This window comes from Patella vulgata, chromosome 4 (assembly GCF_932274485.2).
Source record: "Patella vulgata chromosome 4, xgPatVulg1.2, whole genome shotgun sequence".
Taxonomy (NCBI): domain Eukaryota; kingdom Metazoa; phylum Mollusca; class Gastropoda; family Patellidae; genus Patella; species Patella vulgata.
Genome location: NC_065882.2, coordinates 80,188,275 through 80,307,331, shown reverse-complemented (window position 1 = coordinate 80,307,331; position 119,057 = coordinate 80,188,275). Strand labels below are relative to the sequence as shown.

The 119,057-nt window shown below is 35.6% G+C and overlaps 5 protein-coding genes across 9 annotated transcripts; all 5 read right to left on the bottom strand.

Moving 5' to 3' along the window:
• Window positions 1–18,515: 18,515 nt before the first annotated feature.
• LOC126818108 (multiple epidermal growth factor-like domains protein 10) lies at window positions 18,516–36,226 on the bottom strand. 5 transcript variants are annotated; one of them, XM_056100548.1, is made up of 8 exons: window positions 35,858–36,226; window positions 28,316–28,394; window positions 27,655–27,771; window positions 27,107–27,334; window positions 26,303–26,530; window positions 23,636–24,343; window positions 22,739–22,835; window positions 18,516–21,172 (listed from the first exon to the last, which is right to left on the bottom strand). In XM_056100548.1, exons 1-8 carry the CDS (start codon window positions 35,858–35,860, stop codon window positions 20,932–20,934), a joined length of 1,701 nt encoding a protein of 566 aa, XP_055956523.1. In that variant the 5' UTR covers window positions 35,861–36,226; the 3' UTR covers window positions 18,516–20,931. The 5 variants fall into 5 exon arrangements, with proteins under 5 accessions (XP_055956523.1, XP_055956526.1, XP_055956525.1 ...); XM_056100551.1 differs by lacking the exon at window positions 35,858–36,226 and adding an exon at window positions 25,846–26,001 and having other exon boundaries at window positions 28,316–31,030; XM_056100550.1 differs by lacking the exon at window positions 35,858–36,226 and having other exon boundaries at window positions 27,107–27,386; window positions 28,316–31,030.
• Window positions 36,227–46,290: 10,064 nt separating this feature from the next.
• LOC126817083 (sacsin) lies at window positions 46,291–56,013 on the bottom strand. The gene is made up of 3 exons (XM_056100545.1): window positions 49,208–56,013; window positions 48,682–48,958; window positions 46,291–47,984 (listed from the first exon to the last, which is right to left on the bottom strand). The coding sequence occupies exons 1-3, from the start codon at window positions 55,871–55,873 to the stop codon at window positions 47,977–47,979; spliced, it is 6,951 nt and encodes a 2,316-aa protein (XP_055956520.1). The 5' UTR covers window positions 55,874–56,013; the 3' UTR covers window positions 46,291–47,976.
• A 1,638-nt stretch (window positions 56,014–57,651) lies between these two features.
• LOC126818113 (sacsin-like) lies at window positions 57,652–86,584 on the bottom strand. The gene is made up of 8 exons (XM_056100323.1): window positions 86,483–86,584; window positions 74,971–75,028; window positions 74,305–74,408; window positions 70,369–70,494; window positions 65,168–65,315; window positions 60,136–61,686; window positions 59,788–59,925; window positions 57,652–57,656 (listed from the first exon to the last, which is right to left on the bottom strand). The coding sequence occupies exons 2-8, from the start codon at window positions 74,972–74,974 to the stop codon at window positions 57,652–57,654; spliced, it is 2,076 nt and encodes a 691-aa protein (XP_055956298.1). The 5' UTR covers window positions 74,975–75,028; window positions 86,483–86,584.
• A 16,051-nt stretch (window positions 86,585–102,635) lies between these two features.
• On the bottom strand, window positions 102,636–110,171 carry LOC126817089 (receptor-type tyrosine-protein phosphatase mu). The gene is made up of 13 exons (XM_056100553.1): window positions 110,139–110,171; window positions 109,565–109,662; window positions 109,092–109,214; window positions 108,559–108,710; window positions 108,311–108,446; window positions 108,075–108,224; window positions 107,867–107,966; window positions 106,582–106,649; window positions 106,003–106,134; window positions 105,610–105,741; window positions 105,174–105,328; window positions 104,623–104,758; window positions 102,636–104,003 (listed from the first exon to the last, which is right to left on the bottom strand). The coding sequence occupies exons 2-13, from the start codon at window positions 109,592–109,594 to the stop codon at window positions 103,929–103,931; spliced, it is 1,389 nt and encodes a 462-aa protein (XP_055956528.1). The 5' UTR covers window positions 109,595–109,662; window positions 110,139–110,171; the 3' UTR covers window positions 102,636–103,928.
• Window positions 110,172–110,397: 226 nt separating this feature from the next.
• On the bottom strand, window positions 110,398–118,267 carry LOC130012493 (multiple epidermal growth factor-like domains protein 10). The gene is made up of 8 exons (XM_056100546.1): window positions 117,998–118,267; window positions 115,202–115,861; window positions 112,946–113,083; window positions 112,327–112,444; window positions 111,881–111,978; window positions 111,288–111,490; window positions 110,734–110,821; window positions 110,398–110,528 (listed from the first exon to the last, which is right to left on the bottom strand). The coding sequence occupies exons 1-8, from the start codon at window positions 118,257–118,259 to the stop codon at window positions 110,440–110,442; spliced, it is 1,656 nt and encodes a 551-aa protein (XP_055956521.1). The 5' UTR covers window positions 118,260–118,267; the 3' UTR covers window positions 110,398–110,439.
• Window positions 118,268–119,057: the final 790 nt, after the last annotated feature.

Below are 119,057 nucleotides of genomic sequence, written 5' to 3'. Positions count from 1 at the left end.
CAATTAAAACTGAGCCCGAACTGTTCCATATATTTCTTATTATTTGTTTTTAAACTATTTTTAATGCATCTTTAAATTGGTCTTGATAAAACTAGTAAACCTTCCAAATGACTTGATTTCTCGTTTAAAGAATTGGAAACTAGCGTCAGCAATCGTAATGTAGCATATAATTACGTCACGTACTTGCAAATATTTCAACTTCACACAATGATAGGGCATCGTTAACGCTTGACACATAGACAATTCTACCAGAAAATGATGTAGATGAACCTTGATTACATCCAGTTACGGTATAAACAGATTGTATTGTTGATGTTGTATCTTTATAACATGATGTAGCTGATTAATATCCTAGTTCACTACACTGGCCATTAGAACTTGTCCGTATTTTAAATCCTCCACCACCCTGTAAAAAAAACAGAATAGGAAATCAAGGACAACCGATTCTTACCACCAGTGAAAGTGTAAAGGGTTGTATTCTAACTAGCTGAAAAAACACGATCCCCAGTCAGCAACATTCAACAGAAAAGGGTCTCAACGGATAGACAAAAATCCAAAGAACAATTAATTGTACTATTGTATAGTGGAATCTCTCTCTTTTGGCATCGTTCGGACTCGTTAAAATCTCTCAGAGTCAATAATTGACACATTCAAAACATATATTAAGGATGATTATTATTAATTATATATATTAACACACAAATGGAAATTATTTGGTATAGCATGGGGATTAGAAAATGAAATCCCGAGAATCGTGTGTTGCCTCGTACTAAATTCTCTAACATCTTCCAAATCTACACGTAGAGCTTGAATATCCCTGATAATTGTCTTATCTACCAACAGTTTCGGTAATAGTCAAATGATTCACAATGACTGTCTTTAGCCCTGCCTAGAATTACAGTATGTAATTTATTTTCCAATATTACTTTATTGAGTTTATATCAGTGAAACATAATCTGCGATGTCTGACAAGTACATGTATTGTGATGTAGCTTTCTGTCCAATCTATATTCGATGGCACTTCCATGTGTGTTGAAAATGAAATGAAATGGGGTTTAACGTCCTAATGTTTGGGGGGGGGGGGCCTGAATGGTGAGCGCTGCTAAAGACCCCTACGTGCAAGCGAATTATTGAAATTAAACTGAGACCATGTTAGTTCCGAAATGACCTAGTTTGTGTCGAGTGGACGTTAAACCCATCTCTCTCTCTCTCTTTCTCGCTCTCTCTCCTTATTGTTCTGCTTCGACAGTGTGCTTTGAGCGCGACAGACTTTACTCTCATATCGAATTCTGACCCGTGATCACTCTGAGTTTCATTTTTTTTCCGCCAAATTTTCATTTTAATTTATTAGCCATATATCTTCTCCGCCAAAATGAAGAACAAATATTTATTAGATTTTTTTCAGTATATTGTTTTTACATAAGTACATACAATAAACATATTAAAATTTATGATATTACAATTTACAAAATTCTTCTCTGCTTTGCAGAAGCCCATTTTTTGAAAGCTTTTTCAAGATCTGGGTTAATCCATTTTTAACTATTGTGGTGAGACCTGTCGGTTCTTTATCTAATCTCCCATAATGCCTCTTTAAGATTTTTCTTTTTCGAAATTTTTGTCGCGAACTTTTGAGATACCGTAGCCTAAATACAGATCTATTGTAGAAGTTGATATCGCTTCAACATTCAAGGATGTAATACTATTAGATGGACAAGAGCTGATCATGTCAGTATCATCTGTAGACTTGGAGCATTTTGGTGGTGACATACTAAAATAATCTGACATTCTTCTATCGGACGTTGACGAAGGAAGTTCAATTTTTCGCTTACGACCCATGGCATATGTGATTTGATGATAACTGACTTTCGACAACCCAGAGAATATATATAGACGCAATTATAAACTGTAAAAACAAACCTGGCTTCATTTATTAAGGATACGGGGAACAGGAGTAAGAAAAAGATTAAACAGAGGTCATAATTCAATATTCCCAAACAAATCGAACGAGTATTATTCACATTGTCCGCCATTTTGAATATGTAGAAACCGTCAAAATATCCACCGATTCGTATTTGAAGACAAATAATTAAATCTTTTGTCTCTTAATTAGTTTATAACTACTCTTACTGTAAATACTAATTAACACTAATCCGAGATTGATCAAGAGACAAAAGATATCTCTAATTGATTGATAACTGACTCAGCCAAACGCAATAGACTGTAACGTGTATGCACGGCGTGGAAATAAAGCTTTGTGGCAAGAGCTTTGTGTTTAAAAAAAGAATCACCATACAGGAAAAAGTTATCGCCAAAAATTTCGCCAGATCGAATATTTCATCGCCAAAATTATATTTTTATCGCAATTGACGGCAATGGCGATCGACAGCGTGAGCGCTGATCTGACTGTTAAACATATATTATGCAAGAGCTAAATCTGTCTATTGCAGGTCTTTCTTTTTACCTGAAATGCTATCTTAATTATTAATTAGACATTAATTAAACTCTCCAGACTATAATCAACTCTAGATGGCATCGCTAGTCTGCGATCTCTAGTGGATTATGAGCCGATTTACTGCATAACTTTACTTCACGATTAATTGGATAATCGAGACTATAATGTTTATCGTACTGACTTTAGTAATGATGACCAAAGGCTAGCCGGAAATTTCAACCGCTTAGTTCTCGGTTCATAGTGGATCAATTTGAATGAAATTTTCAGCAAATTGCCTTTACAGTATCTAGTTTTTAACTATTATAGTGAGAACTGCCAACTCGTTATCGAATCTTCCATAATGTATCTTTAAGTGATCCGCCACGTACACGCCATGGTGTACACGGGACCTCTGTTTTTCGTCCCATCCGAACGAATATATGTTTACTTTCTCGGTCAACACAGGGATCGAACACGGAGCCAACATCTTACTTACGGGGCGGGGCCACTGTGGTGTCCGTAGAGAAAATGGCAATAGCTCCACAATTGACAGTATTACTAGTTTAACAACCAGGTAGAAACCTATAACGTTTATGAGGCACTGACCCACATGAGTAAATAAACTCAAGGCGTTATTTCATTGGACGAATTATCAATAGATCTCCTCCGATTGAAAAACATATTTAATGTTGTTCTTATTCTTATAAAAAAAAACTCCAATGCTCTAATTTTTATTACCAAATCATACTTATATTTATCTCATTTTGCAGATCATTTCAACGTTTTTTGTTCTATTTGATGAATTAAAAATATTGATTATACGTTTAAATATTATGTACTTACATCTCGTGTCTTGTCTGTTGTATATTTTAATTTGGTTGAAATAATACAACTGTTGTAAATCAACACACCACCAACCAGACCGCCCTCCTGTTGTATATGTACATGATCCATTAGACAAATCACTATTAGTATTACCATCTACAGCTCTAGGGGCGATTCCACCCACAGTACTCTGCTGTACTGATTGTTGACGAAGAGCAACATTGACTTTGGGTGTAGCTGTTTACAAAGATACAATATATGTGTGAATGTATCTAAGTAAAAAGCTTAGTGGAAGCAGATATCTAAACAAAAGGTATAAAATATCGGCGAACCTAACAAGTTCTCCTGACTGTGATTTCTAAAATAACCAGCGGCTGCCAGACAGGATACGCCCACATTTTGTAAGAGATGGATAGAGAACAAGCTTAAAACAAAAATGTTTTTTGTACAATCAGGGGCAATAATCCAGAAAGTTATGGTCTGAAAAAGCAAATATCAAAACGGGATTTTTTGTACATTCAATGGCCCTTATTCAGGAAGTTACAATCCGATACGAGCGAATATGGAAAGGAACCAAGATCTTTGGGTTATAAACATGTATTTCAACTCTCATCAAAATCGGATAAAAAATTGACCTCTAGAGGGTCCACAAGCTTGATATACCAGATGCTATACACTATTTGCGTAGAGGGGCGGCCATTTTGTCCGGCAGTTTTGACCCGATTTTCACAAAATTCGAAATCAATAAGCATTACGGTGTAACAGTGATATATTCGAACGTTTTGTTTTAATCGGATAATAATTGTGACCCCTAAAAAGACAACAAGCTAAAAACATGATTTTTCATACAATCAGGGGCCATAATTCAGGAAGTTACTACCCGATATGCCTGAATATCGAAAGGAACCGGGATCTCTGGGTTATAACCATGTATTTCAGGTTTTATCAAAATTAGATCAAAATTGTGACCTCTAGAGGGTCCATAACTTTGATATACCAGATGTTTTCACTAACTATGTACGAGGGGCGGCCATTTTGTCTGTCAGTTTTGGTCCGATCTTTACGAAATTCGAACTCAACCATCCTTAGGGTATAACGGTGATATATTCAAACATTTTTCTTTAAATCGCATAAAAATTATGACCGCTATAGGGTCAACAATTCAGGAAGTTACGATCCGATATGCGCGAATATCGAAAGGAACCAAGATCCTTGGGTTATAAACTTACATTTCACGTTTCAACAAAATCGGATAAAAATTGTGACCTCTATAGGGTCCACAATCTAAAAACGTGATTTTTCGTACAATCAGGGGCCATAATCCATGAAGTTTCCGTCCGATACATGCTAATATCGAAAGCAACCGAGATCATTTGGAGATCAACCTATATTTCAAGTTTCGTCAAAATCAGATAAGAATTGTGACCTGTAGAGTGTCCACAAACAATTGTGGACGGACGGACGGACGCACACACGCACAGACGTCCGCACGAACAGGGGCGACGACAATATACGTCCACATGAAAATGTGGGCGTATAAAAATTCTTTTCAAGATGTATAAAGATAGGTTTCCAGGCAGCGAAACATCCTTTCACGCCAGCTATATCGTCTGGCCAGTCCAAAACAAAGTTTTTTTGTAGGCAATGGAAGCATTTGCCATGCACTGATACAGTTTCAAAGATAACTTTTACGTTCGATTGTTCAAAAGGTTCTACAAAGTGAAGCGAGAGCCTTACATCTAGAAGTAATTAACGGAATTTGTTGAAATTCGAACGACCTCTTCGTTTTACTAATTTAAATAATGAAAATAAATTTAATATCGATCGAATAATAACTTTGTCATAAGAGCGTTCTTAAGGTTCTAAAAAATGAAACAAAGGCCATAACTATATTAGTTATTAATGAAAATTATTGAAATAAAATATAAAATAAACGCATCTGGTGATAAAAGTGTAGAGTGTTCACACGAAAATGTGACGGACGGAGGAGACGATATAAAAAGGAAAAAGAATTCAGATTGTTCCCATGAATTATTCCCACCCCACCTCCTCTTGAAACAACAGTGTCGTGGTCTTTATGTTATTTAACCCACAACATGATTATTGTCATAAATACAATGTATTTACGAAGTATTTATTTCTTACGTTATTATTTCTTACCAGAAAATATCTGAACTTCACATAAAGTAAGATATTGACTTGAAACAGAGACATATACTGTTCTAGCAGATATACTAGTTGATGTAGGTTGATTACATCTATCTATTGTATATATATCTTGTATTGTTGATGTATCTTTATAACATGATGTAGCTGATGTAAATCCTGTATTATTACACTGACCACTAGAACTTATCTTTATCTCAAATCCCCGTAATCTCTCTTTTACTAGAAAATATAACATTATACGAACTGTTACTGGGCTTGAATTTCATCAAACATTATGGATGATATTTAACACAGGGTGTTATAAACAAAACAACCCCAATTCATTGAACTGATCATCAGATCTTGTCTTTACCTTAAATCTGTGTTAACACTATACGATACGCCGTGTCACGTTTAGACTAGTCCTCCATCGAGGTAAGTCAGCCGTCAATTTATAGCATTGTACTAATTTGTAATTTGCCAAACAGCCTAGGATTTGTTACCTGACGACTGCCCTATAAGGTAATAGGGTGTAATTTTATAAGGTCCGTAACTCTATTTTCCAAAGTAGCCGAGGCTACGAACTGTGACTCATTCTAAGAAGAAGGCAGAATCTTGCAAGGGTTATACTGCATAGTATCATACAGGCTGCGGAAGTATGATGGACGAATTTCTATATGTCACAACCAAACCAAAGTCGTCATTTTATATACATAATGTTAATTAATTAGCTAAATTGTTAGTAACCAGACTAAAGAGTAGTAGTAGTAGTTAGTTGTATTTTACGTCCGCTTCCACCGAGGTGATATCGCAGACAAGAAGACTAAAGAGATTAAGTAGATGTTATGTCCCTACGGTGTTGAAATTGTTACTGTTAAAGGATATACACCATTCCTATCCAGTTTCATGTCACTAAGGATTTAAAACCGTGACTTTTGGATTATATACATCACTACTTGCCAGGTTTCTGTATTCCATAGTGATGGGTGTTAAAAAATAGTCACGCTTCTACACTATTAGTGACATCTTTTACAGCTATAGTTACACCCCTGCTAATTAATGACAACTGTATAATTTCTAACCACTTTCTATACATACTAAACATTAGATTAGAATAATAACAAAAGGAATAGTGACCTACAAAACCACCATTAACAGTCACAGTGCAAATCAATCAATTTAATGCCATGCATTATTTTTATAAATGTTTTAATTTGCTTTAATCGTGTTGTTCTGTGTTGCTGCTGGCTCTTTTTTTTTGTATCTGGGGAGAGTCACACGCAAGAAAACCACTAATGGAATGTCTATAACTCTCAAAAGCTAAATTTGTGAACCGCATTAAAGAACTTTTAACTGTGTGGAACTTATTGGACGAACAGTTTTTAATATGTAAATAATCCACGGGTCCAGCTATGTGTTTTTTACCGCGAGCACTTTGCTTTTCAACATAAAGCAAGTGGATTCTTTTTCTCCACGGTGCTTTTTTCTATCAGCAATATAATGACGGCAAACATCAGCCAGCTGGACCTGTTTTAACTTATTTTTAGTATGACAAAGAGGGAATATGCCCCCCTCCCTTCTCACGACAGCGATTTTATAAGTGTGTTTTAAGATGACTTTTTGAATTACGAGGACTTTTATTTTTGTGTTTTTACCAAATTTCAACCCTTTAAGTGAAAATAATTTAATTAAATCAACCTGTCCATAATACCATATTTATTGTGTTGGACGTTAAAGCTGTAATAACCAACAACAACAACAGAATAATGATCACTTGCATTGGTTCGTTAATTAGTCAATGGGTTTAACGTTACCAGTGATACTTATATTCATTCTAAAATGTTTACTCACGATTTTAACTAAAACATGACGGGTACTTTCATCAAACAGATTTAAATAAATGTAATATTAATCTCAAGTTAAATTTTTATTCTGCAATTACTTAATGGTTATTCCCAAGTTTTTATTCGTCAAGTTGACGTTTCTAATATGTTCATTTTTGAAACGACAATTCTTTTAATATTGACGTTACGATATTTTGAATTTTTAGATATAATGAAGACTTAAGGTTGTTCCTAATTTCAGTAAGATCCATCCAATTGTGTGCCATGCCCAGAAGCAACTATACAAAACTGTGACTAAAACCAGTTCCTGATATGTACCGTAATACAAGCAACGAAAATGACTCAAGGAGAAGAAGAAACCCACGTGTGTCTCTGTTGAATAGTTTTATGTAGTCAATATTATAAATCTGTTGTAGATCAACACACCACCAGTCGCCACCAATGTCACTGTATGTATGTGTACAGCTAGACTTCTCCCAGTGATTATCAGTATTACCATCTACAGCATTATCTGAATTATATCGTAAATATGTTGAACTCTGCCCTGTTGGGCTGCCAAGTGCAATGTTTGTAGCTGTAAAATACAACATGTATTAAATACAACATGTAAATGCAACATGTAAATACAACATGAAGGGCCAAACGAAGATCCTGTAAATACGGCCTGTAAATACAACATGTAAATACAACATAATATTCAATTTTAAAACAATATACTCAATGTTGTTGTAAATACAAAATGTAGAAGATAATTTTAACAGAAAACAAATTTAGTAATATGATAGATTATCTGTGTATTTCTGAACCATGTACACAAAGTATACTCTTAAAAAATAGGGGATATTCAGAAACAATACAAAACTGCGGAAATGCACTACTGTTTTTATTAGAGGTAACCAGTGTATGTTAATAACAGGTCAATTGCCTACACATGAACATAAACAGTTCATAGGGGCGGCTTATCTGACGGCTCCATTTCACTCGCAAAGAGATACACTGTCAAAAGTGGAAATGGACGTCTTAGATTTTTGTCTAAATAATGAGTAATTGCTCCATCAATCCTCAGGCATTCAGCAATTCGTCGTGGCATGCTCCTAATTAACCGTCCAATCACGATTGGGGGCAATCTGACCCTCTCCTCTTGCAGTGTTGTCGGTTGACGTTGACGTCGACGAACACGTCTCCCGATCAAATTAAACGTAACACACTAAAGCAAAGATACGCTAAACAGTAGATCTTATGCAAGAACCGATAGTAAAGCAAACATGGATAGGATAAACCAGCAAGCGGCAGTTTTCATCAACCCTTGCTTGAAATGTCAAATTTGACAATGAACCCCTCCCACGTGTGTGGCGCTATTGCGTGTCGCATGTGCAGCTCAGTGGTTCTGTTGGCCGATAGGTTCTTCATCGGTGAACATACCCTCAAAGCATGTCAAGTGTCCATGACTATTTATCATATCACAACCTGAATAGGTATTTACATTTCAATATCCCCTACTTTTTTTTGGAAGAGTATATTTCTGATATTTTTTAGCAAATATATGTTTTAAAAAGACACATTTCATTAGCTGTCAATAGCGGTCTACTATGATTACTACATATGCGTCAACAGTCATGTATTTCTACTGCAGTCGTTAATACAAGTCTGGAGCTATAAAATTATTCAATATAATAAAACAAGTAATACCTGTACAAACACCACATGACCTCATACAATTCTGTCTATAAAATTGTTCTCTAGGATATACAGTATCACCACATGATTGACAGTTGTTGTTCGTATCTCTACACACATCTAATGCTAGAAAATGGGAAGATAGAGGGGAGCATAACGTTATTACTTAACATAAAAATATCATATTTGTGTTACAGTAATATCATGTTGATATTAAAGGGATTGATCAAGCAGACTTAGCTGCCTAATCTGCTTTAGATATTCACATATCATCATTACTTTTACCTTTCCCCGATTTTAAATCTACCGTCAACTTTTACATATGTAACCGCTGGCAACGGTTGCCGGCACAAACAAACTTCATCACATTAAGCCTTTTTTTAGGAGATTAGCCAAGCTCCTATAGAACTAACGGGAGAGAGAGAGAGAAATGGGGTTTAACGTCCACTCGACACAAACTAGGTCATTTCGGGACTAACATATGGTTTAATTTTATTTACATAATTCGCTTGCGCGTAGGGGTCTTTAGCAGTGGGAGGAAACCGGAGGACCCGGAGAAAACCCACGAGGTTGGACAGGCGATCCTACTCCTTGCCACGTACAATAACGAATATTTTCATCTTGAAGCGAGAGCCCCTACTAGAATGTGATCACTGTCATGTTGCTTTGACAGTTAAGCACATTTTGATTGGGCGCAAGTATCTCAAAGATGTACGATCGCATTTTACCGTTGTTAGTCATTACATCACATGTTTGCCCAACCGGGTTTATATGGTAAAGTGTTGGGCGTTTTAAAAGAGACCAGATTTTATTATAACTTCTAATTGTTTATATCATTTTCATTTATTCTATATTAATATTTGTATACTTAAAAGTACATGATATTTGTTTTTAATATATAAATAACTGTGATATTTGTTTTATATTGAATCATATAAATAGTATTGTTATGATTTCTGAGAGCTTGTCTCATATATTTCACCATATGTTTGGCGCAATATAGCCCGGTTGGTGCTGACATGTCCTAAAATAACATTTCATTTCGTGTGCCAATCTTAACGTTTTCATTTTGTCTTATATATTTGATATTAGAAGTCCATCTTCTCGCGGTTAGATTACAACATTAATGTTGATTTGAATTGGCCAATGCCGAAGACTGGATGATATTGAGTTAGAGACTTGCCTGCTTTAAGCCCCGTTTTATTCCATTTCATCCACCGAACATGAAAAAGTTTGTTTCTATCATGTGTTGGGAATATCATGTTGTGTTTTAGCCCGTTTTGGAGGCAATACTATATACCGGAAAACACAGGAAAACACCGGGAAACAACCGGAAAACACCATTTTATACTGAATATCGGAAAAAACCAAAAAAACACTAAATACCGGAAACACATTAAATAACGGAAAATACCCTAAATAGGTAACCCGGAGACTGGCACCCTAAATAGGTAACCGGGAGCCTGGGTTAGGGTTAGGGTTAGTTTCCGGTTTATGGTAAAGCCCTTCTCCGGGTTACCTATTTAGTGTTTTTCCGGTATTAAGTGTGTTTTCCGGTATTTAGTGTTTTTCCGGTATTTTCCGGTATTCAGTATAACATGGTGTTTTCCGGTTGTTTCCGGTGTTTTCCGGTGTATAGCCCTGTTTTAGCAATTAATCAATCAACATAGAGTGAATAGAGTTTTAATACAATTCTATATTAATATAACATGTTAATGCTAACTATATAAACACTATAACATGTTATTATTACTTACCTAAACTATAAAAATATCACAACAATGTTAACTATTACTACTTACCTTAACAAGACTTTATAATTCTATATAAATACTATAACAATGTAAATGATTACTACTTACCTAAACTTTATAAATACTATAACATATTGAATATTAGTACTTACCTAAACTAGAATATAATATTAAAGATGATAAAGTTGACAACTGATTCACTTTGATTTTGTACAACATTATTCAGCCCTATGAAAACAACATTATTAAGATTGTATGTGTTAAAACGTGCAACTCTATAATAACATCTTACATTTCTATCATAATACATCATTGGGTTTATTTTAGAGTGAAATGAATGTAACCCTAGACCTTTTATCCTCCTTAAACCGCATGCAGATGAGACTCTTCCTGGTTGCACATTAAACATACATTATGCAAGTGCTAAATCTGCCTATTGCAGACCTTTCTTTAGGCCTAGCTGAAATATTTTCTAAATTATTAATTATACATTAATTAGCTTATCCAGGCCATAATCAACTCTCGATGGCATCGGATTTCTTCGATATTTAATAGATTAGAACAGTTCAGCCATATTTTGATTTAAGCTAAAAATTGAGGAACGAGACTTAGCTTCGAACATCAGTACGGTGGTTGAAATTATTGCACACGTCTTGTGAAACCTTCAAAGACTAATATATTCGCTCGCAATAGAGTAAATTGAATGAAATTTTTTAAAATTATTCATTTTACATTATCTATTTTGGAACTATTATAGCAAGAATGGCTAGCTCTTTATCTACATCTTACATAATGTATCTTTAAGTCACTTCGACATATAAAGAAGATGTCGTGTAGAACCTAATATAATTGGTTAGTAAAACATGTTAGTAAATACATAGTTGCTGTGATTATTTTTATACATACTTAATTCACTAAATAATAATGACCAGTATCACTTTCAGTTTAAAAAAACGAATAACCAGACCCGCTGTGCAGCAATGGCGGATGTTTCACCAGTGCTCTTTAAACATACATTATGCAAGAGCTAAATCTGATTATTGCAAGTCTGTATATAGACTTCAGATGTCATAGAAATTATAAATTAGATCTTTATTTACACAACAAGCACAAAATCAACTCTGTAGACTCACGGATGACTTGGATTCAGCTTGGATTTAAACGTGATTTCCTTGACTGATTTAAATTTAAATGGCGTCGTGAGCGGAGATTAACCGTTACATTGACGTCATACTCCCGGATCGAGGCTAAATTATAGAGTGTACGAAGCGAGGCCGCTGTTGAGCGATGCCTTAACAAATGACATCTAAACTATTTAAAGTGCAATAAACTAAACACAGATAATGACCGTGTGATGACTAATACAGACGGACAGGTCTTCTGTCTTAATAATATCAATAAAAATATTTTTATTTCCCCAATGGCCACTGGTGTATACCTATAGATTTATCATAATTGTATTATAATATTATGTCCTATATTCAATTGATTTAATGCATGCCCAAAAAACAAGTAAGAATAAAAAATTTACCCTCTTACTTATTTTGTCCAATTGTTATAAAAATCCAAAAAGGTAAAACACAAATTCGGATATGATGACAGCAGACAAAAGACAGCAGAGATTATGTAGGTGGAGTTAACGCCTGTCAATCAAACGATCGGCCATACTAAGAATCGGTGAAGATGGAATTCAATTCCATTTCTAGTCAAAAATTACACTGGTGATAACTATGTTCAGAATAAAGTAATTTGACTGAAATGTTCAATATATTCTTCTTTCATCATATATTTTTGAACTGTTATAGCAAGAAAGGCTAACTATTTATAAAAATCTCCCATAATGTATCTTTAACTAAGAGAAATCTAGAAACAAAAGTTAAATTTATACATGTATTTGTCTGAAATTGTTAATTTAAACTCCTTTAATAATATTTGTATCTTTTCTTACCTAGGCATTTGATTGGTTCTGCATATGGCGATCAAACGCAAAGGAATGCTTTCGGGGAATAAACACGTGTACTGACTTCCGTAAGTTCACAATTGGAGGGTCTAGATCACTTGTGCTCTAAACCCTTCAATTGTTCTGAAAAGATGAAGAATGCATTGAATGAAAGAATAAATAAGTGCGTGGGTGTCTGCTAATAAAAAATGATTATGTGACGTGAACACAAGTATACTCAGGTATATTCATGAAGCAATGATAACGGGTAATATGATCTGCAGCAAAGGTTAAAGGTAATACGACATATTGCTGAAGCAATGGTTACGGGCAATATGACTTCATTAACCAATGCGGCACTTATTATGGCAAAGTGAAATTTTTGATATGTTATATTCCACTGAGTAACTTCTGTATCACGTGTTGTCTATCATTACAGATCTATTTCATCGGAGTATGAATTTGATTACCAATTGGTTAATCCATTGTTCGGTCGTTTCTGGAGTTTTACGTCCACTTCCATCAAGAGTGATATCGTAGACAAGTTAATCCATCCACGCTTATTCATATTTATAGTCGAGAAGGTCATGTTATATAGTAGCCCGTGGTTTAACGCATGCGTGTCATTTTGAGTCTATATAGAGTTACAGACTGTCCGGTTGTTCGAATAAAAATTCCCAACATTGATTAATAATACAAATTACCAACGATCGCAGTTATCTAAATCAATATTCAATAATAATGATACAATTTACCAACGGTTGTAGTTATATCAATATTCAATAATACTAATAAACTTACCAACGGTTATAGTTATATATCAATATTCAATAATAATAATACAATTTACCAACGGTTGAAATTATCTATATCAATATTCAATAATAATAATAATGCAACTTACCAATGGTTGGTAGATAAACATATTCAATGGATTTAACAGTATGTACTATAGTTTATTGGTAAAAAATATTGTATATCTTTGCTGCTGGCTAAACGTCAGCGTGCATCCATGCCTGTTCAAATTTATAGTCGAACAGGTAATTTTATATAGTAGCTGGTGATTTAACGCCTGCATCATATTAAAAGTCGAGCATGTCATTTTGAGTTTATTAATATTTGTCGAACGTGTCATTTTGAATTTACATAGACATACATACTGTATTGTTGCTCCAATAAAAATTCTCATAGTATACATCAATAGATATTAATCATACAACGTACCAACGGTTGCAGTTATCTATGTCAATATTCAATAGAAAGGTTTGTTGAAATTAAACACATCTATATAGGATGAAAGCTCTTCTAAAATAAATTAGAACTCCAAAGAGTACTGACGTGTTTCGTTACGTCAGGTCATTATGAGTATAGTAATACCTATTGAAATTTAAAAAACGGTAATTTTGAACTCTTAATAAAGCCGGAAGTTTTGATATTAATTGTTAGTAGACGTGGGGGTCATCATATATGAAAAGGACAACTTGATACCTCAAATAGTGACGCAGATACGCCATCTTGAATATCGAAGGACAGAAAATAATCTCAGATTTCCCATATCTCGGTTATTTCTCAACGGATCGTCTTCGAGTTTTCATTTTTGGATCCAAAAATTAAACTGAAAGGAAGCACCAAATCCAGTTGAAGTGCCCCAAGTCCAAGAAAAGAGACCCTCTGTGTCCTGTAAGAAAAGAGGCCCTTTGACTTCATGGCTAAGCTATCTGTGTTTGTTTCCAGTAAGTAAGTAAGTAAATTTATTGCATAAAAACGCCCAGGAGGAGCAGCATACAATTACAAAAATTACATAAATACAATACAACAAATATACATGTAACAAATAAACGAACATTAATACAATGCAACAAATATACATGTAGCAAATAACGAACGTATTATGTATATAATGTTAGAAATCAATTAAATAGCAAAGGGGGGGGGGATAATAGGCATGTGCTTCCTTTAGGACTCTTTTGTTTTGGAGTTAAATTATGTTGTTTATTGTAAATAAGGCAGAAGGCATCACTCTCTGTTTTTGAAAGCATGAAAAACAAATGAGCACACAGATTTTGCAACTGGTGAGGTTGGGTCAAACATAACATCGAAGGAGAATTGTAGACTGTTGGCGTATAAGGCAGGGTACAAAATATTATTTCGAATGGTTTCATGTTTTGTACATTCCATTAGAAAATGAAACTCATCCTCCACAATATTGTTAGAGCAGTGTCTACAAATTCTGTCTTTTTCGGCAATGTTATGGTACCGACCTCTCTCTATTTGAAGTTGGTGAGAGCTAAGGCGGAGGGATGTCATTGAACATTTATACTGTTTGTTAGATACGGACAGCAGATATGCTGGCGGTTTTGAAATTCTTGTCATAAAAGTGGTGTATGTTCTAAGTTTTGGCTTATGGCTGGTATAGTTATCTTTCATATTACAGGTATTTGAATAAAATGAGTTGAATTTAGATTCTAACAAGGATTTTATATTATATTTGGAAAGATTATTGATATTAATGTCATACTCATTTATTATTTTCAGCGCAATTTTAACGTCTTCATCAAATGCTGCAGTCAAGATAGTATGGGAATGAGATGGATTAGATTTTAGATTATCCAGCCGTTTATAATATAACAACATTTTTTGGTACACGGTGAAGTGAAGAGGGAAAAGTCCAAGTTCAGACAGGCAGCCAATATTTGAAGTTTTAGGGGGCTGCATTAGGATTGATTTCGCTGTTTTCTTTGTTATTGAATTTAATTCAATTCTTTTCCAGTTTTTTGTGGTATTGTTCTTGCTATGAGCAATTTGAGATCCCCAGAGTTCCGAGGCATATGTAGTAGTAAGGTCAAGAGCCATGCGTGTGACCCATCATTCATTAGTGCACATAGGCCAAGTTATTTTTTGTTATCCCTTTCCAACAAACTGCGCTAAATTCTATGTCTGGATGTTCGGTAGCGTTGTCTATGATGGGTGCTTATATCAATATCCAGGCCCCTAGTACATTGCGAGCATGTAAAATAACTCTTGACAGTTGAAATCTCATGTCGTGCCGCTGACAGAGGAAAATTTCCCTTCTGGCATACTGTATTCAGTAACCCAGTCGGAGTAGGACGTTAAACCCCCATTTCATTTTATTTCAATACGTATCACTGTCAGATCCCGACTAAGATTGTGTCGACCCGTGCACGTTTATTTTCCCAATGGCGGGCGAAAATTAGTGTTTTGGAAACGAGGCTAATGGGGATGACATCACGCGCTGGGTGAAAATTCAACAGAATTGAAATTATATTACAAATGACTTGGGTGAAAATTAAAATTGACTTGGGTGGAAATTAAAATTGACTTGGGTGAAAATTATAAAAAACAAATTATATTAAAATTGACTTGGGTGAAAATTATAAAAAAAACCCCAAATTATATTAAAATTGACTTGGGTGAAAATTATAAAAAAAACCAAATTATATTAAAATTGACTTGGGTGGAAATTAAAATTGACTTGGGTGAAAATTATAAAAAAAAAATTATATTAAAATTGACTTGGGTGAAAATTAAAATTGACTTGGGTAAAAATTATAAAAAAACAAATTATATTATTTTTCATGTCCTTTTAATGAACTGGAAATACACAGGTGACAATTCTATGGAAATCCTAATTATCAGGAAACGTCGCTCAGTAATAAACAGTATTTGTATTCCATAGAAGTGACCCGTGCATTGCTTTGAAAGCAAAGTCTTATCTAGTAGACGTCATTTTTGCTCCGATTGAACTTTGACCTCCGTGATTCAAGATGGCGGAACCGACATCGGCAATTGGTCTATTCCTCCGAAAGTGACGGTTAATTCCGCTCGGGGCCAAATTCATAATGGGGGCTCATTTTGGAGGGAAATTCATAACGTTCTCTAAAAAGGCGTTCTATATATTGAAATATATGCTTTTGTTGTCAATTTTTTTAGAAACATAAATCCGACCAAAAGCTATTCCAACCGAAGAATATTCTTCCCTTTGTATTCTTATAACTATACACGGTCAAACACAAACAACTATCGGACCATCGTGATTTGAAAGCAACTGTTTCTAAAAGCTAACTGGTGCTCACATATTTGTCTTGTCGAAACTCAAATATTTGTCTAAATCATCCTCTTTTGAATCAATGGAATACTTGCAATTGTTCGAACAGTCGGATTCCCCCCTTTTCATCCGTATCATGCAACGGGAAGAAACTTTGTCTTGACAGTTATTAGGTCACTCATACGGCCAGTACAGCTATCGGTTTTCTATCACGCTGGACAAACATTTTCCATTTACTCCGGATTTTACCGATAGACGTGCTCGCGTTTGAAGGCGTGTAAATGAGCGTCATGCTAACGTTAACGTCAGACACCATGACAGATTTGGGCGTGGGTCTGTTATGGTGTTGGGAGGAAGCACCATGAGTCCTGACCTTTCCCCTATAGAGCATGTCTGGGACATGATCGGGAGATGTCAACGTCAACCGACAACACTGCAAGAATTGGCCGTGGAACTGCAAGAGGAGTGGGTCAGATTGCCCCAAATCGTGATTGGATGGTTGATAAGGAGCATGCCACGACGAATTGCTGAATGTCTGAGCTGATTGGTGGAGCAATTACTCATTAAAAACGTGTATCTCTTTGCGAGTGAAATGGGGCCGTCAGATAATCCGCTCATATGAACTGTTCTGTTTATGTTTGTGTGGAGGCAATTGGCCTGTTATTACCTCTAATAAAAACAGCAGAACGCAGTTTTGTTTTGTTTCTGAATACTATTTTGAAGAGTATATTTCATACCTGGTGCGATAACTGAAAGGAGGATAACGGGATTGTGAAGACTGGGGAAAAACATGAGTTTTATTACTAGACAATATTTTAACACACAACGAAAACTGACTCAATTTCACCCAAAACAACATCAATGGAAATATCTCCATATTAAATGGGCTAAGGTTTGAATGGCGACGAAACTAGATATATCCCTGATTACCGGCAGTTCTAAAAAAACATTACAGTTTCTGAAACAGCGACAGTTCAACAAAAGGTTTCCTCTTACTGTATTGTTGTTATACGGTTAAGGGGGGGGGGGCGAATGGTTAGCACGTGCGCGCTGTATCATAAGTCAACTGGCGTTGTTTAGATTCCCTCGTTGTACGGGGGATCACGTGGCTAAGTGGGTAAGACGCTAGCCGGCTAGCCAGGTGTCGGGTGTTCGATCCCTGCATTGGCCGAGAAAGTTCATCCAGATTTTCCGGCGTGGTTCTCCCTTGTCAGTGATGCAGGCCGGAGGGCTGACAAGGAAAGCTGTCTAGTCGTTCGGATGGGACGAAAAACCGAGGTCCCGTGTACACATTGGCGTGCACGTAAAAGATCCCTTGGCAGTTGGAATTCGATATAAGAGTAGGCCGTAGTGCCGCTGTCCGGGCAAAATTTCCCTCATAGCACACTGTATGGCGTATGCCCGTCTTCATTAGCCACTCCATTTCATTTCATTTCATTTCCTGGTTGTACGTGAAAAAGAATAGGGTCGCCTGTCCAACCTCGTGGGTTTTCTCCGGGTCCCCCGATTTCTCCCCACTGCTAAAGACCCAAACACGTAAGCGAATTGTTGAAATAAAATTGAACCATGTGTTAGTCCCGAAATGACCTAGTTTGTGTCGAGTGGACGTTAAACTCCATTTCTCTCTCTCTTTATACGGTTAGGGTTTGGTTTTGTAACAAGGGGAAATAACTCAGTGGTCTATAATTGTATGCGTTATAGAGTTGTCTCCATTAAATCAAAATAACCACACCGAATAGTCAGACAGACAATACGTGCACAATACTGGGCAATTTGTTGATCTTTGTAAGAAAAGTTAAATAATTGTTGGGGTGTTTATGGAGACTGGAAACAGTAAATATTGTTTATTGAATATTATGAATAATGTTATAAAGCATAATGTTAACAAATACAATCTATACATTATTGTTTTTAAAATAATGACATAAAAGTACAAAAATCAGATACAATTTTCTAAAACGTATCTCGCTCGGTACAACAATCTTGGTAAAACCTCCCAATCATGCAAAGTATCATTTGCGCTGAATTGCTAATGAATAAAATCTGCACTGAGACCCACCTGATAAATCTGCTGAACGACGAAAGAAACTGACATATATTACTAAGCCAATATGATCAATATAATAAGTAAAAAAAATAATAAGTATATATTTAAGCAGTATAAATGTATGGTTAGTAGGCAAACAAGACATTTATAGATTTGATTCGGATGTCCATAAATATATTACGGCTTAAAAATAAACTCGTTATCATCTTTAATAATATAATAACAATGTAAAAAATACTATTAAGTCATTCAGATTTATATTGGAAGATAATATTATAGTGACTTATAGTAACATAGCAATAGTACTAAATACTAAACAAACGGTCAAGTTCTTAATCCAGATAATATATCACTTAAACATATTTTACTCTTTTAAATATCAATAAATATATTTTAATCTTAACATGACTATAAAGTTCTTAATCCAGATAAAATATGATTATATATAATATAAAATACTAACTTAATCCAAATGAAATATAATTATACATGATGTATCAACTTAATCCAGACATACTATGTATAATATAAAGTACCATATAATATAAGGTAACAAATTAATCCAGATATAACACAACGATATATAATATAAAGTACCATATATAATATAAGGTAACAACTTAATCCAGGTATAATACAACTATAATATAACTACATATAATATAAGAAAACAACTTAATCCAGATATAATATAACTATGTATAATATAAAAAAACAACTTAATCCTGATATAATATAACTATATATAATATAAGAAAACAACTTAATCCAGATATAATATAACTATATATAATATAAAAAACAACTTAATCCAGATATAATATAACTATATATAATATAAGAAAACAACTTAATCCAGATATAATATAACTATATATAATATAAGAAAACAACTTAATCCGGATATAAGGTAACAAAAATTGGAAATAAATCGACTGTTTCCTATCTATATTTGAATTGATCACGCGAAACCTATACATAATATAAGAGAAACGAGAAAAATAAAAAAGCCGTACATTCACTTGTTTTTATTCATTCTATACTTAATAAAAACATGGTAATGCACTGATTTTTTCGTTTCCTCTTATCTATTGAAAGTCAATTATTTGTTTGAATTATGAGACATATAACAACTTTTTGTCCCCAAAGGATTTACCAGTGAGCAGAAATTATCTCTCGTTACTTCAGTCAGTAAATACAATTTTGCGTCACTTCCGTTTCTTCAAATCTTCGTTACACATCTATTGTAGCAATGATCTCTGTGTTAAAATTGTATTTGGAACGCGTTTAACCAGTTCTATCACATATGTGATAATGGCTGACACTAATATTGTCCTTTAAATATATGTTGCCGCGTATAAACTGAGTGATCTGATGATGTATTTGGACTCAAAACATATTCAAACTGAATAATCTATCAAAAATTTTGCTTCACATGCTTCTCAAAACATTGATTTCGCGAGGGAATACCCCTGCTATAAAAATCAATTAAAAGAAGTCATGATTATGTTACGTGACTTAGCTGACGCACTACCTAGCAACGGGTGCGAAGTCGGAGGAAAATTCATTGCATACGCAAGACGATGTTGTCTTTAATCGCTATCCATAAATCTCGAAGCCTAAGTAAATTCTCTGATTATCTACTGCCCACGTCTTTTCACATGGTTTTTATCTCAGAAAGTGTTATACATTTAACTCTTCTTCAAGTAAAAAAAAAACATATATACATTAGGCGCTCAATCTTCGCGTGCTACCTTTGACATGACGCCAACAGACATTTCTAATCGTCGGACTGCCAATTAGGGAAACCATTACATTTTTGTCCTGTATGCGTTCCATGGGTGTTTTAAGGAGTGGATCCAGTATTTTTCTAGTAAGATTGGGTATTTTTACTTTCATATATACCAAAATTGCCATACATTTATTGGACATAACCACCCGATAAATACTTTTCTGGGGAAGTATCTTTAATACATCATCGCACTCAAATTGTAGAGATCGTGTTACTTTACAACTGATATTCTGATTTCTTATCTGACAGCCTTGTCTACTAGAGATGTAAATGTGAATTAAAAGAATTTTGAACGAATGAAATATAAATCAAATGTTTATCTTTATACCATGTTTTTAAGTATCTTTTATATAAAATATACAGTATACTAATTGGGTTTGTTACAATGTATATAAAATAAACATTATACTAATTGGGTTTTTTAGAATGTATAGATGTATATACATTTTGTGTATCATCTGATGTGTGATCTACTGTATCATACATATTTCTCGTATTGTCTTCTGTATTAAACGACTGGTTTTCATATTCTACACTACGTGTATTAGTTGGAATATTTGGATATCCAGTGGTAAATGTATCATCTATAGTAGAACTAGCTGGGTTTAAATCAGGAACAATTTCTTCGTTTCGTTGACTCGATTGGCGTCTGAAATATATTCGGACGAATTACTCTTTTATAGTGAAGAAAACTAATATATAACAATAAAATATAAGTTGCCAGACCAAGATACATACGTCCACCGCCAGCTAAATTCACTGAACAACATATACGCTACATAACGCATTAAAGGACAATATTGGTGCCAGTCATTATCACATATGTGATAGAACATATGTGCTACGATAGATCAGTAATCAATGTTTCAACAAAAGGAAGTGGCGAACGCAAAAGAAAAACACGAGTTATCCCTTTATATAACTGAATGAAGTGACGGGTGATAACAGATACATGGGCGAATTTCTGCTCACTAATAATTCCTTCGAAGACCAAAAGTTGTTGTATGGGACAGTGTCCTTTAAACGTTCTACATTTCAGATCATAATAGAAGCCTGTAGAGTGCTAACTGTATGGTGTCCTTAAGATCAAGACTACGTTGTCCACATGATCACTCTAGGGTCTGGGAAATCTGGAGGGTATATAGATATACACGACACCCGAGACTGCACGTGTGAGTGCATCTAAGAGAATAAAATCATCAACGCACGTGGTTGTTTGTTGGTCATTTAGAATTATAGATATGTATTACACTAACACGACTTATTAACAAAGAGCAATGATTCTCGAAAATCGTGGACTATCCATAGGGTTCTCCAGTAACAACAAACCCTACAAAAGGGATATCTCTGGAGGGAATTATTAAGGAACATTGAAAAACAATATTGGTTTCAATGAGATATACAACCCACTATCAGTTTCAAAAACCTATATGAATTATTACGGGCACTAGTATGCTAAAATCTGACCTAAGGAAGGACGGGCGTAAGGCTTCAAAACAATGGGGCATAGCTCAGGAAGTTACCCATCAAATGCCAATATTATAATTCCTCCTATCAATGGGTAGAAACAGTTACTACGGATATAACTCTATAAGTTATGATCGGATATTATTGATAAACAATTGGGTTCGTCATGTTAAACGACTAAACGATCTACTTAAACATACATTATGCAAGAGCTAAATCTGTCAGTTGAAGGTCTTTCTTTAAGCCTTAAATCCTATTTAACTTATTAATTAGACATTAATTAATTTATCCAGACCATAATCAACTATCGATGGCATCGCTAGCTTGCGATGTTTAGTGGATTAGAACTCGGTCTGCTGCTTCTGATTAAATCAAAAAATGGATAATCGAGACTATATATTTTATCTTATCGATTTTAGCCCTGATGATCGAGGCTAGGCTCAAAATTCAATCGATAAATTCTCGGTTCATGGTGGATCAATTTGACTGAAATTTTCAGCAAATTCCGTTTTTAACTATTATAGTTAGAACTACCAGTTCTTTGTGTAATCTCTCATAATGTATCTTTAAATCTTAGATTGGTTAATTAGTACAGCATAAAGTTTCAACTTTATACTTTCAAGACATGGGATCAGTCTCTAGTTATAAGTTATCATTTAGAAAAAGGTAAAAAAAAACAAAACAAAAAAAAACCAACAACAAAGGGGTTCTATCATTTCAATATATAAAACAGTCTGAGATATATTACCTTTTCATGTAGAAATTGTATGACAGGAAGACCGCTACCGTACCAATTATACCACCCAGAGCACCACTTACAACATATACCACAACAGGTAAAAGTTCTATTAAAGACAATATTACAGGTGTTATACTTATACGAAATTTATCCACCAGATATCAGGGATGATTTTGGTGAAAATGAAGAGTTGGATTTGGATTGGGTTTATTTGGCGTTTTTTTCGATTATTGATGGGACAAAAACTCACATAATTTTCGTTTCGAAAAGCGGAAGTCATTTTACTTTAGCGTAACATTACCTATCATTGCCCTTACATGTGGACCTACATATAGACAGATAAACAACTCAACAAATCTAACATAACCATAACTACCTGATTCACAGTATGTTAACACAAGACACCTATTTGTTATCAGCCATCGATGTTATTACCACCCACATCTGTACTGAATGTATGCCATAGTTCTAGTTAAAATACTGATGTAACGTCAACCCTTCGTGTTACCGTGCTATTATTTAAAAGATGTGCGGACAAGGTGCGAAATGTACATTATTTTATACTAGATGAAATATTTGACGCTCGTGACGACATTGTTCCTGACATTGCGTAATTGACGTCCTTTTGTAGTAATTATACAAACAGTTTATTTTTTACAAACGATTCCCCATCATTCAAAATATAAGTTGGCCTAAATGAATTCGATAGATTGCCTAAAGTGCTGATTTATTTTATGTGGTTGTATTAGAGTTGGAATAATATTTTGCAATAATTTCCTTAATATAAATTTTAGAATTAGTTGTTTAATATAATCCATTTTAGCTTTTCCGCGATTGGCAATTAAGGTCTAATAAAATGATGAATGATTTGAGATCAGGGAATAAAGTTAAATTATGTAAACTTGCCTGTTGTACCAGATACATATCCATTTATACAATTTCCTGTCATCTGATCACATTTACCAACAGTTGTACCTACTACTGGTTTACAATTAGTATTACATAGTTTATTACACGACGGTCCCCATCTTCCATCATTACATTCAGTACAAGAGCTAGCTTCATCCTGATTACAAACAGCACAATCAGTAGTACAGTCGATATCACACCTGTCTCCAGTTTTACCTTTAATACAAGACGTACATTTACTATCAGTTTTATCACATCCACCATAACATCCTGTACTACAATCCATATCACACTCATCACCATATCTTCCAGTAATACAGTTGGTACATTTACCAAAACCCCTATCACATCCACCATCACATCCGGTACTACAGTTCTTATCACACCTATCACCATATCTTCCTATAATACAATTAGTACATCTACCATCTCTGTCACATCCACCGTCGCATCCTGTATTGCAGTTCTTACCACATGTATGTCCATATCTTCCAGTAATACAATTAGTACATCTACCATTAGATTTAGAACATTGATTGTTTACACAACCATCATTACAGTTCTGTTGACATTTTTTACCATAAAAACCTGTTTTACAGCCTCCATTACAATCACCAGTATCAGGATTACATGTGTTATTATAACATGTATTACAAGGTTGACATGTACAACTTGATATACTGTAGTATCCAGTATTGCATTGTGCTGGAATATAGATAATATATCATTATAGCATGTATTACTGTACTATCCAGTATTAGATTACGCTAGATTAGCTGGATGATATACAGTACTAAATCTGTAATAAACAGTAATTTATTGCTATGTGCTATATTTGATATGCTGTAGTATCCTGTATTATAGCATGTTCCTGATGTAATGTCTGAGAGTTTTACAAAATCTAGTCGTCCATTGATTAGTCTAAAATCCTCGAAATATTAGGTACGTTATCTTCCTTTACTACAGACACGTGATACAAACACATATATGAATACATTCATTTACAGTCGTTCAAATTTTTTTTTACCGGAAAGATTTGTACTAAGATGTGAAGTGGGTCATAGCATATTGATAGCAGAAAAGCTGAAAAGTTCAAGCAACTTTGACTTCAACGAACCCGTCAGTTGGAAAACGCAGAACTTGGAATTCGCGATGGTATTTTCTATCGAGGATTCAAAAAGATTAGCTGCTGGGTCAATGACTAATCGAAATTAGTGTCGAAAAATGCAGAGTATTACGTGAGGCCTTCGATATGATGTACGGAGTTAACGCGAGATCAAGCCTGCTATTGAAGATGGCATTATGTAGTACATATACAATACAAAAATAAGACGACCATGTCACGCATAGAGCCATCTATATCCCTATCTAACCCACTCTCCAACCCACATTTAATCGTTCCAACACCGAGTCGTCTAAAACTACAGTACAATAAGGCATGCCAATGCGTGAATGTAGTGAATCAGTCCTTCACGTTTAAGGGGAGCTTTCGCTCCTGCTCCTCTCGACGCACGTCGGCTTTCCTTCGAAGGAGTCATTAAAGATTCCTGAAAATTAGCTAAATCGCTATCCTAAATATTGAGATAAATAAACTACTTTCAGTTTTTGTTTACTTTTAAACTGCATATATTCAAAATATCAGGAGCTATTTATGGCTTCCGCACAATTTTATAAACATGAAGGACTGAGTGAATGCATTAGATAATAACTTCAAAGATACATTATATTAGATAAAAAGCTGGCAGTTCTGATTATAATAGTTAAAAACTAGATAATGTAAAGTGAATTTGCTGAAATTGTCAAATTGATCCACTCTGAACAGAGCATTTAGCTATTGAATCTTGGGCATAGCCTCAATCATCATTACTAAAGTTGGTACGATAAAAACACAGTCTCGATTATCCATTTCTTAATATAATCATGAATGAGCGTTGAGAAGCAGATCGGATCCTAATCCAGTAAATATCGCAGACTAGCGATGATATCGAGAGTTGATTATGGTTTGGATAAGTTAATTAATGTCTAATTAATAATTTAGATAACATTTCAGGTCTAAAGAAAGACCCGCAATAGGCAGATTTAGCTCTTGCATAATGCATGTATGTGACAAAGTGATTTATACTTTTCATCAAATTGCTCGATCATTTAGGTGCATATAACTTTATGAACTCTGCCAGATTTGATAATATATGATATTGACGTTTCACCTCTGTATAAACTTCTGTTAAGGCAAGGACTGCCTACGGTCTTGTTAAACATCTAATTAATTCAATATGTCCTTTACCAGCTACACATGATCTGTGTATAACACTCGGCAGAACTTCAAAGAGAATGTAGTAGTGGTCAGTGTATCATACTATGACCTGACAATGACATCCAAGAAAATAAAGACACTATAATTTGATAAATAAACAATACCATATTTTATGATGATCACTCTTGTTCATGTTCCCTAATTGTTGAACGCTATATAAGCAGGCGTTTACTGACAGTAAGTGAGACTTGGAATAGAGCTCATCCCGAATTATGTCTATTTCATGTTCTTAATAAAGGTATTATCAATAAAGCTGATCTTCTGTTATTTGTAGTGTTACATGTATAAGTATGTTTAAGTAATATACTTTATGGTCGAACAATTTATTTTTTTAGTTTATCATTTCTTACCGGAATATATCAAAACTTCACATAAAGTAAGTGATTGACTTGAAACAGAGACATATACAGTTCTACCAGAAAATGCTTTATATGAACGTTGATTACATCCAGTTACATTATAAACAGACTGTGTTGATGTTGTATCTTTATAACATGATGTAGCTGATTGAAATCCTGTTTGATTACATGTACCACTATAACTAATCTTAATCTCAAATCCCTGTAATCTCTCTTCAACTAGAAAATATAACATTATAGACGAGTTACTGGATTTAATCTTACAATCTGCATTACTTGAAATAAAATCATGAACCTACGATACACGTTTGTTATTTTTACTTTAGTTTAATGGTATTGGTGTTCGTGGTATTTTCTATATCTTATTTCTGACTGATAATCATTTCAAAAAGTATCAAATGATTTTAGATATAACATGACGGATACTTTCAGTAACTTGATTTTAATAAATTGAGATATATACATAGTTTTTCGTCAACTCTAAAATTGTCATTCTTTAACTATACACTTGTTATTTCCTTATTTCAATTCCTGTATACAAATATGTGCATTTTGCAAACTGAAAATCTCTTATAATTCCTACGAATTTCCATTTTCCAGGTAACGCCACAAGTAATGGTTTTACCAAATTTCAGTAAAATCCATACAGTAAATCAATGGTATTTTGTCCATAATGTCTATCATTTATTAACAACCATGAAAGGAGTATAGACACAAAAGAGGCCGCTCGATGCGGGACCTGATATGTGTTTTATAAAAACACTAAATTTATCCATAGCAGAAGAAATAACTTACATCTATTTCTGTTGTATATTGTCATGCTGTTAATATTATAAATCCCTTGTAGATCAACACACCACCAAATAGGTTTATCATCCTGTGTATGTGAACAGTGACCATTCTCACAGTGATTATCAATATTACGATCTACAGCATTTCTTGAATGTGAATAATTAAATGGAAGCCGTGAATCGTTATAAGTTGAACTCTGGTTGGTTGGTCTTCTAGTAGCGATACTTGTAACTATAAATTCAATACAATTCTGAATCAATGTGCAAACTGCTTGTTTTCAATCCTAATGTAGAACAAAAATAATACTAAAACGGGATTCATTACACTGTAGATTATCTATGTTTATTTCCGAACCATGTACCAAAGACAGTCGTATTCTGGAATTTGTTATGGAATGTATTTTGAAAATATTTTTCAGTCATCCAACAATAAGGATTCTACGATTAAGGTTATTTTTATGACTATTATTACAATTTCTAATTCAGCTTAACCTAATATTTTCTATCTTGTCTGATGTTTCAAAATTTCATACAAAAAAATACAAATAATACCTGTGCAAACACCACATGACCTCATACAGTTCTGTCTATAAATCTCATCTCTAGGATATACAGTATTACCACATGATTGACAGTTGGTGTTGTCTGTATTTCTACATACTTCTAATGCTATAATACAGGGATGTTAACAAACAAAATATTTCACTGTAAAAATTGTACTAAATCTGTTGGAAATGCAAATGCATCTAGCTGCATGATAAAGGTGTTTTTTTGAAATGATTGCAAAGAATAACATCGATGCATGGATTGTGGGTTCGATCCCAGGCTTGTACGTGAAAAGGAGTATAGTGCCTATCCAAAACCGTGAATTAAAACATTCCATGTGTTCTTCCCAAAATGACCTAGTTGGTGTTGAGTGGACGTTAAACATTTTTTTTTCTCTCTTTTTGTACACAAGAAGACGAATAAGAGGATGGGAAGACTGTAATAGTATTTCCATCTGTTCTAAGCTAGGTGAAAAATATTTTATTATATAAATACTATAACATGTTAATGATTACTACTTACCTAAACTAGGATCAATAAATATTAAAATATTATAACATGTTAATGATTACTACTTACCTAAACTATATAAATACTATGATAAGTTAATGATTACTACTTACCTAAACTATATAAGTACTATGACAAGTTAATGATTACTACTTACCTAAACCGGAATATAATAAAGTTGATATAAATAATGTTGACAGCTGATTGACTTCCATACTGTACCGCACTCTACAACCCTAAGATAATTAGAAAGATTTCATTAGCTTGTGAAGGGAATAGGGGCAACAATTTTTAATGGGTTATGGTTTGTGCTGATGATTGTTGTCACGGGAGGATGTGTGATAATATTGCTAGAATTTTTGCTCTTGAAATAAGATGGCTTTATATTTCAATAATTAATATCTTTGGCAAGTTAGTAATTTCAGACATATTCACATATATAGTGTGTACTAAATCAACTTAGTCTGTAATTGACAGTTGACACATAAAAAGAGCTATTTATCGAAAACATATGTCAATTATTTACCACCAGAGTTACACGTGAGTGGAATTATTCTAATTGCATCATTTGATTTAAAGTAACCAATCATATCGTTAATTGCACAGGTTCAGGGCCATGAACAGGCTTCCTGTGCATGATAAACGTGGTTGCTATATAAGATATCTATTTGAACTTTGTAAGACAGGCTTCTATTAGGTTCCAGGGAGCTTACATCTGAGTTCCTAGACATCCGCGAGGCTGGCTAGGGTAGAGAAATGGTTTTAGCTAGTATTGTTATCTATTATGCTTGTATACCTGTATTCAGCTATATATATATATATAAAATGTAGAAGCAAACTGTCGCATTGTTATTCCTGGTAAGACAAACGTCTTAAGAAACTGTAAGAAGTAAATACACAACGTGAAGCAGAAGTAAAGACAGCTAGAGACAAATTCTAGACGATCACAAGGCTACAGAAATATGTAGTAAGAAAAAATGCATGGGTCGTATGTAGGATGTGGCGACCGGTTTTAGTACTGTGTCCGCTCTCCACGTCAGACAGAAGACCTATGGTGTTACATATTCGATTTGGTGCACGTGACTACGAGATCGAGTATCCTGGAAGAAGGTTAGAAGAAAAGAGAGTATGCACCACACGTTGGATGTGGGGAGTTCTCCCGGCATATTTCCCACATCTAACCAGCGACTGCATAGCACTGCATACTCTTACAGATGAAACAGCTGGGAGAAGCCGTCTGTGTGCAGTTATATGTCCTTTCATTTTGGAGCTTGAATCATGTTGGATAAAGAGTAAAACAAAAATGAACCATGTAAAGGAAAGTTTAAATTCAAGATGGCGTCGACGATGGTCACCATTCCATATAACTCAACATAACACTCCTGCCTTTTATGTCAGATGGCAATTTCGGTTCTATAACTAGGTTTCAGGGGCCAATTGCGTGTACACAATTGTGGAGTCCACCATGGTCACCAAATATTCACCAAATTATATAAACTGTCTTATCATGTCACACAGACAGTTTTAAGCAATGCATAGTTAATTAGGGTCAATGAATCCATTAAAACAACTCGCCATGGAAATACGCCCTTACACGGCTTTGTTTCAGACAGATGATTTCCTGGAAGGAAAACTTGGATGTTAGCCAAATTGATTAGGAAATCTTATCTGTCGTGTTCACAAGCATGAAAAAAATCACTTAAAATCTTTAGTCTCTACCGCGATCCCAAGGTTTTTGGAAAAGGGATCTTTGATGCATAGTAGTATCTCCCTTGTAGGTCTATACCATACATTACATATGAACTATCGTGGATACCACATGCTGTATTGTGGTATTATGGGTACCAAGGTAAGGCAACTGACTCCCCCAATAAGCAATCGTGTGGACGAACCGTATTGCTGGTCTCGGTCTTAACACATAAAAATTAAATTACAATATCTTGCGCTGAAGACATTGTACCATCCGCCATGTCAACCTGGCATCTTGGATTCCGCATTTCAAAAGTCATCCAAATTATCTAATCGGTATTATACGTACTGACAATTTACAATAATATTCACCAGGTGTCATTTATTCAAGGAATTAGAATTTAGAAGGGATTGTTCAATAAACAATCTGGAACATGCTTATCGATATCGTAGCTCAAATAATTAGCAATTTTCTTTGGAACTATTTAAGAAACATTATTGATATTGTGTTCTTACCGGGAAAAGATGGGCTTCTGATATCCAATATTTAAGACTAAATAAACATTTTACCATCGGTAAACGAATCGTGTACTATAATGCGTTTCATTGTCAATTTTAACAAGAGACAAGAAAGACGGAGACTAGAGATTCCAATAGACTGGAATAACCAGACGCTTGAGATTGGTATTCGACTGCGACTTCTGGCGTATTTTGTCGAACATAACTGATTTGAAATTAGAGTAAGAACGGAAACGATAGAATGTAAATCAGTTCATATATTAAAACGTTAAGTAAGTTTTAGATGCCATAATAGTTCACAATGAATATATTGAAAATTTCATTCAAATTATTCTGTGCGAAGTTACCATTGTTTGTAGTTTTGACAAGATGTGTGCATTGATTGTTTATTTTCGTAATGACTGTGTTGGTTATTCGAGACTTAGCCTCACTTCTCCATTTCTCCATTTTGGATTAATTTATTAAATGACCTGATCGTTCTAATCTACTTAAACTCTGAGTCATCCGATATCACCGAGAGTCGATTATGATCTTGCCACGTTAAGGCCTGCAATAGGCAAATTTAGCTCTTGAATAATGCCTTTTTAAGTAAAGATTCCTTGGTGAAGCTTTGCTCTTAAAAAAGAGAAAATCTGTCTACACAATCTTATTACACATTATTTAAGATATATCAAAACGGTTTGAATTAATATATGTCTGGTATTTTACGGTTTTATGTATTTCTGGGGTGTGTTTAGATAAAAGATGAAGTTTGAGAATAGTGTGATGGCCAGTATACAATTTACCAACACTGGTAATAGATATTCATAACATATATTAAGAACGCGTCCGCGAGAGGACAATACAAAAATTGAGTAAAAAACCCCAACATAACCCTGAGGGTCAGCAATTTTCATCCAAACTTTGTTTACGAGGGCCTTTACCCGATACAGGTCATGCGATTCAGTGAAAGTAATTGCTAGAAGACAATTTCCGGTATAACTGGAATTGTTGATTTGGGTCAAAATGTGCCATATTTCGACCATTTTTTTTTTTAACCCAAATTTGAAAACGCTCCTATTTGAAATGTTGTGGGGGGGGTTGGATGGCCGAATGGTTAGCACGCGCGCGCTGTATCATACGGCCTGTCATTGAGTCAACTGGCGGGATTTCAATTCCCCGGTTGTACGTGACAAGGAGTAGGGTTGCCTGTCCAACCTCGTGGGTTTTCTCCGGGTCCTCCGGTTTCCTCCCACTGCTAAAGTCCCCTATGCGCAAGCGAATTATTGAAATAAAATTGAACCATATGCTAGTCCCGAAATGACTTAGTTTGTGTCGAGTGGACGTTAAACCCCATTTCTCTCTCTCTTGAAATGTTGTGACCCTAAACTTTCGACATTGGTCTGGTATGCAGTCGTTTGGGAATGAATGGTTAGTGTGGAATTTTCTGTAAGTTATCTTAAAGTGGTCATTTCACACAAGTTGAAAAATATATCATCCTAAAGCGTGTGTAGCTGCTTCTTGGCTGATCAGCCATAGAATTCCTTGGTGTGTTTATGAAGGGCATTCGTCAAAGTATAATGTATGTCAGAACGCCACTAAAACCACTAGTGTGCTTCAATATTCTGAAAATGTGCAAAAATCAGTATTTTCCATGGGATTCTCTTTTTTTTTATTGATATCCGGCGACTATCTTCAAGAGCTCGAATGACCATCGATTATCAACATATAGTACTATATTTTGTTATTTGAGCGTTCCTCTTGTCAAATATGTTAATTTAGTTTTAAAAAAAATAAAGTTTTTTTTTATACAAATTCGGACGCTCACGATCATCGTTGGGAAGGGGTGTAATTTTGCAGAATCAGACAACGATTATTACACCACTGACAGTGATAATTACGCTTCCTACTTGGATCTGCGTCTCGATTTTGACAATTGCCATAAACTGAGTGTTAAATTGTACGATAAACGTGATGACTTTGACTTTCCGATTGTTAACTTTCCCTTTATTAGTAGTAACATTCCAATATCATCAGCTTATGGAGTGTTTGTGTCTCAGCTAATTCGTTACTCGAGAGCTTGTTCCTTTTATTCTGATTTTTTAAGTAGATCGAGGCATTTGTCATCTAAGCTTCAACTACAAGGATACTTGCGCACTAAACTTATTAAAACCTTTAAAAAGTTTTATGGCCGTCATATTGATTTGATTGTAAATATAACGTGTCTCTCCCGGCTATTATTCTAGATATATTTAATTGACACGTATACTATTACTATCTCCCTGATAATGTCTACTACATCGTTAACACAGTTCATCGCGTGCATTTTGCATACCGATAGTTCATTGGCCAATCACGCTATTTTACCGACATTTCGCCTAATAGTTTGGATGCAGCTATGGCGGGTGTGGCACCAGGCAGGGTAAGCTTACTCTTCCGGACACCTGTTACCACTGTTTGTCGTGTATTTTGTACACGGTGAGCAGTCTATTTGCTGATTACACTATTTTGCCTGATTACACTATTTAGCCTATACCGTTTGTTTTGGGAACACAACCTGTGTAGGCTGTCATTGATAGTCCATTGGCCAATCACGCTATTTTACCGAGATTTCGCCTAATAGTTTGGATGCAGCTATGGCGGGTGTGGCGCCAGGCAGGGTAAGTTTACTCTTCCGGACACCTGTTACCACTGTTTGTCGTGTATTTTGTACACGAGGAGCAGTCCATTTGCTGATTACACTATTTTGCTTTAATACACTATTTTGCCTATAACGTTTTTTAGGACTTCGAATTCTGTCTTATGGTTTGGATTGTTCGTACTTGGTTTTATTTTATTATTCTCATTTGTATTTAGTAGTTATGTAGCTGGGAAGTGTAAAAATGTACTTAGATTCTGACCTGCCTTCTTATGTTATTATAAGTTTTAGGACCTTATTGTTTTATGCTGTTTTAGCCTATATTATATATGTAACTTTCTCCTTCGGGAGATTTCAATATGGAGTGTATGTTGTCTCCAATGTTTTTCAAAACCTGTCGATTAAAACTTGTAAATGTTCATGTACACTGAACGGCTCCTAAATACATATGGGGATATTTCTAAAACATTTTTGACAAAATAACCTATTTTGCACGAGGAAAGTTCAAGCAACCAAACATTGAAGAAAAGGTGATAATCAGCGACCATTTAAAGATAGTCGACAGTTGAACAATGCCATACTTAACATCTCTATATGTGTACATATGCAATTCAAATATTCCATCCATTGTTAATTTAAAAGATTTGATCAATTTTGGCGTGAGTAGTCATGCTGATCATTTGATTATGGCTCAATGCCACTGGATCATTTACCCCCCCCCCCCCCCACCCTCGTCCTTAAAACCTATTACATGAGCAAACATGTATGCACCTCAGAAACACTCCCAAGTCCCTCAAACCACGGCTAACATAACAACTTATGATCTTGGGCTTAGCTGATATGCTTTTCTCGCGGTTCGGTTGTCCGATTCTCCACGGAGTATTTTCAGTCACGAGAACGTACCGGAGATGCTGCTGCGAACCCCCCGCGGCTATTGACAACGAAGTGATATTTTACTCTGGAGCTGAAATATGTTTCATTACATTACTAGACCATATTCATATAATATTTATTCTGTATCAATGTCATTGTCCCTAAATTAAGCGAACGGTGGTCTAACACGTGAGATGTAGATCGTAAGGTCATAGAGTTAGGTTGCGTAGTTTCCATTACAAGCTGGCAGGTAACACGTTCTAGTGTTATCTGTTCAACCTTATGGATTCTCTCTATTCAAATAAAACTACTGTCAAAATCATCCTTGATGACGACTGAATGGAATATATGAATTTTGTACAGATGTCCAAATATATGTTCGTCCCCAAATGACCTAGTGTGTGTCCAGTGGACGTTTAACCATAGGCGTACGGGCTCGATGAATGTTAGGGGGCAGAACCTGAAATGCCCGAAAATATTCCGGGTTATAGACGACGGTGCCGGTCGTCTGCGAGAGATGACGGAGCAGGGCTTACCGTATAGGCCCCCAATCCGCAATGTAACTGTTGTAACACCGCACTGGTTTGCACGAATAAAATGAATAGTCATCCCTTTTATGCTCCTTAACGCCGTCACATGTGTAACAAAAAAAAAAGATTTTTGAGTAACGTCCTTGTTGAATAAGTATACCAGTACTAATATAAAGAAAACGGTGTTAAAATTGTATAATATGTATGTATAAATCAAGGATAAATAAATTCATTATTTACATGTTTGGATTATAACGTGACTTTTAAATATTTTAATAACCAGAAGTCTTTTATGAAGGGTGTTTCACGTTTCACCGATGGCCTCTTATCAAGATAAATCTAGAAATATCAGATAAATTTATACATAGATGCTAACGTGATGCATAAGCGTATTAGCTCGATGAATGTTTGAAAATTTAACTGCCGCAAACGCGTTTTCCGGCTATTCTAGAACGTGATTATAGCAACTTGAAAGTGGTCCATAATAGTCTCTGTTTGGTGACTTACCCGAATAACAAATCCCCAACAACCATTCAATCATCGCGTAGTATGAGGGACTCAGCTCCCCGAAAAAAATTGAAAATTTAACCGCCGCATATGCGTTTTTTCTGCTTTTCTAGCTCGCGAATTGAGCAACTTCAAAGTGTTCAATCGGGTTGCAACCGAAATCCCACCCTATACCGACCTGAATTCCAACCACCCATTCGTGGTATTCAATTAAAAGAAATGTACAATTGGTGTTTTATTATATTTCGGGAACTTTATTTTGCCAAATAGATGAAATAATAATTATTGTTGTCACTATACCCGTCTGCCCAAAATGTCAGATCTCCCTGTCGAGTCTAAATCATGCTTAATTTTGTAAAGATGTCCACATATTCTTCATCTGGGGTATTGATAAACGGAACATTTTATTCCAAATTTTGGTATTTTTAATTCATTTCGCTTGTTTTTATTATGTCAATGTCTGTCAGTTTTATTTTTCAGTTTGTTAGAAAGAATGCTGTTAGTTGTGGGTAACATTCAACTGTGGTTCTAGACCCTGTCAAGAACAAGCTATAGCCACTCAAGCTTTGGTTTTCATTAAATTCAATTTTCAGAGATAGTTGAGTTTGTGGCCATAACCAAGATATCATTAGGAGTAGAAACTTAAAACTCTGTATGTAGGCGGATCCTGTGTTGTCTTACTAGTGCCCAAAACGCTGTCTGTTCAATTCAAGTATTGTCCGAATAACAGATCATCCAAATTTAGTGCCAAAATAGCCCAATTTTTTTAAAGTACTTTTCTATTTAAAAAAAAATTTCCAATTTGCCAGACTGCTATCAACTGAATGAATCTAATATTTTGTGAGCATGTATCGCAATGAAAAAATTTGATCCAATTCCCCGACCCAAGGATTATCAGCCTCTGCAATATTAAATATATCACCCCATGTCAATATTAAATATAGATATTAATCATATAACTTACCATTGCTTGCAGCAGTTATCTATATCAATATTCAGTAATAATATTTGTCGAACTAAAACATAATATCTGTACTGGTCTGAAGCTCTTCTAAAATAAATCGAAGTCTGTATCTGAACTAACACACATCTGTGCAGGATGAAAGTCTGCATCTAAACTAAAACACACCTGTGCAGGATGAAAATTTGTATTTGAAATAACACCACCTTTGCAGGATGAAAGTCTGTATCTAAACTAACACACACCTGTGCAGGATGAAAGTCTGTATCTAAACTAATACGCACCTGTGAAGGATGAAAGTCTGTATCTAAACTAACACACACCTGTGCAGGATGAAAGTCTGTATCTAAACTAACACACACCTGTGCAGGATGAAAGTCTGTATCTAAACTAACACACACCTGTGAAGGATGAAAGTCTGTTTCTGAACTAACACACACCTGTGAAGGATGAAAGTCTGTATCTAAACTAACACACACCTGTGCAGGATGAAAGTCGGTGTCTGAACTAACGCACACCTGTGTAGGATGAAATCTGTATTTGGAAGGACAACTGTTTATAAAACATGTATTTGTAAGAAGGAAAATTATTATAATTACATGTTATTATATCGTGAAATATAATAGTGCCATCAAATGTTCTGTTGTACACTTCAGTGAACATGAATAATGTATTTTGAAATAGAGCCGTTGATTATAATAGGGTGTATAGATGGTAAATTCCCTTTTAAAATTCTTAGTCACAGATATTTTCAAAAATCTGATTAAAATACAGATCTATATTTCGCTTCGATGAAGATCTGTCCAGTTGTAGTGGGTGGTCGCGTCAGCAGTCATACGAACGGATTTTGGCCCCATGACATTAGACATTTAATTAACCAACCAACGTTGATGTTGCTAGTAGGATATCCACAGTTCCGTGCATCGCCCTCCACGAACTCGCTGCAACAGATCGTGTCATTGGCTAATCCCTCACATCAGCCGGAACATGGGTTATATAAGAACTGTTCTACTCCGCATGTGCTATGAGGTTAATGCTTCCAGAAACAGTCGCACAACGACCTACTTTTATATCGAATTTCTAATGCCAAGTGTTATTTTATTTGCACACTAATGTGTACACGGTACCTCGGTTTTCATTTCATACGAATGTTTATACGTTGTCGTTTTCCTTCCCCAATACGAAATCAACTATGTTATGTACTAATATAGTATCTGGTCTTTAACTTTTGGGCTGCGGTGGTTGGCCGTTTAGTGGTTTAACTGTGTATGGTGAAACCATAAGGTCTATTGAGACAAGTGGCGTTGTTTCGATTCCCCGCTTGTACATGAAAATGGGTTTCTCCAAGTTTTCCTGGTTTCCCTCCACTGCTAAAGACCCCTTGCGCTCAAGTGAATTATTGAAATCAAATTGAACTGTGTTCGTCACGAAATTACCTAGTTTGTGCCGAATCGACGTTAAACCCTCTCCTCCCCTCTGTCTTTAACTTAAAGATAACACACGTTCCTTCTTCCGTGAACTGACAATAGAGAGATGGGTAATTTTAAAAAATCATAAAATGATTTATTGGTAATACCATGTGCGTTTTTATCTGTAATCTGTGGGTCAGCCTACATGAAATTATCCCTTGTATGTATTTGACAACAGCGCTGATCGGTCTGGAGTCATTCATTACCCAGTGTGATTAAATGATTCGTTGCTACGTCTAATTAAACATGCATTATGCAAGAGCTACACCTACCTATTAATGGTCTTTCTTTAGGCCTGAAATGTTATATAAACTATTAATTAGACATTAATTAACTCATCTAGACCATACTCAACTCTCGATGACATCTTATGTGTGTCGGATTTTCACTGGATTTGTATTCGATCTGATGTTCAACGCTCATTGATGATTAAATACAAAAATGGATAATCGAGGCTATGTCTTTCATCGTGCCGACTTAATAATGATCGAGGCTAGACCGAAAATTCAATTGCTCATATATCGGTACAGAGTGGAGCAATTTGACTGAAATTTGCTGCATATTCCCTTTGCATTATTTAGTTTTTAACTATTATAGTGAGAACTGCCAACGCTTTATCTAATCTTCCATAATGCCCCTTTGGAATACTTGTAACAACGCTTTGTGTTCCACAAAATTGACATGGATTACAGTAGTGTAACCCTTAGATCATGTGTTTCCAATATCCGGGTCGCGATCCGGTCGCGAAGCTTTTTTCGTGGGGTCGTAGCGAACTACTCTGAAACGTTTGAAAAAATGCTATACTTTCACAAAAAGTTAAAAATCTTTGACCTATACACCTCTTTGCACATTACTAATCGTCTTTCCTCTCTCGCGCCCACTAATAGTTTCCTCGGTCTCCCATTACAACATTTTGATCAGGAAAGTGAAACCAGTTTTAGGGGATTCCCCACTCTATCAATATCGGGATGAGGATGTTGATGTAAGAGGAAGATGACATATGATGCTGATCCACACTCTGGACATGTGCCAGAGGACCACCGCTTGTATTATTCATTTTACGTTTTCTATAAAATAATAGATGTTAATCATACAACTTAGCTAAAACACGTCCGTGAAGGTCAAATGTTCTTCTACAATAATTCAAACCCTTGATTTGTAATAAAGAAGTAGATTATAGTTTACAGCCATACCTTTAGAAAAAAGTATTTATTGTGTGGCACACTTCTGTCCAGAAAAGACAACGAAGCTTTGTTTTTAAAAATCATAGCTATATATAACGATAAATCACCACCATTGATTTGTTTTTATTACAGATGACAATATTTCATATGATCCCTTTAATGACAGGCTGCGATGATCAAAATAAATATAGCAGTGCGACTACATTTCTTTTCAATTGTCGAACCGAAACCCATTTACAAAAAAACAAAACAAACAACGACATAGCAACGGAACTTACGTTAAACAACAATTTTATGATGGTAGACATGGCTGTTACAGTATATTATGAACTCATGGTGCAAGCTGTAATAAATTCATATCCAAATTCTTCAAAGCATTCAGAAACAACTACACATTCAACTAAGCCTCAAGATTTCAAAGCGAATTTAATTGTAAAGATAACTTCTTGCAACGGATTGGACTCGTAGAGTGCCCAGAACAAATTATGGATAATATACGTCGACGTTATAAAAATAATGAACGATGTCATGGTGTAATTATTACTCTGAATTGTTTCCCAACTATAAATATCTCAAGGATACCTAGATAATTAGCCCACGTCCGATGGGGGGGGGGGCGCACACATGTTTATGATTAGAGTGGAGTGAGACCAAATTGGTGGTAAAATATCGCATGTTTGTTTGTTCCACGATATTGTGTGGTAAATTTAAAACATACTCTGTCCGAGCATGTCCCAGGGACATGCGCCTCTCGGTCATGAGCCTGTCGTCAGAGGGTGACAGGATAACATGAACTACAGAATCTGTAAGTGGTATGGAATGCATTTATGTAGAAATTATAAAAATCAGTTCATCAATTATATCTAATATAAACTGTAGGCCACAAACAGCAATGCATAAAAATTCTTTCAAAGACTACAAACAGAGTTGGCTACATATTAATATGTGATGGTGACGGTTGTGGTGGTAGTGGTGATTAGGGTGAAGATGGTGATTGATTGAAAGGATAAATATAACTCCTGACAATAATTATTTATTAAATGTCTTAAATAAAGAAACATGAAATAGCATCGAGTGTCAGGAATCTTCTGGGGCCTGCACAACCACGTGATAAATCAGGCATGCATGTCGACTGTCAATATCATCGAATAATAACAATATATGACTGTAACAAGTTACAAAAGTTATGTATTATATTAAACTATAACTTAATATCCTGCGTTAATTCATCTTACCGTGTTTTATGTGCCCTGAGTCCAAGTATTACAAACTGGTGCTGAAGACAACCTTGTTTAAGCGAACAAGTTAGTCGATTAAATAACAGACAGTCTCCTACATCCAGGCGAAAATTAAGTAAACTGAAACAATGACAGGCCTAAATTATCTAGTCTACTTTTTGCTTGAAGTTGACCAAAATTTATGCATTCTTAGACTAAAATATTGTGGAACGAAACCAATAAACAAAATATATAAAACGATAATAAATGATAATTTGCATCTTACACCGGCCTCCTAATCGTGTATGGTCAGGAAAGATTACAAAAAATATTTCTATGAAGCGAGCAAATTATCCATTCAGCATACATGTTTTTGACTAAAAGATGGAATACATGTTACAAATGTACAACCAATTAACTTTCAAACAGTTGTGACTGATTACTATCCTAAACTATATCTAAACAGTAACATTCTAAACAGTACTATTCAAAACTGTGACAATCTCAAACCATAAATGATATAATAATATAATACTAGTATATCAATAGTATATTTTAAAATAGAATATCAATTGCAAATAGTATAAAATATAGAAAAAATAAACTAATACAAACATTATCACTGAATGTATTTATTTGGAACAAATTATAAAATATAAAATATGAGAATATTATTGATAAAAATGTAAACAATGCCTTGTCACGCCTACCAGAAGAAGATAGTCCGCGTTGTTAAAAATAAACTGTCCTGCATGACGTTCACAGACTCCAAGATTCAAAATTGTGGATATAATGCCAAAGTAGACGATGGCGAAATGATGAATTTCCACATTGCTTTTGTCTTGGCATGAAATAACAATGCCATCCAAATATGTTATGTTTAGCAATCACATTTACCAAGTGACAACCATAAAATTTAAGTGGGGTCATGGTGGCTAAGTGGGTAAGACGCTGGCTCGCTAGCTTGGAAGTCAGGTGTTCGATCCCTGCACTGGCCGAGAAAGTTCATCCCTCTTGTCAGTAATGCAGGACGGAGGGCCTGACAAGGACAGCTGTCTAGTCGTTCGCATGGGACAAAAAAACCGAGGTCCGATGTACACATTGACTTGCACGTAATAGATCCCTTGACAGTTAGAATTCGATAGAAGAATGTCGTAGTGCCGCTGTCCGGGCAAAAATTCCCTCATAGCACACTGTATGGCGTATGCCCGTCTTCATTAACCCAGCAATGTATTTAAATATAAATATCAATATTTCTAAGAATACCGTATATGATTCTGGCGGTTGTGGCTGTTTTCGTGGAAATGATAAAACGATACCATAAAAGGAATACTATATGTAATAGCAGTTGTAACATACGAGCAATGGCTTTTTCTGAGGAAATACTTAGTATTATCTCAATTCCAAGTAATTGAATATTGTTGAAACGATATTAGAAACCGTCATTTCAGTTTAACTATGGTGCATATTTATGTATGTAAACAGGACATAGATTAGGGTGAAATTTTATTTGTATTTCAAATCATTTATCGCCCTCAGTGTAGGTGTATGAATTGTCATATTCATTAGAAACGTTATAAATGAAATTTATGGGGAATGTTTTTGTTGCATATATACTATTCAAAAAAAGTAGGGGATATTTGATTTTGGGGGCATAATACTAAAATATGCAAATGACTACGAAAAAAGTCACTATAGAACCTAACAGAAGAAACATTTCCAGTTACATGTGACGCCCAAACGCACCAATAGCTACCGCATGGAATGCAGGTGATGCTTGGGATCATCATGGGGGTCCAACCCAAGATTTGCACGACTCTGACTTTGAATGTTACAGTCAGTGTGGCATTGAATTCCAGGGTGGAAACATCAGTTTAATTGTTTTAGTGACCAGAAAACAAATTTTGATATGCGTCGGCTTACCCAAAATGAAAGGTTACGTGCCCTTGGCATGCTACAGATCGGCACAACACAGGCGGTTGTGGCGCGGACGATGAATGTTTCTCAGTCTGTCATAAGCAGGCTATGGTCCAGATACCGTGATACACAATCTGTACAGGACAGACCACGCTCAGGTCGACCAAGGGCGACAACTCAAGCCCAGGATCGATTTATCCGTACCTTGGCCTTGAGAAATCGTGTCATCACAGCAAATCAGATCAGCGCTCGTCTTCAAACAGACACTGGTGTGGGAGTGAGTGGCCAGACGATTCGGAATCGACTGCATAGGGGTCACCTTCGCTCCCGACGTCCTCGCGTGATCCCTTGTTTGAGAGATCATCACATTCAGGCAAGACGTCTTTGGTGTAGGGATCGTCAACACTGGGATAATCGACGCTGGAGCAATGTGATGTTTTCAGATGAGTCAAGGTTCACTGTTGATATTTTGGACAGACGTAGGAGGGTGTGGCGTCGTCGAAACGAGCGCTTCCAAGACGTTAACGTCATCAGACATGATCGATTTGGGGGTGGTTCTGTTATGGTGTGGGGAGGCATCACTGTTGCTGGAAGAACGGCTTTACATGTTGTTGCAGGGCGTGTTACAGGCCAGTACTACCGGGACAACATCTTGGCAGTCCATGTTGTGCCGTTCGCACGACGTCATGGCCGCAGTTTCACCTTCCAGGATGACAACGCAAGATGTCACAGGGCCAGGATCGTTACAGGTTACCTCCAACAACAGAACATCACCACATTACCTTGGCCAGCACTGAGTCCCGACCTCTCCCCCATCGAGCATGTCTGGGACATGCTTGGACAGAGGTTACGTCAACGTCAACAACGTCCTGCCAATGTCCAAGAACTTCCTGCTGCGTTGCAACAGGAATGGGACAATCTGGACCAAAATGACCTTAGACGTCTCATTAGGAGTATGCCACGTCGGATCAATGCTTGTTTGGCAAACAGAGGAGGATTTACCCGTTACTGACTTGGTTGTGATGCTGTGGTAACTTTGCTGTTTGACCCCGGGTATCATTTTACCCTTATAATGGTCAGTCTGTGCCTTACTTAGTCTAACGATCATTTAGAATAAATCGATGAATGTGAACTTCATTTCATTTTGTCATTTGTTTCTTCGTCAGTTTCATTAGGTGACTTTAATAACACTTAAAAATCAAATATCCCCTCCTTTTTTTGAATTGTATATTATATGCAGTCAAAAAGTAAGCGCGCATTGTCCAACTTATAACGTGCCTAATACTGGTGAAGGAACTCGTCATTACATTTATATCACGATTATTGTATTAGGCTTTGCTGCTACGGACTGGGTGTATTGTTAGTTGTGAGAATCTTTAATAATATAGATCTTACAGCTAACGAGATCATTAGATACTCCAAAATATAAGTTTGTCAGCATGGACAACAGCTGAATTTTAATAAAATATCAGTTGTGTACGTTTCTGTTTGAAATTCCACACACGAGTTTATTTCTTGACATTATAAGTTTTTTAGATGTTTGAAACTTTATCTTGGACTTTAAAGTCTCTGTACGTCATTTGATTACTTACCATTATAATCATGACAACAAAATCAATGTATAATAGAAATAACATGACCAATATGAAATGAAATGAAATTGGGTTTAACGTCCTACTGTTCTGCCCCGAACTGGGCTAATGACGACGGGCATACGCGCGAGCTAGGGCGGGGGATCTGGGGGTCCTTCCCCATAAAATTTTGAAAATTTGGTGCTCTCTCTTCGCATCTGAGTGCATTCCTGGGCCTCAAATTAAAGTGCCTCAGGCAGGGTTTTATTGTCTGAATATTCTGAAATTTCCTTCTTCGACTTGAGGATAGTAGATAGTGTCTTTTGATTTAAGCGGATAACTCTAGGCCGGGTAATACAGCTGTAGTATCAATTTTCAAGTGAACTATAGGCGTAAAAACATGATCTCTTTCATTATTAGAAATATATTTACGGCTCGGAAAACAGAAACCCGCGTCTTTTTGGACCGAGTACTCGAGCCAAGAACGATTGGTGGGTGTACCACTTACTTTGAAATGAACGTAGTTTTCGGTGGGTTCACTACACGGGGCTGGGCTGGGACAACATCGCCAAGTTCAGATGGACAAGCCGCTTTCGTCTTGGACTGGACATCCGTTGGAATGAGGTGCTGCTGATCCCGGTGCCGGTGTGGTAGACGATCTAGTCACGTCATCAGAAGACGATGGTCTCTTTCTAATCACAAATACATTCATCGTCTTGGCTTCAGTGACAGTAGACCAACACGCCTCACAGTAGTTATGTACAACGCACGTATGGTATCAAGACAAGAGGATCAGGAGGTGATGATAACAGGCAGGCCTCACAGTAGTTATTTATAATGCACGTATGGTATCAAGACAAGAGGATCAGGAGGTGATGATGACAGACAGGCCTCGGTGAACCATACTACGAGCCTACGTCGCCTACCAATTTGAACACTCTTAAAAATCATTATTTTCGGCGAAATAAACTTTGCTACGCTTCGTCTATGTAAGGCCATATCTCAAGCAGTTGCACCAAAATCGAATTCACTCAGATCTTTAGATCCTGAAAATCTAAAACGGGTAAAAATTGAGGCACAAATTCATTAATGTGATACTGTGACCATTTAAAAATTTACATAAATTACAGATTTGTATTTATAGCTGCGTATCGGTATCACTGGCAGTCCTAAGAAACGTCCAAGAGAAGACGAACCGTTACTGTAAACTGCAGCTAACTACTGGGCGTCATCAACTGCTTTATGTTTAGCCATTTACATATAAAACACGAAATTTAAACGAAATCAAACGCAGTGACTGGTGATCACAATGATTGCTAATGGCGCACTTGCTAAATTTCCTCATGCAATCTTTTCAGATTCACAAGGATATATACCATCTTTCAAAGCACGGATTTACGTTTCTCGAAACACGTTCGTCCGTATCTGTAGGCACGTTAAAATAGACCCTGATGGAGTGTAAACTCTTAGCTACTCGATTTTGTGTAACAATATACATGTACATGTTAAGTATACTGTATAATAAGTGTAATACGATATAAGTGAAATGCGATATGTACTTGATTAGAATCACATTTGCTGCTCAACTTTCAGTCATGATTTAATCCTGAAATGGATAATCGAGACTATATTTTTTTATATCGTACCGACTTTAGTAATGATGATCGAGGCTAGGCCTAAAATTCAATCGCTAAAATCATGGTTAATAGTGGATGAATTTGACTGAAATGTTGAGCAAAATCCCTTTACATTATCTAGGTCTTAACTATTATAGTGAGAACTGCCAGCCCTTTATCTAATATCCAATGTGTAATTTATTTCTCGAAGTAGAAGTGGCTATAGAGAAAGTCGAATTTCCAGCTTATCATATATTTTTAAATACTGAACGGAAATGAACCATATTTGGATTGATATTTCTTTTAGAGATCCAATCCCTCAAATCGGCGCCAAATATCAGTTCCGTTTAAATCGTATGATTCGAGTACGATGTTTAGTAGTATAAGTAGTCATTGATAGGAATTTAGAAAGTTTGGGGAGACACAACTGGGGTAATTTTAAAGATGCTATAGTATTATTCAAAAGAAATAAGATTTATTTTCTCAGTGAAAGTGATTATGCTCCTCTCATACGAAATGACGATTTGAGACCAACATGATTGATTTTGATATGGTGGTACTAAATATTTTGAGTCCTGGGACACATCGGATGGCCAAATGGTTAACAGGTGCGCACTGTATCATGAGGTATGTCATGGAGTCAAGTGGCGTGGTTTCGATTCCCTGGTTGTACGTGGCAAGGAGTAGGGTCGCCTGTCCAACCCCGTGGGGTTTCTCCGATTTCTTACAACTGCTAAAGACTCGCACGCGCAAGCGAATTATTGAAATAAAAATGAACCATGTTAGTCCCGAAATGACTTAGCTTGTGTCGAGTGGATGGCAAACCCATGTTTCTCTCTCTCACACACTCTTGATTATTTTAAATTGTCGAGTCAAAATGTGTAGCAGAGAGATGGAGTTATATCAATCATTTTCTTGTCGTTCTACCTTGGTGATACATTGCAGGTTGGAAATATCCTATTAACCAACACATGCACCTAGCCGAACGTGTTTGTAGGCGTTTACATATTAGTGGTTGGTGTTTTCATTTGACCTGGTACAGATGATTTGGATCATTGGTGTGAAAACCCTTCGGCTACGAAATCATTTGATAAAATTGTTCCCAGAGGGCAGGGGCAGGGGGAGGGGGGGGGGGGTGCACGGTAGTCTGCATCAGCCCCAAGAGTCATACTTTCCGGGATCTTTTCCCAAGATAAATCTTATCGACATTAGATTTTTTATCAGTTCTTTTTACAACACGAAAATTGCAATGATGTTATGTGCCTTTTTAAACATTCAGTTATCCAAGTAAATTTTGTGGCTTTTATCTGGTTTATGCACGGTCACAATACCGTTTATTTCTCTGCTTTCTAAATAAATGCAGGTCTCAAAATCACATCAATGTATGTTTAAAATAACCTTTCATTTTCTTGGTCTCCACAGAAATTATATCAATTAAAACTATAAAAAACACAACAAAATAACACATTCACGAATATTATGTTTTACAAAAAACAAAGTACATAAAACATATCTTATACACAAATTTTTAAGATGTAAATATGTAAGATTTCAAAAACGAATAGTCTAATCTTGCTATAATAGTTTAAAGATAGGTTGTCAGGCAGCGAAACATACACCCACAGCAGTTAAGTCGTCCGACAAGTCAACATGGGTTGTAGCATATTTATAAGTAATTATCATACATCAATAGAATTTGTTTCGATTGTCTGTTTCATTATCTTTAGACACTCGGTTAGATCTATTTCAACTTCAAGTTTGGTCAAAGGTCACGAGACGTAAACAGGGCTGGCGCCAATCCCAACCCTAACCCTGGACCTAGTACTAACGCTTACCCTAAACCTAACTTACAAAATGAAATGAAATGGGATTCCAACTGCCAATACAGTCCAAAAGCTCAAAACGTGACTTTTCAAACAAATCAGGGGCCATAATCCAAGACGTTACGTTCCGATATACGCGGTTATCGAACTGCGCCAATCCCAACCCTAACCCTGGAACTAGTACTAACGCTTACCCTAAACCTAACTTACAAAATGAAATGAAATGGGATTCCAACTGCCAATACAGTTCAAAAGCTCAAAACGCGACTTTTCAAACAAATCAGGGGCATAATCCCATACGTTCCGATATACGCGGTTATCGAACTGAACCGAGATCTTTGTGATATAAATAAACAATCGGACAAATCGGGAAGTTTAGTTCGGATTTTCACGAAATTCGAACTCAACCGTAATCATGGTGTCACGGTTTTAAATCGGATACAAATTGCGACCTCTATAGGGACCACAAACTAACAACGCGATTTTTCTTACAATCAGAGGCTATAATGCATGACATTACGGTCTGATATGCGCGAATATCGACAGAAACCGAGAACTTTGGGTTATAAACATATATATCAAGTTTCATCAATATCGGATAAAGATTGTGTCTAGAAGCTAAAATCGTGATTTTTCGTACAATCAGGGTCTATAATCCATGAAGATACTGTCCCAACATGCCAATTTTGATATGAGCCGAGATCTGTGGGAGATTAACCTATATTTCAAGTTTCGTCAAAATCGAATAAAAATTGAGACCTGTGGAGTGTACACAAACAAATTGTGGACGGACGGCCGGGCGGACTGAGGCGACGACAATATACACCTACATGAACATGTGGGCGTATAAAAATTAATGAAACAAATAAATGCGGTGTACACATTTGGTATGAATTGCTGTAAAACATTACAAAATTTGAAATTAAAATGTTCCCATTTTCTAATGAACAACCCCATCAATTTTTTTAAACGCGAGTTCTGTATCTATTTCATACGCTTTAAAAAAGGAATTGTATACAATCGGATAGATTCATATAGTAGCTATATATCTGAATTTTGAAAGCGTACACCTTTCCTTTTAACCGTTTCGACAATCCGTGTTTATTAAATGGACAAAAAAAATCTACGCCATAACCTACTTAATTTATTGGTGGTTAGTTTTCAGATTTTAGAAAATAAAAAAGAAATAATACTTAAATTAACCCAGTTTTTTTTTATAAATACATACTGATGTATGTTAATCTTCGTTTTGATAACAAGCTACATCAAACGTATGACATAGGATTATTAAATATCTGCTATACATCTCAGATTTACACTGCTTTTCACCCATCTGCAAAATATAACATTTTCTAATTTAGTCATGTTTACAAGAGTTTCAGGAAAGGGGGGATAACTCCAGAAAAGAAAGTCGCGAAACGTTGAATTTCAACTAGGTTACATGCCTCATTCTAGCCTATATTGCGTTCACAGGATTGTCAGCAAGAGGATGGTGGTTAACTCCTGAAAGGAAAGTCACAGAACGCTGAAGAGTGTTCGTCCTCTCATGACCATAACGCTTTACACCAAATTATAAAAGAATCCATCGAAAAACTGCGGCATATATCGCCTTCACAAGGCGCCGAACTCTCGAACGGAAAGTCGCCAAACGCTGAGAGTGGATACGGTTCATTTGTTCATGACCCAAATGTTCCTCACCAATTTTGTTTTTAAAAGGTTTTCTCGAAAAGAGAGCATAACTCTGGGGAAAATGGCGTGGAACGCGGGATATCGAAAGGGTTCGTCGACAATGCTTTATTCACACCCTATTTGAAAAGAAGCGGTCAAATAAGGAAGTCTCTAACGTGTTCTAAAATCAATTGATGAAGGACGGACCAACGGACTACGCGTGTGAGTATAATGTAGCGTCTATCACGTACGGAAGCCAATTGATGACGGACAGAGGACAAGCAGAGCAACGGACTACGCGTGGGTGTATAAAATAAAATTTCTACATTGATGACAGTCAATACAAATTAGCTTATACTTACGAATTATTTCTTTTGATATGGTGATAATCTTTCGTGTTAATCGACAGGCTGGGGTGGAAACGCTTTCGTTATAAGCATCATGTGGAATATTGGGATAGCTGAGTTTGTCTGGATATCTCATTCGGGTATGTTCCCCAATGGTTGACTGTAGTTCTGCAGCTAATTGTACAAGAGTAGAATACGGTAACCCATTGGCAACACTATTCAAATTATGGTCCTGGCTCACTTTATTTGCATCTATCTTATACCATACGGCTTTCAAAGCCTTTTCAGCGGACTGAATCAAAACAAATCAAAAAGTGTGTTATTGCCTGTACGTTATACATTTTTATAATAAATAATGTATTTTCACAAACTTATGTAAATATGTTGATGCTTTGGGATGTGTATGTTTTGCATGTCTTTTTATATTTAAGTTAGTAATATTTTATTAATAGACAATTAATTTTCTTAAGAGCGTTTAAATCATTTGTACAAATTGTTCCAACCCTTTTAAAACTACATACAGACACAGGAACATACATACCTGTTGACATTTGTAACATATCCAGTTATGTGTACATGCGCCACTAGATAGAGATTGTTCCGCTGCAATTAAGTCCCAATCTGCTTGTTTCAGCCATCGTTCGGCTTGTCTAGGTGATGGGTTTGGTTCATCTCGAGCTGATGTATGGAAACTATTATCATTGTAATATCTTCTATTGGATCTTTGTTCTTGGGAATACCGTGCGTGATTTCTACCTGTCGAATACACGTTGCTATAAAACCGTTCATATGATCGATAATATTGTGATCTTGTTGCACCATCTGTTTCGTCAGGAACGGAATCATCATCTAAACTAAGGCCTCTATTCAATCTTTCCACAAACATAAATATTTTTTTGGTGATTTCTGTAGCCTTTAAAACATTATTTGGATTTTTATCGGGATGCCACAGTAACAATAATCTTCTGGTTACTCGTTTTCGTTCCCTTTCATCTGAGCACTGCCATGCTCGCCTCATTGTCTGACGAATGTCATTCAAGATTGTGTTGATGTCTAGTTCCTCAATGGTATTTGATTTTTGTTGTTCTGTTTCTCTCTCGTCACTTACGACTAATTCTCGTGAGTTATTTGTGATATTCCGGTGGAATTTATATATTCTTGTAACTGTAGCTTGAATGTATTCATCCTCTCCTACATCAAGACTATAGCTTGCAAACTCAGTATCCGTTTCTTCGTGTATGTGCCCCACAATTTTAGCGTATATATAATAAGGCGGATCTGTTATATTTCCTTCCCCGTCCACATCCTCAATATCAGGATCAAAAATTTCATATCCAACATAATCTCCTTTATCAAATTCATTGAAGCTGTTATCTAAAAGCCAGTGTAATTTTTCAGGGATACAAGTACCAGGCGGAGGAAATAAAATATACCTTGAAACAAAGTCATCAGTTTTGATGTCTTCCTTATCCAGATAGGATCCAATTTCTTGTGGACTTTCATCAACCATCAACTGCCATATATCCCGAAAATGGTATCCAATTTCAATGTGAAAGATTCGTTTGATAATATCTGATAATTTTATGGGTAATTTGGAATTTACATTCTTGGATTTATCTACATACAAAGAATAGGTCACAGTATTGTCATTGTAACTTTTCTTAAAATGTACTGGACATGGTTCATTACTTTCGGGCACAACTTCGTCGTTGTATGTTAGTACCGTCATAAGATTGTTCACTTCAAATACTTCGATATCAATGAAAAGCATTATACCTTTATTCAAGGCCTCGTCAAATTTAGCATCAGAGGTTGATTCTTCGTCTTGATTGTGTTTTAATAGACGGGTAACACCATTTATAAAGTATTCATCGATTAACATGTTCTTAATTTTCTGGGCCTTACTACCTTTGGTAGCGTTATCAATGCAAGATGGTTCAATTATAACATCAATAAGTTTAGTAAGCCTCTTCATTTGATATTTTTTTGGCCACGCCTTCATCAAACAGTCCTCGATTTTCAGGGCTTTTACTCCCACAAAATAACGAAAGGGTATTTTTGACACCTTTCGATGAATATTTATATTATCAACAAAAATCAATTCTGTTGATTTGGCCATTAGAGTTTTTGTATCCGGTAGATACAAATGTGGTTCGTTCATTTTATATTCATTTGGTGGACACTCTTTCCACAAGTTGTTGAGCTGCTGGATACAGTCACTGACAGTGGTCGAAAGGTTTGGATCAAGCACCTTACCATCACATTCCGTGAAGATTTCCCTGAGGACTTCGAGGTAGATATCGGGCACAGCGGTCGTTATAGCCCCCAGTGCTTGAAAAACTTGACGATAGCAGACAAAATCAAATGGGATTTGAAATATACGACCTTTTATCAGATGGCCTTTGCTAGGATTGATGATTACTTTTGAGGCCTTGGCCATCAGCATTTGATCAGGTAAAAATATGGTATGGTTGTCTCTTAGACCAGAAAGATTTATATCTGTGTGATGTCCCATGTATTCATATAATTTGGTAAATATTCCGACCAGACTTGCTTTATCAATTTTCCTTATCCGATTCACATCCTTTAAACTACTACAGATGTTCTGAAGATGATCGATAAAGGAGCTCGGGTTGATTTTGATTTTAATACCGAGAAAATTGTTCTGAACAAAATATACACTTGTCGGTAAAACATTCGAAACAGTCCAAACGTAATCAACAAGTGAACTTTCGAACGAGCCATTTAAACATATGAATCTGTCTCCACAACCATACTGTGGGTGTATTTCACTTCTGATGTCTTTATTAGATAAAGTCAAACGCGATACAAATTTGATGTTTTGGATTCTTTCACAAAACTGCTTATCTTGGATGTAAACTCCACCAAACAAATGTGTTACTAGTAAACGAGACTGTTCTTGACTCTGGTTTGTGACGCCAGAATTCTCGACGATTTGGGCAAATTGGACAAACATTTCCGGCGATACTTCATCTTGCAATCCGATCAGGATTAAAAATCCCTTCCAATCTCGGTGGTCAAACGGGGGTGGTGGAAAAATCAGATGGTCACCCATAACCTCAAATACTTTGTTGTCCCGATCATAAAACTGAGAGGCGGTCATTGTTGTTCCATTATACTGTATAAATTTAACATCCTTCAACTTTCGAATCAAGCGGTCTGTTTCGTTAGGATTAAGATTGTATCGAAGAACATCACGAATGTATTGCAAATGGATGACCTGTTCCTCACAGGTAAAACCATGGAAATGTTCTAAAATATAGCTGGTGTACAGATCAACGGGTTTGTTTACTTGGATACCAATTTTCTTAAAGATGTTTTCAAGATCGTAGTGGTATCTTATAATTTCCACATTTGATACCGATGACCAATGCTGTAGACCGGCTTTAGGTACAGAATCGCCCGAATCGCGAAGGCAGGTGTACGTTTTACTTCCCTCACAAAGTGAAACCATTTTACCATCATGTGTTTGAAATATAGGTAATATTTTTACAGATGTCACGTTGTTCATGTCATCCAACTTCGTATTAAAGTATTTCCACAAAGTTTCAGATTGCTTGATGTTTATTTCACGCAGATGGCCTATATTTTCTATCAATAATTGCAGAAAAGCTGAAGGATTTTCGATGTTCACTACAAGTTCGTATATTATGAATGGTGAGATCATCAACAATTTCGGTATTTGTAATTCACCCAGTACGTCAAACACTTTTTGATATGTAGAACTGAATGATACGTTGGTCATATCCATGATATGATCAGCCAATGACAACGGATATAAAACTTGTCTTTGACCTATTTGAACCGGCAGCAACGAAAATGAGTTTATAACCTCCAGTGCCGACACAGATAACTTCGATCTTGTACAACCACTCGGTAAATGACCGCAGATAAATTCCCAAGTTTTCTCAAGCCATTTCTTACTGACAGGCATGTTGTCATCCCATGGAACAATTTCACCATGACAAATTCTAATTTTCTCTTCAGAATGTTGCATCAAGTTCGCAAAACTTTGTAAGTTCCACTCAACCAAGGGCTTAAATGACTGCAAGAATGTCTCCATCAAATGTATTATGTCGTAGGCAAGAAATTCGCATGAATGTTCGGGTAACAGTCCACAGAACTTAGAAACAATAACTGTTCTCTCAAAATTAAACGTTTCTAAAATGTTATTCTGCCTCAACAAGAGTGGTGCACCATACAATATATCAACATTTTTCTTTGGTTCAATTTTTATCACAAATTGTAATACTAATTTTAAGGTTTCATGTGTCTTGAACAGAGTATTAGATATGTCGCATGGTAAATTGTCCAGTTTACATCGATTATTCAATCCAATTTGGGAATATGATTTTAGGAACCGCAACACATTTTCTGGGGTCACAGTTTGAACATCTATTTCAGAATCTTTGAATTGTTTTAATAGCAATACAGACGACTTCAATATCATCATACCTAATTCCACTAAAATCTTCGCTAGTTTATCTTTTGTTTTTGTTTTTTTATCCATAGTATTGTGCATATTTGCTATTCCACTGGACCTATAGCAAGACGTAGACTCGTGTTCGTTGAAATAAGAATGAAGAACGTTAAAAAACCCAGCAAAGTCCCCATCATCTCCAACCTGTATGTTAACCCATTTTATATTATACCAGGTATTAGTGTTGTTAGTGAAAACAGGAAACATTGGACATTTGTTTCTTGCAATCCACTTATAAATATCTTTGCTCAAATCTTTCCAAAATATATCTGTGGCTTTTTCAACTGTTGGGAAAAGTTTTTCAAATTTATCAATCGCTTTCTTTAATTTCTCCACGTCTAAATCAGTTTGTCGTGAATTAAATGGATAATCTTTCAAATAGTTCAGTGCGGAAATGTAAGCTGGAACAATTACGTATTTCGCCAGGTGTGCATTCCATTGGCCTTCAACTGAATCCATTTCGCACCTTAAATTCCTTCTTGATTCATGATCCAAAGCAAATTGTCCGTTTATATGTACTGGGAGACCTGTTCGAATGGGAAGTGGTAACGTACAATAGGCCTTTCCATTTATATCACTTGAGAGATTGATAGCCACACCCCCTCGTGGCAATTTTTGAACATTGCCTTTGTCATAGGCCTTGCTCAGTTTTTCTGGAAATTTAGATTCAGGTAAAAATCCCACTCTTTTTATAATGGCAAACTGTTCAGTTTTATCAGATTTACTTTCTTCCAAGTTTAATGTTATTTGTATTTCAAATGGGGTACTTAATGAGTCTGACTTTAAATTTCCCATCTTATGAGATAGTTTGCGCAGATAGTTGTTATATTTTTTCTGTTCCTCTGTATCTTCCATAGTCATCTTTGAACTTACTTCATGTTCAATATTTAGATCTCCATTTGGATTAACTGAAGCTATCTTAATTTTTGTGATGTTCTCTAGAAAGAGCATGCATGGAATTATCTGCCTTTTAAGCACTGTGATGATATCTTCTATATCCTGTTTTGTAGTTACTTCACGTCTTATCTCTGAAGTTGCTGCCATGACTCCCGTTCGTAGTGGTAGACGAAATAATGTTCCTTTATCCAATTTATTCGTAATTTTGGGTAGATAACCTTCCATAAAGTCTGTGTATCTTCCTGTCAGTCCAGAAACTTTAATTTTGCTCCCAGGTCTCCGTTCAGTTGCACTCTGTAGATATTTACAGTGGGGGTCGCAGATACAAACTAATTCTCCAATTTCACTACCTTTTGACCAGAATGATGGGACGTCTGTAACATGGTAAACCACATTAAAACCTACTCCATACTGACCAGTTTTAAGCACTTCGTCACTTTTACTTCCTAAACCCAGAGCTTGTATACCTTTCATATCTCTTTCAGAAAAGCAGGTGTTATTGTATATACACAATGCCGGTCCTTGTGTCTGACTTAATTTATCATCTGGTAGACTGTTTGTTTCAAGCTGTCTAAAGTCTTTAATGAAAATCACTTCTGTAGCCCCTGCATCATCAGCATTCTGTAACATCTCTTTAAGTATAGATTCGTCACATGGATATCCTTCCAGTATACGTTTGATGCGGTTTGTGAGATCTTCATGTTGGCCAAATTCAGAAAACAGAGGGGATGATAAGCTTTCAATGTCATGTGATCGTTTTGATTTGACACCCATGAGCTCTGCTACACTTCGAGAAATTTTTTTATGAAGATGCGTTTGGGTCAGGTCATTTGATAACCATGGACTGTCATCAAAATAAAGGTCTTTTGTAAATGTTAGCTCGCTGTTTTCATCAGGCAGTTTGATAGACTCAAACACACGCTTATCGACTGTTTGTTGATCACATAATCCTTCAAATTCGTTACACAGTCTATTTATACAGTCAATTTCATCTGATGAAAGTTTAGTACTGCCTTTTTCTTTGGCAAAAAGCAACAAGGCCCCAATAAGCATAGACAAAGTTAATGCTATAGGAACACCCAAAATCACAAACAAATCTTTATACCGTTTGTATCTTTGATCTACCTCGAACAAATAGGGTGATAGGCTATTTCTCAATTCCATCACCATTTTATCAGCGGTTTTCAATGTCCTTTCATGCAAAATAACTGCCTTGTTTTCTAATGATTGTTTAATATAATCGATATCTTCTTCATTGTTATCTTCAACCACTTTACGCAAATAATCATAGATATCTCGGAAGGCAGCATCTAGTAACAAATACCCATCATTCTTCAGCCCAGACTCCATGGTATGGTTTGAAATTATTAACAAGTTTTCTATCACTAACTTCAGATCAATTTCAATTCTTAAATGCTGAACTCCTAACCATTTCAGTACATCAGTTATTTTACTGTTATATGTATATTTACTTATATCAACTACTGGTTTTATGCATCCTACCAGATGCTGACAGTCCGGAAAATATCCATTTATAGGTGATGTGAATGGCCATTTGGTGTTATCACCACCGTACCACGGAAGTGTCCAACTACATGGCGGTTTTTGTAATGTCAGGAATTCTAAATTAGAAAGTTCTTTGCGAATTTCATCTGGGCATTTTTGATATCTCGGTTTTGCATCACGCGTAGACGTCATATATCTTAAGAACTTTTCGGTGCGATTGATCAGCAATTCTGAACGTTCGCAGTGCAAAACGGATCGTATCCTTTTTGGCAAATGTTCCCATTCCAGTTCATCTGTTTTCATTCCTAGGCTCTTTAAAACATTTAACGTATTATACGTTGTAAATTTATTATCTTCGGGAAAACATTCTTCTTCCACAGCAAAAAGACTAGCCAGTTCTCCTGTAGGATGTATTAGTTCATCAGGTAACTTTCGTTCCCCATTTGGTTTTGTTGGGATGCATTTGTGCAGTTTAATAAGGTCGAGTATAACTTTATTACCGCCTAAAATCCCATGCAGAATTATCTCGTCCAGTTCTTCTTTTAGCCAAAAAGCATTCTTTAGATTAGGAAAGACGACCTCTTTGTAAAAATCCTCTACGGATATTATTCGTTCATTTATTTGATTTTCACACCCTGCTTGTTTGAAATTGCCCAGCAAGGCTGTCGGCAAGTCCACGATTTTAACATCAGCTGCGAAATTTGATAACTTTTGTTTTTCTTCAATAACAAAATATCGTAGTGCTTTAAAGGCTATATTTCCAACTTCTTTACTTGTTGTTAATTCTGGACAAAGGAAAACAGATTGCTTTAAGGATACAATCCCGTTGTTAGAAGGGAAAACTGCATAGTCACATTTACAAACAGTATTATAAACTTCTCTTGTTAATATCTTATCATGTTTGGGTTGTGAAAATACAGAAGGCCATAACCTATAATATTCCTCTGGTGACAGACGGGAGGCCATTGTAGTGAGCATCTGTATATATGCTTGACTTCCAGCATCTTCCAGTAAAACTGTATTCCATCTATCTTCAACACATTCTGATTCCTTGTCATCTTCATTCCTCCACATCAAATCACGTCTACTGGATTGTACAGCAAACGAAGCATTAATATGGACAGGTAACTTGGATTTAATCGGAAGGGGGAGAAAACAGAATAAATGTGACTCCTTGTAGAAACTCGGAATATTCTGTAAAGATACTTCAGTAAGAGCAGTGGCGGCTACAGGTAGAAGACCTTTGAATTCATTTCTTTTAGCTTCTTGCATTGAAGACCCCTGACCAAAACTCCAGTTGATTATATATGGAACAGTAACATCTAATTTATCTATGCCGCAAACGCTCTTAGAGCAGTGTGTTATTGACAGAGTGATCTTTATAATCTCGGTACAGTAGGCGTCAACATTTCTTGCTTCAGCTAAAGCCTGAAGAACAGACTGTCCAGAATGGTTCGACGATTTTGATACTTCCATTAATAATTCAGGTTTTCCAGACGAAGAATCCTTTTCCAGGTGATAAAGTTCAATCTTATTCACATGCTGTGTAAAAAGAAGTAAGTTACCAGCTCCTTCTTCTAATTTCCTAATAAAGTCGCTCATTTCCGATTTAGAGTAGCTTATATCCTTTATTTCGCTTTTAGCAGCTTCGTCTGAATTTCTTAGTGGTAAGCGAAACAACGTGCCTTCAAAATGGACTTGGTCTTTGTTCAGAATATTACATCCAAAAACGCCTTCAAATGGATAAAATTGACCCTTCATTTTATGCCGCATTAATTGGTTCCCAGGAAAATTGAGATTGATCCTTAATCCACTTTTTCCAAGATGTGATTCTTGTGGGTCGAAGACAACGTAGGTTTGACCAGAAAGAAAGCTTGGAACATCAGTCAAATTATACACGGAGTTAAACCCTAAACCAAATCTTCCTATCTTCATACTATCGTCTTTCTTCGTAGCTCCTGCTAGTCTGGTAATGTTTTTAAAATCATCTTCAGTAAATGTGGCATCATTATATGCCCAGAAGGCTGGACCTTGACATGGAATCATGCCTTCATTAAAGAGACATGTTTGAGCTTCTTTTACTATCCTTTCATCATACAACAGTTTAACAGTTGTAGCTCCAGCATCATCCGCATTTTGAATGATCTCTTTGGGTATTGTAAACCCGTCAGTGTAGTCTTTAAGAAGATTGTGTAGTCGAGTAGTTAAAGGTTCGGTTTGGCCATAATTCATGTCAAATTGTTTAGCATTACGTAGAACACGATCTGTGAGGACAGGAACTTTAAATATGTCAGCTGTGTCTCTAGAAATCCTTTTATGGATGAAATAAATTGGGTCAGCTTCTGCTTGCGTTGATGTTGAAACTAAATCACTCAACCAATCCTCGTTACCTACGGTACATTCTTGTGCTGGTTTAAGTTGTAGGACATCATCTGATTTGGTAAAGATTGGCAATAATATTAATTGACTTATATCTTCTTTTGAACTGACTAGAGTATTTACAATTTGGATAACAAGTGACAAATCTTTTGTCACCACTTCTTTTGGTTGATGTTCGTTATCATTGCCATGCTTGTCTTTAATTTGATGTAATGTTTTTAACAACACCTCATTCGACTGCTCTGATTCACAACCTATCCCCAGAAACCAGTCTTTAAAATCATAAAATGTATCTGGCAAGGAAAACATGTACGGCTGAAGGGGAATATCCGATTGTTTTTTATTCAACCAAACATCTTCTGGACTCTGAAATTTACCTTCTGAACCTGTCCAGATCACTTGCTTCTGTGACAATCCTGTAAGTATCTTATGTTTGGTGAGAAAGCCATAGACGTGTTCTAAAACTGTCATGAATTGTGACTGTTCAGTGAAAGATCTCTCTGAATAGTCTTTGGATACAAACAATAGTTGATCAATAACCGAATCTGTCATCTTCGATATGTTAATAAGGAATTTAGTTAAGCATGCAGGCATGTCGTTTCTGGCAATAAACTGTTTTCCACCAACTAGGTCTAAATAATCGTAGTGGATGAGCTCACATGGTTTTTTCAGTAAATTGGTATGATCATCGGCTGCAAATTCCAACTTTTCAGGATAACTGTCCGGTCGACTGTCCATAACTGGACACCAGGTAAGAGTACTCAAACGCTGGATTGTGTCAACAGTCAGTCTGTTTTCATCTGTATTTAAATACTCCAACAGAGCTCTAGATATAATAGATAAATCTGATTTTCCATTATTCAGATAATGTTCATTGATGAAATTTGCTGTTTCCAAGATTTCGTTATCTTCGATATCACATACTCTTCTTAACCCAAGCTTTTTTAGATTTCTTAGGTTATCATCATATCTAGTGGATGGGAATACTGACTTTTTATAATGGAACAAATCTTGAAGAAGCTTTGATTTTGGATCAAACAACTCTGATGGACAGCAATACTGGCCTGTTTGGTTTTCTATAAATTTAATATTTCTTGCTAACTTCATCTTAAGTTGATCATCTTCAAAGGTTTTCATATTTTCAACAAAGAACTCCATAAATTGTAATTTTTCATTCAGGGAATAAAAGAGTTGACTACTGAGATCCTGAAGAATCTTTGAAATTATTTCTGAAGATGATTTTTGTTTTCCTTCTAATTTTAATGCTACATGCAATGACTCCGCCAATTTATCAGAGCAGTGAATCATATTCTCGTGAGGTTTAATTGGAATTTGTAGTTCCTTGCTTCCATCAAATATTTCATTCACATCATCCAAGCAAACATCCATTTCTGGTCCAGGGGTCAATGAAAATAAATGCAGTCTTCTAAGAAGTTTCTTTATGTTTGAAATATTTTCAACTGTATTTAATTTGACAAGAAGACTCTTCTTTTCTGACACGGAGCTTCTAGAATTAAAATCCTTAACACTTCTCCCCATTACTTCATCATCTTCTATTATTCTTCTTAAACAATTCACCATGCCCCCAGGTGTTGGATATTCAACAAATTTACCAACTACAACAGCAGCTATATATTCTGGTAATGATTTATAGACCTTTATATTCAACTTCTCTAAAGCTCCACTAAGCGGTTCATTTAGGAAATCATTGCCTGTATATGATTCTAATATTGCTATGTTTGATGTTTTTGTGAGTCGCTCTTCAAATGTTTCTGGGTCTTTATATGGTAATAAATCCAAATTTTTAATTTTCTCGATAATTAAGTTTTTGTGCTTGCCAATGTATGTCCATACCAAATACAACCATTCTTCTAAAGATTTCGTTAACTTTATTCCTTTCCATTGGTTTTGCTTTATACACAGGCCTATGAGACTTGGAAAATCATCAGGGTGGAATATCTTTATCTGAAATTTACCTGAAAAAGTCATTAATTTTTATATTAAAATATTCTCAATTATCGGCCTATATCTTTAGGAGCAGTTTTAACAAGTTCGTGTTAATCTACATATAGAATACTGTTCACAATTAACACCTAAATTTATATTTTTTCATGCAAGCTTTCGAAATGTTTTCTTACAAGACTAGAAGAATTACCAATGGTTTGGATATGATCTCCAATACCTACCTATTTCACGTGAACATTGGTTCTGAATCTTGAGATATAAATCTGGTCCCAACTCTGACTTGACGAAATGGGATTCTAGTCCAGGAAACATCTTCATGTCATCAACATCCTCAAAAATATACACCGTTTCGGTACTCCCAGTTGTAAACGTACCGAAATTACCATCTGCTAGTGGTAGAAGCTTTAAACCTTGTAAGCAATTAACATCATTGTCCAAAATATAATGAAGTAGATTTAGTTTGACCTTTAAGTCGAGTTGGTTACAAACTTCCGGATGTTGTAAGAGTTCTTCTCTCAAATGTTCGGCAGAAGTAAATGTTATTGACCCATGTTTTCGAAATGCATCTAAAATGCAGATGGGAGCCCTTGAGAAATTTCTACCACAAAGAAGATAGGCATCCTCAACTGAATCTACCATATTTTCGTCTTGAAGTTTTATAAAGATCGTATTTTGTGGTTTTGCCCATATTCCCCCTTCCTGTTTAGTGAACATGCATGCTGTAGAATACAACTGTTGGAAAATCGGATCAATTATATTTTTCCAATTATCTGTAACATTTCCATTGTTTGGTAAAGTTTTATAAACTACATCTGCTCTCTGGCTTCTTTCTTCACGGGTCAATGGCTGTGATCTGATCACTTCATCATCTATAAGCTGTAATATCAGCTTTGTGTAGACTTGTGGTAGAATTTCTTTTACCAGATATTGATTCCAGAGGATTGATTTTTCGGTGTGGCTGTTATTTTTATCCTGTTCAGAAGAGTTCCATCTTACGTGGTGGCGGTCCTGGCTCAAAGCAAAGAATCCATTAACATGAACAGGTAAACCTGTTAAACTTTGACTTTCTAAGGGTAAAGGTAAGAAACAGAATACGTGTCCTTTTGTGATTGGTTTAGATAAGCATGCTGCGATACTTACATAAGGACTATAAGGCCAATCTTCATCTTCAACAAGTTTCATTAATTCAGCACTTACATGACCACCATGATACTGATTAAAAACTAACCATTCATCTTCTGAGGTTTCCATTTTCATCCAATCAAATCCTTCACATCTCACTTTTGGTCTCAAAATATTTTTAATTGGTTGAGATGCAAACCGTCCTCTGAACCGTTCTATCTCCCGTACAAAGCGTTTTCTGTCTTGTCTTAACACTACTAAATCATCACCGTCAAGACGAACTTCAAACAGTTTCCTGATCTCTGAATGTCTCTCGTAAATTTCTATCATTTCGATCTCCTTTAAGAACAGTAGAATTGATGGTGCAAGTGATGTGAAACCATGGAAAATGTCACGAATCTTTCTCTCATCATAAATAGTTTTACACAAACTTGACTCTTCAGTTCTCAGTGGAAACCAAAACAGTGTGCCATTGAAACCATCTTGAAAAGCTTCTGGCGAAAATCCAAATATTCCAGACATTAAATCGAGCATTTCCGTTTTACTTTTAACATCTATTTTTCTTAGTTTTTTAGTGATGACAACATCATGTACATTAGCTGCTGGGTTTATTATCTTCAGTTTACTTCCACTTAGTATGAGAGGAGTATCTATGAATGTAAAGACACATTTACTACAGTTTAGTATGAGAGGAGTATCTATGAATATAAAGACACATTTACTACAGTTTAGTATGAGAGGAGTATCTATAATGTAAAGACACATTGACTACAGTTTAGTATGAGAGGAGTATCTATGAATATAAAGACACATTTACTACAGTTTAGTATGAGAGGAGTATCTATGAATGTAAAGACACATTTACTACAGTTTAGTATGAGAGGAGTATCTATGAATATAAAGACACATTTACTACAGTTTAGTATGAGAGGACTATCTATGAATGTAAAGACACATTTACTACAGTTTAGTATGAGAGGAATATCTATGAATATAAAGACATATTGACTACAGTTTAGTATGAGAGGAGTTTCTGTTAATATAAAGACACATTGACTACAGTTTAGTATACACAGATGTGTTAATATCTATATAATATTCAACAAAGATCGAAATTTCATATGAATAGGACAACAAATAACCCTTTTAAATACAAAGATAGGTTGCCAGGCAAAGAAACATACGCCCACAGCAGCTAAATCGTCCGGCAGTCAACAGGAGTTGTCGCATATTTTTACTTTTTTCGGTAATGAAACATTTATAATACACTAAAATCTGATTAAGAGTAACAACTCATTAAGTAATTATCCGAAAATCATTAGAATTTGTTTGGTTTTTATATAGTTCTGCCCCATGCTAATGTTTAGTATACGAAACATTTAATATCATGGATTTAGCTGTTCAAGTTATCAAAATTCATTAAAAATCTATATACTTCTTCGTCGAAAGACCTTAAACTCTGTGTATCAATCTAAAGTCAATCGGACGATAACTTTAGCCTCTAGAGCGGAGCGTCCACAAGATATTTTGAAGTTATCAAATGTCATAACTCTGGCAGTAATTATCGGATCAATAGGATTCTTCGTCTCATAACCTTTCACACCGTGTATAAATTTAAAGTCAATCGGATATTAACTTTGACCTCTAGAGCGTCCACAAGATTTTTGGAAAAGATCAAGGGCCATACCTTTAGCAGTAATTATCGCAAATCGCTGAAAATCAATAGGCTTCTTTGCCTCATGAGACCTTAAACACTGTGTATAAATTTAAAGTCAATCGGATATTAACTTTAGCCTCTAGAGCGTCCACAAGATTTTTTGAAGTGATCAAGGGCCATAACTCTAGCAGTAATTATAGAAAATCGCTGAAAATCAATAGGCTTCTTTGCCTCATGAGACCTTAAACACTGTGTATAAATTTAAAGTCAATCGGATATTAACTTTAGCCTCTAGAGTGTCCCGCGATTTTTTGAAGTGATCAAGGGCCATAACTCTGGCAGTAATTATCGGAAATCGCTGAAAATCAATAGCACGGACCGACGGACGGACGTCCGGACAGACGGATAGACCGACGGACGGACGGGGACGACGACAATATACGACCACATTTCAATGTGGGCGTATAAAAATGAAATTGGCGGCAGAACAAGTCTGAACCCCCGTCATCTATACTTCTTGAATTTTAGATGTGCCAGTACCTGCCTACTACTTCGTTATGAATAAATTTAAAGTCAATCGGTTACTAACTTTGACCTCTAGAGCATCCACAAGATTTTTTGAAGTGATCAAGGGCAATAACTATGGCAGTAATTATCGAAAATCGCTTAAAACCAATATTCTTCTTCGGCTCATGGCCTTTAACACTGTGTATAAATTTAAAGTCAATCGGTTATTAACTTTGACCCCTAGAGCGCTCACAAGAATTTTTTAAGTGATCAAGGGCCATTACTCTGGCGGTAATTATCAGAAATCGTTGAAAATTAATAGGCTCCTTCGTCTCGTGACCTTAAACACTGTGTATAAATTTAAATGTCAATCGGTTATTAACTTTGGCCTCCAGAGCACCCGCAAGAATTTTTGAAGTGATCAAGGGACATAACTCTGCCAGTAATTATCGGAAATCAATAGGATTCTTCGTCTCATGACCTTAAACACTGTGTATAAATTTAAAGTCAATCGGATATTAACTTTAGCCTCTAGAGCGTCCACAAGCAATTGTGGATGCCGGACCGACGGACGGACGGGGGCGACGACCATATACGACCGCATTTCAATGTGGGCGTATACAAATGAAATCGGAAGCAGAATAAATCTGAACCCCCATCATGTATACTTCTTGAATTTTAGATGTGCCAGTATCTGCCTACTACTTCGTTATGAACGCCGAAAATAATCGTTTGAAACATATAAATTACAACAAACAGATAAAATTAGTCACGGACATTATGCATACCACCACAAAAATCTATAATATCTAAATTATTAATGAAAATTATGAAGATAGGTTGCCAGGCAAAGAAACATACGCCCACAGCAGCTATATCGCCCGGGCAGTCAACAAGAGTTGTCGCATATTTTTACTTTTTTCGGTAATGAAACATTTATAATACATTAAAATCTGATTAAGAGTAACAACTCATTAAGTAATTATCCGAAAATCATTAGAATTTGTTCTGTTTTTATAAAGTTCTGTCCCATGCTAATGTTTAGTATACGAAACATTTAATATCATGGATTTAGCTGTTCAAGTTATCAAAATTCATTAAAAATCTATATACTTCTTCGTCGGAAGACCTTAAACTCTGTGTATCAATCTGAAGTCAATCGGACGATAACTTTAGCCTCTAGAGCGGAGCGTCCACAAGATATTTTGAAGTTATCAAATGTCATAACTCTGGCAGTAATTATCGGATCAATAGTCTTCTTCGCCTCATGACCTTAAACACCGTGTATAAATTTAAAGTCAATCGGATATTAACAGTGACCTCTAGAGCGTCCACAAGATTTTTGGAAAAGATCAAGGGCCATACCTTTAGCAGAAATTATCGCAAATCGCTGAAAATCAATAGTCTTCTTCGCCTCATGACCTTAAACACTGTGTATAAATTTAAGGTTAATCGGATATTAATTTTAGCCAATAGGATTCTTCGTCTCATGGCCTTAAACACTGTGTATAAATTTAAAGTCAATCGGATATTAACTTTAGCTTCTAGAGCGTCCACAAGCAATTGTGGACGCCGGACCGACGGACGGACGGGGGCGACGACAATATACGACCACATTTCAATGTTGGCGTATAAAAAATGATTAACATCATTGTAAAGGTAGGTGGCTAGGCAACGAAACATAAAGACATAGCAGCCAAATCGTCTGATTGGTCCACATGGGGGAGGGGGCTTTACAGGACACTAAAAACTGATCATGAGTAACAATTCACAAAGTAATTAATTAAACTTTGAGTGTGCATATATTACTGTAGTCAAATCATGACCATATACTCTGTGTATAAATCCAAAGTCAATCGGATGGGGCCTCAAGAAGATTTTTCAGAGTCATCAAGGACCATAACTCTGGAAGTAATTACCGGACAATATACAACCCAATTTCAATGTGGACGTATAAAAACGCATACCTGTAATATGAAAGACTGATTTAAATCCAAGTCCAAACCGTCCAACTTTAAGGGGTTCATTTTCTTTCTCGCTGCATTGTATAGCAGCTATACCTTCCCAGTCTGTTTTAGTAAATAGCCCATCATTATATACACACAGTGCTGGTCCCTATATTAAAAACACACCCAGATTTACATATACTATTCAAAAAAAGTAGGGGATATTTGATTTTTAAGTGTTATTAAAGTCACCTAATGAAACTGACGAAGAAACAAATGACAAAATGAAATGAAGTTCACATTCATCGATTTATTCCAAATGATTGTTAGACTAAGTAAGGCACAGACTGACCATTATAAGGGTAAAATGATACCCGGGGTCAAACAGCAAAGTTACCACAGCATCACAACCAAGTCAGTAACGGGTAAATCCTCCTCTGTTTGCCAAACAAGCATTGATCCGATACTCCTAATGAGACGTCTAAGGTCATTTTGGTCCAGATTGTCCCATTCCTGTTGCAACGCAGCAGCAAGTTCTTGGACATTGGCAGGACGTTGTTGACGTTGACGTAACCTCTGTCCAAGCATGTCCCAGACATGCTCGATGGGGGAGAGGTCGGGACTCAGTGCTGGCCAAGGTAATGTGGTGATGTTCTGTTGTTGGAGGTAACCTGTAACGATCCTGGCCCTGTGACATCTTGCGTTGTCATCCTGGAAGATGAACCGGCGGCCAACATGGACTGCCAAGATGTTGTCCCGGTAGTACTGGCCTGTAACACGCCCTGCAACAACATGTAAAGCCGTTCTTCCAGCAACAGTGATGCCTCCCCACACCATAACAGAACCACCCCCAAATCGATCATGTCTGATGACGTTAACGTCTTGAAAGCGCTCGTTTCGACGACGCCACACCCTCCTACGTCTGTCCAAAAAATCAACAGTGAACCTTGACTCATCTGAAAACATCACATTGCTCCAGCGTCGATTATCCCAGTGTTGACGATCCCTACACCAACGACGTCTTGCCTGAATGTGATGATCTCTCAAACAAGGGATCACGCGAGGACGTCGGGCGCGAAGGTGACCCCTATGCAGTCGATTCCGAATCGTCTGGCCACTCACTCTCACACCAGTGTCTGTTTGAAGACGAGCGCTGATCTGATTTGCTGTGATGACACGATTTCTCAAGGCCAAGGTACGGATAAATCGATCCCGGGCTTGAGTTGTCGCCCTTGGTCGACCTGAGCGTGGTCTGTCCTGTACAGATTGTGTATCACGGTATCTGGACCATAGCCTGCTTATGACAGACTGAGAAACATTCATCGTCCGCGCCACAACCGATCTGTAGCATGCCAAGGGCACGTAACCTTTCATTTTGGGTAAGCCGACGCATATCAAAATTTGTTTTCTGGTCACTAAAACAATTAAACTAATGTTTCCACCCTGGAATTCAATGCCACAATGACTGTAACATTCAAAGTCAGAGCCGTGCAAATCTTGGGTTGGACCCCCATGATGATCCCAAGCATCACCTGCATTCCATGCGGTAGCTATTGGTGCGTTTGGGCGTCACATGTAACTGGAAATGTTTCTTCTGTTAGGTTCTATAGTGACTTTTTTCGTAGTCATTTGCATATTTTAGTATTATGCCCCCAAAATCAAATATCCCCTACTTTTTTTGAATAGTATATTATTAAATATTCACACTGTTCAACAAAACTCAGGCCACAGAAGGTAAATCGCCGGCACAGTACATACAAGTTGTCGTATGTGTTTTCACTTTAAGATTCTACACGATAATGGAGAAGTAATCAGACATTATTATAATTTGCTGGGCTTTTCTCAATAATCGAAACGAGGAATATAAATTTCGGGTAGATAGTTAAAGAGGTTTGCTGCTAGAGCGTTTACTGGATTCTACAATATGAGTAAAGGTAATAACTCTACCAATGTTTCTTCATCTCGCTGATCTGAAAATTGGGAGCCACGGTGGCTAGGTGGTTAAGACGCAGGCTTGCTAGCCTGGGGGTCGCGAGTTCGATCCCTGCGTTGGCCGAGAAAGTTCATCGGGATTTTCCGACGTGGTTTCCCCTTGTCAGTGGTGCAGAACAGAGGGCCTTACAAGGGCAGCTCACAGTTGTCTAGTCCTTCGGATGATACGAAAAACCGAAGTCCCCGTGTATATATTGGAATGCACGTAAAAGATCCCTTGGCAGTTGGAATTCGATATAAGAGTAGGCGATAGTGGCGCTGCCCAGGCAAAATTTCCGATGCTAGAAACTTGACTGATTTCTTCATCTTAATAATGTAAATAAATTCAAGAGAATCGCGTGATGGTGTTTTTTTTGTCAGAGCATTCACAATAATCAAGGGGAGTTACCGTGAATAATCCCTCCACCTAAACAATACATACATCGACTGATAACTTTTGACTTAGATCGCTTACAGATTCTGCTACAATATCTCTGGAATTTATCAACAGAAATCATTGAAATAGTATAGTTATAATGTAAACCACGCATATTAATTTATAAAAGATCAGATGATTAAACATACATTATGTAAGAGCTAAATCTGCCCATTGCAGGTCTTTCTTTAGGCTTGAAGTGTTACCTAAATTCAATTGGACATTAATTAACTTATCCAGGCCATAAAAAATTCACCATGTCATCGCTAGCCTGCGATATTTACTGGATTAGGATACGATCTGCGTCTCAACGCTCCTTCATGATTAACTAAAAAAAACTGGGTAATCGAGACTATGTTCTTTTTTTATCGTACCGACTTTAGTAATTTTCATCGAGGCTAGACCCAAACTTCAATTGCTAAAATCTCAGTTCAGAGTGGATCAATTTGACTGAAAGTTTCAGTTAATTCCCTTTACATTATCTAGTTTTTCACTATTATAGTGAGAACTGTCAGCTCTTAAATCTAACCTCCCATAATGTATCTTTAATATAGAATGTTCACGAGAAATTGCTGACAGACAGTCAGGCTGAAGTGCGCGTGTGAAAAACTGATCTGGCAGAACTTTATATAATTAGCAGCAGTCCCCCCAAACCTCGCAGATCATTCGTTTCCTTTTAGCTTCTGAAAAGTGGATTTTAACTAATCATATCTTTAAGAAGGCTGTAAACATTTTATACACCAATAATTTAATTGATTAAATCCATCTTATGTGATTTTGGACGATTTCCGAAATTATTCCAGACAGGTGGTACTCCCATTCATTTTGATTACATAACGTTGCTAACACTCTGTAGCAGGACAAGATTAAAGGTGGCGGCTGACTGGACCCCAAAATTATTTCTAAAACAAATTTTGTACCATAGACAAATATTATACTTCGCCAGAGTAGGGGAGGGAACGGGAGGACCCGGAGAAACCCCACGAGGCTGGACAGGCGGGGAATCGAAACCACGCCAGTTGACTCAATGACAGACCTTATGATACAACGCGTACGTGCTAACCATTCGGGCATCCAACCCCACAAATAAAGTTCAGATTGCTTTTGTGTGACTGTAATGGACAATAACCAGAATATTCACCCTTATCACAGTTGATGCAAGAGGACCCATGTGAGCTTCATTAGGTCTCAAAACTCCTTTACTATTGAGTTTTCACCTTATAAATTTATTACAGATATAAGTCAACACCATGCCGACACCACGTCTTATTTTGACGTTAAATTCTAGAGATTTTGATCACCATTTCCAGATGAATATATGAGTACTGGTATGCGTTTATACTGCATAGAATATTATGAAATAACACCGCCGGAAAAATGTCTGAAAGCCATTAATGAGTTTGAAGAAAATATTACAATAGGGGTTATACCGTTATTTCAACCCCTACTGTTATAAATGTTAGTTAAATAAACTTAAAATCGGTCGTGGGATGATGTTTAAAAGTTTCAATTCAATATTATTACTTATAAAGCATTTTGACATCCCCGACGTTTTCTAAATCCCAAACAGATCCGAAACAAACAAAAAATAGCAAGACCCATAATTTGGAAACGCTAAGAAATGTAAACTTTGTACACAACTGTTTCAAGTATTTTGCTTTTTGTGATCTCACACCAATGCCTTTTCGTATTTAGAAAGAACCGTGCTCAGTCAAATCGGTAATAACTCAATATTTGAAATGGTTTCAGAAACAGGATCAATAAATCTGCGTAAAATCGATACGCTATTCTCACTAACTGAACAATTATCACCAGTTTGGAAAGAAGCGTTTACAAGAACAGGCTGCAGGCACATCGACGGGTAGGGATGACAATAAAATATGAAACACATAAATGTGTATAAAGGTACCTCGTCATTCCGATTCCATCTAAAACGTACCTGTGTTATGAGCAAATTAAATGAATACATTTTAGGCCACACCAAGCCAATCTTACAAAAATTTTCAATAATTAATGGGGCATTATGGGTGTCATTGGGTGATTAAATAAAGAGTTGTCTGTTTTCGTTATAATTGTTAACAAATAAATAAGGTCAATAGAATATGGTGAACATTTCAGTCAAATTGTTCAACTCTAAACCGAGATATTATCTTTTGAAATTTAGTCTAGCCTCGATCATCATTACTAAAGTCGCTATGATAAAAACAAAGTCTTGATTATCCACTTATCGATTTAATTATTTACAAAATATGCATTCCAATCCGCTAAATATCGCAGGTTAGCGAGAGTAGAGTTGATTATGGTTTGGATAAGTTAAACGTACATTATGCAAGAGCTAAATCTGTCTATTGCAAGTCTTTCTTTAGCCCTAATTGTTATATTAATTATTAATTAGACATTAATTAACCTATCCAGACCATAATCAACTCTAGATGGCATTGCTAGCCTGCGATCTTAAGTGGATTATGAGCCGATTTACTGCATAACTTTTCTTCACGATTTAACGATTAAATGGATAATCGACACTATGCTGTTTATCGTACTGACTTTAGTAATAATGATCGAGGCTAGGCGGAAATTTCAAACGCTCAGTTCTCGGTTCATTGTGGATCAATTGGAATGAAATTTTCAGCAAATTGCCTTTATATTATCTAGTTTTTAACTATTATAGTGAGAACTGCCAACTCGTTATCGAATCTCCCATAATGTATCTTTAATTAATGTCTAATTAATAATTTAGATAACATTCCAGGCCTAAAGAAAGATCTGAAGTGGGCAGAATTGGCTCTGACATAATGTATATTTAAATATGTACCTTCATGGCAAATTGTATTGGATTTTCTTTCCACATTTTTAAAGTTGTTGTTGGCTGGTGGTGTTTATTTACAAACATAACTTTGATCCTTGTAGCTCCACCATCTTCGGCGTTTTGTATTAACTCCTGCAATAAATAAATTCTTTTAAAATGTCTTCTAGACAAACAAACCATATTTGGAAATTATTCTGTCAAAGCATTTTCACAAATATTCCGGAATCGGAACAAGGGCTGTTTTCTGAAAATGACATGGATGCGATGGTTGGGATAGCTATTATCATTCTCAAGTAGGTAGAATGAACACTTTTGTTCCTATAAATCTCCAAACCAGGCAACAGTAAGGCTGATGCCCCCGCCAAAATCCCCCCCCCCAAAAAAAAATAAAAAATACACGACAAATATTAATTAATTGCACATTTATCTTTTTGAAAATATATTCGAAAGGCGGGAGACAATTATTAAAACTGGGCAATGTGTGTAAATGTTTGTAATTCTATAAACGCAGTGCTCTCAGTGATCAGTTAAATTTAAAGAAGAAAGATAGGCTGTCAAGCAACGAAACATACGCCCACAGCAGCTAAGACGTCCCAGCAGAGGTGTCGCATATTTTTTCTTTTGTCGGTATTGAAAACATTTACACACATTAAAATCCATTAAGTTAAAATGTGTATAAATGTAAGTCAATCGGATGATAATTTTGGTCTTTAGAACATCCACAACATTTTTAAAAGTCATCAAGGGCCATACCTTTAGCAATAATGATCATTGACTTTTTAAAACAAGCGGTTGCCATGCAAGATCGCCCACATGGGCAGAAAACAAGCTAAAGGGACATAAAGCAGGATATTATGATCCGACATGAGTCAAAATGAAACAGAAGAGAGATCTTTGGGGTATAAACATGTACACTGTTAAAAACTATAAGCAGTGTTAATAAAGTGCAAACGTTACACCACAGCAAACGTTTTTAAAATGTAACACGTTTGCATGGGTAGCCAACTAAAAGAGCAACACCTAACAAGTGTATCGGATATCCATGACTACTGAACACCTGAATACATCTGATTGTTATACTGCATTTACACCAAAGGGAATTAACTATTTTTGGAGAATAAATCCTAGAACAGCGTTTATTGGCTTGCAAAAGTCTAATCGATATTCATGAGTACTGAACACCAAAATAGGTGTAATTTTAGCCGCTAAAGTGTATTATGGATGAGCTAAATCTCTACAAGCTTTATATTGCATTTACACCAACAGATGTAATTATCATTAGGGAAACATTCCTCTGAATAAGGTGTCAATTTTACACCGTGTCTTGCATTATGTTACATTTTGAGTTCTTATCATCTGTTTCGGTTCCCATTCAAAGCCTTAATCCAAAGCGCCCCTAGCCATCCCTCTGAAAAATTTCCATTTGACCCCTTTCTAGAAAAGGATGATCGAAGAGATTAAGCAGTACAGATTGCTTAACAAGACAAGAGAGGGAGAGAGAAATGGGGTTTAACGTCCACTCGACACAAACTAGGTCATTTCGGGACTAACACATGGTTCAATTTCATTTCAATAATTCGCTTGGACAGGCGACCCTACTCCTTGTCACGTACAACCGAGGAATCGAAACCCCGCCAGTTGCCTCAATGACAGACCGCATGATACAGCGCAGCACGCACGTGCTAACCATTCGGCCACCCACCCCCCCCTTAACAAGACAAAGGACATTACATATAACAGGCCAGGAGTAGTAACTAATGAGTTTCAGGTGGTCGTTCGCCGTGTCAAGCCAGTGCCAATGTCGACCAACTGTGGGTCAAATGAAAAGGATGTTTGAATCAATTTCATGGATGGAGGGTGTTAAATAATATTTGCATATAATATATTTTGTAACAGTTACAAAAGTGTTTGTGTACTCCAATTTAAGTTTGATTTTTTTTTTGTAAAGTATGGCGTTAATTGCATTAGTAACACAACTATAACTTAATTTGGAGTGTTTACTCATAACGAATATTATCATGCACAATAATCTTTATAATTTATTTTGTATAATGCCTCAAGTATAGATTATTTTAGCTTGTATACACTTAAAGGCGTGTAAATATTCCAAAATATTACCAAGTGCTATATCTTAATTAATTATTCTTAATTCAGGTGAGGTGCATAAATGAATAAACCGCATTTTTCAGCTAAGTTGTAAGGATATGTGTATTGAATTTTCCTCAAGATTTATATTAATTGTAAATTAATACAGATCATCTAATTGCCCAACAGCAATTGAATTTGAATCAGTCTGATGGATAGTTGTCAATTTAATGTCGTTGTGAAATGAAGCGAAGTAGCCGAAGGTATATATGTAATCTGGGTCGAGCTAAACGCCCTTTACTAAATATCATAGCCAATTTCAAGTTTTCTGAACTTAAAAGTCGTTGGTTTGAAATAAATATCCAACAGAATACACCCGCGTTGGTGTAATAATTAAAATGGAAGTATAATTTACAAAACATGCTTGAGTGGTAATGCTTAATCTAAATTTACACCGACTTAACTATTTAAGTGTAACATTACACTGGCTGAGTGCAACACTCATCCGAATGTGGTGTATCAGGCAGGTTACACTACTGGAAATGACAACTAGATTCCACGTGAATTGGTGTAATGTTCTACACTAATTGGGTGTTATCAGTTTACACCACTAATGGCTAGCTGTTACCCCTATTTAGGTGGCATCTAGTTTCCATCCAAATTGGTGTAAATACCTCATTATTTTTGTTAATAGTGAAGTTTCATTAATATCGGATAAACGTTGTGACCTGTATCGAGTGTCCGCAAACTAATAACAAGATTTTTTTCGTACACAATCAGGGGCTATAATCCAAGTATCTCAATATCGAAAGGGGTCGAGATCTTTGGGATATAAACCATAATTTCAAGTTTCGTCAAAATTGTATAAAAATTCTGTTGTAACGGTGATATACTAACACGGTTTTTAAAATCGGATAAAAATTGTGACATCCAGAGGGGCCACAAGCTAAAAACGTAATATTTGGTACAGTCAGGAAAGGAACCGAGATCTTTTGGGTATAACCATATATTTTAAGTTTCATTAAAAAAGACTGGATCAAAATTGTGACCTCTATGGGGTCCACAAGTCTTGGTATTGCATACTATTACACAAGCCAAAAACGTGATTTTTCGTATCCATGACGTTACGGTCCGATACATGCCAATATTGAAAGAATCGGGATCTTCGAGATATAAACCTATATTTCACGGTTTTATCAAAATCAGATAAAATCGTGACCTGTAGAGTGTCCACAAACAAAATGTGAACGGACACACAGACAAACGGGCGGACTGGACTGCTAATTCACAATATTCTACAAACTAATCAAGGGCAATAATTCTATCAATATTTCATAAATACATACTACTGTCAAAACGATCCAAGCCTTGCGGACCACGAAAGAACTGTCCCAATGACAATATCCGACCAAATTAAAATGTGAGAGAATAAGATAGGTTGCCTGGCAACAATACATACGCTCCAAACAGCTAAACCGTCCGAAACAGTCCATTTGTATTCTTTTGTGGGTAATTGTGGCATTTACAAAACACTGATATAAATTTCGTACATATGTTGGAATTTGAAAGACTTCTCTGTTTTACTAACTTAAATAATGCACACAGATCGTATAATAACGTTTGTCGTTAGAGCGTTCACAAGATTCTACAACCTGAGACAAGATCCATAGCTCTAGAAGAAATGGGGTCCTTTATATCGCTAACATAAAAAAAAACACATTTCAAAGTAAGTAGTGTGTTAACATTAAATTAAAAACATATTTTTCTTTTATCAAATCACGTGTATTAAAACCAAGTAATAAAGAAGCACAATAAAGAAGTATAAAAGGGAACTTTGATGAAAGAGAAAATGGTTACCTTGAGTATTTGTCCATCTGAATATTGTTCTAGTAATCGCTTCAACTGATCTATTAGACTTGGTAATCTCATAGCAGAAAATTCTTCATCTGAACTTTCCTCCTCTAATTAAAAATACATTATGGGAGATTAGATAAAGAGCTGGCAGTTTTCATTATGATAGTTAAAAACTAGATAATTTAGAGGGAATCAGCTGAAAATTTCAGTCAAACTGATCCACTCTGAACCGAGAATTGAGCGATTGAATTTTGGGCCTAGCCTCGATCATCATTACTAAAGTCGGTACGACAAAAAACATAGTCTCGATTATCCATTTTTGATTTAATCATGAATGAGCGTTGAGCAGCAGATCGGATAATAATCCAGAAAATATCGCAGTCTAGCAGATGAGCAGCTTATCATATTGAATAATGATATTGAGTGACAGAGAGGGACTGGTGGGGTATAACGTCCACTCAACGCATTTCTAGATTAACATGATACCATTTTATTTCAATAATACGAAAACTGTATTGCACCAAGAGAAAACACACGAGGTTAGACAGGCGACCTTACTCCTTGTCACAAACACAAGTGTGGGTTACTTCACCCGTTATGATTTTTACCCCCACCTCTCTCTCTCTCCCTCTCTCTCTCCCTCTTTCAAAATAATAATGATATATTAACCCATGGTGTCTGTTACATATACTGCTCAAAACCAATGGGGTGTTTTTTGTTCTTAAATCTGAAAAATAAATTGTTAGCATTGTAAATAAAATAAACAAGCCTTAATTATGGTAGCGATGTTTTATATATATATACTATTAAAAAAAAGTAGGGGATATTTGATTTTTAAGTGTTATTAAAGTCACCTAATGAAACTGACGAAGAAACAAATGACAAAATGAAATGAAGTTCACATTCATCGATTTATTCCAAATGATCGTTAGACTAAGTAAGGCACAGACTGACCATTATAAGGGTAAAATGATACCCGGGGTCAAACAGCAAAGTTACCACAGCATCACAACCAAGTCAGTAACGGGTAAATCCTCCTCTGTTTGCCAAACAAGCATTGATCCGACGTGGCATACTCCTAATGAGACGTCTAAGGTCATTTTGGTCCAGATTGTCCCATTCCTGTTGCATTGGCAGGACGTTGTTGACGTTGACGTAACCTCTGTCCAAGCATGTCCCAGACATGCTCGATGGGGGAGAGGTCGGGACTTAGTGCTGGCCAAGGTAATGTGGTGATGTTCTGTTGTTGGAGGTAACCTGTAACGATCCTGGCCCTGTGACATCTTGCGTTGTCATCCTGGAAGATGAAACGGCGGCCATGACGTCGTGCGAACGGCACAACATGGACTGCCAAGATGTTGTCCCGGTAGTACCGGCCTGTAACACGCCCTGCAACAACATGTAAAGCCGTTCTTCCAGCAACAGTGATGCCTCCCCACACCATAACAGAACCACCCCCAAATCGATCATGTCTGATGACGTTAACGTCTTGGAAGCACTCGTTCCGACGACGCCACACCCTCCTACGTCTGTCCAAAAAATCAACAGTGAACCTTGACTCATCTGAAAACATCACATTGCTCCAGCGTCGATTATCCCAGTGTTGACGACCCCTACACCAACGACGTCTTGCCTGAATGTGATGATCTCTCAAACAAGGGATCACGCGAGGACGTCGGGCGCGAAGGTGACCCCTATGCAGTCGATTCCGAATCGTCTGGCCACTCACTCTCACACCAGTGTCTGTTTGAAGACGAGCGCTGATCTGATTTGCTGTGATGACACGATTTCTCAAGGCCAAGGTACGGATAAATCGATCCTGGGCTTGAGTTGTCGCCCTTGGTCGACCTGAGCGTGGTCTGTCCTGTACAGATTGTGTATCACGGTATCTGGACCATAGCCTGCTTATGACAGACTGAGACACATTCATCGTCCGCGCCACAACCGCCTGTGTTGAGTCGATCTGTAGCATGCCAAGGGCACGTAACCTATCATTTTGGGTAAGCCGACGCATATCAAAATTTGTGTTCTGGTCACTAAAACAATTAAACTGATGTTTCCACCCTGGAATTCAATGCCACAATGACTGTAACATTCAAAGTCAGAGTCGTGCAAATCTTGGGTTGGACCCCCATGATGATCCCAAGCATCACCTGCATTCCATGCGGTAGCTAATGGTGCGTTTGGGCGTCACATGTAACTGGAAATGTTTCTTCTGTTAGGTTCTATAGTGAGTATTATGCCCCCAAAATCAAATATCCCCTACTTTTTTTGAATAGTATATATATAAAGATGGGTTGCCAGGCAACGAAACATATGCCCACAACAGCTAAATCGTCCGTGCGGTCGGCAAGGGTTGTCGCATATTTATTCCTTTGTAGGTAATTGGGGGCCTTTACAAGACAGTTCCATACAGATCAGATTATAATTTTTGCCGTTTGAGGGTTCACAAGGTTCTACGAACTGGAACAAGGGTCTCAACTCTGGAAGTAATCTACAGAAATTGTTGAAATTTGACAGGCTTTTTCGTTTTACTAATTTAAATAATGCATATAAATTTCATACAGATTAGATGATCACTTTTGTCACAAGGAAGACAACCGCCATAACTCTAGAAATTATTGACGGAAATGGCTGAAATTCAATAGACCTCTGTTTCACAAATTTAAATGATGCATATTGTTACGTCACTTAAAACAAGGCCAGAAATAACCTATTCATGAAATACGCCCCGTCAGCAGAAATTATAGAAAACGTCAATGTACAATTAATAACATGATTTATTACAGTGAACGGTAAACTACAATCACAAACATGGTAATACGAGAGAATCATACAAAAACATACGTAACGGACTTGTAATGGACATTAAATATTAGACAGTATTATTAATTATATATTAAAGAATCAGTTCATAACACACATGTTTCGTCAACACACATTCCGATGTCACGTGGGTCGAACTATTCTGGAATCTGCGTTGATGCTGGAATCTTCTACTCTATCGCGAATTACTTACTATAATCATGAAACGAACTTGATACGAGTTATCAACGATGATTTAGACATATTACCGAACATTCACACGGTATAAAATAATGCAATAACTTATATCTAACTATGCAATGAAAGAATTTACACACGAAACTTCACAACAAATCTCCACCATGCCGCTGGTTGCCATGCCTCTGCCGCAACCCCAGCATCACGTGGTCACCAGCACGCGCTCGTCTTGATTAAAATGTCTCTAAATTCTGCAACAATGCTAGCAGACGAATCACACCACAACTTTAGTAACAACAATGAACTGATTATTCATTATAATCATAGAGACAATTATACAGACATAACAATATCATGTAATACATGACAATATAAATTTCATACATATTGGAAAATAACTTTCATCAATCGAGCATTAACAAGGTTGAACAAAGTGAAACAAGGGCCATACCTCTAGAAGTAATAAACGGAAATTGCTGAAATTCAATAGGATTCTTCTCTTTACTTATTTACAATGCTAGCAGACGAATCACACCACAACTTTAGTAACAACAATGAACTGATTATTCATTATAATCATAGAGACAATTATACACACATAACAATATCATGTAATACATGACACCTCCCCCCTTTAAAAAAGTTTAAATGTAATGTAAACTTTAAATGTAACACTTAATTTACTCTAGATAAGGTATCAGGTATAACATTATCTCTACCTTTTATATGTTTAATAACAATGTTGTATTCTTGTAACATTAAACTCCATCTGAGCAACCTCTTGTTCTTATTTTTCATTTTATGAATAAAAGTAAGTGGGTTGTGATCTGTACATACAATTACAGGATATAAAGTTGTTCCCAAATAGAAATCAAAGTGTTGCAGAGACAGTATTAATGCCAAGCATTCTTTTTCAATGGTAGAGTAATTCTTTTGATATCTATTAATTTTCTTTGAAAAATAACATATAGGATGTTCAATGTCATTTACATCATTCTGAGACAAAACTGAACCTGCACCTATATCACTTGCATCTACCGAAAGTTTAAACTGTTTAGTAAAATCTGGTGTGATAAGAATTGGAGAGGTAATTAGTATGGCTTTAAGTTTATCAAACGCTTTCGCACATTGATCAGACCAAATAAATTTAGCATCTTTTTTTTAATAAATCTGTCATGGGATTAGCAATAACTGAAAAATTTGGACAAAACTTCCGATAATAACCAGCCATACCTAAAAATCTCATCATTTCTTTCTTATTATTCGGCTGAGTAAAATTTACAATAGCTTCAACTTTTGCTTTAATAGGTTTTACTTGTCCTTGACCTACAATATGGCCTAAATATTCTACAGTAGCATGACAAAATTCACTTTTCATGAGATTTACAGTTAATTTAGCATCAGATAATTTCTGAAATAAAGCATCTAACTGATTCTTGTGCTATTCCCATTCTTGTTAGCCCTTTCCGTTAATGGAACCTGCCAATATCCCTTTAAAAGATCGAATTTACTAACAAATTGTGCATCACCAATTTTATCAATACAATCATCTATTCTAGGGATAGGAAATGAATCAGTTATTGAAATAGAATTAACTTTTCTAAAGTCTGTACAAAAACGATATGACTTATCAGGCTTTGGAACTAATATGCATGGTGAACTCCAGTCACTGTAACTGGGTTCAATTATGTCATTTTCAATCATATACTTAACTTCATTTCTCAAATGTTCCAATTTAAGAGGATTTAAACGGTATGGGTGTTGTTTAACAGGTACAGCCCCATCCACGTCAACATCATGATATATAGCCTCCGTTTTACTTGGAACATCAGGAAATAAATGTATGTATTTATGTATTAAAGATTTTAACTCATCTTTTTTAACATCACTTAAATGATTAAGTTTAGTATCTAAATTTGAAAGTATAACAGAATTCTTTAATTTAATATCACATTGTATAGGTTCTATAACTTCTTGTTCATCATTCGACTGAACAGCAGATAAATTAGCAACAGATCTACTAATGTTTGAAGTTTCTCTCTCAATATATGGCTTTAACATGTTAATATGACATAACTGGTTTTGTTTTCGACGACCAGGCGTTTTAATAACATAATCTAAGTCACTAACGTTAGATTCAACTTCATACGGACCGTGATATCGGGCCTGTAGCGGACTACCAGGAATAGGTAAAAAGGCAAGCACCTTGTCACCAGATTTAAAAGTACGATTCTTGGCTTTCTTGTCATACCAGTATTTCATTTTGACCTGGCTATTTTTAAGATTTTCTTTGGCAATTTCACATACTCTTTTAAGTCTTTCTTTAAAACTAACAACATAATCTAACATATTGATATTAGTATCATCACCTAACCATTTCTCTTTAAGAAATGTAAGCGGTCCCCGCACTGATTGGCCAAATACTAATTCGAATGGGCTGAATCCAAGGGACTCCTGAACGGCTTCTCGAGCGGCAAATAAAAGAAGATGGACGCCTTCGTCCCAATCTCTTTTGTGCTCTAAACAATATGACCGAATCATATTTTTTAAAGTTTGGTGGAAACGTTCAAGCGCCCCCTGCGATTGAGGGTGATATGCACTAGATTTAAATTGATTAATATCTAACTGATGCATGACTTGCTGAAACAAATTAGACATAAAATTAGATCCTTGATCTGACTGTATAGATTTAGGTAAACCAACTAATGTGAACAATTTAATTAAAGCTTTCACTATATTTGGCGTTTTAATATTTCTAAGAGGAATCGCCTCTGGAAAACGAGTGGAGGCACACATAATTGTTAAAAGGTATTCATTGCCTGTTTTTGTTTTAGGAAGTGGTCCCACACAATCGATAAGTACTCTACTAAAAGGTTCTTCAAATGCTGGGATGGGATACAGAGGCGCGATAGGAATTTTCTGATTAGGCTTTCCAACAACCTGACAGTTGTGACATGACTTGCAAAATTCAACAACATCCTTTTTCAGATTCGGCCAATAAAAATGGTTTAAGATCCTTTGGTAGGTCTTGTTAACTCCCAAATGACCAGCCATGGGCAAATCATGGGCTAAACTTATAACCTCTTGACACAACAATCTGATGAACAACCTTCCACTCATCACTAACATTCGCATCTGGCGGTCTCCATTTCCTCATCAAAACATTATCATTTTTATAAAAACAAATAGGGACATTCTCCACCTCGTCTAAAGATAAACACTGACCATAACAATTGACAAGATCAGGGTCATTTCCTTGTTCAATAATTAATTTAGAACGACTTAAAGGGTCTGGACCTAAACCTTCAAGATTATTAGGGTGAAAAAAGGTACTGTCGTGTAAAATAGGAACTTGGTCCTTATCAAATGAAGCATCAAACTGAATATCAGGAATATTCGCCATAAAAGTGTCCTCTTACACATAAGAATCTTCATTAATAGACATATCCTCATTAAGAGATTTCTTTTCAGACATCTTACTCATAGCCCTAGTAACTGCACAAGCCGGGTAAGTAAATAAATCAGAATCCTGATTATCGTGAACAGGCTTTTCAAAAGAAAGATTATTTGATAGAATCGGGTTAACAATAACTTTATCACCCGCTAAGTCATTCCCTAGTAATAAATCTATACCTTCTACAGGAAGAGTAGGTCCAATACCCACAGTAACACGCCCAGAAACTAAATCTGACTTTAAGTTAATATCATGAAGAGGTACACTAACAAAGCCTAAATCAACACCCTGAATAAGAACATTAGCATCTACAGAAGACTTTGATGAAGAGGGTAAAACTTTTTCTAACATCAAACTTTGTGAAGCTCCTGTATCACGTAATATCCTAAGGGTTTTTAAATTGGCATCGTCACCTACAAGTGACACTAATCCTTCAGACACAAAAGGCTTAAACTCCTCAATAATAAATTCAGACGCAGCATTATCAACAACCTTTTCAGGGAAGTTTAATTTAATTGGCGCTTCAGGGCTTTTTAATGAAACACAAGCACTGGATTTTAAACTAGTATTTTTATTTTCTTTTCTTTGAAGAATCCAGCACTCTGAAATAATATGCCCTTTTTTATGACAATAAGAACATACAGAGTTGGTTTTGACAAAAATGTTTGGACAGTAAACACCATATTGACTTTCTACTTTCTGCTGATTTATAAATATACCAAAACAAAAATCTGTGTATTATAAATTTCGTTTACATAAGAAATTTAACTAATATCATAAATATATACGGATTATCCCGGACTTAAGCCCCCAATTTCTGTTACGTCACTTAAAACAAGGCCAGAAATAACCTATTCATGAAATACGCCCCGTCAGCAGAAATTATAGAAAACGTCAATGTACAATTAATAACATGATTTATTACAGTGAACGGTAAACAACAATCACAAACATGGTAATACGAGAGAATCATACAAAAACATACGTAACGGACTTGTAATGGACATTAAATATTAGACAGTATTATTAATTATATATTAAAGAATCAGTTCATAACATACATGTTTCGTCAACACACATTCCGATGTCACGTGGGTCGAACTATTCTGGAATCTGCGTTGATGCTGGAATCTTCTACTCTATCGCGAATTACTTACTATAATCATGAAACGAACTTGATACGAGTTATCAACGATGATTTAGACATATTACCGAACATTCACACGGTATAAAATAATGCAATAACTTATATCTAACTACGCAATGAAAGAATTTACACACGAAACTTCACAACAAATCTCCACCATGCCGCTGGTTGCCATGCCTCTGCCGCAACCCCAGCATCACGTGGTCACCAGCACGCGCTCGTCTTGATTAAAAAGTCTCTAAATTCTGCAACAATGCTAGCAGACGAATCACACCACAACTTTAGTAACAACAATGAACTGATTATTCATTATAATCATAGAGACAATTATACACACATAACAATATCATGTAATACATGACAATATAAATTTCATACATATTGGAAGATAACTTTCATCAATCGAGCATTAACAAGGTTGAACAAAGTGAAACAAGGGCCATACCTCTAGAAGTAATAAACGGAAATTGCTGAAATTCAATAGGATTCTTCTCTTTACTTATTTAAATGGCGCATGCAAATTTCATATAGATCTGCAGATATCTTTTGACGTTAGAGCGTTCACAAGGTTCAATAAAGTGAAACAAGGACCATAACTCCAGACGTAATAATAGGCTTCTTCGTTTCACTAATTTAAATAATGCATATAAATTTCAGAAAGATCGGATGTTAACTTTTGGCATTAGAGCGTTCACAAGGTTCAACAAAGTGAAACAAGGGCCATAACTTTATAAGTAATAAACGGAAATTATTGAAATTAAATAGACTTCTTCATCTCACTAATGCAAACAACATACATGTATATCAATTTTAAAACAACTGGATGATAACTTTTGGCGTTAGAGTTTTCACAAGAAATTGTGGACGATGGACGGACGGACGGACTGGGGCGACGGCAATATACGTCCACATTTCTATGTGGGTGTATAAAAAACTTATATTACCTTTATTGGTAATTATTAATCTTTAATCTAACCGACTCCTTTTAAATGACCTTACATTAGAGTTGAGGTGTTTAGATATATAGAAAATCTTAAAATTGCTTTTCTTAAAACATACAATTATCTTTATTTGTTTGTTTTTCTATTCATTTCTATTTTATTTGGTGACTAATATCGTGTTTGTGTCATTGAAATTGTGTTTCAGTTTGCCTTGTAGAAAAGTCAGCCGCCTAATAAATACTGACTCAAGATGAATCACAGTGATGTGATGTAGATTTAGAAGATAGATACGCTTAAAATTATAAACATAAATATAGGTTAATAGAGACAAAATCATACACCTTCAATAAACTATGCAATACACACAAACATTGTCACGATTTTAACGCTTTTTGTCCAAAATTTTTATTAATATATCTTGGCCCTTATTCACGAAAACTTAAACTAAGATACAATCGAAATTTTAAGAAATACTGCAATTCGTTTGGCTGACCAGTAAAATCAATTTGCATATATCCAATTTGCATATTGGTCAGCCAATCGAATTGCAGTATTTCTTAAAATTTCGATTGTATCTTAGTTTAAGTTTTCGTGAATAAGGGCCCTGAATATGAATAGTTGAACATTATCTTAAAAATTCATTAAGATACAGTTTGAAATCGTAATCAAGCGACGTTAATCTGGAAGGTCATGACTGCAAATTATAACCAGTACGTTTCTTTTTTTTACCAAACGATACGGCTGGGAATTATAATCTTTTACCAAATATTTAGCACTCGCGCAGATTAACATCTACCAAGTGGCTGAATAGTGAAGTAAAACTTGTCAGTTTTCAATTTCATAAAATATGGAATAAAACCATTTAGTGGTTCATGTCGAAAATGGGTGACGAGCTTTATCTTCTTAAAGTACTAATTGAGTACAACTGAAATTTGATTGATTGAAATCTAACCAATGGAGAACAGAACAAGAAATCAATTGATTGAAATCTAACCTATGGAATAAATAAGAAATCAAGAAGTGTGAAACCGTCTAAGTTTGCTCTCAAATAAACATCATATGTTTGAAATTCTTCAAATTGTTTAGAAAAAAAAAGAGTGGGAGGAAACCCACGGGATTGGACAGACGACCCTACACCTTGTCACGTACAACCGGGAAATCGAAACCACGCCAGTTGAGTAATGACAGACCTCATGAAACAACGCGCACGTGCTAACCATTCGGTCACACCCGACACAATAGCACCCGGTCAAACAACGCATTTGATCAAACTTTGATAAACACCAATGAATCAATACTATATCTGCTAAATTCGGTTGATGATGAACCAATAGGTGATGAACCAAAATATCTATATTAAATACCTAATATAAACATAGCTATGAGTTTTATTCCCTTCATTTTCTTTATATCATATCCACTTTGCAGTTATATATATTAATACTTTGTAGATTAAAGTAATCTGATACAAGATAACAATATGTTTAACTGCGGATTACGAAAGTCTTCTAATATCTCTGTAAAAGATGACTACCTTCCACGCGTGGCGTCAATCATTAGGTCAATGGTGCATTCATTGTTTACATAAGAACTTACTGGTTCGGGCGGAATGGAGCCTCTTATTCGTGTTAATACCCATATACACTAAAGAGGAAATAATTTTTACCTTCAAATACGCCAAACGTCTTTATTTATTTTTCTAATACATCAAAAAAATGTTTTAGAATTTAATATGTCGGAGGAAAAAAGTTAATATTTGTGGCTCATTAAGTCGCATAGATGTTATCCTTATCAGTGACTGTCGCGGCCTAGCGAATATTCACTGCGGATCAGTGTGACAAGATATAGATGTAATATGTCCTAAGGGTGGTGATATTGTTATTTAGAAAATTAGGATATTAATATTACTCAAGATGACAGATGCCCCTCCCTCATCACGTGATCATTGTAGCTATTTATGTGATATGTATACCACCGTAAACAGCTTATCAGTATATGCACGCTGGACTATAGACGTTATATAATGCATTAACCCATATAGCTTTCTACTAAATGCGTCATTTTACTCTTTCTTGGTATATGCCATTCGGTTCAGTCTACACTGAACGATACACAAACTTGATTGTTGAAACTACAATGTAAATAGTTAGAACAAAAACGAAACTAGCCCTCGTTTCATTATGAACTACAGCAGGGCCTATTGTAACGTGCCCTAACGTGTCTCAAGATGAGAAATCCTTGTTTTGAAATTCTGAAATCCGGTCTTTTGCAATTGGTATACTGTCCTGCTAATATCTATTAATATCTATCAGCAATCAGTATGACCTTCGATCACATCGTTGGGTGTGGCATTCAGTCTCATGATTTCGTTCGCTTTCTGTATCAAAAGTCTCGTGCTCTCACTGCTCTGACACAACCCACCGCCTTAAACACGAAACGAATGGTGCAAAAACGAGGCCTCGTGTACACATTGACGTGCACGTAAAAGATCCCTTGACAGTTGGAATTGGATATAAGAGTAAGCCGCAGTGCCGCTGTCCGGGCAAAATTTCCCTCATAGCACACTGCATAGCGTATGCCCGACTTCAATAGCCCAGTTCGGAGCAGAGAGAGAGAGAGAGAGAGAGAGAGAGAGAGAGAAATGGGGTTTAACGTCCACTCGACACAAACCAGGTCATTTCGGCACTAACATATGGTTCAATTGTATTTCAATAATTCGCTTGCGAGTAGGGTTTGTTAGCAGTGGGCAGAAACCGGAGGACCCGGAGAAAACACACGAGGTTGGACATGTGACTCTACTCCTTGTCAGGTACAACCGGGGAATCGAATGCACGCCAGTTGACTCGATGACAGACCTTATGATACACGTGCTAACCATCTCCCCCCCCCCCCCAACACACACACCCATCTCCCCAGTTCGGAGCAGAACAGTGGGACGTTAAACCCCATTTCATTTCATTTCATTTGAACCGACAATGATACTGATACACGCTTATAAATATAAATCTGTAATTTTTGAGTGTTTATTACATTTTTCGAGAGCCTGCCACGATTTAGAAATTGTTTGTTCAAACATCGTAAAACGGATAAAGACGACGGGAGCCAAGATTAATTTGATTTTATCAAGTACTGCCCTGAATATAGGAAATCGTGTTTCCTCAGGTCAAATTTTAGATATATTCTGGTATTCATGTGTGTCACACTATAGAAGTACAATTTATTCATTCTTATTACTTTGTATTCAATATGTCACTTCAATCTTTCCTGGTACACGTTGTTGAATTCAGCTGACACTGGAGTTCAGCTTGCTAAAGGATATAGGGGCTGGATTGTCGAGACTACACGGTAAATTGACCTAGCTTTATTATAAAATCTAGTATTTTCCAATAACTGAATCTACAGTCAGTAATGTAGGCCCAGGGCGCCTTACACCATTTATCTCATTAAAACATTATGGTAAAAAAGATATTTAAATAATGTTTTACAATTATCTACAAATATATACAAAATATACTTGGCGATAGAGACCTCGTACATAATTTGCACATTGTACTCGAGCTGGCGCGTATTTCAACTATACACACTGTGGATATATAATACACAATATAACATTAGTGAAACATCAATCCATTTTACCTTGGCAAAGATCCCTATACTATTTCAAACGATGTCATCTATCAGTACTGCTGGGTTCTTCAATTGTGTTGTTCCCGGTGTAGTAGCTTGATTAAAATGTAATTTATAAAGTGAAAGTTAACACAGCGCATGTTATTACTACAATCCAACCCACGCAACGATTAGTCATACCATATTTGTAATTTATAAAGTGAAAGTTAACACAGCGCATGTTATTACTACAATCCAACCCACGCAACGATTAGTCATACCATATTTGTAAAATGATAAAGCGAATGTGTGCGTGTGTGTAAACAGCAGATTGGGTGGGGACAGAGATTTTATGAAATGCTATATTTCCAGACGAAGGGTGTATACACCCGTAGGTCGTTCTTAATACATAGTGGGAGTTCAAAAGGGGAAGCCCCCGTAAAATGTTTGGGGTTATTTGGCAATTTCAATGCTTGAAATGCATAAAACTGAATGCATTGCTTTCTTCTTTAATATTAGGCACAGAGTATATTTTACAGTTTTGGTTAATATGCGAAGGATTTTACAGTCGGAGAAGTCGAATTAATTAGAAGAAATTACTGTTTCGGTTTCGGTTTGTTCTTTGTTTTTCATTTACAAAGTCCATCCTGATTCAGAGATAAACTTACTTTTATTTCTAGTTATATTTCTCTGAAATTGATAGTACCCCACAAGCTGTGTTGGATTTGCATTTCTTGAATCCAACCTAATGGACCAAATGCCACCAAATACAAAATTATATGCATGTTTGTTAGACTAGAGACGTATCATGCATTCATTACGTATTACTACATATTGTAGGCTTATATTTTTAATTGACTTTAATGTATGTTATAGTAGGGTAATTGAAGTTTTATTATCAAACTTTTTCAGAATATTAACTTCTGTCCAACATTGCCATAATTGAAGGTGAAAATGGGTATATTTTGTATGTTTTCAATGTGCATTGAATTTCGAGACTGGATATTTAGAAAAGTATATATCCCATCGTCTCGGAATCTTTTGTAAATTGATATAAGACAAATTGACATTAACTATGCCAATTTTGGAGGTTGTGTATGCAATAGTGACTTTGCCAAAGGCTGTGGAAATCCCGAAAATGAAGGTGAATAGTTCATCTGTTCCACATTTTGCCGCCTGGTGGCGCGAACAGTATGCATTGGACAATGAGTGTGATGCTAAATTCATAATCTACACCAACAGTTGTCTCAGATACAAAGTGAGAGAGTTCTACTCCTATTAGAAATGTGAGTTTAAAACATCCGAAAACCTGAAAAAAAATCACTGAATTTATGATCCGTTTCAGTGCCCTAATTTCAAATGGCCATATCTCAGGGAGTTTCCAACCTGGAGAGGTAAAATGTCGGATTTCTTAGCTTAAGCCCATTATTTATTACTGTAACATATATTTTTTTATAATATTTTTGGAGGGGGTCATGTTCCCAACTTTCCGAAATTTGGTCCACTTGACATGGGATAACCCATTTGTCACATGATTTTTCATCTCATTACACGTCCGGATCCAATCTGTTTCACATAAGTATTGCGAAAGCTTTCTTATACCTTTGTATAAGATGAAAATGAAATGAAATAGAGTTTAACGTCCTACTGTTCTGCCCCGAACTGGGCTAATGAAGACGGGCATATGCTATACAGTGTACCATAGGGGAAATTTTGCCAGGACAGCGGCACTACGGCCTACTCTTGTATCGAATTCCAACTGTCAAGGGATCTTTTACGTGCACGCCAATGTGTGTTTTTTTGTCCCATCCGAGCGACTAGACAGCTGTCCTTGTCAGGCCCTGCATCAGTGCATCCGTCCTGCATCACTGACCTGACCTTTAATAAATGTTTATATTGTGTATTTGGGGGTATAACACAATGGTGGTAGAACAAACAAGTTAATACACAAAATCATCTCCATTAATTGTATTCTGAGAACCACACAAAGACATAAGTTATTTACAGCAAAATCACAATCACATCTTATTCGAGCGCTTCAACGACACAGCAAGAAAAACAAAAACTCCTGACTCGAGAGTTATCTTTCCTCAACCTCGATTTCGTATTAATAAGGCCAACACATAATAAAATGTATGTGAATACATAACATCCCCGCCGGCAAAAAAAAACAAAATAATTTTGTTTAAAATCCGATGATAAAAGATTTGTGTTGAGACTATTAGTATCTTGAAACATAATCAAGAGTACTATACATAACAAAATTGACAAAAGAAAGACCGATAAATGTAAACAGTTCAAACAAAATACAAAGAGGATAATAAAAGTGGACAATATTGGCAACAATGCCCTGAAAAATATCCTTCATAGCAAGGACATTAAAATATATACATGTATATTCTTTAACACCTGAGTTACATATTGTGTGGGAAAACAACAAGAACATGGACATATGAAGTTAGGTATAATGAGATAAATGGATGAATAAGATAACATGCCATGTAAGACAATAAACATTACTACATGTATTGCAATAATAACATTTACAAAAATTAAATAAAATAGACTGAAAGCATATCCAACTGGGATATAAGTAATACTGTCTTACATGCACAGTATATATATATATATATACGCCTACATGTATAGGTAACTATAGAAAATAATCCTAGGAAGATAGGTTGCTAGACAACATGTGAGCGTATATAAAAAAAAATTAGACATATAAAAATATAACATAACACTGCATAAAAAAGTCGTGCATATGATATACATACAGAAGTAAAACAATATGAGTAAATATACACATGTTTATCACTAAATGAATGGTGGTGGTTTCATTTGAATTGATAATTTGGCACGATGGTCTAACTTAGAGCCGGAGACCCAAAAAGCCTGATCTGCTGGTTCACCACGAATTTGAACAAGATATTCTGGTTTCGCCCCTTTAAGGCGTTGACCTAACACACGTTGGATTTTATGAAAACCACCATCAGAGTCACTATTATGCGAAATACTACTACAGTCCACTGCTGCATCACGAAATCTAATAGGTTTACGTCTGGAACGCACACTTCTACGAACACCACTTTGGGAGGGTTGAATGTCTTTTATTGGAACAGGGATTCGTGATCTACACATAGTGGGACTTGAAGAGTCACGTTGAATATTATGAGAGTCTTTACAAGGTGTAGGTAACCCATCTGTAGTAATGGGCTGACTTAAAGTTTGGTTAGGCTGTAAAATACTCTCACTGGGTAAATCAGAGTCTGACTGCTCTGGTACAGTCTGATTAATGTTTGTGATAACACTCCCAGGAAAATAAGAAGAAGGGTTAGGTGACCTGATATAAGCCAATTTAAGACGATCACAATGGACATTATGAATAAGTTTAGAAGAAGTTGGATCTTTAAGATCGACTATATGGTCACTACAAATAGTATAAATAACATAAGGGCCTGAATATTTATTTTGTAATTTCTGACCAGGACCTTTTGGAGAGACATTTAAATAAACATAATCACCAACAACAATGTTTAAAGGGTTAATTTTAGCATTAACTCTATCACACATTCTAGCATGTGCTTTAATAGCATTATTTTCAACTTGCTGGCGAATGAAGTTGAGTTTCTTAGATTGATTATTTATAAATGTCTTAATATCACTTGGTATAGTTTCTCGAGAACTATCTGAAAAATTAGCTAAAGGAAATTTTGGACGCATGGAATAAATGATTTCAAAAGGTGAAAACCCCAAAGATGAGTTAACACAATTATTCATGGAAAAAACAACTGCAGGTAACATATCAATCCAGGAACAAGGACTTTTTGACACATAAGGAGTTAACCGCTCAGCCAAAGTTCTGTGTAAGCGTTCACAAGCTCCTAAACAGTGATGCATAAAGCTAGGAGTAAATTGTTGAGGTATTGACAAAAGTTTACAAACTTCAGATGTACATTTAGAAATAAATTCTCTACCTTTATCACTTATTAACGTATGGCAAACACCATAGTTAGAAAATAAATTAAAGAGTGCTGAACTAACAGTTATGGAATCAGTATTAGCAATTGGATAACAAACTAAAAACTTACTGAACATATCAACAGCGGTGAATACATAACAATCTCCTTTAGGGGTTTTAGGTAAAGGCCCATAAAGATCTACTTCCCAAACTTCAAATGGAGCATGTGGTGTAGGATATGCAACAATGGCTGTTTTGGTATGTGCTTTAGTTAACTTTCTACTTTGACAAGCATGACAAGACTTAACATAGTCAGAGACAAGGGTGCTCATTTTAGGAAAATAATAAGACTCTTTAATGCGGTCAACAGTATCCTGTATCCCCCCATGACCACCTAAAGGAGAATCATGGTATAAAAGTAAAAGTTCTTGAACTAAGACATAAGGCACAACAAGTTGATAACAATTTAAAGTTTTGGAACGTTTAGATATTGCAGTTCTAGAATGAAATAAAACATTTTCAAAAACCATATAATCTTTGGCTTCAACAATTAATCGTCTAGATTGAGACTGAGAATCAGGCAAAACATTTTTAACAAGATAATTTATAATATGCTTTAAAAATGGATCACTATATTGTAATTCAGCCATAGCTGAAAGACTAAAATTAAAATGTTTCATTAACAATATACTCTCAACTGATATAGAATCAATAGGTGCGGTATCAGTTGAGCTGACAGGTATATAATCACTAAAGTTTATATCACAACAGTCGGTAGTGGACGGCATGAAATGAGTTAGATTATCACTAGTTTCACAAGTGTCTGAAGGAATACATGAATTATGTACTGCAGCACATTGTTCATAATTGGAAGGCACATTATTAACTAAAAATTCATCAATATCACAATCTTCTGTGTCAGCATCATATAATGGGTCTTGATCAGTATAATCCACAAAAACACGATTACATTCAGCATTTGAATCCGCACAAAACAAATTTGGAAAATCTACACCACCGGGCAAAGTTATTTTAGGAACAGCTTCTGGAATATATGGAAAATAAGGGTCATCTTCAGATGGACTGACATGATCGGAATGTTTAACAGTTTTATCGAAACAACGGGACAAAGCATCAGGAACAGTCATCTGTGCTGCTGGTTTATATTTAATATCAAAGTTAAATTGCTGAAGAATGGTTAACCACCGATCATAGATGGCACCACGAAGAGATTTTTGAAATAATGGCTGTAATGCTTGATGATCACATTCTACTGTGAAATGACGACCACGTAAATAGGGAGCACAATCCAAAATGCTTGAGGTCATGCCCAAAAGTTCCAGTTTAGTAGGACCATATGATTGCTGCCATTTCGAAAGGCTTTTCGAGCCAAATTTAATAACTCGTGTTCGTTGTTTGTCATCTAACTTGTCCTTAAAGTCTGACTCTGGATGGATTTGATATAGCATATAACCGATACCAAGACTGGAAGTGTCGACACTTAAATAAAATGGTAGGTCATAGCGAGGAAAAGCTAATACTTTGGAATTTAACACTGTCTCTTTTAATTTATCAATCGCTGATTGATGCGATTCGTCCCAATTATAAGACACATTTTTCTTTAATAAACTGTGCAAAGGAGTAGCAAGAGCACTATAATTGGGAATGAATTTCCTAAACCAATTTAACATTCCGAGAAATCTGCGCAACTCTTTGGGAGTTTTAGGAGTAGGATAATCTTGAATAATCTTCACATGATCGTTGGGTGGGCTTATGCCGGCAGCAGATATTTCATGTCCCAAATATTTACACTTTTGTTGAGCAAAAGCACATTTTTTCGGGTTAAGTCTTAAGCCAGCTGTACGTAATCGATCAAAAACAGCTTTTATATCCTTGATATGTTGATCGAATGTTGAGCTATAAATAAGGATATCATCAAGGTAGCATAACACAGAATTAAATGTCAAACCGTGTAAAATTTTGTCCATCATAAGCTGAAAAGAATTTGGTGAGGTTTTGAGGCCCATAGGAAGACGTAAAAATTTATACGTTCCAAAGCAAGTTGAAAATGCTGTATAATTAGTGGACTCTTCAGACAATGGCATTTGAAAAAATCCACTACTTAGGTCAATAGATGTTATATAATTAGGTGTTGTAGTAGTAAATGATTCTGTTAGCTCTTGCAAATCTGGGATAGTATAGTTGAAATCTTGTGTCTGAGAGTTGAGGTAACGAAAGTCAACACAAAAACGATATTGTGATAAACTAGCTTCTTTTGAACCAATAGGGTATTCAGATTTATCAACATTTCGCTTCGAAACCAATACTATAGGACTGGTTATAGGTAGATGATCGGTATTACTAACTTGACATATAATACCCTGCTCGACAAGCTCAGCTAATTGATGGCGTAATACTTCCTTCTTATCAGGTGGTAAGCGATAAGGTCGCTGTTGTTTTGGTTTTGCATCAGGGTTCAAATGGATCTGATGTTCAACAATTGAGGTAAGTCCTAAATCAGAATTTTCTGAAGTAATGAAAATATCTTGATATGAGTACAAACAATCCATCAAGACAGGTAATTCAGCGGGGCTGACTGTGGTATTGGAAAAGTTGAGACTGTCAAAAAAATTGGGATGTGAATCATTAATATTATTAACAAAAGGTGGTGTGTTATTTGTTGATTCATGAACATGAGGTGAAGCAGTATCAGTACTAGAAAGAATAGGTGTGACTTTGGAGGAGTCATCGAATATGTTAAAGTCAGCTAATGCACATCCTTTAAAAAGGGTTATGGGGTGACTGGTTAAGTTGAGTACTTTGAGAGGAACTGTTCGATTTGACGACACTAGGCACACACTTCGAGATCCTAAAACATTCTTTCGGGACAATTGCTGATGAGGAGTACACATGCCTTGAATACCATACGACAAATGTTGTGGCACTTTGCCCCAAATAACAGTTTCTGTATTGCTTGGTAAAACAAGAGTTTTGGCACATTTCACTTTATATGAGTTGGATTGACTGGAAAGAGCACCAAAATCTAATTTAATTCTAGCCGAAACCATAAATGTAGTACCTAATATGATTGGTTGTGACAAAGTTTCTAACACATAAAATAAAATGTTTCTGTGAAAACCACAGTTTGATGAAAATGTTAAATAAGTACTGCCAAGTACTTTTACCTGTTGATCATTGGCTAATGTAAGTTGATGAGTATCGGTTGTAGTAAGTGTAGATTTACTGGTAACTGGTAACTTGGTGAATAGATGAGAAGAAATAATATTGACAGAACAGCCCGAGTCCAACAATCCAGCTATGGTCACTGGGAGGCCTAGAGTTTTAAATTTCAGTGGTAGATATTTAAAATGGTTTACTTGGGGAGCACTGGAGCTTGAAGCTGTAGATTGGCAGAGCTCAAGGGGTTGTGCTCTAGAGCCCTTGAGCGGAACAAGTTTCCCGGCTGCTTTTGAAGTTTACAACAATTAGCGGAATGACCGAATTGTTGACACGTAGAACAGCGAAGATCCGGGCGGATTGATCCATTATGTGTCCAGTTACAGTTGTGGGCAAAATGGCCAACACCATGACAAGTATAACAAACTTTAGATGATGGTGGGTAAGTATTGGTTGGTTGCTGTACATTGGTATAATGCGTTGGGTGTTGGATTTGGTGAGGGCCTTGAAATGGCTGAGAACGTTGTATGAGATTTGTCAAATCATTAATTTGTTGTTGTAAAAACTGATAACTGTTACCGGTACTGGTGGGAGGTGGCTGAGAAAAATCAGGAATTGGTATGTGAGGCGGTATGACGTTTGGTTGAATATGGCCTGGTGGCAGCTGAGAATTGGCAAAACTGTCCCGGTAGCCATAGGCTTCACCCATCTTAGCAGCATTGTAGGCATGTTCAAGTGTTGTAGGTGTTCCGGCTCTTACAAAAAAAGCTAATTTAGGAGGTAAGCCTGATATAAACTTTGACATAAGTTCTTGATCATTCTTGTGTAAATTATCTGACTTCTCAATCAAAAAACTTTGGTATTGATCTATTGACTGGTTGGCTAGTAAATAAAAAGGCTGGTGGAAAACTATGGAATCGGCAAAATTGACCTGGGCTGTATATTTGGAAGTAAACACCTTCTCAAAGGACTGCCAAGAAAGTTTAAAAGCAGGAGGTAAATGTAAATACCAAATACGGGCTGGACCTCTCAGCTGTAAATGGAAAGCAGCAAGTTTCTGTCGATCTGTGAGTCCTTGAAGTAAACAAAATGAGTCAAACTCTTCTAAAAAATATGTCGGGTTTTCTTCACCGGAAAAGGTTGAAACCATACTGATGCCATGAAGTTTTGTTGGTAAGCTAGAGGGAATTGGTACTTGGTTATCAATGTGTTGAGTTGAGCGAACAGGAGTCAGTAATGGTGGCCCAGTTGTCAGCGGAGATGGTACTGGTGAAGTTGGATACATGGCAGGTGTCAGTTCAAAATCATTAATATACGAATAGTAGTACATCAGTGTGGTCGACATATTTACACAGGTAGGGAACAATCAAATGATAGGCAGGTACTCAACAATGTTATAAACAGGATGACTTGATTGTTGGCCTTCAAAGGTAGGAAATGGCAACACCAAAAAACACGTGGTTTCATTGAGAAATTTATCATTCAACAGCAGTCAGCAACAAGTTTTAGCATCTCCACCATATTGTGTATTTGGGGGTATAACACAATGGTGGTAGAACAAACAAGTTAATACACAAAATCATCTCCATTAATTGTATTCTGAGAACCACACAAAGACATAAGTTATTTACAGCAAAATCACAATCACATCTTATTCGAGCGCTTCAACGACACAGCAAGAAAAACAAAAACTCCTGACTCGAGAGTTATCTTTCCTCAACCTCGATTTCGTATAAATAAGGCCATACCACTTTAATAGGCCAACACATAATAAAATGTATGTGAATACATACCATTTAAGTACGGCGTCGTAAACTGATTCGAGCAGAATGATGTGTTTTGCTCATTTTATATACTCACTAAACAGGAAATATATTTTATCCAGATATTTTTCAAACAACTTTATCTATTTTTCTAATAATTAAAAAAAAATATGTTATAGAATTTAATTTGCAGAAGAAAAAAAGTTAATATGTCGAGCTAATTAACCCGCTCCGATGTCATGCCTCTCAGTAATTGTAGAGGCCTGACGCACATCCACTGTTGATCAGTGCGCTTCGGACCTGTAGGCACGTTAAAATGGGCCCAGCTGGAGTTCATAACGAAATAAGGACTAGAATCGATTTCGTTCTATGTAGTCACTACAATCAGGTCCCTGCATGTTAAGTTTAGTAAGACGGTTTGTCGTTGTTGTACTTGAGTGTTTAACGTCCGCTCCCACCGAAGGTGATAACGCAGACATAGTGTCTTATTATCAATTTTATAATCTTAGTGCGCGCACTAAGAGAGAAACGGGAGTAAACTCATACGCTCATATCAGGGTTAGAAACCACAACCGCACGCCAGAGGTGACCGGTCAGCTAGACATCGAAACGTGACACTCTAGACACCCCCCCCCTCGCCAGACCGTCTGTCGTGTACTTTGAGCTTATAATGATTTGTTTCGTAGAATTAAGTGATACCGAGGAATGTATTATATATTACAACGTCTATAGTCCTATAGTCTAACATGATTGATAAGCTGCTTCGTGTGGTACACAGATAAGATAAATAGCTGCAATGATCAAGTGTTGAAGGTGGGTGGGATGGGGATGGGGGTGTGTGGGGAGTTGGGAGTTGGGGCGGGCATCTATCAATTTAAGTAATATATACAATTGTAATATTAATAAATATCCTAATTTTAGAAATTCCAATAACTTTTATTGACTTTTCGTTGGTTTACCTTTAAAGCTTATAGATAGATTACAAAAAGTACAGAATACTGTAGCTAGACTTGTTACTTTAACTAAGAAATGCGACTACATAACTCCTGTTTTATATAATTTGCACTGGTTACCTGTTAAATATCGAATAGATTTTAAGATTTTATTCCTTACTTTTAAATGTTTAAATAGTTTAGCTCCTGTTTACCTCTCAGATCTTTTAGAACTTTATATACCTGGCCGAACATCAGATCAACTACTTTTAAAGCCTAAAACTACTGTTCAACTAGTCTCTTATGGTCAGCGCTCTTTCAGTTATCAAGCACCTGTTTTGTGGAATAATCTACCATTTAGTTTAATATGTTGTACATCTTTATATTCTATTAAAAAAACCCAACTTAAAGCGCATTTATTCAACCAGGCTTTTAACTGACTGTTAACATGTCCATAATCTTGTTGTATTTATGATTACATTGTCTCTTTATAAAGTGCCCCTGAACATGTTTTATGAAAGAGCGGATTATAAATATGCTGTACTGCTACTACTATAATAATAATAATAATAATAATAATAATATAACTGTCCTACCTTGAGAAAGGTATATTACATCTATATCTTGTACCAGTTCAGTTTAATCTTCAAAGTGGACATGTTAATAGGTAATAGAATAAACCCATAGCGATATTTATGTCACACATTTAAAAATGATTATTGACATTTTGGCTCATCGAGTACCTTTTCTAGAACGTCGTGCCGAAGACTCGAGGGGCTTATGTCATACCACCTGCGGTACGTATGTCCACACTCCGCCCATTCAATTCAGGCGGACGTTTTATCAAATGCGTTGTTTGGCCTTGTATCATCTTACAGGGGCAAATTTTTGACATTTTCACCAATTTTCAGCTCGTTTTATTCTGAATAATTTGAAGGTTTTCAACCACATATTTGGACTGTTTCAAAATGTTGTCCTATTCCATTGGATAGATTTCAATCAAAATTGGGTGGTACTTATTTAGCTCTTTAAGAAGTCAAAAGTTAGTCACCCATTTTCGACATAAACCACTAAATGGATTTAAAAAAAGGTGTAGTAGAGGCCATCAAAAGTCTAAAAAAACGAAACATCAGGGACCATAATCCAGAAAATTACTGTCCGATATGCACGAATATCGACAGGAACCGAGGTCTTTTGGATGTAGACACGCGGTTTAGGTTTCATCAAGATCGGATAAAAACTGTGACTTCTTGAGGGTCCACAATCTTGGCATTACATACTTTTACACTATTTGCGTATCAGTAGCAGTCATTTTGTCAAGCAGTTTCGGTCTGATTTTCACGAGAATCGTACTCAACCATTATCGAACGGTGATATATTTAAACAGCTTTTAAAATCAAATAAAATTGTGACCTATAGATGTTCCACAAGCTAAAAACCAAGGCCCATAGGAAGTTACTGTTTTTAGTGTAATTTCTAATCAGTTATGTTCGGTGAAATACGCCAGAAGTCTCAATCGAATGACAATCTCTACACTGATAGCATTTATTGCGCAAGCTCTCCGGATAAGAATATGGCGCCACTGTTTGACATGAATTGTGGAATGTCTAGTCCCTTGTTACAAATGGCGCTGAAACGCACAGTGTTACATATTAGATATCAGAAGTCCATCAATGTTGAATTAAACTGACAAATTATTCGTGTTTTCAATGTCAAAGATTTTGTATGATACTCAGTTAAGAGACTTAACTACGTTAAATGTTCACTATGTCTAAAATTTCTGACACTATGATCCCACTGTGACCATGGGATCGCTCTCATGTGTCCGCCATTTTATTATCCCACTTGTAGCAACAACAATTTTTGAACGCCCAGTCAGATGTGATTTAACAATGCTTATTTTGTATATTCTATTCGCTTTTAATACTATTAACTAAGATCTGTACATGTAGATTTATATTTGTAGTGCACATATTTTAATATTAAGTCAATATTCTGTCATTTATTGAAAGAAGCACTCGACTAATGTCTGGCGCTGTTCACGATCTTCGACCTATCGTCTATGTCAGATTTGTTTATTATATGCATAATTAGTAATAGTTTATATGACAATTGTTGTCTTCTGCTGTCATACAAGATTCTAAATAGGTTGTTTGTTGATAAGGATTAATTGTGATATTAGACGGTATTTTATTTATCCTGAAGTTATATGTAAAGACAAGCTATGAAAGCCATGCGTTTTATGATTAAGGGGAGACAACTCTTTTATGACTAGCAATTATTTGCCCATTGACTTCAATGTTAAATGGCTGTAACATCACAGGCTGTAGCTCTTTGCTCAACATTCCGTTGGTTCCAATCTTTATAGGCACAATGGGGACCACATCTGGCCATCTCTTCATCATAATTTTGTAGGGGGTTGACCGTTTAGATTTAAAATTTCGGTTGTAACTTAGTTTAAGTTTTCGTGAATAAGGGCCCAGGTTACCGCGGTGTGCCTATCGTATAGTTACGTGTTGAGTGTAATTCTCAATATTTAATTGAATCCCTAAATAGTCAATTAATTATTAATACTATAATGGTGTTAGGCTTTTGACATTATGTACATGTAAATATCACAGGGTTTTCAAGTGCCATACAGGGACATGAGGCATCTGCAGCAATTAATGTTTGTCAACCCTCCTTCACATTGTTGGATTATGTAAATATTTGTTAACAAATTAAGGGTTTTGGATGGCCGAGTGGGCTTTGGATCGGAGGGTCTGTCAATGACTCAGGTGGCATGTTCTGAATCCTGCACTTGTATGTGGCAGGATTGGGGTCATCTGCCAATGTGGCCCAGATAATGTTGAGTGGTCGTTTCCCCGATCTGTCTTATCAACTTGATGTAACAAATTTATTAACGTTGCCTGTTTTGTATTTTCAGGGTTGTTTCCTCCACTCTTTTTTTCTCTGTGATTAATTTTGTAGAAATTAAAGCTTATTGACAAGAATTACAACATGTTTTTTTATTGTTAATTCACCCTTTGTCACATTTATATTGAATCACTTCTAATCACTTATCGAGATCAAGTGTAGACAGACATACACAAACATTGATGTCATAATTTACAATGTAAGAAATAAATAAAAAACAGTAAATAACACAATTCAATTTGATATAAAAGTGATAGAATCGCCTAGATGTTGGTCAAACATAAAATGTTTGGAATTGACTGAATTTTATGTGTGAAATAGCTTTATTTAACGTCCGCTTCCACCGAGGTGATATCGCAGACAATAACTGAATTTTATTTGTGGGGTGTCTTAAGAGTAGACTCGGTCAACTAGGTCCGAATATTTTCATCTCAAAGGCATTACTATGGTGGCCTATCGTTATCATTCAGGATTTAACAAAATGTCTTTATAAACCTAAATAAAATGAAATGAAAATGAAAAGCAAAATCAAAATCAAAAGTAAATTAAAAGTAAAAGTTCAACCAAAAGCAAAAGTTAAATCAAAACTAAAAATTAAATCAAAAGCAAAAATAAAAACAAAAGTAAAAGTAAAACCAAAATGTAAATAAAAATAAAAACACAAATGAAAACTAAAATCATTTTTAAAAGTAATTTGAAAAGTTCAACCAAAAGCTAAAATCAAAAGCAAAAATAAAAATAAAAGTAAAACCAAAATGTAAATTAAAATCAAAACACAAATGAAAACTAAAATCATTTTTAAAAGTAATTTGAAAAGTTCAACCAAAAGCAAAAGTTAAATCAAAACTAAAAATTAAATCAAAAGCAAAAATAAAAATAAAAGTAAAACCAAAATGTAAATTAAAATCAAAACACAAATGAAAACTAAAATCATTTTTAAAAGTAATTTGAAATGTAAAACAAAAGTAAAAGTAAAAAGCAAAATAAAAATATTTGTCGGCCTATCGCTATCATTCAACTTTTTTTCACGCAAAAGTAAAATAAAAATATTTGGTCGGCCTATCGCTATCATTCAACGTCCTTGATTCCCAATCGGTAACCGTCGGCTATTTCCGAACGCTTCGACTCGACGGTTTGTTCTCCCGCGGTACAAATAAAACTGAATCAGAACAGTATTTTCTTATGGAATGCAAAAAAGTATAAAGATTTGCAATAATCTCTTCAATCCATCAAGCATCATTGTCCCGATCAGTGTTGAAGAATTTGTGATTTATATGTCTACATAATATTAATTATATTACCCGTATCTATTTTAAGCGGGTTTTGGATGATATTGAGTTAGAGACTTAGCTACTTTAAATCGAAGTTTGTCTCGCCAAAATGGCAAGACACGGAGGCATTCATTTTGAATATGACGTCAAACTTTCAGCTGCCTGGATTAGGGGGTTCGGTTCTTGACGCCGTATCTTGTCACATTGTTTGCCCAACGTGAGCGTCGGAGTGCTTCTTCTCTCCGACGAAAAACCGAGGTCCCGTGTACATATTTGCGTGCACGTAAAAGATCCCTTGGCAGTTGGAATTCGATATAAGAGTAGGCCGTAGCGCCGCTGTCCGGGCAAAATTTCCCTCATAGCACACTGTATGGCGTAGCCTATAGATGTCCGTCTTCATTCGCCCAGTTTAGAAGCAGAACAGCAGGTCGTTAAACCCCATTTCATTTCATTTCATTTCTTCTCTCCGAAAAAAACTCATAGCGACAACCTGGCCTTGGGTATAGCTACGTCTCGAGGGCCACCCATCGAAAGGCGGTGGTAGTGTAGAGGGATGTGCAACGCTTAATCAGTAACGTCTACCATTACACTAACGAATGTGTAAATATGTATATAGAATATAAAAGAACAAAATAGAATTTGATTGCATCGGAACGCCCTTTTAGGGCGGCCATATACAATATGTAAAGATGAAAAAGTTATACACGGGCATCAATTTACAGACAGACAATACAAACGATACATACAGTATACATAATATAGAAAATAAAAACAGGACAAAAAAAACCCAAAACAACATGCGGGCATTAAAGGGGAAGACCAACGATTTTCAACAAGGTTTCCATAAACCTTAAATATATATTGATAAATAATCCCCTCTGTAGCACAAGCAAAAAAGTTTTTGTAAGTTAGAAATTAATTTTTATTAAAACAGGAAGTGACATAGTTGGTTCAACACGCTGACTGGGCTCTATAGTAAGCATACAGATTTGGCATAAGTTTACTACTGTATTGTGTTCACGCATCGCCGTTTGGCCGAAAATCTGATAAAATGGGCTGTTTATTAGGATATCATAAACACGAATTTATGATTTATTAACGTTTAGTACACAAAGCTGTCGTGTAAATTCACTCATACTGAACAGTAGGCTGTGTCTCAATTCACGCCACATGGCTAATTGTTTATATCACGTGGTTTGATTGACAGCTTGCAAGTGACACGTGTTTCGTCTGCTTCGATGTTTTTTTTATGCTTGCTGACAGCGTTTTTCAACATAAACAGATCAAAATTACGGGCATGTGAGACATATAATATATAGTGCATTTTGGCACATAATGTCGACGTGAACGGCTTTTCCTTTTTTCTTCCATTTCCTCTTGAGAATGGCTGGGCTCGAATGTTTTTACGGCATTACTGTAGACCACCCATAGACGATTTATATTCCAATACGATGGTGTCTGACGTTGACATACTTTGGAATTTTATATATTTATTTGAATATATATGTGCCACAAGTCCGTTAAAATAAATAAAGACACTGTCAGCAGATTCAGCACGCACATAAAAATTCACGCAGACGAAATATCTCTCACTTGCAAGCTGTCAATCAAACCACGTGATCTAAACAATTAGCCATGTGGCGTGAATTGAGGCACAGCGTACAGTTTAGTATGAGTGAATTTACGCGACGGCTTTGTGTACTAAACGTTAAAAATACATAAATTCGTGTTTATGATATCCTAATAAACAACCGATTTGATCAGATTTTTGGCCAAAGGACGACGCGTGAACACAATACAGCAGTAAACTTGTGTCAAATCTGTATGCTTATTATAGAGCCCAGTCAGCGTGTTGAACCAACTATGTCACTTCCGGTTTTAATAAAAATTAATTTCTCGCTTACAAAAAGTTTTTTGTTTGTGTTACAGAGGGGATTATTTATCAATACATATTTAAGATTTATGGAAACCTTGTTGAAAATCGTTGGTCTTCCCCTTTAAATAGATACGGGTAATATAATCAATATTATGTAGACATATAAATCACAAATTCTGCAACACTGATCGGGGCAATGATGCTTGATGGATTGAAGAGATTATTAAAACACAAAGTTTGATCAGTAATGTTGGATATATATATATATATATATATATATATTGTGTTCGCAAATCTTCATAATTTTCGCATTCCATAAGAAAATACTATTCTGATTCAGTTTTATTTGTACCGCGGGAGAACAAACCGTCGAATCGAAGCGGTTGGAAATAGCCGACGGTTACCGATTGGGGTCAAGGACGTTGAATGATAGCGATAGGCCGACCAAATATTTTTATCTTACTTTTGCGTGAAAAAAGTTGAATGATAGCGATAGGCCGACAAATATTTTTATTTTGCTTTTTACTTTTACTTTTGTTTTACATTTCAAATTACTTTTAAAAATGATTTTAGTTTTCATTTGTGTTTTGATTTTAATTTACATTTTGGTTTTACTTTTATTTTTATTTTTGCTTTTGATTTAATTTTTAGTTTTGATTTAACTTTTGCTTTTAGTTGAACTTTTCAAATTACTTTTAAAAATGATTTTAGTTTTCATTTGTGTTTTATTTACATTTTGGTTTTACTTTTACTTTTAATTTTGCTTTTGATTTAATTTTTAGTTTTGATTTAACTTTTGCTTTTGGTTGAACTTTTGCTTTTAATTTACTTTTTATTTTGATTTTGTTTTTCATTTTCATTTTCATTTCATTTTATTTAGGTTTTTAAAGAAATTTTGTTAAATCCTGAATGATAACGATAGGCCACCATACATTACACTTTCAATTAACCATACCGTTTATTGGTAGTGGACGTACGCAATGGGATTAAGGGACTAGTTCGTCAAGCAACAATATTTTTAGTTACTACCCAAGCGAGATACGCGTTTACAATATTACGTTTTATATAAACTGGAAAATTATAAGATTGACGTTTATAATATAATATATACATTAGATGACAATAGAAATATAGTGGGCAAAATGCATAATTATGAAATATGACATATTATAAGATAGAGCTTTAGAATTTTATATACACTTTGATTTGCAACAAAAATATAATATACATAATTATGGATAATATATGAAATATGTTGGGTTATAAGATAGAGGTTTAGAATATTATATACACTTTGAATGACAATAGAAGTATAATATACATGATTATGAAATATATATGAAATATGACATATTATAAGATAGACGTTAAGAATATTATATACACTTTGAATGACAAAAGAAGTATAATATATATAATTATGAAATATAAATGAGATATATGGGTTATATTAAGATACATTTTTAGAAAATTATATATACAGTATATACATTTTCAGTAACGATAGAAGTACAATAGAAGAACAATATTATTTTTAAAACAATAACAGATATAAACTTATGTAGGAATTGACATATATATTAGCAGGAATTAGCATAAACAGCAAACTCATCTAGATATTCACCAACTGCATCAAAACAAAATTTTAACTGCTCCTGAAATGTACATATAATCATTAACAACATTAAACCTGGTATATAGTTATATTGGCAATGTGTGTGATCATTATACAGATCATACAGAAGAAGTGGTTAAATAGGTTTTTTATACCATGCTCAATTGAACAATCCACAGTAAAAGAACAAACAGTACTAATTTAATTTAAAAACGTGTCAATAGATAATTGACCACATAATAGGCGGACATAATTAGACCGATATTAGCAACAGTATTTATTGGTCTAATGAAACATGTAATTAGATAATTGAGCACATGAAGAAGAATAAACGGGCATAAATATACCAATATTGGTAACAACATTATTTCTTATTGGTACAATAACACAGAATATCAATAGAAGCCAATATATATTGTAATTGACTATAATTAAGTACTTTAAATTAAAATAGATCGATTTAAATAAAAGCACTGTTGAAAGTTTACAATCTCGACTACATTGATGACTATTCCATCTCTGCTAGCAAATTCTAACAAAGGTCTAATATCTCTGACTTGTATTTTCCAGAAATAAATTTTGCCGCAGAACAGAAGCAGAACACAACCATTATAAGTCAAACTGACATCTGGTCTTTCACAATGATTTATAATACTTACAAAAGACGTGATAATCTGAGGTCTAGAAACTCGTAGTTGAACTAAAGTCTGTAAAATACTGACATCTTGTTCTATAGTTAATCTTTCTAATATAGCTGCTAGAACACAGAATACACCCGATTTCTCTACACCGTTGCTACAAAGTCAAACAAAAGAATAACTGGACAACTACCTTATTGGGTTTGATAAGATAGTTGAAAATAATGAATGGTTCATAATATAGAGATCTGACTTTAAGTATAAATTCTGGCCATAAATAACAATATTATTTTCAATAACAAAGCTGATCATGTTCACATTGCTTATTACACGTAGTTTTACAATTGTTATTTAAGCAATATTTAAATATTTACCAGGAAAATGCCACAATAGAATGATACTATTCGGTAGAAATTACAATCATGTGATTATTTATATGATTCGAATAAACTGAATCACCATAGGCTTAAAGACAATGGACCATATTGTTTTACTAAAGTAAAAAAAAACTTACAAAGAAGGAACTTAAGTTCGGTCCATCTTAATGTATATTGTTTAAAAAAAAGACTTACAGACAATGAACTACGATAGACCCATCTTCATGTTCTTGAGACCATGTTTTTATATCTTCTAAGAGAATAAATATTGGCCCAGCAGACGTTGGTACCCCTCTCTGTGTATTCCAGAAATTGCACTGATAAATTTTGACTGTTCGTTGTAGGTTATCCTGATGGATTAAAACAAACAAATTATTTACAGACATAATATATGTCAACCTGTTATTAATAATCTAGAATTCCCCCAGTCTGCTCTAGTGTTGTAACTTTATATTACTGATTTACAATATTATTGTTACGTATCCAATCTGCCTTATTTTTGTAACATAAATAATGCAGTATTGATTTAAATTTATATCACCTAACGCTGATTTTAATAGAGTATAAATTTAACTTTATATTACAACACGGTTAAAAGGGAATTAAATTAAAAGTAAAAGGTCCTACGTACATATGTTTCACTTTTAATTGAACAGGTCACCACTGAATAAATTGTATTCTCATATTCCGTTTCATCTGTTTTAGTAATAGTATATTGTCCACAATTCAGTTCATCAATTCCTGGTACATATTGTCCAATATCCTGTATAATTCAAACAAGTTTATAACTAGTGGGAATATTCTTTCTCGTGTAAGCTATTATCACAGTTTCTGTCAAATTATAAAGAAATCACTTGAATAATTACTGGTAGAGATTCCAGCTACCCGACAGTGCCCTAAACATCTCCACCTTCCCAGAAACTTAGTTTAGCTAAGTGTAATAAGTTTTCATCTAGCCATTCGTATTTTGATTGATTGGCGGCCAAAAAGACTTAGAATTAATGAAAACGTATGATAATTTTACCTTTCCTGTTTCTATAATATCCATATTAACTATTGTAGTAACGTCTTGTTCTACAACCATCGTCCAGAAATCTATCACTGTATCTGGTAAGGGTGTTTGGGTCAATATATAAGCACGTTTCTTTTTGTAACTCTGTAAATAAAAGAAAATATTGTTAAGATATCCATGCAAAGCGCGGAAATACGCTCACATCGCATCTATGTTGCTGGAACGGAAGGTCGGGGAAATTGAATGAATTAGGTTCGTCCTCTCATGACCCCAACTCTTTGAACCAAATTAGAGAAATAAATCAGTTAAAATCTGTAGACTCTATTGCGTTAACAAGGTTTTTAGAAAAGTGGGAATAATCAGGAACGAAAGGTCGTGGAGTGCTGAAAATTGATAGGATTCATCCTCTCAAAATGTAGCCTTTGTCTCGTTAACGTGCCAGTGGCTTACGGATTGACCTCCAGGTATGGATGACGATATAATCCACCCTCGCTTACACGATGTCGCAAACAAATAAAAACATACCCAGTATGGGATTATAAACTACACATCGTGAAATTGTGGACATAATTGTCCGAAAATATTTCTTACCGATAGAAATAAAGCATTGATATAATCTGTGGTCTGTGGTTTTGATAAGCACAGTCGAACTTTATCGGCTGAAATAAACAAGCTAAGAGTGACGATTCTGTCCAACGCCACAATCCTAATATAAATAGATGGCACATATTAGATAATTGCACATTCCTCTTGCTGAAAAGTATTGAGTAATCAAATTGACTATTTATACTAGTGAAAGTATACACTAAGTTTTACCACTCTCTTTCTATCAGAATAAAAGTTATCTCGCTCCACAGCATCGACCAATGAAATTGCTAAGTTCTGCTTAGTTTTAGCGGAAAATGTTAATCATTGAACTCAGTCAAGATATTGACCTAATGGACATCTACATCAAGTTTAAACATTCTACCTCAATTAAAAGCAGAGTTGTTATGTTCCAAAGTCATGAAAAATCAAATTGCTAATCACTACTTAGTCTAAACGGAAACTTCATCTAACTTAGTGAAGGTATTGAAATAATGAATCTATACTCTGAGTTCCATCACTCCCACTCAATTACAACCAACGTGTTATAGCGTTTCACTGTCTTAACTAATAAAACTGTTTATTTCTGCTTACCCTTAGCGGAAAATGCGCATGGTTAAACACTGTCAAAACATTCACCTAATAAACACCTACACCAAGTTTGAACATTCTACTCCAATTAGAAGGAGGATGAGTGTGTTCCAAAGTCTCGACTAATCCGACTAAAGTCTATACTTAGCCTATTCAGGAAATAAATGCTCATCATCGAACTTAGTCAAGGTATTGGAGTTATGAAACTATACACGGAGTTTCACCAACCTCACTCAATTAGAATTAAATTCATCGAGCTCCAAAGCCTCGACCAATCACATTGGTTATCACTCTGCTTACCCTGAGTGTCCTCACTCTCACTTAATTATAACCAAAGTTATCGTGTCCCAAAATATCAACGAATAAAATTGATTAGCCTAAGCCGAAAATGCTTATCTTTAAATTCCACCAAGACATTCACCTAAAACATCTAAACCAAGAGTGAACCATCTAGCCCAATTAGAAAGAGAGTTTGTGTGTCCTTATAAAATGACAGACAGACGGGCAGGCCCATTTTAATAGTCCCCTGCTTTCTCCGAAAGGCGGGGAACAAAAATATATAAATATAAATTTAATTTATTCTATGAGATACACATACTTTTTATTCAGTCGGTAAATAAATAGGAGAGTACACTAGTATGGACATTAAATTTAGCATAGACACCACATTAATAAATATAAAAACAAGAAATCTACTAACATGCTAATATTGACAGATCTCTGTTCTTATTCTTGTTTTCTTCTGATAAAGCTACTGAACAATCGGCTGTACTTTGTGGTAGACACACATCATTAAGCATCTGAAATAAAGATTCATATTTTAAATCACAAAAATAGCTCCCTGCATAAAATTACATGAGAGTGTAGAGTTAGTCAAAAGGTATTAGAGTATTATGATGTATATTTACCTCAAATCGTTCTTGAAGCTGTGATTTACCAGACGTTTTATTGACCTTCAGTAACGCCTGATAGTCCTTTTGATATGACGTCACAGGAAATGTAATATCTCCAGCTATATACCATTCAGCTAAAGCATCATGTAGAAATACATATTGTTCCTGAAATATTTACATAGAGGTGAATTCGATTTTACCTTCAAATAATAATACTATAATATATTAAGGCATACATTAAATAAACATACCCATGCCTGGACCATGTTAACTCGTTCATATCTCATCTGTTTAACACATTCATAGATATCTACAGACCCTTCTGCTCTAGCTTCTTCTATCAGATAATCTAAACCTATAAACGTTCCCGTTCGTCCAATACCAGCACTGAAAAAAAACATAATTTCCTTTATGGTAAACCTATTTGTTTTACTGGTGATTGGTTATGAGGTGGATAAGTTATCGTCTATATCAATTATTTATAAATGTATTGATTTACCTGCAGTGTATCACCATTGGTCCAGGATGTGGTGATACCTCTTTAATCACTCTACTTCTGAATTCAAGCAATGACGCAATATCAGTAGGAACACCTTTATCAGGCCATGATGTAAAATGATATTGTTTAATGGTTCTAGATCCACATTCATCCTAGAAATTTATATAGAACTATTATATATCGGCACTTTCTACGTGTACATTGAATGTTAATAGATAGTTAAAGTCCAGGGGCCAGTAGCTCAAAGATCCGTTGACTTTTAAAGTTATCCTCAACGGAGAGAACGTCTGTTGCTGGAAGGTCCGTTAACTTTAACATGTCGTTAACTTGTCGTTATATTTAACGGAGGTGTTGGACTCCGCTTTCTGTCATAGATTACCAGTGTAATGTTAACAGACAGGAAAAGACAAGTACTAAAGGATGGAAAGCGGGGTTAAACAGTCCAAAACAGCGATGAATGAAAATGTGCGTCCATAGCCTCGTGTCTACAAGGTTTTAGGGCGGTAGATATTTTTAACGAATTAAACACTTACCTTCGAGATTTTGAGAGTTCTAATTGTGAAATGAGAAAAATTCTCTTCACTGACCAATGTCATCGAAATTTGACCAAACTTTATTTCTTCGCCACTGTCCGGCCAATACTTAAAACATTTTTCCTAGAGAATTATATTAACTATGATTAATATATTAATCTTATTAATATTATCTGCTGTCCTTACGAATACTTGGCCCATTCTAATGCATATATCTTATGTTTTCATGAACACCTGGTGCAACTTTCCATTATAGCAAATGTATCCAGGCCCTAGGGAGGAGGGTCAAAGCTTATTGAAGCCATGTTATCTGAACTTATTGCATAGAGAAATAGTAAACATATTTTGTGATGATTGAAAAAGATAATCAAATTTTATATTTTTCGAATGTTTTCTTAAAATAACGTCATTCCATATATATACATCTATATTTCAATATTGTGATATAATTTAACTAATAGCTTAGCACATACAGTTCCCAATTCAAACAGGTTGGTCAACATAACAATCTTTCCAGTCTGTGAAACCCACAATAATCGCAAAAACTCTTTAATAATAACATCATTTGGACCTGTGAAAAAGAATAAAAGTATATTAACAACTGATACGATATCAAATATCCATAACTTATACGGTATCAAATATCCATAACTTATACGTTATCAAATATCAACAACTTATAAGGTATCAAATATCAATAACTTATACGGTATCAAATATCAACAACTTATACTATACGGTGTCAAATATTCATAACTTATATGGTATCAAATATCAACAACTTATACGGTATCAATAACTTATACCTTATCAAATATCAATAACTTATACGGTATTAAATATCAATACCTTATACGGTATCAAATATCCATAACTTATACGGTATCAAATATCAATAACTTATACGGTATCACATATCCATAACTTATACGATATAAACTGTACAATTATCAGCTTTTACTAATCTTTGCCAAGTTTAGGACTTTGTGAAAAATTAAATCATGTTTTAGTTTGAAATGATCAAAAATATTTACAAAAACTTCTAACCTTGTGAAGCGATATATTTCTTTTCAGCATCACCATATCCCTGTGTAAAACATAATGTTAATATAACATAATGTTAATAAAGGAGAGCAATATGTGGCCTATTTGATCGAAACAATTAGATTCAATTGTTTACTACGTCCACTTTAATATAGAAAAAAGACCACGGGTAACTGTTAAGGGGAAAGCTTTGATTACTACTCATTGAGACCCTCATATTGAACTAAAGACACGCTTGTCTACATTATACAAATACATAAGTGTGGGTAGCCAGGCCCATTAAGCATACCTAGCTAGTAAATAACTAATAACTTACAGTTATATAACAAGCATTGATGTAATCAGAATTAGGGTCATCGTTTTCTATATCCAGTTTAACTCGTGAATGATCAACTGTCAAAAACACATTTTTAAAAAGATGATAATATACATTCCTCTTATATATTTAAATCTGTCTAATCATATATATGTTCATATTATTAATCGTATAAATGTTTTTATATCTATTGGTATATATGTATTTATTTAAAACAATAAAGTATCTAAATGTCTCATGGATATTTTACTCCATAAATATTTATCTATTAAAGAAACTTACAAGCACATATGTTTTTATATCTATTTTTAGGCTTATTAACAGCATTCATACAATAATCATATGCTGAACATAGTCCACTTGGAAGAGTCTGAAAGGGAATTAATATTGCTTATATTTAAAAGGGAGATTAGATAAAGAGCTGACAGTTCGCACTATAAAAGTTAAAAACTAGATAATGTAAAGGACATTTGCTGAAAATTTGCTGAATTTTAGGCCTCGCCTCGATCATCATTACTAAGAATGATTGGCAACTTGGCAAACATATTGGCTTCTATATGCCATATGACATATTAGGACAAACAAGTGACATCTGTGTCAATAATTGACATTCAGGTAGGAGGCGATTTACAATTGCAAGGAAACCATCGAAGCCGAAGAAAACACGATGGGGGAGAACGGTAATCGTTACTTCCCTTTGTTATGTAGATGTTTTCATGCCTGGGATAAAAATCACGACACGTGACTCTAAAGCAAACCTGACGGACATGACTAGGACAATCCATTAGATCAGCTTATGTTAGAATATACCGTCCTTAATTATTTTACTAACTTACCTGATATTCAGTTTTGAAGGTTTTTTCTTTTTTTCTGGATTTGATATATGGCAGCAGATTGGTCAATTTAACACGCGTAGACGGTTCACTTGGTTCATCAACGTTTACATAAACTTGTGTTGATCGTTCACCGACTTCTTCTTTGTTGGAAGAGCCCAATGGATTAACATATGTATTACCACTCTCAATAGGCTTCTCTTCCACTATGGACAGAAGATGATATATGAACATAGAGGTATATCAAATATGACAATAAAATAATGTATATACGTTATTTTCATTTAGTCTTTCTACGAGGTTTGGTCAAATTAGAATTTTTATTTTATTCAGTCAGGCTTTTCTATAAGGATAGACATGACATAAATTTGTTTTCCTCTAAACGAATATCGGTATTGTAACAGATTGAACTTCAGCACCAATCATTCCCAGAACACTTGAAAATAAGGACGAAACTAAAATGAAGTGAGGTTTAACGTCCTACTGGGGAAGAAAATTAGATCGTTGGCATGGTGCTATTAAAGGGACCGAATCGTGAAATGGTTAATTCCTCTGTTTCTACTAGATTAACTGTAATTGTAAGACATTCCACCGACCTTTAAGTTGTTTTTCTGAAGGTCTTGATGCATCTGTTTTAGCTTTCATTGGTATATCATTCGCCAATACTTGGTCCGATTCTCTTGATTTTTGACGCCTTTAAATCAAAACAACAACCCAAATCAATGACACGCGTATCATTGATCATTTAAAAATACAATAAAGGATGCTCTTTTATACATATATCACAATATTCCGAATATATCAACAATCTTTGTCCTTAAATCACTGATTAAATTAATGTATTTATTACGTGACAACTGTGTCTGGCTAATGTACACCTTTGTTAGAGTATTTAACACATTCCAAAATCTCAGCTTAGGTACACGTTACACGTAATGCCTCTAGCGAAATTAGAAAATAATTTTTACTTTTAATGTGTTTTATTGGTAACTTTGATGGTCCACTTACAGTGGCGTTAGATTCCACGACTGATTCAGCTTACCTTCTGCATTTTAGGACTAGAAAGATAACAACAGAAGCGATAATAATTGCAACCACAGCTGATACTACAGCAGCTATTATTGTCGTGTAATCGTCTGGTTCTTGTGGGGTTTGTACATCTAGAATCATAAATAGACATAATGTTTTGGTGAAATTGAGAGAGAGAGAGAGAGAGAGAGAGAGAGAGAGCTGACATTCGGAAACATGATACGATTCAATTTTATTTCAGTAATTCGCTTGCTCGTAGGATTTCGCGGGAGGGAATTGGAGGAACCGGCCAAAAATCCACGAGGTTGGTCAGGCGACCCTACTCCTTGTCAAGTACGAACGGGTAATCGATACCAATTACAGACCTTATAATGCAACGCGCATGCATTAGCCATTCGTTTACCCCTCCTCACCCCTAGACGACAACCCCCAATCCCTACATTCCCATATAAGGTATAATGTTAAATATTTTCTATACGATAACATTTATCCAGCGCTACAATATAATCGTGCGTTAGCTGTTAAAGTTACGGGTTAAAGGGAAACTACTATAGAATAACAAGTTCTTTTGTAATGAAACTCAAACCCAAAGCCGCCTATTTATCGATGAATGTGTTTTTGAGGTAGCTTACCTTTACAAGTTGGACCTTGGAAACCATCAACACAGCCAACAAGTCCACAACTACCAGTAATTATATCACATGGTGTTTCATCAACACAGTTACCACATTTACTGGTACAGTTTTCACCATAACGACCTGCTTCACAATCTGTAAATTCAAGACAAACATTCATAAATACCACATTTACTGATACATTTGTCACTTTAACGACATATTTCACACTATGTTAATACAAGTCAAACATTCATCGATGGATTTCACAGTTTCCCTGCTACACAATCTGTTAATACAAGGCATTCATAAATACAATATTTACTTGTACAGTCTTCCCTATCTATCAGATATATTTGTTATAATTATTACTTAGTTTTGAGATGGGGTTCGTCTGAAAAACTAAACTAGGCCACATATAACAATTGTTAGGTGGGTTAGGCTAAGCCATGCATGAAAATTGCGGAGAACTCAAGGTCACGCATGAAAATGGTGGACACTCTAGGTGGGTAAAGGGTCATTCTAGGCCACGCATACATATAATAAGACATTCTGGGTTGGTCACATCCTCGGTTACCTAGTGTACTCATTCCGTTCTACTCCACTATACCCTGGGTTAATCTATGGGGAAGACACGTTTTCAAGTTATCCGCCCTTGATGATTGTGCTATTTTTATCGACAAATCCCATAAATTGTTATTTGAAAAGGAAGTTGGCAAAGGTAAGTAACTCTCATCAGACAATGTTAGGAGTCGGCCTATTCTAAATGGGTAATTATTAACAACCAATCATATATTATGTTAATGAAGACCAGACGTTCATATATTAGTGTAGGGTCATTCGTGTTATTTAGAATCGTTCGTTCGTTCCCGGAATTCTACGTCCATGTGATATTGTAGACAAGTTATTGTGAATACTACTACTACTACTACTTGGTGTTTAACGTCTGCTTCCACATAAGTGATATCGCAGACAAGTTTATTGTGAATCAAATTGCCAAGTATAAGTTCAATAATAATAAACATAACAGAATGACATATTTCAGACAACGAACGAATAGTAATAATAATAACAAAAGTCAAACATATAGATGTTATACATATTTGAAATCAACAACACACACTACAGATACAATTAAATATAAATAAATTATAAATATATACATTATTTACATAAATCATCAGTATATGGACATGAATATGGTTATCTCCCCTTATAAAAACGAAGGCGAAACGATTGGTTTGTAAACTGTTTTCTGATTGGTTCGTAGACTGTAGCTACATTCTAGGCCAGGGCAGATAATTTGAAATCGTGGAAACCCTATGGGTATAGTGGAGTAGAACGGAATGAGTACACTGGGTAACCGAGGATGGGTTGGTCATGGATCACAATAGGTGTTACATAAGACTTGTGGGGTACTGTAGGTGGGTCATGGGTCAGACTAGGCTATTTATCAAAATTGTGGACCACATTAGGTAGGTCAAGGGTTAGGTTCTTTTTTAAAGACGGCAATTTCATCCATTTAGCACGGCATTTTCTTATTGAACTAGTAACCAAACATCCAAATGATTTTTGGAAGCATTCTTGGGAGGGTTTTCGATCTTTTAATTTATGGTCTTCAGCATTCACGGACCGTCGATAAGCCACGCTTGAAAATAATAAAGAAAAGGCGAAGAAAGTCGGAGCAGCCTAAAAGTTCATCAAATAAGATTTAGTCTCCTCCTGGTAAAAGGTCTTTCCCTACACGCATAAAAACCTGTACAAGAGATCATGACTGCATTCACTATAATACATACAAAAATTGCTTTCAATCCACATATGCACATGTTGATGACCTACTTCCGGTCTGTGTAAAGAAAGTTTACTTTTCATGTGGACTTTGTGCCTTTAGTGGTGCTTTTACGTTAAGGCCTAGGGTTTCTTCGGTATTTACTGTTGTTTTTGGCATTTAGTGATTTTCGGTATTTAGAATTGTATCGGTAAATAGTATCGAATAAATAGGTTGGTATTGTGGTATTTTTCGAATTTTGTAGTTTTGTTTCGGTATATGACACAGTCGCATAGCCCGAACATGTCGTTACCTATATATCATAGCTATTAGACGCAAACATTCCTGTATTATTCTTTACCCAATCCACCAGTCCTGTATTATTCCAATGGCTATATGAATAATATAAACATTGATTGATCTAAAAAGACGAAGATGGATTGTATAGTTGTGAGAATATTGTCATAATAATTATATTCAAACACGAGTAGAAAAGCTATATTTACCTGATGTACAGTTTAATCCTATTTTACCAGGTAAACATCCATTTATACAAGTTCGTGTCATCTGATCACATTTACCAACAGTTGTACCTACTACTGGTTTACAATTAGTATTACATAGTTTATTACATGATGATCCCCATCTTCCATCTTTACATTCAGTACAGGAGTCAGCACTACCCTGATTACAAGACGTACAATTATCATTACAGTTGATATCACATCTGTCTCCAGTTTTACCTTTAATACAAGATGTACATTTACCATCATTTCTATCACATCGACCATCACATCCTGTATTACAGCTCATATCACATTTATCGCCATGTCTTCCTACCATACAGTTAGTACATCTACCATTTCTATCACATGTGGTCGTGGTCTGGTCTGATCGTGGTTGACATTCTGCACCACATGTACGGTTACAGTATTGACCAACTGTATCAGGTTTACAGTCATTGCATCTACCATCAGATTTAGAACATCGATTGTTTAAGCAACCATCACTACAGTTCTGTTGACATTTTGTACCATAAAAACCTGTTTTACAATCTCCAGTACAAACACCAGTTGTAGGATCACATGTATTATTATAACATTTATTACATGGTTGACATGTAGAACGTGATATACTGTAGTATCCAGTATTACATCGTGCTTGATCTGTAATATAGATGATATAATATCAATAATACTTTATACTACATCTGTAATATAGATGAAACGTATATATCATCAGAACAATCATATTATTTATTGTTTTTTTTATATATATTTTATATCATTTTCATTGATGCACTGTACTATCCTGTATTATTATATACACACTCATTCTATTGTGTTGTTGGTGACGTACAGTTGTTATTGCTTACCCGTTGCATTTGATGTATTTTATTACATATCATGTTTTTGAAAATACGATAAAATCATTTTCATTTCAAATTTACCTTTTACTTTACTTCAATGTGATTAAGATTTACAAATGAACACATCAAATTAAAGGTATATTTTGTTGTAAGGGGTGAAGGCTAATAGTTAACCTATATTAGGAATACTATTATTTTTCTAGGTTGTAGGTCTATTTGTTGCTGATTCAACTGTCAATTGTTATCCGACAAGTGGGTTTTAATACAATAATTTGCCTCGGCCTACGGTTGGTATCAATGTACTTATATCGTTACACATAGATCTATTGAATGAAACCTCGCTTATATGTTATTTCGATTATATATGGAGAAAAAATTCTATACATTTCATGTATTTCTGGTTGGACTTGCTGTGCTCACAATATTTTGTCATCCCACAAAACAAGTCAACATATACAATCCAATCAAATCGACCATTTTATTTTTCAGTCGAATGAAAGAGTTTTAGATATTTTAAGGAGATCATGTGTCTAAATCCAAAAGACCCGTTTTGGTGTTTAAAAAACGGATACTAGCGCTGGGTGATTTTTTGATCATTATTAAAAAATCATTTTTATGGCGCAGGCCTTCATCGAATGTATTCAGATGTGCCGTACAATATATATCATGCATGTATAGCTAAACATTTAAGAATATAATATAATAATTTAAGTAAAAGTTCTATAAAGCTGTAAACGTAAAAGCACGCATTTCAGAATTTATAGTAAATAAAAAAAAAGTAGTAAAATTTTTTTAAAAAATAGCATAATTTAATTATGAAAAACAGAAGAATTAAAAAAAAATCAATAGATCAAAATATTTTCTAAATAAAAATGTTTTTAATTATGATTTATATGTGATATAAAGGTAGAACGGCTGAGGGCAAATGAGCGTTCATTGTAAGCATTCAGTATAGCTGTTTGCAGACAATGAATAATGATCAGTCGATGAGCTCAAGGTATGAGTAGGGGGTATAGCTAACTAAAAGAGGTGATAAAAAAAACTGTACCATATGGTTTAAACATTTACAAGTTACAATAATGACCATCTGTTGAATTCTAGAAATAATGGGCAAACAGTGAAGTTGGATTAAAACAGGAATGATATTTCTATGTTTTTACTTCCGATGTTCTGCATCGCTTGCAATTCATCAGTTTTGCAATGAGTAAAGAATTATTTTGATCAAATAAAGGTGTAACAAGCGCCTGGTCAGCAGATTTTATGGATATTTTTTACTGATTTTACTGATATTCCATAGATGTTCCAAGATCTGGAAAGTTCTCTGTCAAGGACAACACCAACGTTACAGTCTGAAGATGTGGGTATTATTTCATTCTCACCTTCTAAGACAGAGAGACCTTAATCACTAAATATAATTCAGTCTTTTCATCATTCAGTTCGAGGAAATTGATTCCTATCCATTAACGAACCTCACTAATACACTTATCAATTTGTTATTTTCATGTACTGAAATCTCGAGGAAGTGAGGGTTTAAACGACAGATAAAACTGGTTGTTACCTGCGTAAAGTTGTGCGTGGTTTCCCCCTTGTCAGTGGTGCTGGACACAGTGCCTGAAGAGACAGGTGTCTAGTCGTTCGGACACATTGACATGCACATAAGAGATCTCTTGGTGTGTGCCCGTCTTAGAACAGAACAGTAAGACGTTAAACACCATTTCGTAAACCTTGCATTGCAGACCATTTTTGTCAATAATTGTCGACAATAGGGTGGTGTACATGCTAAACAAACTGATCCCCGAGGCAAACCGAAGCTCATATCTATTTTAGGCAGATGTTTTTTTTATTTATAATGATATATTGGGGATGACTGGTTAAATGAGTGGATCGAGATCTAAACTAGTAATAGTATGTAACATATAATTACTTCAGGTACCTGCAAATATTTCAACTTCACACAATGTTAAAGGCTTGTTAGGGGTTGAAACATAGACAGTTCTACCAGAAAATGATGCAGATGAAGGTTGATTACATCCAGTTACAGTATAAACAGACTGTGTTGTTGATGTTCTATCTTTATAACATGATGTAGATGATTGAGGTCCTGCTTGATTACACTGGCCACTAGAACTTGTCTTAATCTCAAATCCTCGTAATCTCCGCCACCCTGAAAATAAACAAAATAGAAAAGCAAGCATAAACTATCATTATCTTTTCAGCGATGAATTCTTGCCATTTCCCTTTTCCATTTCTATTGTATTGTATTTTTGTTATAATTATAATATTCTATTGCATATATATCTATACTTAATGTATCTAACAGTGTATTATGTTGTATTGTATTGTATTGCATTGTATTGTATATCCATCTTTAATGTATATCGGGGGTTGGATAGCCGAATGGTTAGCGGGTGCGCGCTGTTTCATTAGGTCTGTCATTGAGTCAACTGGCGTGGTTTCGATTCCCCGACTGTACGTGACAAGGAGTAGGGTCGCCTGATGAACCTCGTGAATTATTGAAACAAAATTGAACCATGTGTTAGTCCCGAAATGACCTAGTTTGTGTCGAGTGGACGTTAAATCCCACCTCTCTCTCTCTCTCTCTCTCTCTCTCTCTCTCTCTCTCTCGTGTCCCATAATGTATCTTTAAGCTGTACCATTAATGCTCACACCCACAACAAGAGACAACAAAATTTCAATCATACGCTTGCGCGTAGGGGTCTTTAGCAGTGGGGGAAAACCGGAGGACCCGGAGAAAACCCACGAGGTTTGACAGGCGACCCTACTCCTTGTCTCGTACATCCGGGGAATCGAAAGCCCGCCAGTTGACACAATGACAGACCGTATGATACAAGCGCGTGATAATCATTCGCCCCCCCCCCCCCATGGGACATTAGATAAAGAGTTGGCAGTTCTCACTATAATAGTTAAAAGTAAACAATGTAAAGGCAATTTGCTGAACATTTCAATCAAATTGATCCACTATGAACTGAGAA

Coding starts and splice junctions, on each gene's coding strand:
- LOC126818108 (XM_056100548.1), bottom strand. Junction 27,335..27,654: donor GTCATGTGGTGTTTGCACAG/GTATTATTTGTA, acceptor TTGAATTTATAG/TTACAAGTATCGCTACTAGA. Junction 26,531..27,106: donor AATATACAACAGAAATAGAT/GTAAGTTATTTC, acceptor TATATTTTCTAG/TTGAAGAGAGATTACAGGGA.
- LOC126817083 (XM_056100545.1), bottom strand. CDS start 55,873: ATGAAAACAGATGAACTGGAATGGGAACATTTGCCAAAAAGGATACGA. Junction 48,959..49,207: donor TATGTTACAAATGTCAACAG/GTATGTATGTTC, acceptor GTTTTGATTCAG/TCCGCTGAAAAGGCTTTGAA.
- LOC126818113 (XM_056100323.1), bottom strand. Junction 65,316..70,368: donor CAATACAATTTGCCATGAAG/GTACATATTTAA, acceptor TTTTTAATATAG/GGACCAGCACTGTGTGTATA. Junction 59,926..60,135: donor CCAATGTTCACGTGAAATAG/GTAGGTATTGGA, acceptor TGACTTTTTCAG/GTAAATTTCAGATAAAGATA.
- LOC126817089 (XM_056100553.1), bottom strand. CDS start 109,594: ATGTTGACCAACCTGTTTGAATTGGGAACT. Junction 106,650..107,866: donor AGATCTGTCAATATTAGCAT/GTTAGTAGATTT, acceptor TGTTTATTTCAG/CCGATAAAGTTCGACTGTGC. Junction 105,742..106,002: donor ATATTATAGAAACAGGAAAG/GTAAAATTATCA, acceptor TGAATTATACAG/GATATTGGACAATATGTACC.
- LOC130012493 (XM_056100546.1), bottom strand. CDS start 118,259: ATGCTTGCTTTTCTATTTTGTTTATTTTCAGGGTGGCGGAGATTACGA. Junction 111,491..111,880: donor TTCAGAAAAACAACTTAAAG/GTCGGTGGAATG, acceptor TTCTGTCCATAG/TGGAAGAGAAGCCTATTGAG. Junction 110,529..110,733: donor ATATAAAAACATATGTGCTT/GTAAGTTTCTTT, acceptor TGTTTTTGACAG/TTGATCATTCACGAGTTAAA.